This window comes from Phasianus colchicus, chromosome 1 (assembly GCF_987193195.1).
Source record: "Phasianus colchicus chromosome 1, bPhaCol1.hap1.1, whole genome shotgun sequence".
Lineage (NCBI taxonomy): Eukaryota > Metazoa > Chordata > Aves > Galliformes > Phasianidae > Phasianus > Phasianus colchicus.
Genome location: NC_143436.1, coordinates 45,095,934 through 45,240,112, shown reverse-complemented (window position 1 = coordinate 45,240,112; position 144,179 = coordinate 45,095,934). Strand labels below are relative to the sequence as shown.

The 144,179-nt window shown below is 39.6% G+C and overlaps 1 protein-coding gene and 2 long non-coding RNA genes across 5 annotated transcripts; 2 read left to right on the top strand and 1 right to left on the bottom strand.

Annotated features, from left to right (window-relative positions):
* Positions 1-8,076: 8,076 nt before the first annotated feature.
* LOC149919541 (uncharacterized) lies at positions 8,077-17,071 on the top strand. Its single transcript, XR_016463643.1, has 3 exons — positions 8,077-8,141; positions 12,365-12,591; positions 16,321-17,071. It is a non-coding gene; the product is annotated as an uncharacterized LOC149919541 (long non-coding RNA).
* A 52,051-nt stretch (positions 17,072-69,122) lies between these two features.
* On the bottom strand, positions 69,123-116,072 carry LOC149919540 (uncharacterized). Of its 3 annotated transcripts, XR_016466244.1 has the most exons (5): positions 112,521-116,072; positions 108,040-108,162; positions 84,544-84,638; positions 71,385-71,559; positions 69,123-69,613 (listed from the first exon to the last, which is right to left on the bottom strand). It is a non-coding gene; the product is annotated as an uncharacterized LOC149919540 (long non-coding RNA). The 3 variants fall into 3 exon arrangements; XR_016466243.1 differs by lacking the exons at positions 69,123-69,613; positions 71,385-71,559; positions 84,544-84,638 and adding an exon at positions 97,173-103,329 and having other exon boundaries at positions 112,521-112,555; positions 116,019-116,072; XR_016466242.1 differs by lacking the exons at positions 69,123-69,613; positions 71,385-71,559; positions 84,544-84,638 and adding an exon at positions 97,173-103,329.
* Positions 116,073-116,186: 114 nt separating this feature from the next.
* Positions 116,187-118,842, top strand: BTG1 (BTG anti-proliferation factor 1). Its single transcript, XM_031600481.2, has 2 exons — positions 116,187-116,554; positions 117,551-118,842. The coding sequence occupies exons 1-2, from the start codon at positions 116,407-116,409 to the stop codon at positions 117,913-117,915; spliced, it is 513 nt and encodes a 170-aa protein (XP_031456341.1). The 5' UTR covers positions 116,187-116,406; the 3' UTR covers positions 117,916-118,842.
* The last annotated feature ends 25,337 nt before the right edge of the window (positions 118,843-144,179 follow it).

Below are 144,179 nucleotides of genomic sequence, written 5' to 3'. Positions count from 1 at the left end.
ACTGAAAGATATTACTGTAACTTCAAGAACTATTCATTTGATATCAGTTCCTAGATTTTCCACCCAGCATTTGATCTGCAGTTTTACCCTCTATCCCTACTCATTGTGTGTGTACACTACATATTCTTTGTTCAACCAGGAGAACAAGTTAGACCTTCTAAGCTAGTTTCTGCTGACACTGAAAACTTACCCTTTCTGCACTGCTTTCCTGTAGTTCCTTATGAAGTTTCTCAATCACTTCTCAATGCTTCTCAGTAGCTTTTCAATACTATTCAATAGATTTTTGCTGAAGGGCTAACTTATTCCACTTGTATTGGATGAATATAGAAACCATAAGGATAGTTTTCTGGTGGAAGGCTCTCAGTTGTGTAAGACTAACTTATGTTTGTTGACAGCTGGTTATTTACTGTGTGATGTCTTAAATTAAGATACTGGTCTTGCACACAAAAGCCAGGTAACTTTTCGCTTGCTTTACAAATGATCTATGTTTTTGGATCACTGTGTACATGTAGAAGAAAGAGCTCACTACATTCTCTAGGTGTTCTTTTGATAACATTGAGTTGGCAGACATTCAAAGTCCCTCATCTTTCCCATTAATTTGAGTAAGCTACTATCTTTAGAAGATACATAGTTACCAGGTTAATCTATGAATCTATCTTACCAGGTTGATAAATGAATCTTTTGGTTATCCTGGAAAAGAGGATGTATCTTATGTTTTGTGTTTTTCTCAGTAATCTTTTATCCTGGATTGACAATACTACCTTGTTGCTGGCCCAAAAGGAACTTTAAAAAATAAGTTTTAATCACACTCTGTGAATTGAGTCTTTGTATGGAGGTTCTCACTAACATGTAGTATTCCCTGTTGACTACAGAGCTGTCAGCAGCCAGTCAGGAATTTTGTTTGAATTTTCTCCTCATTTTGCTTCAACTACCTTTTCATGATAACTGAGCCAAGCCAAATGCATTTGAAAAACACCAGGTCAAAGTAAGGATGAATGAGTCACATTCATAGTGTGTTGTTTGCAGGTTAAATCAAACTAATTTGTGTTATCTATAAATCTGATACTTGTATTTTTTAAAATCAAGCCAAAACAAAAGTTTCAGCTCTCTGTGTACAGAGTTAAGTTCAAAGTAGTTTTCTGCTTGATACAGCACAGGAGCTCGAGCATAGATCTTTCATTTGTGAATTGAGTGTTGCCACAAGCACTGTTAAATGTGATCCTTCTGTTACTCTTTGGATCATTAAACATTCAATGCATCCATACAAAGAGCAGTTGTTTTGGGAGGAGAGAGAAAGAGCAACACATGTGATGACTTGATTCTTAGAATGCTATCCCAATAGTAAAAAATGTACATCCCCATCCTCTCTAGCAAAGGAGAGAATGACATACAAATGTTTTGTCACTTCTGCTACTCATCTATGTAGATCTGTCCAGATTTAAATTACAGGCAAAACTATGAGGTGCGTTGGTTCCAGCTTCCCACCTCACAGTAAAATTTGCTTTCTCTTTGAAATGAAATCTATCTATCCCTTCTCTCAATTTTCTCAGTTGTTAACAACAGAGAGGTGCTGACAATGGGCGAGTTTGGTTGCTGAGTCTGTTCCTTGCCAGTTGTAAAGGATGGGATTCCACTCAGGTTTATAACTAAATATGATGTGTACAGGCAAGTGTCTGCATGCAGAACAGGCATACAGTCAACAGAAAACAGTTCTGTACAGTCAACAGAAATAAGCCCAGTGCTGCAGGAAGAACCTAGAAAGTAATTAATCCCAGGCTGAGATAGACTTAATGTTCAATTTGGATGCCTAATCATAGGCATTTAGAGCTTTTGTAAATGAAGTAGAGAATCCCACCCTGCCTTCAGCTGCTGGCTAAGGAAGTTGTGGCTTTCACATGGCTGAACTGAGCTCCCTCTGCACAGTGAGTTGAGTAGCTCTATTACTTTCCTGATTGCAGTGCCTACACATTTGATCCAGTTGCCTGCACAGACAAGTGTCTGGTGTAAGTAATGGTGACCTGGGATGATGTGCTGGTGTTCCAGAAAGAGATGGATTTCCTAAGGGCTCTGTGCCATATCTGCCTGCTTATGTGACTTGATCATGTCTTGGGTCTCCTAGGACACAATTGGGCAACAAAACTGAGTATTAAGCATTACTTGACTATAATGCTCCACTGCTTAGAGGAGTGGTGGGAGAGTGGTGAGATGCTGGAACAGGCTGCCCAGAGAGGTGGATGCCCCATCCCTGGAAGTGCTCAAGACAAGGTTGGATGGGGCTCTGGGCAGTCTGGTCTAGTACCAGATCTGGAGGATGGTGGCCCTGCTGTGGCAGGGGGTTTGGAACTTGATGATCCTTGGGGTCCCTTCCAACCCAAGCCATTCCATGATTCTATGATTCTATGATTCTATGATTCTATGATTCTATGATTAGCAGACATCTGCAGGCTCAAAAATTGGAGTCTAAATGTCAGACTGTACTTGAGAGACCCATCTCATTACACTTGAAATTATTTATTTTGATGGAATCATAGAATCATTACAGCTGGAAAAGACCTCAAAGATCATCTAGTCCAGCCGTCCACCTACCACCAATATTGCCCATTAAACCGTATCCCTAAAATAGAGACCAGACTCACTTGTTAAACCAAAAGTTCAGTTGTCTTGTGTCACAGACATACAGAATAAATGAAATTTAGTATTGAATATGGCTGAAATTGTGAATAGTGCTGATATATTACAGAATAGCAGGGGGTTGAACACAGATTGCCTGATTTATGTCTGGGGTGCTTTCTTTATTTATCATGTTCCTTCCTGTTTCTTTGCTGAGGAAGAACTTTGCTGAATTGGCTTTTTTTTTTCTTCTTTATTTCTCTTTCTTTTCTTTTTTTTTTTTTTTGGACACATCAGCCTAGTATTTTTCATTAAAAACATGGGTTTGCCATCCTTGAACCTTATTGAATTGAACTGTGTTGAAACTGCAATTTTATCTACCCACTTTACAAGAAGCTGAGGTACAGTGTAACAGAACAGTACTTTGGCTTTTGTTAAAGCTTGCAAAATGACTTTGGATGATCTTTCCTGGAAGTTTCTGAAAAATATTTTTGTGTCTGTATCTAGGTTGCTCCAAAAGTAATGCCTCTTATTTATTTCCATGGTAAGTACGACAGATAGAAACATTATTTGATAAAGCAATTACTGCCACATCACCAACATCTGCCTCTGACATCATGGGTCAACAGAATAAAAGAGGAAGCATTACTTCCAGAGCAGCCCTCATATTTCTGCAACAGAAATTTATTGGAAAAGACATAGAATCACTTAAATTGTATTTTAAAATATGCCCTATGTGTTAAAGCTCACAGATTTATGCTTTACAGTAGCCTCTAAAAGGAAATATTTCTTAGCCTTATCTGCCCACTGGACTCTGCAGCTGTATATAGTAAAATGGTGAAGTGATAAATATATCTACATCCAAATTATATCTGCTTAGTCCTTTTCATCGTGTTTCTTTCTCTTTACCAAGAAAAGATTTTAAATTTATTTTAAAATTCTTCTGGCTACTGAAATTACTTGTATATCTATATATAAAATAAATACCTATAAAGGCATACTTCACTATATGGTATCTTCTCTTATGAAACGATGCATACTTCTGAAGTAATGATAATAAGTTAAAACCAGAATGAAAGAAGTTAAATATGGATGTCAGACAGTTACAGAGAACCGAATCAGTGTGTGTGTTGCTTTAGAAAGAGAAAATAAAAAGGGGAAGCAAAATGTTAATGATTTTGAATCATATTCTGAAGTCATTTATATGTTAAATCAGAAGGACAATATCTGAGTTCATAAACAAAACCCCTTAAAAATTGTGAGATGGACTGTTTAAATAATATAGCAATTTATGTTAAAAGAAAAAAAAAAAAGAAGTAAATCTACTGTTAATAAATCATTAGCAAGAAATTAGATGAACTAGCTTTTCAGTATTAAAAGCCATCATGCTAGCATATGTATAGGAGCTTTTGTTCAAGTGCTCTAGAATATGTTTTCACAAATAGTTTAAAAAATATGTCAAAATATTCGGCACACTACTTCTTCCTAATTTCTGAAATTGCTGTAGCTCTTTTTACAAGTAGCATTCCATTGCTGAGAGGTTTTTCTTCTTTCATTTTTCTCACCTACTGAGTGATGAACTCTTGCCCAGAAGTCAGGAAATTACTCTCCTGGAGCTGGATCTATTTGCCTTAGTGTTCATTTCTAGAATTTATTTGTGAAGAAGCAGAGCAAGGAAACAGAGAGGTGTGCTCTGTTCAATGCTGTACATGGTATGATGCTGTCCTTTGACATTTACTCTATCCATGTCTCCTTTTATGGCTTAACAATCCACTACTTTTTCAGGTCATATTCATCACTCCAAAGTCTTATCTTTGTTTTATGATCCATTTCAAGCTCTGATTGCTAGCTTCTGAACAGACATTGAATCATCATATCACTACATGCCATTTTGCTTTCCCTCTCAGCTGTATCCTCCTTGGCTTTCCTTGCTGCTTCATCACAGTGATGCAAATAACCAGTTACACCTAGGCTTAAAGGAGGTAAAGCTTGTGCCTGAAACTTCAGTGCTTGTCTAAAGGCAAATTCGCCCTTGTCTGAATGGAAAATGCAGACATTCCTACACCTGCTGCATTCACTATGGACTCTACTTATTTAGCTTGGTCTATAATTTTTAAACTAAGGCTGTAAATGTTCAAGCCCAGTGGCCGCCAACATAGAGATCATCAGTAGTTTCCCTGAGGTTTTGATGCAGAATTGGGAAATGTTGCTACTTCTGCAGTGGAGTGACCATTACCATGGCTGTCTAGATGGAGTAATTCCCATTTTTGTTACTTCAGAGTAGGATCCACATAACCTTTGTTACTGTATGTACAAGAGTTGCTCCAAAAGTAAAATCATGATTGCTGATTAATATTATAAAGAATGCATCTGCTCTGGGGTAGTACTAGGCATCTGCTGGACATCTGCAATGCTGGAATACTAATGTAAAGTGATTCCTGGTGCTTCACGGATGCTAAAATCCTAAATGTTGGAGTTTTTTACAGTGTCTAATTCATGTTATTTCTTAGTTCTTCTGTTAGGATTTGCCACCAAATAGAAGGGTGGGGTTGAAGGAAACAGAGATCAATTTTCTAACTTTAACAGAAATCCCATTAAAAAGACAGTTAACAAGCAGTCATTTTTGACTGCTATTTAATCAATAATGCATCTAATTATTCTCTATGTAAAGACAGTTGTTTCTTTTTTTTTTCTATATTTTTATACAGATGGACATACACACACTCTTTTTAACTTTTTTATCTTGATTATCCAAACAACAAAACATAGATTTGTATGTAAATTTGTATTTTCCCAGTCTGAAATTCAGAGTACTTGGATTGCTCTTGAATCCACAACAGTGGGTTGAGGTCGTAGGCAGGAAGCCAGCAGTTTGGATTCTTCTTTCTTGACACATTTCTAGAAGGGATTGGCACTAATTTTAGAGGAAATTCTCTGAATAATCTAACACAATAATATCAATAATGAAGGATTGAATAAAAACACTGGCCTTCACATTTCTTCTGGTTCTTGGTGGCTGCAGAACAAGCAGCTCCTTACTCATGCTGATATCTTCACAGGGTACTCAAGGAACCACTTTATGTGAAATGCACATGTATAGTAACATTCACTAAACTCCATGTTCAGATAATGGTGGGGGTTTTTTTGTTTTTTGGTTTTGGTTTTTTTTTTTTTTTTTCTTCCCAGAAACAGGAAATCAAGCTCAAGTGGGACTACTTCCAAACACTGACCAATTTTATCCTGACTGCAATTTTGCCTTGACCTTTCCTGACTAATGCAAAATGAGTCTGGCTACGTGCAGGGGTTTTTTGCAGTGTTTATACTGTAAGAGTCATGCTGACTCAAACAGAACCGTGCTTGTGCTCTTCCACTGAGCCACATAATAGATCCTTTGAGAGGAGCAGTGGATGTAGTGTGGAAGGTCATTGACTCTCCATCTCTGTATATGCCAAGAGGATGCAGACAAATGGTGGTGTGAATTCACACTGGTCAAAAACACCTGATTGCATGACACAAGAGGGCAGCTTGAAAACAGGAGGAAGTAACAGAAGGTTCTGGGACTTCCTAAAGAAAACCATAGGGACACATGCAACCACACACACACAGTTCACCTACCACAGTTTCCCTCTCCTCCCCTTCCCTCCCTTTCACAATTAAATTTGATCTATTTAGGGCTAGAATAGATTTGCAGTCTCTGTTTTATCACTGCCTTTTTCTGGACCTCTCTGGGCTTTTGAATTTTTTCTCCCAAATGCATAGAGTCTTAGTAACCAAAGTTCTAGTGAAAGCTTCTGGAGATGCTGTGCCACCCCATCTATGCTAATAACTTAGTTGTGATACCTATGACACTGTCTAAGATCAAGAGAACAAAAAGTGCTTTGATCCTTACCCTAGTGGAGACCATCAGGCCTCGTCTCTGCAATCAGTACAAGGAAGAAGACAGAATGTTAAAGTCATGCGACCACTTCAGGTAGTCTGCTTGCTTACAAGGTCACAACTACATTTGCCACAATGGTGAAGCTCTGGAAGCCCCAGCAATCAGGGTTTTTATTTGTCTCTCACTTTACTTCTGACACTATGGTAGGCAGGATAAATCAGTCAGCCACCAGAGAGAGATTTCTTTCACCTGATATTAGTCATCTGAAAATTGGAGACCAGTGTAAGCAAGTTATCCAGGCTCCCTCTCTCCTCCAACCATACTGATATATCACAAGCCTCTTAGGTCTTGGCACAGGATGAATCTGTCCAGCCCTTCTCCACTTAGAGAGCTAGAGGGAGCTGAGATGGCAAGCATTCAGGAGAGACTTAAAATGCTGAGCGCTTGTTAGGGAAAGCGAAGATGGCTCTACTACACTTTGCTCTTCTCTGAAGTCCCCCACTCCCTATGTGGGTACTGTTCCCTTTGCCTTCAGACTCCTTGCTTGTGGGGAAAGCTCACATTGTGAGAGGACAATACCTACAATTAGGCCGTGCTTCTGTAACAGCTGTAGGGTCAGTAGGACTATTCACATGCATTAGGTTACATGTATAGTACATTGAGTATGTGACTTGCTAGTGTTAATCTGCATCTGTTTCTTTTTATTGCTGCTTGGGGGCATATTTTTACAAAGAATGGCTATTTCAGCAAAGCCTGCATGCTCCCTAAACACAGATCTGAAGTCCTGCCAAGCATCTGTGGATGGCAAGAAGTCAGTATTGTGAATAGCATGTCCCTCCTTTGTATTAAATTAGCGATGTTACTGCAGTGCCTAGAGGCAGCAAATTAGATTTTGGGTCTCATTCTGCTGGGTCTTGTGTAGGCAAATCAGATGACACTGGCTCTTCCTTAGGGATCTTCCAGTTTCGCAAGTCTGCCGCTCAAGTGCAATTACAAACAGCTTTGATTTGGGGGGACAGTGTGGGATGAAGGAATGTCAAAGGAGATCTGGTTTACAAATTGCAGCAAGTGACAATACTGCCCTGGTCAAAGCTGAGGAGAGTGAGTAAAGATCTATGCAAACTATTGGCTGCTTACCTGTTCCACTGTATTGGCCTGGCAAAGGGTAAACCTTTCCCCGTCAGGCTGGGAGAACCTGCAAGCAAGCGCTGCACCCTATGTCTGGTGGAAGTCACCCCCATGAGCAGGTCTTCTGCTTGTATGCTTTCTGAGCAACCAAGGAGAGACATGCTGCTACTTACACTGATATGACTGAGATCCGCCACCTCATCTGCTAAAGCCGGAGTATGGAATTAAATGGCACAATAAATTTTAAAACTGTAAGTGAAAATAACATATTAACTTAGCAGTAATACTCTGTAACTGTTCCTTCCATCAGTTGCTACTGGAAATAAGTGTCTCACTAGGAATCAAAAGATTTTAACACATTTTGTATTTACAGTATTGGGAATGCTTTGTTCAGTGATAATTCTCTCATCTTCTGTTTATCACAAATATTTTCATTTCTAAGAATCTTTTTTTTCCACTTTAGTATGCACTGCAGTGCACGATCCTGATGCCTGCTGTATGATGTACTGTTTATTGCAAGCCACAGGTAAGTCAGTTAGCTAAAACAATATATCACCCCTCCATTTAAATGGAATTTGAAGCCAATATTTGAGAAGGTGCATGGCATATAATTTCCCTATCTTTCAAAAACCTATGTTTTCTCAGTCATTCCTGATATTACTCTGGAAGCCCTAACAAAGCTGTTCCTTCATTGAGATGCCTTCATCCTCTTCCCCTTTTTGTGTATGGGTACTTTGTTTTGTTTTTCCCCTGTGTAATCAATGCACTAGGACTGTTACTGATTCTGACATTGATACTGACCTAGAAAAGTATTCTCACAAAGCTCTGTCCGGAAATAAAACACTTCTATATTGAAAAGATAATGTGGATTTTGCAAACAAACATAGACAAGAGAGGACAGATAACATTTTAGGCTTGCCAGTTTGACAGCATCCCTTTGATATGCCAAGGTTTTCTAGCTGCAAATGGATTTCCATTTCAGTTCTGTGAGGAGCAGAGCTGGGAGGCTGAGCAGCACAGAGAGTGTGCCAGGCTGGCACAAATGTTAGGTGTTGCCTTTTACCCGCTCTGTGAACCTGCAACGATTCCTGTGAAATGGAAACTGAAGATTTCAGCCCTCCCAGTGTATGCAGTGAGCATGAACTCTCTCTGAACTTGGTGTGTGTTGAAGTCTAGAATAGTTTGAAAGGGAAGAATGGATGAATTCATAAAGAAGAAAACTGCACAGATTCATGTTCTCGGTAACAGTTCCTGTATTGCTGTGCTGCTGTAGCCAGATCAGAATGTTGCTTCAGCCTGGAAGAGAAACCTTACGTAAGTGATATGGGTTTTTCCTGAGGCTCTTCTGATTAAAGCTGCTGCTATTTTGCTGGTGCTACAGGCTAAATAGCCAGACAGATCATAAAATCAAACAAAACGCCATCCACAAAGGTAATAAAAACCCTGATACGAGAAGTTCTGCTATTATTATTTTTTTTTTCCTGTTAATTTCTGGCAAGAGCTGTGGAAAGAAGGAGCCTGATAGATGCCTGTGTTTACTTCCATCAGAGACAAATGGCTCTTCTGATAATGTTATCTCTGGGACTGACCTTAAACTGCCAAGTTCACTCCATTTAACATATCTGCTGGGTTAACAGCACGTTTGAGCACGATCCCAGGATATGCCAGGTGCCTGGAACAGTCTCTTGACGTCAGTGCTGGGGAGAGCTTCATGTCCCGAACAAGTGTGGGAAGAACAGCTCCAGTATTAATCTAGAACTTTCCCACTGGCAGCCAGTGGGAAACTGCTGCTGAGTCTATGTGAGGGTACTTTGAACTCCATCAAGGAGATTACCTTCCCCAACACACTTCTCTCAAAGTAGTCTTTAGCTATTCTCTCTCCTTGTCCTGGCCTCTTTAGAGGATGTTCTGAGGGGATGATTAGTGGGAAAGAGCTGGAAACTGTCAGTGACTCCTGCTCCCTTTCCTCTGTGATGCTCTTTAATACATTACAGTAATGTTGCTTGGGAAAAAAATAGCAAACAAAGAAATGAAGGAAGTATAAACACTTTCTATCTGCTATTTTTTGCTACGTGCATAAAACATGTCTATGAGCAGTTGCATGGTCAAATAATTAACTATAAATGCAATATAACTGTATGTGTAGAAACTTCTGTGAAGAATTGCATGTCTTCCATTCTAATTTTCTAATTTCTTCATAGCTTGCATAAAATGTTACTCACTTTTGCAAAAGAAACTGTCAGTATCTTGTATCAGGTGTATTCAATTCATTTTAAGGACTCAGTTAACTTTCTGTAGCTGATGTAGAAGGTGCAGTCCCAGAGGGCAATTCATCCAGCCTCTTTCCCCTCTGAATGGGGGCAATGTTCCTCTGGAGGTACACATATCTCATGTCCTGGCTGATGAAAAAACTTAATGTGTGCCAGCAGTCTGTTCTTGCAGCCTGGAAGGCCAATGGTACCCTGGATTCCATCAGAAGAGGGGTGCCAGTACAGTGAGGAAGATGATTGTCACCCTCTACTCTGCCCTCTTGAGGCCCCATCTGGAATACTGTGTCCAAATCTGGGGCCCCCAGAACAACACGTGGAAGTTTTGGAGAGGGTCCAGAGGAGGGTCACAAAGATGATCAGAGGGCTGGAGGACCTCTTCTGTGAAGACAGGCTGAAGGAACTGGGCTTGTTCAGCCTGGAAAAGACAAGGCTGCAGGGAGATCTCATTGTGTCCTTCCAGTATTTAAAGAGAGTTTATAAATATGAGGGTAGTCAACTTTTTACGTGAGTAGATAGGCTAAGAGAGAACAGTTTTAAACTAAAATAAGGTAGATTTAGATTAGATGTCAGGGGGAAATTTTTTAATGAGAAAGTGGCAAGGTGCTGGAACAGGCTGCCCAGAGAGGTTGTGGATGTCCTGTCCTTGAACGTTTTTTGGGGCCCTGAGTAATCTAATCTAGTACTTAATCTAGCAGTTGGCAACCCTGCCTTGTGGCATTGGTGTAGGGGCTTGATGATCCTCGAGGTCCCTTCCAACCCAAACCATTCTATGATTCTCCTTCATGGTTGTTAGGAAGCCTAGATGACTAGCTTCAGTTGATGACTGCCTTTTGATGACTTCCCAGGAGACAAATCTGATGCAGGTGGAGTGCAGGGGGAGTCTGAGGTCTATGGCCATGCTCTGCACTGCCCATCAGCCTGCAAGTGCCAGGAGGAGGGGGGTCTGAGGCTGGCTTGACTGCAACAGGGCAGCCTGTATGCAACAGAGCCAATGACTTTCTTCTTGGTACAATTTTATGGTGCCTCTGTTTCCAAACCAAACAAAGGCCATGGTTTGTACATGAAAAATGTAACAGTATAAATGCAAAAAGATAAGGAATAAGCTCCTGATCAGAACTAAAGATAAGAATGAAAATATTAAGGTCATAGGTTTATTATGTGTATTTTTGTCATGTGTCTTTGACGTTTAATCAAATGCTGATATGTCATACTGTTAGAGCTGTTCTCAGATGTGATATAGGTCAAATGAAATTGCACACTCAGTAAAAAACTTCACTGGTGTGACACACTTCCCAGTAAAAGAACAGACTTTTCTGACTTCTCTGGAAGCAGGATTTGGTCCTCTCCAGCCTTTAAAAAAGTGAAGTGTAAACATATGGGTTTTTCCAATTACTCCAGTTATTGCAACATAGACATTTAGAACCCCATTGCCATCAGGACTTTCACTGTTGACTGTAGAGACAGTAGCTGGGTTTCTTGTTTGAGCCTTTCCCAGTGCATGGTAACCACTGCTACTGGAAATCACTTTGTTTTATTGAATTTCAAACCTCTGCTGCTAAAAAGTAGTTTGAAATACCACCAGGAACGGCAATACTTGACAACAGCAGAGTTTCAGTGAGATGAACCTAAATTTGATTGACTGAAAAGAAAACATGGTAGAATCTTTCCAGTGCAATTTTCTTCACAGCAATGTATTAAGCTGGATGGCCTAGACAAATGACCAGATTATAAGGCATCTCCCCATCCCCTTCTGCCATATTCTGTGATGAACAACATGACCCAAACATGGTGGGGAGAGAAAGGAGAAGGAGAAGTGAGAATGAGGGTAACAGTCTCTAAATCAGTGACCGTTTCTAAGGGACATTTCTGAGATCTATTGGTTTGGGAGTTATTAACTTCTCTCACCAATTATTTGTTTCCCTCCACTTAACAAAATAATAAAAAATAAGCATGTATTGTAAGCATCTGTGAGAGGGTGAATAGCAGGACAGCTCTTACTGGATCTATAGCATTTGCCCCTGACTCCCCTAGTTGGAGAACCCAACAGCTGTCTTCATAAATACTGTCACTCAGGATTTGAATAGTTTTACATAATCTGAACTGGAGTGGGGAATCCAAGCTTTTTACTGGTCAAGTGGCAGGTGGGGAACTTAAGCTTCTATAACAGGGCTACAATGGCTGCTCCCACAGGGATTTTCTTTTACTGTCTATTGATTTATTATAAGCTCTGAAGTAAAGACCCCAGGATTAAAGTGGGGGCAGGGGGTGATACATTCTGAAGGTCGGAGAGTGAAGACGGAGAGGAAATCTGGGTCTATCCCACTGCTGCTGCACCAACCCAGACGGGTGGCCGGTGTGCCCTGCTTTTGACCCCTGCACTGAAGAGGAGAAGGATTTAAACTGCTGGGTCACCAGCTGACATGAGAAAATGAGAAGCTGCTATTTTAGTTATGGGATTTTGTTTTTAATTCTCTTTCAGTATAGAAATACACGCCTGGCTCCTCGTCTGTTCTCAGCTCTGACCATAGCTCGTGCCTTTGCTGTGCCAACCTGAGGCCTGGCTGCCCCAAGGAGCCCATATGTCCTACTGGTGCTGTCCCCCAATGTCCCACAGCTCACCCACCCACTGAGGGTTTCACACACATCTGGTGGCCATGTCTGATGGAAACCAAAACTGAGAAGATGGAGATCTAAAAGGACATCAAAGTTAGTGCCGAGTTCATTGTTTTATAATTACACCAGTGTGGTACGGTGCAGTTTTTCTGAATAGTAGCTCACTGGTATCTATGAAAAGTATGCCAGCCTAGAGCAAATACAGTAAACTAAATAGCACATTCTCTTCCTTACGCTTAGCTGACCATCCCTGCTGTTTGCATTTGCTGTGATATCAGCCTTCAGGTGGGGGCATATTTGCACATTAAAGCTAATGAAGCCTGATTGCAAGGGCTTGAAACAGCCTCCCTCATCCTCCCCAGCCCAGTTCCAGCCAGAGTGTGCCTGGCCGGCTTGCCCCACTGCCCCACGCCAAGGCCCCATGCCAAGGCCGCTGGGTGATGAACTGCTTCCACACAAAGCAGACCTTCATTCACTGGGAACAGGTGCAAAGTGTCCCTTTGTGTGAACAGCTGGGAAAGCTGTAACCCTTCCCTGCCCACATTTGTGTCGCTTCAGGCTCACGCTGCAGGAGCAAAAGGGTCAGAAGATTCCAAGCGATGTTTTCTGAGTCTGCCCTCCTGCCTTGAAAAAACTTTGCTTTTCACTCATTCCACAAAACAGCTTTTTAAAAATCTTTCTTTGTCTTTAGTGTGTGCAGAGCTGCTTCACAATAAAAGCAGATTTTAAATGCCTCACTACACATAACATTACCCTTGCCGTGCAAAGGAACTGTGTCCACGTCCTGGCATGTGCTGCTGGGCGCCAGTCCATGGCTCCGAGGATGGGTGGTCTTTCCACAGTGAATTGCAGATACATTCAGCCATCTCCTCTACTGGACTCTGGACTCTTCTCTTCCCTAATGGTGAGAGATAGCAGTCATAAAATCCTCGCTCCTGCTGAGAATGTCACTATGTACTTACAAGTATGGGTAGTGATGGTTCCAGTGAATTTAAATAAACTTGAAGGCTTGCATTCATCAGAGGAACCAAAGGAAATAAGCACCTGAGATCACATTCATCTCCCTGGGGGCATGATTTGGTAATACTAATACAGTTAAACCCAAAGCAGATCCTTACATTTCTTTGATAAAAACCCTTATTTTGTATTAGATTCAGTGCAAGAGCATTTTATTATATCAAACTCTTTGCACTTAAGAAAATTGCAGACAATGTATTTTTATTTCCATAAATACAAAATAAGGAAGAAAAATGCCAAGGTAATGCTAAGCACATCAAAATGAGAGCAAAATGACCCACTCTAGTGGGACAAGTTAAGGAATTCAGTAGCAAAGCAGTTAGTAAATTATGGGTTTTGGAAAAGCATATTATTTTGTGAATAACCATCTATAACAATTTGATAGTTATAAAATGCTATGTGTATTCAGCAGGAAATTCAAAGCATCTTTAAAATCTAAAAGATCCTCTAAGTTAGCTGAAATGACTTATTGAAAGCCAACACAAGTGCCAAGAAATTGGTTGTATGACAGAAATTTAAAATTAATAGACGCTGTTAGGCCAAAAGAATTATTGACTGCTCTCACTTCTGCAGTGCACTTTCTTACAAAATGCTCTGCCTTGTACACAACAGGAAGACAGATATGTGTGTCAGCATAATATCTCATATCAGGCTGGGAAATCAGTGACATCAAAAAGATGGTTATTAAAACTTGCTGCATTTCTGAGGGTATAGCAAGTCAGATGTAAACAGTGAGAGCAATTAGGAGACAGTATTTACAATATTGATCTGTTTCGATCATGCTTGGACAACACAGAGAACTTGGACATTTTTTACTGTGTAAGGAGCGTGTGTCACAAAAGCCTATTTTTTTGTTTGGATGGGGCTGTCTCAACCAACACACTTCTGAGAATATGGGGAATTTTGATGAATTCAGATGAACTAATTACTTCATGTTCTATCTTGGGTTCTTTCTGTACGTCATAAATCAAAAATGGATTTAATTCTGCCTTTGCGTTAGATCTCTGTTTTCTTCATCTTTTCCTTTCACTCTCAATTGGTATAACTACCCTTCAGTATTTCTAACACAATGGCAGTAGGAAGAATTTGGTAGGCTGTGTTGAGTGTCACATGCACAGGAGGAGGCATGCAGCTGTGTTTGCTCTGTGCACAAATTGTTCCTTGCTCCCTGGCACAAAGAAGTAGGCTGGATGGAAGAGGCCCATGGTCCAAGTTGTTAACTGCAAGCCAGACAATACCCATTTCTAGGCAGGCATGTGGGAAGACAGACTGAAGCTTTCTGTGTCACAGCTCTGCACCATAAAACCACAGAGAGACTTTCAGTGAGATTAAAAAACAACAAATCAAAATGCTTTATTCTAAAATATGTAAGTAAATATTGCTGGCAGAGGACATCACAGAGAAGTTTAGCAAGAATTAGGGAACAAATATGAGCAGGAAGAATTTCCAGAATCATTCTTCTTATCAGAAAAAAAATAAATAAGTAAAAAAGAGAAGCTATTAAATCTCACATTGTAAGTCTTACTCAGCCTCTGGCTAGTGGAGGTGCAGGTGATGTTGGTGATCCTTTGCTTAATGCAATTGTTCCATCCAAAGTCTGGGCAAAGCTCTGATTGAATTAATTGAGGCCAAGTGTTCAGCCCAGATTTGGAAAGTTGCAGTCTTAGAAGGAAATTAACTAGTAATGGCATGTTGTATTAACGTGTATATGAGCTTTCTTTGCAGTGGTAACACCACATTGTGAGAACTATTAGAAGTCAGAGAATGGTACCTTGAGAATATCCCACTGTCTGATGAAAATGTTGTATGCATTCAAATAAATAGAATATGTCTCCTAAGACATAGTAGGCACACAGTTATCAAAACTGCCTTGCTTTTTTCCTGCAGGGGTGCTTTGGTCACAGGGCAGCAAAAGAGGAAAGGGACATGACAGAGGAAGGATCCCTTGTGTTGTTATAAACCAGCCTTCCACTGTGTCTTTGCTACATCTGTGCCTTGGTGCTTTTCAGGGAAAGGTTCTGCTTGCCACTGGATTGCAAATAGGATACATTTCCTTGTCTCAGTTTGCCCCTAAATTTCACCTGTGCTTGGAGCAGCTGTGGGATGTCAGCTTCATCCCACATGCAATAGGTCCAAAAGAAGAACTCTGGTGACTAAAAGCAAGGAAATAAAGTTTTGACTTCTTGCAGCTCCCTGCTATGTGCCTTGGATATATAAAGGGCACCAATTCCCTGTGATTAGGACTCCAGCAGTAAGGTGTAAAAACAAAGAGGCAGTATATATTGAGCATGAAGAAAACATTGTACCAAGAGGAATACCTTAAAGGAGACCCTGAATTCTACCTCTTTTCACAGGAGATCATTAGTTCTGCAAAAACTTTAGTGTGCCTTAGTGAAACAACTCGCCAGCCTAGAGAACCGTAACCCCATTGACCCCCAAGACTATAAATACCAAGCTCTCGAAGAAGAGAAAGGTGGAACCAAGTGCAGCTTAGTGGAGTGAAGCTCCCCTGGGAGCTGTGTGTACGCACGCCCATCCAGAGAACTGCTGACTGACACTGAAAGATTTTCACATGGAAACAATATCTGTATTATGTTTTCAGTCCTGCTTTCAAACAGTCAGGTTGTGTGTGACTCTTCAGCCATTTCAGTGGGTAAGAGGAAAGTAGGAAAACCTCAGAGACCTACAAAGAATTCTACAAAATGCGCTAAAATGAATTTAAAGGTTGTTGATCTATTATTATCTAGGAATAGGAGCCTGTATTACCCGTGAAATATTTATCAGTACTCTTTTTGTTTTTTGCAGCTGTTAAAAAAATGGTACTATATCCTCCCCGGATGACAGTGTATCATAAAATGAACCCTAAAGAAACTGTATGAAAGAGAAAATGAAGAACCTAAGTAGTGGGAGACAAATCACATGGACTAACACAGCTACTGTGGACTTCTTGTATCTTCTCCCTTTAACCTCCAAACATAACATTGAAATTGCTGTATGAGAAACCCCAATCAGTGGGAGTATTGTATGAAACAATGTGGAAGACAAGCACAGATTTCAAAATCATATTTCAACTTATGAACTATATGCATAGTATTGGGAAAAATGGATCAGTTATTATAATAATTATTTGCATAACATATCTTACCACATGCTTTATTAAACTGGTAGCTACTGTTACTAGGTACTGTGGTCTGAGTGCCTATGAGCACCTCTGTTGAACAACGCAAAACAAAGTCCGTTTATTCCTGCAATGATTTCTACTTTTTTTTTTGCATTGGTCTTTAATGAAGTCAAGGGAAAGACAGAAAGAAAAAATAGAAGAAAATAATATATTTTGTAAATGAATAGGTACGATAACTAGAGGAGGCACCTGCAGCAAATCTTAACTATTTTTTATTTGACTTATCTTCAAGTTATTTAGGATTCTGTTACTGCTTTATGGATGTCTAAGCAGGCCACTCTAAGCATTTAAGAAGATGCATTCAAATAGGAAGTATGAGGCAAAATGATTTTGTTTAATGATCTACAGTGGAGTGGTAAAAAGAAAAAAAGAAAAAAAAATCCCCATCTTTAAAATATCAGTACAAAGAGAAAATCATAAAGTTGCGATGTTTTCTGTCAGAATAATCTTTTTACTAGTAGAACCCGTAAAACTCAAGGAAGTGGCTTGATTAGATGAGCCAAGAAGATGGTTTTGCCCTTAGAAGCTGTATGTTATTACTTGTGGTTTTCTGGAGATACATCTAAAGATAAAGAGCAAACTGTGTAGATCCGTAGAAGGTGCTGACCACAAATGCTCAACTTTGAAATGAAAAATGGAATACAAGATGCCTGGATATAGAGAATTAAAAATGTATCAAATTAGCTGGCTTAGCAAGATCATAGTGAAAATGCGAGTGGAAAGCTAAGCACTGCAGCTCTTGTCTTGGCTATGAAAGCAAAGCAAAGTCAATAAGACAGCAGGGAGGTTAGGAGCCCTGGCATCATATAGGAGCCAAGACCAATGTGCATGAAAGGCAGATCTTGGAGACCTGCCATGAATCAGGGTATTGAAGGATGCCAAGCTTCTCAACCACCAGGCCTTTCAGAGGGATTGAGATCCCAGGGCTTTGTCACCATTGGAAAAGGTACAGAAGTCTGGAAAGCGGCACAAGAAAACCATCAAAAGCACTGGGGGCCCTCAGGCAGTCCTATCATGAGGCTCACAGATGCTCTATGGTCTGTCATGTGTCATTGTTTGCCAGAAGGCTGTGAAGCCATAGCCTTATGCAGTGTTTTTAATTTTGGTGGACACATGAAAATCTGTTTTACCATAAAATATTCAGCGAGCTCTGTGATCTTCATGATTTGCCCTGAATTTCACTGAATATCTGTTTTATTTTGCACAAGTAAATGTGAGTAGAAATTCACCTCCAAGGTGATGAAGCCAGTTCCACGGGTAAGAAAGTTACTGTGGGAAACTATAAGAGGTCAGAAACCTGGCTATAGTTTCTGATACATTAGGGATTTATGGTGAGCATATTGCAGCTGTCCTAAACTCATTGGCTGCATATCTGTGCTATCCATTTTCTGATGTACTTACACCTTCCTCATTTATTTATGCTGTCTGTACATTGCCTAGCTTTGTGCTTGTCAACAGAAACTCTTGTTCCTTAGGGTGTTTCTGTGGTACCTATGCTCTCTGATTTAATACAAGTGAAGTGACAGAAATAATAATTCATCTCTGCCAATAATTGCTTGCATTGCAGCAGTGGTATGGGAAGTTCCATACTTCCTTCTTTCCTGCAAGTTAGTAATCACAGCCATACTGTGGGTTAATTGGGTATGGTGTGTTCCATGTATGAATCACCGATGGGAATTTTTTGTCAGATGTGCAGTAATGCTGAGAGCTTTTCCTCTCCTCTTGTACACTACAGTACAAAATGTTAGAAATCTATTTCTTTTACAGAAATTAACACAGTAAACTTGAACAGAAGCATACTGAGGAGTCCATGAGGAATATTAAGCATGCAATAGCTGCAAAGATGGAAAGTAGCCTTGCTAAAAGTTGAATTCAGACACACTGACCTTTCCAGACAGGAATGAACTCTTATTTTCTAAATCCAATAATGACAGGAATTATAGTAGCTTAATGTTGAAAGAAAGACCTGGAAAGTTCTTTCTAATTGTTTTTGTACTTACAGTTTATCAAGATAAATTACTATAAAGCAAGCAAGCAACAAGATCAAACTTCACCAGTTGTACCAAAATAGAGAGCCCTCAGACAGAAACTCTGAGGCGTTCAAGATAAGATTGAGAGAACACAGCAGAGTTATTTTACATCATTACTGCTCCACTCATAAAACATTTAAACTGTTTACTTCCCATTTACATATCTAGAGTAACGCTAACACCTTGCTCTGTGAAATCCTCCAGGATCCAACACTTCAGGGACTAGATTATTATTATCATTATAGCAAAGATGAGGGAATATTGTGCAAATAGTTCTAGATTTAACTATGCTGATTTTTAAATATTTTAAAATTCTCTCTTGTTATATGAGAAAGAATATAGTTAGGAAGCATTTATTTTGTAATGCACATTTCTGTTCCTTAGGAATTTTTTAACTATCTGAAAAATTACAAGTGTGAAATTTTAGGGCTGAATTGTACTGGGTTTTTGGATTAGCTATCTTATGTAAAAATTACTCATAGTGTTCAAAGAACGAATTGCCTTCTCGCAGAAATCTGTGCGCAACTGAAGGCTGCTAAATTCCAAGGAACAAAAATAGTTTGGGTGTTACTTTGTTGTGGAAGGCATTTAAAAGGATTATTTTGGCTAAGCTTGAAGCAAACCTTTGCAATAGTGAGATACCAGTCTTTGTGGGAAGAATGTTTGTCTAATTGGAACTTTGTTGACTTTGCAAAACACTAGCTGATGACATGCAGGGAAGTTTCTTGTATTAGAAGAGAATGACAGGAAGATAAACTAGAAGGTCTTTTAGACATTGCATTCTGGACTCTCCCCTTCCTCCCATACAAATAGAAAGGAAATTAAAAAGAGAAAGGTGATACTGAAAATACGAAAACGTGTTCCTCTGTGACACTCTCTTTGCTTCCTAATATGATCTCAGCAGGAAGTTCTGCAGCAGTAGTGTTTCTTGTGAGATTATTGATAAAAAATAACAAATTATGAAGTTTGAAGAAATAAATGTTTCAGTGGAAATACTCAGTAGGTTGAAATACTGAATAGTGTTCTGGTTAATTTTTTTTCTAAATCAAATTTCTTCAGCTCATGCTGACATTATTTATGTTTCTCATACAGCTACAGGGTATTGAATAAATATGATAAGTTAAATATAATCAGTAGAAGTCTTATTTAGGCTAAGTAGGGTACACAACTGAACTGAATTTCATTAGCAATCTTTCACAAATTTCTAGTGTGTTATCTGGTGAGGAGTTCCTTGTGGGATCCTTGATCAGATACAGCAGCCTATTTCTCAGGTGTGGTTTTGAGGACAAAGATATTGAAATGATTTCTCCTAATAGAAGTCATTTCTGAATATAATTACTATGAATAGATTTTTAGCATTGAGATACTTTCTATTTCATCACTTTTTATTATTTTCCTGTCTCTCTTACTTTCCTGCTGTAACCTGATTCTCATTTTGCCTCCAAAAGTGAGGTGATCACCAGGGCACTCAGTTGTGGACCTGACAGCTCTCATTATGAGGTTAGTAAGTAGATGTATTTCACTTGTGTCTACTCAGGGAAATAGTTGCATGGCTATATCCCCTGTTATGGTGATGAGACTACCACTGTGCACAGTGAAATGATGCATTTTTTTTTCATTTTTGAATAGCCTTGCAAATTTTCTCATGGTGAAATTCAATCAGATGGCAATTTCATACCCTATCTCCTTCTCAGGCCACAAATAAGCTTAGAAGCAAAAAAATTTAAAATGTGTCTAACTTTCAATGATGCACTCCATGAGCCTCAAGAACATGATTTGTTCTTAGACAGTAATTAAAGAGAGCTCTGAGCTGGTGTATATAACTTGATGAGATTTCAATAAAACAAATATTGGAGGGAAGAGGCTTGGAGGAAGGGAGATAGAAGTCTGTGCTTTTCTGTCAGGCAGCTATTAACTGACAACTATGTTCAAAGCAGAATCTTTCTGTCTTCTGAAAGCACCACTTAGTACAATTTCAGTGGCCATATTTTCATATTACCTTATTTCTACTGCATGGCAATTTTGTTTTCACGTTGATGGAGACTGACAGAAAATGGCAGAACAGCTAAATAATGATTTCCTTTATGCTCTTGCTACTTTTCCAGGAATAGGCATAGGTGAGACACTGCCTTTTAGCCAATCTAGTTCTGATAGAGTGCAAGCATGAGTCATACCATTTAGTTTAAAATAAATCATTGAATATCCTATTCTGTTTTGCAGCTTGAACAAAACCTCTGAAGAGATCTCTTTTTTGTTGCAGTCATAGCACTTTTAAATGGATATAACCTCTCAACTGCCCACAGGCACTTCAGTGTATTAACATCTCTTTCCCTACACAAAGTCTTGCATGTGTTCAAATGAGCACATGATTGGCTACGTCAGCAACCTTGGGCAGCAATATGTTTTCAAGAGGAGGCAAATCCTCAGGAATGAACAAATGCCAGCTAGTTCCATGTGGCTGGGCTTGATATGATCATGAAAAAAAAAAAAAAACAACACAACATTTAAAGAAAGTAGTCAAACAATTCTCATTTATGCAAGAGTTACAGTTCTAAGTACCAAATCTCTACTAGTATCAGGGAGAAAGAAGTATTTCCCAGAATATTCAGAAAGATCAGCTGTCTTTAAAGATTAACAGCACTAATTTGTGCTTGGTCTTTGGGGCTTTTTGTTTCTTTCTGTGAGATGCTAAGCAGTCTAAAATAATAGCTTTATTGAATAGCTGCACTGTGGTTGGTCTCAGCACAACTTAGCAACAAACGAAGGCCCCTAAAGTTCAGTACAGCCCTCAGCCCGTGACTACAGGAAGAAATTTAAGACACCAGAAAGAGTATTTGCCTAGAAGCAGGACACTATTGTGTGAGCTGGATTCCTTCAGTCTTTCTGTGTTTACCTGTCTCCTTAGCCCAATATACTGGCCTGAGGGTAGCTGTCTGTCTAATAACTTATTCAACAATCTTCTAAAAAAGGAGCTACCCATGAGTCATTTCACACTCCCTAGGCCCTCTATATGGATAGGATTGAGCAGAAAAGCTCAATCATGCACACAAACTGTTTTCTTTCCATTAAAGTAATTGGTGTATCCTTTCTGAGTATATGTCACATGACTTGACTGCATATTGCCAGGCAGTCAGCCTCACTTCACTTCACTTACTGTGAAGTGTGATGTGCCCATGCAGTCAGCCTCTGCAGCAGATGCCGTGCAGAGCTGCTATGATAACGCTATCACCCAAACGTTCTTGGGAGTGCATAGCTTCATGATAGGCAAAATACATTTGCCTTGCTGCTGCCCACTGCTTCTAGATAATCTCAGGCCTGTCAGCGAGCCTTTCAAAACACAGCCTTACAAGAATCTGTTTTTTTTTTTTTTCCTTCAGCCTTTTATGGTTATCAACACACTAAATATCATTTCCCCCCCAGTTTCAAATCTTCTAATTCATTGCCAGTAAAGCTTCTCAGTGATTATAGAAAAATGAAGCAAAGCTGCTGTGTATGGATAAAAAAGAAGACTCTTTCAGTCCTTGCTTACTGATTTAATGAAGAAGTTTCAAGTTAGAGCAAACATAATAATTCAAGTATTGCTGCAAGGTGTATTTTCAGTAACTTAAGTAGCATTTGTCTTCTTGGTCTTAGTTTTTCTCTAATTTCCACAAATACATCCTGGAACACAAGCTCCTGCTGTTGCAGGCAACTGTGTGATGTAATCCCTTACATGCAGTGATCTAACTCTTCTTAAAGCCAGGTGAGTTACTTTTCCTCACTGCTCCCATTAGAAGGCTGTTCAGGAATTGCATTCCTCTAATAGTTAGAAAGATGCTAAGTCAAAACTTACTGCGTCCATCCTTTGCAGTTAGCTCTTGTACCTCATTGTCCTCTAATTAAACAGATCTCTCACTGAGCAATAGATTCTGAGGCATTGTTAGAAAATGCCTGCAGCATTGTTTTCACCAACAAAACAAGACTCTTCCTATATGTTAAACTTTCCAATCTACTGTTTTTCTGGTACTCCTTCTCTCTGTCTTTTCCAATCTGAATTCACCTTTATCCAGCCCATGTTCCAGAACAACATTCAACACCCCACTGATGGGTTCACTAGTGCTCTGCTCCTGCTAAAATCACTTCGCCTGCAGCTTCCTAAAGCTTGAATTTCCTTGTTACAGCTGAATGGCAGTGATGGCAACAGCTGCTGATGGCTCTGTACAAAAAAGTTACAGCTTCTACTGCTAAATATTTTCCCATTTGTACTCAAAGTCACTCAGAATTTCTTACATAATATCAGAGTTCTTCGTATGTTTCCAGCACTGCTCAGCTTCATGTTATCAGGGAAATTTTCTAGCCCATCACTAGTTTCTCTGACAACACAGTTTACATGAAGCATAATCACTGGGGGGGAAAAAAAAAAAGGAAAAAAAAAAAGATATATAGCTTTTCTCTGTGGGATTTTTTTAGATTTTTAACCTTTTATTTAGCACACACCTGAGTAGATTTCTGTTCACGTATCTTTAATAGGAACATACTAAAGAGACAGTCAGAGACCAGACCTTTTCTTCACATTTAGATATGGCTAACATTAAAGAGTATATTAGTTCAAAGCGTTATTTTTCTCCCTTAGGCTCATCTGCTTTTGTTGATCAGCTTTCTACTCTAATAATATTTTCTTTTTTTCCACTTTTCCTGACATTTACTTACTGCAGTAGCAAGTCCTTGATAATTGCATTCTCCCACTGGGCTCGTTTAATAGTGCAGTCAGAAAAGGTGGTTTTCATAGTGTGGAATTGTTGTCTCCAGATTTTATCTCATATGATAATCACTAAAGAGGATTTATAAATCTAGCAGTGGAGGTAAAAAAAAAAAAAAAAAAGAGAGAGAGAAAAAAAGGCAGATGAAGGGTTTTATTTGCAAATTTTTGAAGTGTGGCCTTTAGTTGGGAACTTGCAGACAGATAAAGGCCATGCAACTGCCCTCTCTAATCTTCTGCAACTGGTGTTGAACTCTACGTCTCCCCGGCTTGAATAGCATTTTCCTAAGAATTAGCTCAGTTGTACAGTCCTAAGTAAATGTCAGGTTCTCCTTTTCTGTCTTCTGAGGGAATTCCCCTCCTGTTTCAAGTTTGAACTGAGAGAGGTACTTTTAATGTGTCCAAGAAATATGTTTGAGTAATGATGATTTTTGAAGCTGGGATTTTCCATTTCCCACCCTTAATAAAATCATAGCATTTTCAGTCCTAAATGGTATATAAGGTATGCCCCATTTGGAGAACTGATAGATCCCAACGCTACCAAAATCCAAAGTACACATCTCTGAAATTAAGACTAGTCTCCTTTTAAAGGCACCCATTCATCTTCAGTAAAGTGTGAACCCTGATGGGGGGAGTTCAATTATAACACGAAACTCTCACAGACTTAAGTCATATGTCACTGGTGGAGCTAGATTCACTGGAAGAAAGGACCTGAAACTTTTGTTCTTTCTCTGATTTTATTAGAAGTCATTAACCTGTAGGAAGAAAAAGGAAACTCTGTGTTGCAGCAGGATCAAAGTTTATGATTGCATATCTATTCTGAAGGAAGCTCTCCAAAGAAGAAAAAAAGGATCTTAAAATTCTGTCAGAAAGAAAAGTTCAAAGGAAATCAGAATAGCTACAAAATAGGATATTCTACAAAATGGAGATTGATATAATGCCTACTGTGGTGAAAACTGCAGATCTAAATATATACGGTACTGGTCAGTGTACCTGTATCTCACAGCTTCCATTCAAAATCCTATCATGCTTAACAGAGAGTTTCATTGCCGGAGGGGATGCTGCATTCTTTAATAAAATATGTGAGACAATTGTAGATGCTTCTTGAAACTTATCCTGTAGAGACAACTGGGATTTTTATTTCACCAGGTTCCCAGTGCACTGGCTGAGGTGAAAAGAGAAAAAGGGTGAAAAGTACTGAGACCAGCCTTGTACAGAAGGTAGCTGACAGATTTTACCAATAACCTTGGAAGAATCCCCCATTTGACCTGAATGGAAAGTGATACTGTATTTGCATGCACCAACAATTTTGCTGTGAAGGCAACGATCAAAGGCTCTCAATGTTGCCATTATCAACCCACTGAAAGAAGCAATGTTTGCAGCAGTGCTGGCACATGGTCCCTCTATCTTAACTAAGATCAACTTTAAATCACTCAGTGAAACAGAACATACTGACTGTCACAGGCACCGCTGTACAAAGTGCCTTCCCATGGCTTGCTATGGGGTTCTGGCTGTATTTTAAGAGGTTTTTAACAGGATGCAGGATGTGGCCTCTTTTCTTGACAAGCTATCTAGAAAAAAAATAACCTTTGATTACCCATAGTCTGTGCATATGTGCGTATTTATACACAAACAAGCACCAGTGGAGGAAACCACAGTGTTCTCAGTTTTGCAGATCAGCTGTTTGACTTCATTGTGTACCTATCTACCCTGTAATCTGAGATCACATAGCAACATGAGTGTTATTGGGCCAATAATAGCCCTGCCTTCAGCAAACTTTCCTTTCTTAACCCTGAGCAAAAGCAAGTGTAGGAAATGGTGTCTGTCAGATAACAGCTGCTAATTATGAGAAAATGAGTGAATGCAATGATTAGTCTTTGTTACCAAGTTGGTCTTACGTTTTTCCATATCCCGGAATGTATCTCAAAGAGGAGTTATCTCAAAGCAAGAATCAGAGAGTCTTAGCTTGATGTATTCATTATTAATAATGATAAACCACGTAATTGTGGTCAAGCCTTTTGCTGAGTTACTCTTTGAAAGTAAAGAATATGTGAAGGCAGAGTCCTCTGTAATTTTACCAATGTATTTCACCCAACAAATCAGAAGGCACCATACTCTTTTGAAGGCTAGGAATGTTGGGTGGTCCAATGTAAAGTCAGGAGTTGGACTCGATCCTTATAGATCCCTTCTCACTCAGGTTATTCTATGATTATTCTACATGCAGTTAAGAAGTCAATTGCTTATGTGTGTACAGCCTTTTTACAGCATATGGTCTCCATTATATGTTATTTATATATTTCAGCAGTGCTCAAGGTGGTTAATAGAGTTATTTATGAAAGGAACTAACTTACAGTGGAACACAATATAACTTTTGTTTTTCCACTTTCACATTCTTTGCTGGTTTTTGGGCCAACAGAATTTCAAGAAAATATAACAAGAACAATATTTTTTTTTTGTGAAATTATGCTGAGAGCATCAAGTCTCTAGCCTGTAAGCTTTATAAATTTGTTTATAATAGAAAGCATAAGCCACTTTGCAGTGTTTGTGTGTATATGTTTTATATACATATATCCACACATATATACACTTGGTGCTACTTGGGGAAAAGACTAATGGGATAAATAGCAGAACTTCCACTGAATTCAATGCAGTCTGGAGTCTTGAGCTCCAGGACTACTGCAGCTTCAGTTAATACTATCTCCAAGTCTAAAACATACAGAAAATACCTATGGTGTATATATAATTGTGTAATTATAAAGTTTGTCTTAAAGATAATGAAAATCAGTATATACAAAAAAGTTGAAGCAACTGATTATCAGATCTTAATCTTGTAACTTTTTATAATTTTACACTTTTCAGTATGAGATGTACAAGATATCAGCTGAAACACTCTCTTGTTAGTCACAAAGCTTTTGAAAGGGATAAGATGTGACTACAGAGTTCTTCAAAATGTGGACATTTGAATGGAAATTGGGAAAAGACTTGAGAGCTCGGTATACAAGGTGTGTAAAAATCCCATCAGCAGTATTCTCTGGGACTATGGAAATCAAGTCAGAAGTACCTATATTTATTCTTATTAAAGTTTCTTCTCATTCTGCCTATAATACGTGGGAAGAAAACAGTACATGATACAAAGCTATATGGAAGTGAGCAATCTGAATATCAGTTCAAGCAAGTTTTTCCATTTTAAGAAGGAGACACAACTGGGACACAGCCTGAGCTTAGAAAATAGAGGTGAAACAGTTCATCCACTTTTGAGAAACAAACTGTGCTTGCAAAAAGCTATTTTATTTAATCCATTTGGTGCTTGAATAGATTTATGGTGAAAGAAGAAACAAATTTTCCAAGCAAACAGAGCCGTTTAATGGGGCCCATGTGTGATGTCAGAGTAGTAGAGAAGATGCAGAAGGTAGACAGACTGAAAAAAAGTTCATAAGGTGAAAAAAAAGATATATCTTTCAGGAAATAAAGTGCAGTATGAATCAGAAGCAGTGGTAGTCAATAATAGAGAGAATGCTACAATAATAGATGGCAATGTGAAGCCATTATGTACAATAGAAAATATAAAATGGCAGATTTGTAAAAGAGTGCTGCATGCTCCCAGCTTCTATAACTCCATAGAATTTTGACCTTCTCTGTTATGCCCCTTTATAGTTACTTCAATAAACATGCATCATGGCATCCTAAACAATCTGGGAACAGCAATATAAACTTGCAGTTTATGGTACTTTGCAGGAACATAGCAAAACCTGTCTCACTTACCTGGTGCCTAAATACATAGTCTTTTCCACATTTCTGTCTGTATATCAGACACTGGTAAATAGCTAAAGAGTTTTTGAATTTAACACTGTTGCTTAAATACTGTCCACTGGTCTCTATTTTATTCTTTCTACACACCCTACCTTCAAGCAGGTTTCTTTTCCAACTTCAGATACCTTTTGTAGTTAGGAAGCAATCTATGGGTCTCAGAGCACCAAAAATTGTTTCCCTTATTTGGGTTAGAATAGCAATCTCTTGTGTAATCTACATTATAACTGAAGAATGAAAATTTCAAATTCTAGTACAATGCTATGGTTACTAAGTTATTTCAATTCATAGATCTTCCAAACATATATTTGCCTGATCTGTGAACTTAATGGTCATGGTTTCATCCTGACACTTCCTAACTTCTTGTTTTCTATTCTATAACAACTATGTTACTGTTTTGAATTGTACACTAAGTGGTATTCTGGGTTATGTATTTTGTGTTCGTATTGCAACTTTTAAAAAACCCATTTACTTCTTAAAGATTAAATGAATATATCTGTTATACTCCTATGTTCACAAATATTTAAGATTAAATGAATATATCTGTTATACTCCTATGTTCACAAATATTTGAAAGCAAAATAACGTTTCTATTCTAATTAGCTCTTTGAATTTGTTGCTGTTAGCAGTTCTGAAAAACAAGAGATTATAGATTCACTCTCAATGATTTATTGTATAGAAAAATAATGCTTTTTGGTCTATTTTGTAGTTCTGTATCTTACCTTACTGATTTGTCTATTCCTGGTATGCTAAAGTAAATCTTCTGAAATGATAATTTAATAAGCAAGCAGGAGGACATTCTGGCTGAGGAACTGAATTTATGAGGTTGAGTAGACACGTGGAGAACCTTTGCCACTGAGAGACTGATTCAGAACATTGGCAAATGGAGATGAAGATGCTCATTTGTAGATCATGAGGAATACCACAGCTAAAAATCTGTATCAGATGAAGCCTGCAATACTACACTGCATAAAGGGCAATGTCTGTCAGTGAAGAAATGTTTTTTACCTGGATATGTTTTAAATATGTTTCAAATTCAAAGTCATCACTGCATCCCAGAAAGTGTTTCCATACAGGTGTGAAGACTCGTGTTGTAAATAAGTGTTGTTGTAATGGAGTGAAAACTACGAAGTAGAAACACATTTTCTGTGAATCGTGTGTTACAAAACAGAAGAAAGGAGACCACAAATTGCCAGACAAAGAAGGCTTATTGAGTGCTAATTTAAGAAGAGAAAATAGAATGCAAAACATTTGAGAACAAAGAAACCTCTCCCTCTGTTTTTGTAAAATGCAGAAGGAGAAGTCAACAGCTTAAAATTTTGATGTCTTTGACCATTAAATTGAATATATGGATGTCAAAGTTGGCAAAAAATATCTTAAGTGTATTATGGCTCTTCATGAATAAGCTTGCTTTCTCCCATTCTCTTCTCAAAATGTTTTCTCATTGATTTTTCTTTTGGAATTTGAAGTGCAGTGATTTTCTGAGGCGTATCTCCTGAATATTGGCCAGCCATTTAGTGAACAGAAGTCAATACCATGTGGATAAGGAACAATAATATGACTCCATTCAAACAGTAAGTGGTGACTCTTTTTGGACATTGAAATTGATTTACTATTAAAAATAGGGAACATCATGATAAGCCCAATGAGACTTACTAGCTAAGTGTATAGTCATTCACCCAGCTTTATTATTTGCAGCTGCATGTACTATACTTGATGCGTTCCTCTTTTCTCATAATGGTGGTCTCTTGACACTCAGAATCACAAATTCTGGGGGAAAAATTGCTTTCTTAGAGAATACAAACTTTAAAAGTTAATTCATCTCCCAAAGCGTTCTCAGTGACACGATCCAAACTTTCTTAATGATTATGTTATATTCAGTAACACTGTTCATACTTTGGCATCCTATCAATCAGATACATTTTGGGTCTATTATAGCAGTTTGAGAATGTTTCCAGAATACTTTTCCAGTTTCCAAAGAAAATATAAATTTCTCTTAGTCTTCAAATTCATTCTCTGAAACTTAGCCAATAAAACAAATATTTAACATAAACTTGTAGAACTAAACATTTAGCCACTGTGCTGAGAATATTAATATAGTCTTTAAATATATAGATATTAGAAATTGCAGATATTAATGCTAAAAAAGACTCTCACCCACCTTTAGCTTTATGAGTATGGTATGGATATGGGTAGTCCCACAGAAGGAAGGAAACTAGTCACAAACATACAAACACTTCTTACAAGAGGAGGTCTTTTCTTCAAGGGAATAATGTGGAAGTTATTTTATTTACAGTCTGAGCAGAGGAGATTATTTTGTTAAGACTTTCAGAAGCCTACGAAGGTGTTTTTAATGCCCTCATGTGACATATCAAAAGGAATTATTTGTAACTACTTTGGGACCTATAATGCTTTGGGGCTTCTCTGTTCTAAATGCTATACAAAGTAAGTTGTTCATGTCCTGAATATCATATCAGCTGAAAGCTTGTTGAAACTGGTAAAATTCTCAGCACAACTACAAAAGCTTGATTGTTCTGCTGCAAGTGTAGTGAAATGAAATAACCACGTGTATGACAGTTCTCTCTCAGAGGAACATCCCTCTGCAGCTCTACTGTTTGTTCACACAAAATTGGCAAATGCATTGAGAAGGGACGTAACACCAGAATGCCATGAACAGTGGATAAGATCCCTGTGCTGCAGTGGGATTTAAGAGGATTTTGGCTTTGGTTTTCTTCTGTTTCAGATACTCTAAAGTTCAGTTAGGAAGGTTGGGAAGGGAATCGTGAGGGCCACAAGGACAAGAGGATGCACAGAGAATCACAGAATCAGTTGAGTTGGATGAGGTCCTTATGATTAAACACTACGAAGTCCACCACTAAACTGTGTCCTTAAGCCCCACATCCACTTGTCTCTTACATACCTACATGGATGGTGACTCCACCACATCCCTGGGCAGCCCATTTCAATGCCTAAACATCCTTTCTGTGAATAAATTCTTACTGACACCAATTTAAACCTCTTCTGATGAAACTTGAGGCCATTTCCTTTTTTGCTCTATTACTTGTCACCTGAGAAAAGAGACCAGTGCCCTTCTTGCTGCAACCTTCTTTCAGGTGGTTGTAGAGAATGATGAGGTCTTAATCTCTCCTCCAGACTATGTAACCTCAGTTCCACTATCCACTCTTCTTATGTCCAGTTTTCTGAGGAAGAAGGAAAGAAAGAAGCAAGAAGGGCAGGAGAGGATGAAACTCAGGTGAAAGGACTGGAGTCAGGACTGAAATGTCTTTAGGAAAAACAATGATTAGTGTATATATACTAGTCTGCTGCAGTTTTAAGGCAGAAGAAGCCCTCTCAACAATTTTGAAAAGTTTGTTTTCCTAATTTTTTGCAATGAATTTTTTAACTTTTTTTTTTTTTTTTTTCCCAACTATCTTCTTCCAGATGAGCTTTGATTTGTCAGACCAGGCTAAAACAGACACATTCCCACTATTGGGCAGTATAAACAGGGGGCAGAAGTTCTCTGAAAAAATTCTGTTCTAGGAGGGAATAGGAAGCTCTTGAGAGGCTCTGGATTCTTTGCGGGGCAAAGAGAAAGGGAAGATTCAATGGAGGATAAGATGGAAAAGGATTTTTGCAAAGCTCAGGAGGGTGATCTATGTATCTGCGAACATGGCAAGTAGAAACAGGACTTTGCCAAACTTGCAGGTAGTGGCACACTAAGTAGAAAATCAGTGCCAAGATTTTCTAGTTAGGAATTCTGATGGGGTAGACTCACAAATGGGAACCAGTATAGCTTCAATGTGCTCTTGCTTGGGCTATTTGGTTTCTAGCCATCTTTAGAAGACACTTCTTCGCTTGGCAACTTGGCACACCACACTATCCTACAACTGATCATTCAATTTATTTATAGTAGGTGTACAGAAAAAAATGAGAAAAAAAAGATTACCTAACTCCTTAATTAGAATTCTACATTTCTTTGTCTAGTCTCAGGCCACCCACTCTTTCATCTTGGACTGCTGATGACTGAAGGTCATCTAGCAGTATATGGTGAGCAAAGATATGATTTACAACTGGTCTGGAGGCAATAGACACCTGATTCCATCTCTGTTTTCTGGGAATGGCTATGTTAGAAGTACATGAGAGAGAGAACAGGAGTTTTGATCTAATACCTGTCGGTCTGTTGAACCCCACCCATTGCTTCATGATCTCCTCATTCTCTGAGACTAAACAAGGAGAAAAGGAGGGTATATTTCAGCTTGGAGGAACCTGGTACATTATCAAGCATCATAAACCAACACGGACAGTGATATATTCTGCACTTATAACTCCCTTCTGCTTGGTTAAATATGGAAAGAAAAACTGGTCCTCGTATCAAAATCCTCTTTTCATTTTTACAAACATATGTGAAATGCTTTCTTATGAAGTTCAGGCATATAAATACAAGATCAAATAATCTGCGCTTGACTGTTCTTGTAGAGTTGCAGCGTTAGTAGGTGTGCTGTACTATCTGACACAGGGTAAGGCATCTACATATGCACTGATTTCCACAGCCTTATCATTAAACACCTTGTGTTCAGCATATGTGAAATGATTCAGTCTGTGGTGCCCTCCTGTCTGCCACATTTTGTCACACTCAAATGGAAATAAAACAAAATAAAAAAGCTCAGGGCATATTAGAAGAGCCATGTGAGTGATAGCCTGGACCTTTTATATAGCTAATGAAAGACCTTAATTACAAACAATGGTAGCCTGTCAGATAATACTGGAGCCAAAAATTAATCTCCACTTGTTAGCTATAAACCATTAACTGCAAGGATTCCTAAACTCTGGAAAAAAATGGTTGAAAAAAATTCAACAGAAAAACAGGCCGTTAATTTTGTCACCTTGTTAAAATACGACTATGGTAGTGCTTTTCTAAAGTGTTTACAATGTCAGAGCGAAAATACAAGCAGTGCAAAATCACAGTACTGCAAAGAGGCAGTACTTTTAGTAGCATCCATTGGGAATATTTTTTTGAAGAGTTGTACACTTTCAAATTAACGTTCAAGGCTTTAGACTGGAAGCAAATAAATGGACTGTAAGATGGAGGACTATTTTGTAGGTGAGATATGATCCTGAGTTAAAACCTGTGGTAACTTTTATACAGATACCTCATTGTTAGATTGTTTTAGACTATTTCTATAGGTAACAGAATGAGGAATATTTGAAAAAATGGAAAGCAAAAACAAACACCATCATGTTATTACTCTAATATTGGCTTCTGCTGCTTGTTTTCTTCCTGAGTTTTGCCCTTCTCATCTGTTTCTAGTGGTCTTCTCTTCAAACCTGAAATCATAATAGAGTGATTTGTTTCCCTCGTAACTTTAGTCATGTTCTCCACACAATCTCCCATAGGAAAAATAAAACAGAAACAAAACCCCAGCCTTTTCAGCTGCGGAGAAAGAAATGCCAACAATAAGAAGGTGTATATAAGACCTTGCCTTTTCATCTCAGGTTTTAATTTTCTTTGTATTGCTAGTATAATGGGAGTTGGAATAGTTGTCACTTCTACATTATAGATGTAGAATCTATAATCAAACAGAGAGAACAGGAATGCTCTGGAAGGCATAAGGTAAAGAGGAAAATGGATGCAGTTTATTTTAAACTGGATTTATTTAGGATTTAAGCATAGTTTTTTTCCTTAGGGAATTAAGATGCTATTTTAATGTCTATTTCTGGATATTTCACACATTGCTGCAATCACTTTCAGATGACTTAAACATATGAACAGTTATTATTGTTTATTCCTTCTGTCGTCTCATACATTTTCATTTAGCTGCTCTTTATTTTGAACCCTCTTTGATGTATCTTGATTTAGGTCTTGCCAAGCTGAGAACTCTTAATCAAGAGAACAAATACTTCAAAAAGACTTTCTGACCTTAACTCTCTTCCCTTCCCCCTTCCCTTCCCCCTTCCCTTCCCCCTTCCCTTCCCTTCCCTTCCCTTCCCTTCCCTTCCCTTCCCTTCCCTTCCCTTCCCTTCCCTTCCCTTCCCTTCCCTTCCCTTCCCTTCCCTTCCCTTCCCTTCCCTTCCCTTCCCTTCCCTTCCCTTCCCTTCCCTTCCCTTCCCTTCCCTTCCCTTCCCTTCCCTTCCCTTCCCTTCCCTTCCCCTTCCCTTCCCCTTCCTTCCCCTTCCCTTCCCCTTCCCTTCCCCTTCCTTCCCCTTCCCCTCCCTTCCCCTCCCTTCCCCTCCCTTCCCCTCCCTTCCCCTCCCTTCCCCTCCCTTCCCCTCCCTTCCCCTCCCTTCCCCTCCCTTCCCCTCCTTTCCCCTTCCCCTTCCCCTTCCCCTTCCCCTTCCCCTTCCCCTTCCCCTTCCCCTTCCCCTTCCCCTTCCCCTTCCCCTTCCCCTTCCCCTTCCCCTTCCCCTTCCCCTTCCCTTTCCCCTTCCCCTCCCCTCCCCTCCCCTCCCCTCCCCTCCCCTCCCCTCCCCTCCCCTCCCCTCCCCTCCCCTCCCCTCCCCTCCCCTCCCCTCCCCTCCCCTCCCCTCCCCTCCCCTCCCCTCCCCTCCCCTCCCCTCCCCTCCCCTCCCCTCCCCTCCCCTCCCCTCCCCTCCCCTCCCCTCCCCTCCCCTCCCCTCCCCTCCCCTCCCCTCCCCTCCCCTCCCCTCCCCTCCCCTCCCCTCCCCTCCCCTCCCCTCCCCTCCCCTCCCCTCCCCTCCCCTCCCCTCCCCTCCCCTCCCCTCCCCTCCCCTCCCCTCCCCTTCCCTTCCCTTCCCTTCCCTTCCCTTCCCTTCCCTTCCCTTCCCTTCCCTTCCCTTCCCTTCCCTTCCCTTCCCTTCCCTTCCCTTCCCTTCCCTTCCCTTCCCTTCCCTTCATCCCTACTCTCTCTTTTTCCTCTTTTTTCTCCCCCTTTTTCTTTTGTCTTTTAATAGGAGAGCAGAAAAAGGATAAACCTCTTTGGGAATCACACTGTGATGAGAGTTTGCAATTCTACAAAATACTGCACTGCTTCCCAATTTTCTTTTAAACACACTTCTAAATCTTTCTGGTCTCAGTGCAGCACATATCAGAATTCATGGCATTTGGGTTAGAAATTGTCCTGTTGTTCAGTAGTACTGCCTACTGCAGGACTCTTACTTTTTGATATACCATTTGTTAGACACACAGAGTACTCATCTTGTAGTTTTCATAAATACAGTAGTAACTGTAAGAAGCACTAACCAGAGGAGCCCTCTGATAGTTACCCTACTTTATACAAGATAAGTTCACTCCTATAAAGCTCCCAGTCTGTATCCTGAGGATAGACAAGTGGAGTGAAGGCATTCATGAGGTGAAATAACTACTTCAGGATGACACATGTCAATGCAAACTGAAAGTTGCATTGGAAATGTTATGATACTTTGGATGGGCCCTGGGGTGATTCTAAGGGAAGATCCTCATCTGCTGTCCAGTTCAGGCTGCATACCCCCACATGTCAGTTCCTCTCTGCTTTGGCTAGTATATCTGTACTACCAGTTTTACCTCTTTTTTTCTATTCAAATTTTTCGTATTTCTGTTTCTTTTTGAAAACAAAAACAAAAATAAAAACAACAAACAAACAAACAAACAAAACCAGCAAAAAACAGTGGTCACACTTGATATCAAGTCATAAACAGTCATTTATAGGTAGACTTACAAACAACCTGACCAGCTCAGTTAATCAAAGAGTTCACTTAAGTTGTACTCACTCTCTCAAGTGTTTCGTGCTCGGGATGAAATCTGATTGACCCAAAGTTTATTCTCAGGCAGTTTACATTTAATTTTCTTGAGATAGTGTTTGTTAGAAAACTTGTTTAAATCAAGTAGCAGTGGCAGAATTCTGAGATCTAAGCTACTTCCATCTGAAGTGTGAGACACCTGCAGCATACTGAGATCTATCTGGAGGTCATCACCTACAGGCCTATTTGTAGTTAGAGTATCATTCACACACCTGGTATGTGTTTTTGTCTCTTCCTGAGAAGTCTGAAATAGATGAAATGAATGATTCTCTAGAACTACTTAATTTTCTCCCTGGCTAAAAGGCAGGTTACGTTACCAGCTTAGAGAATGGTATCTGCACATTAGGCACCTTCTCTGATCTGCATGTTAGGCACTCACTGACGAGTGAATTCTGTACATTAAGAACACATCCAAAATTCATACTAGAATGAAATTGTTGTAAACAAGATTCAATTTTTCTTGATGTGATCACAGAATAAATGGTGGATGGTTTAAAATTAGCATAGTATACCCAACGAAGAGCTCCTCTGGTACAGTCATCACTTCTGATTTCATTCTGGATGTTCACATACTAAGGGAAAGACTGAAACTAAAACACTTGTGACTTTTTCTGGATAAACAGGTAAGAAGAAATTAAGCATCAAAGACAAACGTACTCTGAAAGAAGTCTTCATTACCTTTGTGAGTGGTATATGTCAGCAGTGCATTTTCAGCACTATATGTGTATGCACATACACAAGTGAACATCAGCAGTACATCCTGGTTCTCTTGCTCTTCTCTAGAGAGGGTTTGGACATAGGACAGTACATTAGAGACTTGGTAATTTTGGGATAATATGTGACTTTGGCTTTTCTATTACCATTCTTCTCTTGGGTCATTTTTGTTGCACAGTACCCTTTTCTATCTTTATTATCTTTTCCATGTCTCTTTGTGAGCTTCTGATCTTTCTTATTGAATTTTTGGCATTGTTGACAATTCCGTTTTCCAGTCATTTATACTTCTCTTTTTCCCATGAACTTTCCAAATAGCTGTCTGGCTCATTCAATTATTACTTAGCTTAACATTTTCTCCAGGAACTGCAGCTTACTGTTTCCAACACGTGCTGAAAGAAAGGTAACATACACAGTCATTTCCTCTATCCCTCTTGCTTGTAGTTTTGCTTTTCTCTGGATTTCCACGTCTCTGTTTTCCTTTGCTTCCATTATTGTTACCGGTTTGTGCTTTCTACATCCTTTGCAATTTCAAAGACTATCCATTTTCAATTGGCTGTAAGCATCCTGATAGCTCTCTCTAACACTGCAGTGCCTTTCTATATGGTGCCCAGTATTGCTGTGCACCATACAACCACATTTTTGCTTTGTATGTTAGCAGAGCATCAGAACCCACTTAAAAATGTTGATGTCTCAGGGATGTGCGCCACTTACATGACACGAAAGCTTCCTGTTTTTGCAGTGCTACTACTCAGAGTCAGTGATTAAGGACTGGTCAATTCTTTAGGCCTGAAGACTTGAAGAAGAGAAAATCGGGTGTTTGGGATTAAACATATGAGCATTCTGCTGAAACAGGGATAAGAATTTACTCTTCATTTCCATTCACATTAATTTAATACAGCTGAAAGTTTAAGAAGCATGTGCTCTCCAGACAAAGAGATCTAATAAAGGGCTCATAGCTGTTATGTCTTTGAGTAAAAGAATTAATAATGTGTTTTGAAACAGGACTATTTTTGATACCGTTGATCTCCATAACGTTTTTCTACCTGACATACTTGTACCATTTTAATGTTTCATCTTAAAAATCTGCCCTTAGGAAAGTCTGGGAAACTCAGCATTCTTGGAGTGACTTTTCTTAGAATTTCATTTCAAATGAAAGGTAATTCAGAAAGTGATCACATCCTAGTGATGGAAGCCCAAACCTACATAATGAGCTCTTTGAATGTCTCTAGTCAGACTTGTACTCTATGTGCAGAGGTAGGGCAAGCCCTCTGTACAAATGCAGTGATCAAAGTCAGACTGATCTGACTAGATTTTTTCCCATGACTGGCAGTTTTTCACTTAAGTATTATTCCTCTGTTGTGTCAATCCTTTCACTTTTTTTCAGTCTTAATGGCTTCACTTCAAAATTTGCAATCTCTTCCATTTATCTAAAGGGATGCAGATTGAATAAGCAGTTACTCTTTGATGTAATTCCACAAGCCTCTTCTAAATTACCGTATACATCTGAAGAACAAAAGAAATGAAATCTGACTGTCAGTACAAGTTTTATTTAAAAAATTCTCAAATCTTGACCTGTAAAATTTTAATGAAAAATGCAGTAAAGGTTCTCATTCTGAAGATTTCCAACCACAGTAACTGGTCACTACATTTCTGTGGTTTGCTTCTGGATCCTGTCATTATATTTTGAATTAATAGCAACAGCAGATAAAGAAACACCTTTAGGCATCATGCTCCGATTTATGTGGTAAGTTCTAAATCAAGTAAAATGATACAAACTTTTAAAATTAAATTACACAATGTAAAGCATGGTAAAAGAAAGCCACCTGGAAGATATTACTCAAGAACTTTTTTTCTTCATTCCATATGTGTTTGAAAAGAATGCACAGTACACACCCATCAGGAATAATGACCCTAGCTCTTACAGGCAGTGAATGGATTTCTTTAATAGTTCACACCCAAGTTATTGGCAAACTGTTCAAATTATGCAAACGAATCACCTTGGTTATTTGTAGTCTTAGGCACTGAATCACTCACTTGAGCAATGGACAATGTAAGTAAAATTTCTGTTTCACTATTGAGGCCAATGTCAAGGCTACGTCCTCAAAGAAAAGACTGGTATTACTTGCTTTTGACCTAAGAAATGGAACCTTCATTTTATTATTGAGAAAGAATATTAGGCCTTCTTGAGGGATGATAAGCTGGCTCCAGTTGTCTTTTCCTATCAAATAAGGCGAGCGCTTCCAGGAAAGCTCATTCCAATAGCTTTTTGAAGCTCAAATTTACCAAAGGTTTAAAAACAAGATACACTACTTCTACATTTTGAAGTATTAAACAATCGCTGGGGCTGTGTGTACTGAAAAGCAAAGGAAAGATTTAATGTGAAATGAATTCTCACGAGATTACCACTTCTGAAAAAAAAAAAAACAAAAAATGCCTTTTTACCATTTTGGAGCAAGAACATTTGTTACATAGCTACGTGGAGGCATTTCATACCTGCTGGAATAGTGTAAGAATAGTAACAACAATATTCATTTCTGTTCTTCCTAAAAGTAGTAGATAAGGATACTATGAACACAACTGATAGAAATTAGTGCAGGAAACATGCAAGCTAGTGTTGGAAAATTTCCTGACAAATGAGAAATTGCAAGTTATGGAGTATTTTTCTAAGGAAAGCAGTACCAACTTCATTGCTTAAGATGTGCAGTGAAATAAATTACTAAATAATATACTGCAGGAAAAAAAATAGATAAGGGACAGAATAATCTTCACATCTTTTCCATCTCTATTCATGAAAATATATAAAAAAAAAAGGATGAAACAGGCTTCTTGGAATTTTCATGAACTCAGGTTGTTATTTTCAATGTATTCTTTTAAGCAAATCGTATCTCCCTCTATGCCTCACTGAAGTCACCTGCTCTGGCTGGAACATCTCATACTGCATATGATCATAGCCTACTAGCTTCTTTTTCCATGCTGCTGTCATTCACAGTACATCGACTTGGTAAATGCACATTGAGGCAATTCTGTAATTAATAACATCATAACTAAATTTATTTTGTCCAAAAGCAAACAAAAAAGGTGCAAATTAAAAAAAAAAAAAAAAAGAGAGAAAAAAGAAGTTTAAGTTTAAATAGTTGCATTTAAAAGCATCTGTACATTCCTGTTCTCTGAATTCATGTAGCTCTTGGGATAAAATGTGTCCAGATTGAATTTAGGAACCATGTCTGGGTCAGACTGGCCAAAGCTATCTTTATGCTTATCAGCAGCTTACACTGAATGAATTCTCCTCTTTCCTTTTGTCCTCAAACAACTTTGAACAACTCAGGCCTAGAGGTGAATAAATGGAACAAGATCAGGGAAAATCATCTTAATCTGTTGTGTTGAGGGATATGGTTTAGCGAGAACCATTGGTGATAGGTGGATGGTTGGACTGGATGATCTTATAGGTCTTTTCCAACCTTAGTGATTCTGTGATTCTGTAATTCAAGATAACTGATCTAGGGAAGTGAGGAGTCAGAGAAGTTACAGCAAAGCAAGAGACGTGAAAATGGCTAGAACTGGCCTGCAAGTTTTGCAGGAGTCTAGGGTTGTAATGCATGCAGGGAGGAAAAAGCCTCTGGAGGTGTAGGGAAATGGTTGCTACCTCTGCCTGTCACCCAGGAGAAGCAAGTTGAGCGATGCAAGTGGGAGTCAGAAACCAGCTGTTCTAGCTTGTATTGCCACAACAATTTTGGCTGGAACAACATAAGTAGGAAGGATGCTACCTCAGGCAACATCCTGTTTTCTTTGGCCTAGAGCTGTGGTTTATTCTGGTTAAGCGAAACTATAAATTCAGCCTAAAACTAGCATAGCCAGCTAATCTGAGGCCATTTCATGCCTAGTTTGTGTATGGCATGTGTATCCCACAGTTTTGATAGTGAATGCAATATGAGGATGAGAGCAGACTACCTGGACTAAAATCCATAGCGAATAGTGTAGAATAGTGGTCCTCAGAATTAAATTATGTGACATAATGTAGTTATAATGCAAATATTTAGCTCTTAGGGAAGATTCTGATAAAAAATACACATTTGAATTTTATTATATTCAAACAGCTTTCTCTGTTGATTTACAGAAAATTAATTGTACTCCACCCTGCCGGTACCATATACCAGAGGAAATAGTAGCATTAATGAATACAAAGAGAAATGTCCTTTCTGACCTTGTTTTGTAGAGTCTGTTTAAAAATATAGAAGGCTGTTGTATTATAGCAGATTAATCTCCACAGATCTCTCAGCCTTATACTTCCACATTCTGCTAGCCTTGATTTCAGTTTACTCATGCAAGAAAGCCATCATCTAGGGTTCTCCTATAGCAATTCAGTATTTATTATCAGTCTTTTATTGCATTTGACCTCAGTCAAACACAGCTGGGTGAGGTTTAGTCCTGAGTTATTAGACAGAACATACAGAATGAATAAGTAAGGTCCATTGTTCTCATTTTTTCAGGGTAACCATTTTTCATAACTTAATACATTTTAGGACTGAACTTCAAAGGTCATTTGTGCTGTAAATATTCAACTCCTAAGTAATTTTAATACAAAGATAGGCAGGAATATAAAGCAAATTGGAAAAATACTTACTAGGTGGTGCTCAGGCTCCAAAGGTTAATAGTCTCAACTTTCTAAAATAAAGGTTTTGTGTCCAAGACAAAAACATATTATTACTGGTAGTTTACTACTGCATAGAACTGTCACCTGGAGGAAAAAAAAGTTGTCTTGGTCAAGAAATTGCTGTGGTCAAAAGAACTAATCTTGAGTTGGCCAGTGTGCCCCTTTTTCCCATCTGACCATTTCAACATTTGAAGGTTGCAGACCCAAGACAGTGGCAGTCCATTTTATCCTGTATCCATGGGCAGGAAACTGTGCTTTGCTTATCTGCCTGTGTTTGCCAATCTGGTTTTCACCTTCATTTCTGAAAGCGTTGCATATGAAAATTGCTTCTTTGTACACTCACTACTTAGGCACATAGAATATATGGCCAGAGAATAAGAAGTCTTGGAAATCTCTTTAAAATTCATGATTATCTACAATACCATTTATCTCTCCCGGCCTCATATATTCTTCTTGTAGAGGCTTTTAAGGAGGCAGTGCCCCTTCTCATGTACTGTCATCTGACCTATTTGACACACTTCACTAAGGGATTTGATCTTTGTGAAGTACTGAGATACTGCTGCTCAAGGCGACAGATATTTTATGAGTTCTAAATTGGGGAATATTATCACTAGGCATTGTACTAAACCAGAAAGCAGCAATTAAACATTCTATCTCTTAATGCAGTGTTTGAAGTCATATGCTGATATCCCTGGAATGGTGTCAGATTGAATCTCTTGGCCCCTAAGCCACTGGTCTATTTTATTGGACAGCTTCTCTGCATCTGTTAGTGTGTTCCGTGAGCTGTGGTTAGTGTTCTGCATCTTGGTGCCTTCCTCAGTCTATGGAATCTTAGATTCTTTGTGTTTGTGATATTTTGTTTTATTTTAGTTCTACTTGCACCACTGTAGTAATCCCTGGCTTTTCTATTTTCTATTTAGCTCCTAAAAAATAATTGGCCAACTAATAATTCATTGCTTCCTGTTAAATTTTAGCTGAATTGACTTACTTGATAACGTTTAGAAATCTAAAACTCTGCCAGAGATACCAATAACCTATGTGTGTATGTGGTAATAAATATATATTATTATACTCTCAATTATAAAGCACTCATACATCTTTTCATTAAAAAGTCTTAATGCTTTTATTGTTTATGACAGGCTTTGAAGTTCAGAAGGGAGAGGGCCTTGGGCTAGAGATGTGCCTTTTCTTGCTCCCATGTAATTCCAAAGAAGTTTAGCAGAGATGTAAGCTGCTAGAAATCACCATTTCCTGCCTTGTACTTGTGTTCTTTAGAGAAATGTTAACAGTCTGCACATAATAAGTGCACATAAACATTCTAAGCAGCTGGGTTCAAAAATACCACCAAAGAAAAATCAACTGCAGCAGCCTAGAAACCACAGGCTAACAGCCTTAGGAAGATAACTAGAAACAGACCAGCTTACCAAAGTCTTTTGTCTATCCATCAGAAGCCCAGCTGACAAGATTCAGCATTGGTCTTAGCAGTCTGTTCCTATACTGTGAGACAGTGAGTGACTTTCAGATGTTGCCAAATGAATAGGACAAAAGAGATATCTGAATTATTTTATGGGTTACATAGCTGTCGCTCTGAATGTTGCTTTCATAGAAATGTACAGCCCAGCCAAACTGAAGAGAGCAATTCAGTCCTCTGGCTTCAAGGGACTGCTTAACCTTGTAGGCAGCTAAGTTGTCAGATACCTCCTTCTTTCTCCTGGCACTTAGTTGTGTCTGTCCCTGTGCGCTATGAATTGCACACTGCAGAGATGAAAGTCAGTCTTCCTTCCTGTGCTCTGCTGTAACCCAGGTTTAAGTGTAGGTAGATAAACAAAATTTTCCTAAGATGTTTGGGAAAGCATGAAGGGGATGGCTTCAGGTCAGTAGTACAACAGATCATACCTTAGGGAGTGGTACCTGTCCAGAAGATGTTCTCCAAGCTGAGCAAAAGCTAGAGCTACAGCCTCCTTCTTCCTGAGTGACTGCCCTCAAAGTACCCTGTCTGTAAGTGGTGCCTCCTTCATTCCTTTCAGTGATCTGCTTCAGAAGTGAATTAGGCAGCTGGGTAGAGGCACTTGCCACTTTCTTGCTAGTCCATGTATGATCTGATGAATGACACCATCCTTAGGGTGTGTCTGAATACGATGAAATGAGCACTCTGCAGTAGGACTGCAAAAGTATCCTGTTCTCACTGTTTAATGAGTATGGAACTCAAACTATTTGGTTAGGTGAATTACATTGCTCCCTCTGCATGCCTCATTTCTCTTCTGGGGTGCTATTCTGCCTGCCAAGATGGACTTGAATCAGAAGGAACTGTAAGTAGTCAAGGAGGAAGTGAAACAATGGCAAGAAGATAAGGCATCTTTAGGTATAACGTCAAGAGGGTAAAGAAAACAAAGAGCAAGCAATTGACTGGGGAAATATTACTTCTAGCTGACAAAAAAGTTGCACAGTCTGCTTGCTAAGGCTAACGATCAAAACCGAAATTTATCAGTTAAAACTTTCACTTGAGGAAGGCTGATGAAGAGTAAGGGAGAGGCAGCAGCTAGGGAAGGAGAAGCTTTGTACAGAAGAGATGATCGAAATACAGGTCTTATGGGAGGACAGCCAGGCTGCTACAAGAGGCGTGAAAAATAGCAAACTGAATACGAGTACCAAGATTGTATACTGTTGGTTTTTTTTTCCTTTTTATCGCGTGCCTTTAGTAGAATTCCTAATGAGTTTCTCTGTAAGAAGTTGAGATATTAAATCAGCAGCTTGTTATAACATCTGTAGACAGTGTTTTCTGAAATAAGCAAGGAGTCTATGGTGCCAGAAGATGCAGTAGCACCCTGGGTCACTGGTGGAAGAGAAGTTTGCTTTGGTGGGATCCCAGCTTACTTCTAGAGAGAGTGGGACAGTCTCAACAGGCTTGGGAGCAGTTTGGAGGGCTGTGTAGGTCCCAGCATCACAATGGTGTAGGTAAAGGCCTTAGAGTAGTGCATGCAAGTCCGGTGCTGCAGAGCAGGGGCTCTAATTATCAGGTTTTCTCTATGAGCTAGTCTGCTGCTGAGCTGGGACAGAAAAAGGTGAATTTCTTTTGTGTGGCAAATACAACCATGTGTGTCACATCAGTCAGCAGGAAAAAAAAAAAAGTTTTCAACAAAGATTGTAATATATTCATCCAGAGATCCACTCTTACGTGCTGGATGTCGAAACTTAAGAATTAAAGGAAAGTTAGCTTGTCACCTCTCAAGAATGTGAACGAAAGGAAGGGAAAGGCACAAAATACCAAGTGACATACTTAGTCCTGTGGATGAAGTGCTGGAGGTTTGTGCTGCAGGTCTAAAAGACAGGATTGCACCTCTAGTGGTAATGTGTGTTGGAAAGAAGAGTATGATCTTCTGCATATAAGCAGTATAATTTGGTTCTACCTTCTAACTGAACAAAGAAAGAAAATTTAGGAAATTATACTAAAAAACCCTCTGCTAACAGAGATGTTATTCAGATTACAAACAGAGGAAGTGAGAAATTAGGAAATGTCAAAACAATCGCTTCCCCTGAAGTGGTAATCAGACCCTTGCATGTATGTGTTATGTTTTTTGTTAGAGAGTAATATGTTTCTTGTTCAGAGGACTCAGTGCACGGGATAATCATTGCAATGCGTAAGCAGCTATTCACAGACAGAAATAACATCCATAAAGAGAGAGAAATTTCAAAATGCATTCTGGCAGAATTGGCTGGTCGCTGCCTAGAAAAAGCCCTCTTAGTTTCCAAATCAAAATCATTCATCAAGAAACCCTTGGAATTACAAACCTCTAGTTAACAGAAAAATAAAATGTAAATTTGCCCACACAGCCTTGATGCTGAACTATGTATTGCTTTGTTAAATAAAACTGACACTGTGATACTGCAGAAGTGATTAAAGACCTGCAGAGTATTCTTCCAGTGGAAAAAAGTTATATATATAAAGGAAAAGGAAAACAGAAGTTCATTTGGCCCTATTCATAGTTTGTATGATGAATGACTACAAGAGCAGATGTTCCAAAGAACTTTGAGCTATTTGATTCACCTCTAATGTCTGACTTATTAGTTAAGGTTTCTTCCAAAACACCACAAACCAGAGGTTTTAACAGCTGTCCAAGAGATTATTATTGTGGGTTCATTAGTCAACATGTGGCCCCTGATTGCCAGCTGCTTCAAGAAGCTAGGATGGATAAGTACTGTTTGAACACCATCTCTTCTTGTAAACAACTTAAAGTGAAAGAGGTCAAGGCTGTTGTCATTAGGCAGTGAGAACTATGAAGAGAGGCGGGCTGTGGTTCAGGAGGAAGCCAAGCTCTTGATGTGGGAGTCTTACCATCGAAGTGGCTGATACATTCTGACTAGATCTGTGTAACTGGATCCAAGAACAGTTTCTATCTCCTGGTCCCAGTACACCACTGTATCAGGTCAAAATTCAGGCAGGTATTCTTTCTTATTCTTCCTTCTCCTCATCTCCCTTTTCTCACCTTTCTCCCCTACACAAGAAACTTGAGCTGTGCTGGGGATAAGGAGCAGCAGCAGCATGGCCAGGCAGTTCTCCAAGGACAGCACGTGGCTTCTGTGTGTCAGGGTTGCTCCTCTTAAAGGGAGAGAAGCACAGACCCCATGGGAGTGTCTTCCAGCAAAGACTGTACTCCACACAGGTGGAAATTGGAAATTTTCCCAAGGGAAAATCCAAACCTAATTTTCCATTGGGAAAATGGAAATGACAGATAGAACCTTGTAGCTGATCTGAGAAAGTGTTGTCAAGAAGGAGAAAGTGAATGTGCAAATGCCCTTCTCGGGAAGGTGAAGAACTCCAATCCACAAATAGTTTTATTTCATAATTCTTTCCCCATGACATTTTTTTTTTTTTTAATTTGTGTGCCTTTCTCAGATGATCCTTTTTCCTCAAACGTGACATTTTCAGGAGATACAAATAATATTTTCCAGTCAGTTTCTTTCCAGTCTTAGCTATAACTGCCTCTGGCTGAGGCTCTGGTGTCTTTTATCAGGTAATATCCTGGATGCTTACGATGTTGCTGTGCAGCCCAAGAAGAGCTCAGCTGTTCTAGAGGATTGGAAAAAGACCCAGCAATTATAGCCTCTCCAGCTGACAGCTTGGAGAGTGAAAAGTGGAGTAAGCAGCAGACAGACTGCTGTGAGAGTACCTGGGTTAGATCTCTTGCCTGAGACACTGCTGTGGCCTTGGCTGAGCTGATGAAAAGTTGCCATTGTCCTATGTGCTGAGTATTGCTGTGCTGTTCTCTCCCATGAGACATGATATATTTTCTCTGGTCTCTAAGCTTCTCTCATTCCTCCCTGCTGCCAGACTTCCAGCAGATCACTCTCCTGCTCCTCACCTTTGTCTCCTGTTTAATTGTAATCTGGAAGAAAAATAGGCACCTTCTTGCTAGGTGCCATTTCTGCTGGGTCAGTGAATTGTTTGGTTCAGGGGCCTCCCCCACTCTGCCCAGAGCCCAGGATTACCTTTCAGCCAAGCACAAAGCTGTCAGTTCCTGCCTTAGGTCACATGCTACTACCTGGCTTCATCCCCCTTCTTGAGATATTGGTGGGTTTCATGGACCAACCTCAGACCTGGTTGGGTATCCTGATGATCTCTGGGTCTGACCTGATGATCTCTGACAATCATTAAGACCTATGGCAGTAACTAACCTGCACTGCCTATCTGTCAGTGGCGTGGAAAGGTCACTGCTCTGCTCACCCCGGACTAGCCTTGTCTCCCCACTCACCTGCCCTACTGCTCCCTAATGTGAAGCCCCTTGGCTGCCCAGCTCCAACTGGACTTTTTCTTTCGTATGGCCCTAAACTTCACCTTAGCTCAAGAACCCAAGTAGTGATACAGATACAAAATCTGTAGGAGGAATTTTTTGTGTTACCCAAGCTTTCACTTCACTTTGATTGCTCTCTTGCAATCGAATCACAAATGGATTGCAAAGCTTTTTAGTTCTGACAATCCTCACCCAAAAAAGAAGCCTCAACCTTAACCCCAGACAAATTCCTTGGCCATCAGTAAAACTAAAAAGCACTTAAGGAGTTTCTTACTTTACTCAAACCTTCCATGGGTAGCTCTGCTCCAACTGGACTCTTAGGCTTTGTTGCTGGAGCAGTAGAATATAGGGATCCAGGTAGAGAGGGGCTGTTAAGGCACTGCTCATGGAAGGCAGGGGCAATAGAACTTTGTGTCTCCAAAGAATTTTTCATTTTGGCCAGGCCAAGAGTTTCCTGGGCTTAAGGCTTCAGCCACTTTTAGGGTTAGGGAAAGGACAAAGCCTTTAAATCTAGTTAAGAAGTGGTGAGAAGGGGCTTCTAAGAGATGGTTTGGGTGGCCAAAGATATTCTCCCTCAAGAAGTCTCTGATCATTCTTAGGTTTGCAGTTGGGGTTAGCAGAGGCACAAAGCCAAGGAATCCAAGCTGTAGCAGAGTTATGAAGTAGCTGTATAGAGAATATTTGGTGAATTCATCTTGTCCAAAGCTGGAGGTCCTTTGGTAAGACTGAGTCCTTGCCAAGTGTTAGGGTTGAGATGGCAGAGAGATGAAGTGTAGGAGTCCAGTTGAGGGGAGGTTGCCCAGAGGCTGTTCAGGGAAAAGACAGGCTGCGAAGAACGCTCTCCTGAGAAATTTTTCACCCAGGGCACAGATGGCCTTTGTTATCTCATTTCCCCAGGACTTTCACTTGTAGGGCATCATGTTTATTGCCATTAAAATATTTGCTGTGAAGTATGAAGTGCAGATATGTTATGATGTCCTGATATGTATACACTGAAAACAAAAGTACAAGCAATCCTATAGAAAATGTTCTCCGGCTGGAAAAAAAAGAGCTGAAAAGAAATGTCATGATATGGAATATAAATTGTGTATTAAGCAGTACTTGTGAAACTTCAAATGAAATATGTAAAGGGTAAGAAAGTATAAGACTCATAATACAGAAGCTAATGTATGGAGATGACTGAAAGAACTTCCTCATTACCTGTAAGAGAGGAGTGGTAGGAGAGTGAGGTTCTGATTACAGTTTTGAGCATAGTAAGTTATTTAAACATAAGCAGTGACTCTCTGGGAGTCACCTATAAACGCAGATAACATTCTAGTGATAGTTCAGGGAAAATCCCCTGGTTTAAATCTGAAACCCAGAAGACAGAAGCAAGCTCAACCCAAAAGCACCCATCCTAGATTAAAGAGAAGCATGCCCATGGCCAATAGAACTGACTATTTCTTGCTGCTGCTGTGAAATCCCCATCCCTGAAAACTGAAAAAGGGACTTGCCCAGAATTGAGAATTTATTGGAGTTTTAGAACTTCAGGTTTCAAATTCCCTGAAATACAGATTTTATGTTCTGGACCCAGATGGCCGGTTGGTTTTATCTTTGCATTTGTATTTTCTCATGAGGAAGCTGGAAAATAACTTGCCACCTCTAATATAATTTTGCAGGGAGGATAACCTTAGCACATATGGCTGAAGATCTGTTAGTTCTTCCTTTGCACTGAAAAAGCTAGCTAGTACCTCACAGGGACTTCATACGTGTGAGAGTAGGAAGAACCCTGTGTACCATGCTGCTGTAATTGTTAATATACTTGAAACTGAATCTCTCCCTATCATCATGCTATAGCAATGATGAAATGGTTATTTCTATGATTTCTATTTGATGTTAGCATCTCATTTGTGTGTAGCTGCTGTAAGCATAGCCTCCATTTCAGCTGTAAGAATCATTTGCCTCCCCTGCATTTCATGCAAGGAGTGAAGAGAAATTCAAAAAGGAGATGATCATCAACTCAAGTGGAAGTACTGGTATACAAAGTAGTGATGATGTGGATGACAAACCAGCACCTAAACCAACATCCCTGCCATCAAAGGGCCACGGACAAAAGGCTCTGATTATGTGACAATGCTGGTTAGAGTGTCACATGGCAAAAAAACAAATGGGAAAGTTGTGAGGAGGAATAAAGAGTATTTAGTAGTCCGTTAGGAAGGCCAGAAAGAAAGAAATTGCATTGGATACTATGTAGGCAGAGGCTCATGTCTGTCTATGTGTATTTACTTCTGTATCACAAAGCAGAAATTAGGACAAAAAGGACAAACTCAGAGAAAGACTCCAGGACTCCTTAAAGAGTTCTGGCCAGCCTCAAAAGCAGTGGTGAAAATGAAGCATGGGAACTGGTATAGGAGTACCCAAAAGCTGGATTTTCATCAGTGTTTTCACTAAGCAGTAGCCCTGATACTCAAAGCTTGAATTGAGCTAGACATATTGCTCTCAAATGTGTTTTGTTTCTTTCCTAAGCTGCCTAAAGAACAGTACAAATGTCTGCTTTATAACTGGACTACAACCAAGATTGTAAAACTAAGCTTTTTCTTGCATAGTTCTTAAGCAATGCAGCACTGTGCTTCTTTTAGAATAGAGGCATCTGACCACCTCTCCCATTCCTTGTGAGTGCTGTGCAATGTGTGGGTATCCAGCCTTGGTTTATGGCATACCAAAGACTGTGTTGGGTTTTTTTCTTTCAGTTTAGACTGCCAGCAGCAATGCACAAAGTACTGCTCTTCGGGTCTAGCCTGTATCTCACTGAAAGGAGGCTTGCATCTCCAGTACTTACTTAGTACTTTGCTTACAGCAATCCCAAATAAATCTCTAATGCAATAAATAATTTCAGAATCTCTTTTTTGCTTTGCCTCAGAGGAAAGAACAATACTTAGATACACTCCTAACACATTCTCAGTACTTTTTCCTGCCCAATAAGCTACTACTTTTCAAGACCAAATGGATTAAGTACTTCTCTCCTGTGTGTCTATCTGACATAGTTTCTTTCCTTTACATATAACAAATGATTGATGTATATCTAGGTTTAGCAGGAATGGGTTTTAATACTAAAAAAAACAAAAACAAAAACAAAACAACAAAAGAAACAGTAAACTTGCTTATCAGTGCTAAGGACTGAAAGCAATTCACCGTTCTTCATGGTATTTAGCCTTCACCATATAAAGCACCACTGATTTTCAATAGGGCAAACAATTCGCATTTGCACAGTAGGCACTCTAAGCTCCTCTCTGGATATAATACTACTGCAATTAACATTGAAATAATGATGTGCAACATGTTCATCACAGAGGAAAGACTGCACTAGATTTTCAAATCGACATATTTGGCATGGAGATTAGTATTTATGCAGCTTACATGTGTAGATATGGGCAATTCAGCCATCAAATGCTATCTCACCAACTCCTTGTGTCGCTTACCAAGATGATAAAAAATATAATTGACTGTTTTTAAATTCTAGAGTATTATTTTGTTTAGACATACAAATGCTTGTTCATTTCAGAAAACTCACTTTATCTACATCCCTTGAATTCACCCCACATTCTATCTGGCTAATGACTAGTACTGAGCTCTAATATTAAGAGCTATACATAAATTCTATCCTCAAAAGTTTTGATGCATTTTGAGCACACATACACACTATGTTAATGAATCATGGTACCTGCCCTTTGTGCTCCTGTCATATTATTTCAATATGTTTAGATGATGAGTAGCTAAGAAAATGTGTTCAAAAATGGTTAGAAGAAACAAAGAAAATTCAACTCAATTTTGAATACGGTGATTATTTCTCAGTCAGTTTTAATGGTCATGGCAGTACATCAGAAGCTATGAAATTGTTGCAAGTAATCCCAAAAAAGAATATCCATTTTCTGTATTGAAATTCCAATTCTTAAATTCCTTATAAACTTGTGAAAAGCTTATCTTTTCTTACTATTGCTTGTCAATTAGTATCCATGCTTACAGACTCTAGATATACCTCTTATACCTCCATGGGGAAATATTTTCCGTTGTAATTGCAATACAAAAGCAGAAACTTTTCAATTAGAAATTCTGCTAAGTGGATGGGCAGCTAGGTGTTGTACAGACTGCCTTACTGATGCCAACAGTGGCATACGTTATTAAATTCATATCACTATAAATTGATATTGACACTGAGTATGAGATCGACAACATATCACATTTTTGACATATCTAGAAATGTGTGTAACCACACACACAAAAGAGTAATGAGGCTATGGAACTGGAGTATTGAATGACAAAGTATGAAATCCTAAGTGTAATTTCTTTGCGTTTTTGTTTCATTCTATCTCAATCTATACTCGTGCATCTTATTCACACTCATATTTTTGTTCCTATATCTGGTGTGCACAGCTGTTTATGTGCTTTCTCATGTATGCACTTTCATTATTTTGACCTATTTAATACATGCAATGGGGGAAAAGTCAGAAGAATGATTTTATGTGTGCATCTGAATTGCATGAATCTGTGTGTTCCTATTTAAGTGCGCACACACTTCTTGATGGCTGGAAATCGCTTGCATGTGCTGAGAGCAGAGACCACATGTGCACACGTGATTCAGTGTTATGAATATATGCTTTCAGCTATATTGCTTTTCAGGCAAAAGGTTTGAGCATGTTGTGTTTAGAATGATCTTGCTTGGCATTCATTTTCTGCAGCCAATTCCCTTCAGTGTCTTAGGTAAATTCCTGCCAATTGCCATGTATTTGAAGCTAAAGGCTTCTCCTACATAATGATTCACAGTACAGCTCAACAACACCTCTACAGTGCTGGTTGTCCACAGGTGCAGCTGGAATATACAGAACACTGAACGTGCCCAGAGTCAGACTCTGTTCTGATGTAAGTAAAGTCATGTTCCTGGTAAATGAAAAGATAAATCTAGGAGTAATAGATACAATCATATTAAAATCTTTAAATTGTCCAATTACTGGTTAATCCAATATTTAAACAGTTCTGTTTGTTTCCAAACCTGATCTCTAAGCAAGGTGTTTTGTTGGTTTTTTTTTTTTCCTCATGGGACATCAAGAAAAGCCAAATCCATTTCTTTATTTAACTTTTAGGTCTGTATAACTGTGAGAGAAAAGTCTTTATTTCTATTTTCAAAGTGATGGATCTAGCAAAATGGGTAGTTTTTCTTCTAGTATTATTTGAACTTTACACAATTACCTGTCTTAAATTTTAGCAGATGCTTCCCTGCCTGAAATTATATGATGACATGTTAGTTGTTCATTCCTTGTTTTATAGTAATTGGATATATGTTCAATATTGGAGATAGGTTTTAAATGCAACCTGCCAGATAACAGTTGTTTTCTATTAATCATCTTAGCTGAAATAATAGAAATACTTCAAATTGTGAATGCCAACTGTTCCTTTAAAAGCCAAAAGCTAAAAATCTGTTCCTCTCTTTTCATTTTAATGCAATAAAATGAAAGTATTGTGATGATTAGATATTTTGGGTCACCTTCCAGAAATGCTGCTGTTACTATTGAACATAAAGAGACATTTTATTTGCAAGAAATTGCACAATTTAAAAGGAAACATAAGTCACTCAGGTGTGCCACATGATTCTGTCAATGTAACATGCTGCTTGATGGTAGCTGAAGCAGACCTGCTCATTTACAGTAAAACTTTTTTAAAATTACCTTTATTTTTAGCTCTACTCCACCTATTTATTTATTTTTTTAAGAGAGGAGAAAAAAAGTGGAATTTTGGTTTTCCAGAATGTTAGGTCCTCACTATGACTCATCATGTTAATGACAGCTGTGGGATTATATGCCCTCTGGAGCAAAGCCACTTGAATTTGAAAGTTTAAAGGACTGTGGATGGCAATTCCATTGTGGGATCTTTCAGAAGGATGAAAATCCAGGAGTGAGATTTTATTGACTCAAATAATAGAAGTCTTTTTTTCCTTGCCTTTGATTTGGAAATCAGAGGCTGTGAATTTTGAGGAAAGTAATATTAATTTCACATTAATATTTTATTCAGGATATGTCTTTCTGCAAGAATGTCCAGAGCCTTTTAGAAACTCAACATATCTAACAGTAGCATTTTGCATGCTCCAACACCTGGCTGCTTCTTTCAGAGTTGTCACAGGTTTGTCTTAATCCCAGTTCGAAGTTTTCTGCCAAATCAAAGGCTGAATAGGTATTGTGCTTCCTACCTTACTAAATGCTTGCTGAGATTATCCTTTGTCACCTCCTATGCTTATTATCACTGTATCCCCAAAGAACCAGCTTTTATGATGTGGTGCTTTCAGGAGTGTTATTTAATCATTGAAAAGATGGATTCCAAATGAAAAGGCACTTGCTACAGAAATGACATTTCATCTCAAGAAGATAAAAGAAGCTGCCTGTGGCTAGGTCCAGATTGTGCTACTTTTCTTGCACTTCCCTATTGATTTTTGAGCTTCAGGCCTTCTCTTGGCCTAAAATGGAGAATAATGTGAATTCAGAGAGATTGCAGCCATTGAAAAACAAAGATTGAGCGCGAGATGGAGATGAATATCACTCCTTGATACAAAAGATGATGTCTCAAGAGAGTCAGGCACCAGGGAGAAAGGAGAAAGCATGATGAAGTGTTAAATAAAAGAAAGGAAAGTGAAGGCAAGCCTTGAAAAACCTGCTCATGTTGTGGTCATTCATAATAAATCTGCATCCTGTCCCACTGTAGCAGCCACAGATAGTCTGTCTTCTTGGCAGTTTATGCTAGCAAGAAAGTTTGGACTAAGTGGGTCTAGGTTCCAACAAAACTTTTTGCCTCTGTGCAGGTGAAATAAAAAATGTCCTGCAGCCACTCATATCAGGCATACAGCAGCCATAAGCCTGAAGCATATTTTGCCCTTGCAACAGCTCTGGTCAACATGCAAATCAAGGGAATTTTTATGAAAAAAGAAAGACATAGAAAGTGGTGAGCTTGCCAATAGGATATGTGCCAAATCAAGCTAAAATTACTCAGCTGTTGTGCATCTGTTCATTTAAATCTACCTTGGGTTGCGAATGCAGTTGAGGACCCTTCATAGATCAGTGCAGTATGATCTCCTGGAGGGGACTGCTGAGGTCTGGGAATTTGAACAGATAGAATAGGTCATCTTCTGTTTTATAATGGACCTTTCAGACCTTGCTAAAAATTACCTGCAACTGAGAAGCACTTTCTATGCCATAAGTAACAAAGACCATTTCAGACTTAAAAATGGTACCTTGTTTTCCTAGAGATAAGCGAGTTTCTCCAGCCTTCTATTTTCCCTTTACAAAGTTGAGCTCCTTTCTCCCACTCATGTTCGTACTTGGCAGAGTTAAGGTGAAGTGGTAGCATCACTGCTAAGCTTTCTGAGAATGAGAGTATTGAAAACCTGCTGAAAGATATTTTCCACTAAAAATATAAATGATAAAAAAAAACCTAATGGTTTCTTCAAGATGGGCCTTCCTAGCTTTTCCTTTTCAAGGTATGCCCAGTGTCTGAGGCTGATACATTCCTAATCTCTCTGAATTGATGGCTCCTCAACTACATGGCTCCCAACCCATCTGGCTCCCCAGTAGCTGTCAGTCCAGCTTAAGATTTTGTAGAGACATACTTTGATTTTCCCAAAAACGTTTTTTAAAAATTCTGTTTTTTTTTTCAAAAACAGTTGCATTTTTTCACACCCAAAGGATTTTTCTTCCTTCTGCCTACATGAAACACTATTCTTTCAGAATGTGTTTCTGACTGGGTGAAGCCTTTACAGTTCCTCCTCCATTGTGGTACACCAGGCCCTGAGAAAGAGCTTAGCTGGTCTCTTTATGTTTCCTGGATGGTGTGTGAAATCATGGAGCAAGGATCATCACTGCCTGAGTTTACAGGACTACAGTTGAGCCATAACATGACTTTTACAGACAAATGACACCTCGTTATTCAACATGTTATTCAACATCAGCTTACTCATATCATGTTAGCTTAAAGGAGATGTAAGATAGTCATTAGTTTCTCCATGGCAGTGGGGCCTATGCCAGCTTCAAGGAGAATACATTCTGCAAAAATCTAGATGTAGTGTATAGATTTCAGTTCTGTCAGCCTGACACTAAGAAGGTGGTGTCTCACGATGTTGCCTTTTTGTCTCATGTAGTTGTTAATGAAATGTTAGAAATTTGAGAGATTTAAGAGATACCTCAATGCTACTCAGACTAGATCCCCTGAACAAGGGAACTTCAAGGTATTTCCTATTTGCTTAATCAGCATCAAAAATATTCAAGGCAAACTTCCTGAACTTAAAGACAAAACCAAGTGTAAATTTGAGGACTGCATAATTTAAAGCAAACTGACTTAAAAGCAAACACAATTGATCAAAAATATTGTTATTGTTTTAGAAAAGATTTATTATTTATTACAAAGCAGTTCTAGCTTGAGTGCTGGATTCTGGCTAGATTTTATGCTACAAAAATGTGGTATGAAGTGAGTTTGTAATATAACTTTAAAATGTCACAACATAGAAAGAAGACAAGCAGGAGGATTAATGGAAATATCAGGAACCTGACTGATTTTGAACAGCAGCGCACCGAGATCTTATCTCAAATACCTCCTCTACAGTTCAGAAAAGAAAGGTAGAAGAGAATACTTGAAGGGCTAATTTGGAAAAGTTAAAGAGGAGAGCTATGTTTACTAATTGAGGAGGACAGAATTTGCGTCATGGCCATGTATTCAATATCTTAATTTTTCTCATTGTTTCACATGTAGTTATATGCCTTATGCACTGGTGATCACTCAGCTCCTGCTTTGAACTGTTAAAACAGTTCCTAACATGGGTTTGGATCATGCGAGTTCCTCTCTGACAATATCTGCTTAGGAGTCAAGCCAGGCCAGGAGACATTCCCAGTAGACTCCATGGAGAAGTCTGTATCATTCTGCAAGCTGGGCTGAATAGTATGGAGAGAGGCCCTCTATTCACTGATCCCAGAAGCAGTGAGTGGCCCTGGAACATTAAATAACTTGCCTGTATATTCAAAACACAACTGACATTAGCTCTAGCTACACATGGAAGTGCACCAGTGTTTTCTGTATTACACCTCACAGTGTCAAGCAAAGGACTCCTGTTATGGCTCATTACCTGTGAAGTGTTGGTTTGAGTGACTGGTCTTGTATCACATTGACATTAAAAGGCTCAAAAACAGAGAGAATTATTTCTCCAGTCCCTTCAATGTAAGTTTCCAGTTTCTCTCCCTTTGTATTTCTTTTCCTTTGTTATTCACTGTGGAGAAAATGCAAAAAGTGATCTCAACCAGAAGAGAAGACCAATGTGTTTTTCTGTTCTCCTTGGATCATTTAGTTGATGATTCTCACATATAAAATGTGTGAATATGCTGGGGAGCAGACACCTTCTGATCCTCCCCTTTTATAATTGTCACCATTTCTTTTTCACTTACTTCAATGCCTTAATCAATGGACTCCTGAGTCAATCCCTACCTGCTTGTTCTCTTGACCATATGATTCTATTTTATTTTTTTCCCTATATGTTGGATTGCTTCAACAGAAACTTCAGAAAAGAATGCACAGAGGAATCCTCTTTTGAACTGGGGTGAGTTGTTCTGGGTTTTGGAATATTTTCTGCAAGGCAAGACTTGGGAATTCAAAATGCCTTTGAAGTGCTACAGCTATGTAGGTGTTGTTTTTTCCAAAAGCATGGACAGTGCCATTACCAGCAGATACTAGCTGTGCTAGGGTTTACCTGGATCTGATACTAGTTAGGGCAGAGAGACAGCATTCATGTATGATGTGAGCTTTAGGTTCTTCAGACTCACAGTGCTTTGAGTAATAGAACCTTAGAAAAACTTAGGTCAGAAGACATTCTGAATGACCTCGTCCATCTCCCACCAAGCAGGAGGGAAAATAATTCATAGGTTAATAATAATTCATAAGTTAAGTAAGTCAGGTTGCTCAGGGCCTTGGATCAGCAGCATTCTTTGAATCTCAAAGGAAGGAGATCTCACTGCTTCCCTAAGCCCTCTTTCCAGTGCTTCACTACTCCCATTGAAAGATCCTTTTCTGAAGTATCTGATCATTCATTGCCTTACGCCCTTTAACTGAATGACTTTGAGAACTGTCTGCTTTCACCTTTTCTACAATGCCCTTTAGCCATGAAAGGGCCACTTGTTTTTCAACATTAGCCTTTAGCCTATTTTGGTGTATACTTTAGATCTATTATCCTCTCATTGGCTCTCCAGAAGGCTATCTCCAGTTTGGCTTGTATGGAAGAGTCTAAAACTGGAAAGGGAAATAAGCACTACTTTTGAGTTGTTTGTTATCTGCTTGCTCCACATGATTAGCTGCTTTTTTTTTTTCTTTCTTTCTTTCTTTTTTCGTTTCCTGCACAAACAAGCTTCTTGTTCATATTTGATTTGTCCTCCATAATTCTGCAAAACCTCTTCTGCAAAGTCGCTATCCCATCAACCAGTTCCCAACCTCTGTATGACTCTATTCCATCCCAGGTGCAGGGCTCTGTGTTTCCCTTTTCTGCTCCATGAGATTCTGGTTAGTCCATTTCTCCTGAATGTTTGGGTCCCTTTGAATGATAACAACAGTAAATTCCATCCACCTTTTAAGAGAATGATTTTAATATGGAAAAATGTTTACTTTATTAAATATCCATATGTGCAGTGAAAGGAAAAAAATGTTAGGTGCTTCTTTGCAACCTTGATAATGTTCTGGCAGTGTGAGTATAATGTAAGGTATCATATACTGTAAAGGGTTAAAAAGCAGGCTTTGTGCTAGTTGTTATTAAGGTGACCCCAGTATTAGGCTTTCGGATCTGAAAGATATATCTTAAATATACTGCCACATATGTAATTTGTTGGGTAGGGTCAGTTGCTTTGTGGAGATGGCATAGAAATTCCTAACAATCTTTCCTGCCCACAAGTTTTCCAGAAGACAGAACATACTGCTGCCCATGCACGTTAAGTCTTTGGATGAGCTAATATGAAATACTTCTGCTGCTCTAATTTCCTCTTGAATGTATTTTTTTCCTGGCTTAGAGTCAGTGACCTAATTCTTTTCTTCATTCTGTCCGAGCTTTTTTATTTTTTCCAAGCTAGTAACATCAGACTCTTTCCCACTGTGGAATCTGTGCTTTTTATTTCTGCTTTGTATTACCAGTGTGGGATATTTGCATTGACCTCTCTATTGCTCCTCTATCTGCAGTCCTAAGTATGGATACCAAGTACGCAGAAAGTTCAGAACATGACTTTCATATCATGTTGTCTCCTGTAAACAGTGACCAAGACCTTATACTAGACACACTTAATGGAGTCCTTGCAAGCTCACATGGAGCTCTTATCCTTATCCAGAGTTCACACTGGAATGAACCCAATTAAAAGCAGTACCTAGAAGAAAATAAGTTTGCTCTCCATGTGTGTTGACTGGAGAGCTAAAGCATTCAGTGTCTCGCCATCTGTTTACTTGCCTTTTAAAAGTACAAAAAGACTTGATCAAAACCCTTTTTTTTTTTGACAAGGTGTGTGTGGTGCTACATTTAGCTAAACAAAATATACAAACTAAAGGCTCTTTATTTTTTATACTTGTGAAATCCTCAAACTAGTATACGCACGCTTCCCAGCCTCTACTGAGGCATGCTTAGGCCAGTTCAAAGGCGTGCAGAGAGCAGACCCAGCAGTTTCTCTGTCTTTGATTTTGATTCAAATTAACTTTTTTTCCATTATTTATTCTAACAGTATAAGAGGTTGACAAAGGCTAGGCTTGCTCTTTTGTTGTTGTTTTTTGATTCAACTGCAATTCTAGGTCTCTGTTTCTTTCTTTATTTTTCTTTGTTTGTGCTTCCCAGCAATTTCTATGTTATAGATGTTTTGTTGCAGATGTTTTCTTGTACGTTAAGGAGATTTTGTGCATTTGCAAAATAATCTCCATGGCACCATTCAGGGGCTTAGTGTATTAACCATCACACAGACTATTTTAAACAGTCTTCCTGTCTTGACAAGAATTGGTATGAGCACTGTAATCACTGTTTTTCTGGGGGAGAGGATCACTGTTCATGAACTGAAAAAGTAACTAGACCAAACAAACTGTGAAAATGTGTTTGAAGTTTTAGCCTAGGAATAAACGCATGTTTTTCAAAGCAAAACTGACTGTAAGCTTTTTAGAAATTAAGTTCTGTAACTTCAGATGCAAGTTATACATATGGAAAAGTGTTTGCTTGGACTTTGGCTTGTTTCTGTGTAGTTTGCAATTTCTTGCGCTGCAGAAGACTGTATACTTGTATCCTGTGACAGGCTGACTTCTCTAGCAGAAGGCCAGCTTTTCCAAGTTCCTACAGATGTGAAGAGCAAATAAACTGACTGCCACCAGTTCTCTACTACCTTTAATTCTCAAGTTCTGCTGTCAGCACAGCTGATATTGCTTGACTCACAATCTTAATCTTCAGTTTTCCTAATGCTACAGTGTTGGTCTTAGGGTTTACATTATATCCTGATGTGTATTTGCACATATTCTAAACTAAAAGAAGTAGAAACCATCTGATTTATCTCTAGGACAGCACTAAGAAAGTCCTCCATTGCTTTATTTTGGGAACTTTTCAAGAACGGTGACATAGAAGTTCCTGTCTCCTAGCTATTTGCTTCACAGTACTGTATTATCCCTTCTGCTGCTGGCATTACAAAACAAACAAACAAATAAAAGAACAAAAGAAAAAAGATAACAACCCCCAAACCTGAAGAAAAGATACTTTTCATTAAAAATAAAATTCAGGAACACATGGAACTTTCTGGTTTTGATTTGCTTCTGAATGATGAAATAACTCAGACGTTGTATAAAAAGGCGTCTCACATTACGTACAGAACAAAAAGTTGCTGGCTTGTAAAAATGAAAATGAGAGCCTTGAGATGAAAGGGTGTTATATTTTGCCTCAGTCATTAAAAAAAAAAGTTTTTTTTTTCTTTTTCTTTCAACTGAATCTTGAAAAAGTGCAATTTTACTTCGAGACATTTTGGTTCATATCACAGTGTTAATTGTATTAAGCAATAAGACCAGACAGGGCTTGAATTATTGTGCAATAATTTATGCTTAGGTGCATTCTCAGGCATGAGCCTGAAGGCTGAGTGTTATCAAGTTCCACAGCGTTTCGCATAAATTATAGTAAATTAAGGGAGAAGAAAAAAGTGTATACAGGCTACAGAGGTCTGAGCTCTACAGAGATCCCCAACAGCCAACCTCCTCTGGGTTAATGGTGGCTGCTGAAGTCACCAGTGGAGGCTCTGCATCTGGTCCTGTGTGGTGTTTTGGGGAAATCTCCCCCTGTCCCTGCTCTAGGAGACTTCATACAAAGTTAACGTAAATAACCTTTAGCTTTTAGCAACGACTAAAATCTACTAAAATTCCTTGCTACTACCAGCTTAAACCAAAGAAGGTCCATAAATTAACCTTTACAGGCTATTTTTCCCTCTAATTACTGCTGTTTTTCAAGGAAAACAACAACATGCCAAAGAAGGAGGAAGAAGGTGAGAGTGAGATATATAGACAAATGCAATATAAATCTGACATTAAAATAGGAGCTGTTAGCTTCATTACCAAAGTGGGGACTTGTGCAGGAGCCAGTACTGGCATATAAGCAGTTGTCTAGTTGGTAGATGGCGAAAGACAAATCTCCAGGAATATGTCTTTTCTAGAATAATGAAATAAGAAACGGTTAAGAAATCCCTGAAAAAAAGGAAGGAGAACAGTGACAGTAGCAGAAAGCAAAGCAGCAGGGACAGGGGGGACTTTGGCAACCTATGCTGCCTTCACTAGTGGGGCCGAGACACAACATGCACTGAGACTCCATCACCTCCCAGTGACACTACACCTGGTCCTGCTCAGCTTGAAGGGCACCATTCCCACTCCCTGCTCTCACCACTCAGGGCTGGGAGCCCAGAGTCCTCTGCCCAGTGGGCAGCAGGATTTGAGGGGCCCTAGAGAAAAGCACGGGATGTTTCTCTGCATATGTAACCTGTGAGGAAATCTCTGGTGCAGACATGGAGCTGACAGACAGTAAATATATTTCCCAGAACGGTAAGCCCTGTGCTGTGAATGCTAGCTAAAGCCTCTAGTTTTCTAAACCAACATCTGCCAGGAGCTTGCACTACAGCTCTGGAAAGCTGCTTTTCTCACTTGTTTCTATTTTGTCTTTCAAAAAATGGGAACTGTCATTCTATAACATTTACTTTTTTTGTGTGTAGTTGTTTTCCCTTCCATCACTTGGTGAGACAAAATCAAATTTTTGTCCTTTTCTATTTTATTTTATTTTACTTTACTTTATTTTATTTTATTTTATTTTTTGAGAAGGATAAAGGGAGGAGAACACATCATCAAGGATTAGCCTGTACTTTGTAATTTAAGTTCAAGACTCTATTTTTGGAGCAGGGCTAATACCCTTGAGCTAACACCTCCAAGATGTCAGTTGAGTGCCTTATGCACAATTCCATGGCTCTCTGACTTGAAACAAATCTACAGATCTTTTCCTGATTACATTTTCATCCAAACAAACAGGTTTTCATGAACAGATTAGCTTTTAGGAACTAGATTTCTAACAAAATTTGTTTTAAAAATAATTCTTAACTATCCTTGACCTAGCTTAGAAGGAAAATGGCTAAAGCAAGCAGTTTTGGCATTTGGATAAAGAAATTATGCCTGTTTCAGTACCAGATTAGCAAAGACATAATGACATGGGGAGAACTGAGTATAACTAACTCCTCCTCCTCTCACTCTGCCCATCAGGATAAAGGTTGGAGAAGCACTTTTGCTCCCTGCATCCAGTTCTCATGCAATGTTGCTGTCTGCTGATATGATTTGCTCCACTTTCTTCAGCCCCACAAGACGTTGAGTCTAATCTTCTATTTATTTATTCTGTGCATTAGATTACAGAGACATGGCAAATTAATCATTTGCGTTTTTGAAAACATCTTCCCTGAATTTCTTGATTGGCTGTTTCGTATCTTCTTTACTTTGCTTCCCTCCTTGGTATGAATGTGATTCATTTTGTTTGCTGGGCTGCTTGAGCAGTGGACTGACAGCTATTTCATTACCTACATGGCAGCTTCAAGGGTTACTCCTCTGTATCTTCAGTTACATGAGTAAGAATTTGGTCACCACAGGACATAATTCAGAGCTGATGTCAGTCAGTAGCAGCCATAAACTGCCTTGATGTGAGCCATGATGTGTTTGTCATTGCTGTGAATAGCAGTATACAAATCACTCTTCCTTTTGTGGGAAAATATGGCAACTGCAAATAAAGAAGACGCAAATGCTGTTCTATAGTGTCTCCAGTTTTTTTCACTGTTACCCTCTGATAAATAGGTCTATACATTTTCACTGATTCCCAGAAGGAGAACCCACGGTGACCAGGGACTGGATTCCATTCCTGGCTCCACAGTAAACTCAGTGTCAAACACAGGGCATGCCTAAAAATACTTCCTTCCATTACTGGGAAGCGCTTTGAGGTCTGCAGCTGAAAAGTGCCACTGGAAAAGTGTGAGGTGATTATTGTTTTTTACAGGTGGAGATTTTTTTGTTATTTAAATTTCACCTGCCATTTCCCGAGAATATATGCAGAGGGGACAGAAATAGAGTGTGAAAAAGAGAGAGGGAACAAATTCTGCTGTAACATGACGGTTGATTTGGGAATGGGCAAAAATCTCTGTCTCTCAATGAGTATCTTCAGACAGTCATGGCAAATCCGCTGCTTCTGCAAACCCATCACCTAAGGATGATGTTAGGTGATGTGGCCTCGATGTATTTGCCAGTGCTGAAGAATTTATTATTTTCTCTATTCACTGCAAGTTGCTGAAGAATAAAATGAGTAATAATAATAAATAATGATAATAATAAAATCATGATAAAATCATTTCCAGCGAGCTATTTGTAACAATTCTATTCTAAGGAAAATGTGGGACATGAAAACCTTAATGGTGCCTCCTTTAAATGCGTATTTGTTTCTCAGTGGACTATAATCTCTATTTCCTTGATTGATAGAGCTATAATGCCCAGGAAAGAGTGGAATGGATGGGCCAATCAGAAAGGAAGAAGGAAGAAAAGGTCAAAATGGTGGAGCACTTCACTATATTTCTTGAAAGATGTTGGGTATTAAATGTCAGATGCAATCTTTGTCATGAAAATGAAGTAACAAGCCACTAGTGCGACCCACTCCTTTGAATAATAGTCTTGTCACTTTTTCGAATGCTCTTTCATCAGGGTTTAAATTAAGGGAGAATGCTGCCCATCTTGTAAAATATTTAAATAATAGAACACATTCAGGATATTGAGGGAAGGTGGGGAAAAGAGGAAAACAAATCTTTTGTTAAATGCTTGATGTCCCTCCTAAAATGTTAATCTGTGGTATGGCAAAGCAGATTCTAAGAGGTTGATACGTACTGATTGTATTATTATTTTATTAAGAAGCTTTTTGATTTCAGTTTGGAGTCGCCCCAGTTCATCTAGCAATAGAACAGACTCAGTGGTACTTCTCTCAGTATGAGAGACTTCTTAGTAAGTCAGACAAAGGAAACATCTATGGAAATGAAAGAAATTTCATTTGGGTTATATTCTGAAGCATTATGCTCTTACCCCATCCTCCATGCAAACAAATCACTTCTGTTTGCAAACAAAATTATTTTTGCAGGTGGGCTGCATGGTGCTATTGCTGGTTTTGCACCCTTATAGTGGAATGAAGGCTGGGCATAGTTTAACTTTCTTAAACAAGGGAAAACTTTTCAGCTGAGGCAGAATCCCAGCAATCTGCTATCAGTGCAGAAGGCAATGCACCCTTGACCACGCTGGTAGATAACCCATCTTGGTGCCATCACAGACACAAAGTTGCAGGGACTACTTCCACTCTGTGGAGCAGGTACACACGAAGGCACTCCCTGCAGTTCTTTTGGTGATGGTTTAGAAGACACTGTACACTTTGTACTTCCCCCTTACGCTTTTCTTTCTTTCCCCTGACAGCACAGGCATGGAAGAAAGTGATTTCATGTGCTTGTACTCATCTTGTTATGGAGGGTACACATTAGAGCTGAGATAACACCTGGAAAGTACTCCTCTTCCTGTAAGGGTACAGACATCACTGTCATTCCTTAACTGAGCTCAGTCTGGCAAAAAGCTTTGTGCTGAGATTAAAGATTGTCCATTCCCTTTTTCCATCGACCCTAGGTTTCTTCTCTGTGTTTGGCAAAATAGCAGAGCTCTAACATGGCCTCTTACATGCAAAATCTAAAAGTCAGCCATGGACAGTGAAAGAAATACAAGGGTAGCTTTGTCAAGAGTCACATATACATGTGGCCAGGTAGGAAAAAGAATGAGAAATTAAAGGCCTAAACTATGAATAGAGTAATGGAAGGGTACCTTGTTCTCCACGCTATGTTTGAATAGACTTTTCAGAAGACAGAAAATGACTGAATGACAAAGAATGAGCTTCACGTTGCGGGTTTTAGGCACTAACCACTTTTAATGCTGTGAACCATTTGACTCCTTTCCTGAGAGATGAAGTCAGGATTCTTCCCCTCCTCCCTTGGCTTTGCCTAAATTCTTAAATAACACATGGCCTTATTCTCCCCAGCTCTCCCTGCACTACATTTTACTTTACTTCTTTTCCCATTGTGTTGTGTTTAATGGGAAGACTGATTAGCAGTCTGGGAGCGTATCTTTGTCAGTTGCTGCTTAGATAACATTATCTTGAATAGCTCAGCCCTGGTATAAGTTTGCTGGATGTGCAGATGTCAGAAAAGACAATGTGCCGGGCTCATTTTTCCACGGCTGTCAGCATGAAGCAGCAACTCAACAGGATAGAAATAAAACACTTCTTCTCTGTTTACTGGTCTTTTCTCACCTTGACTGTATGTCTTATGCACATTCTAAAGAGTTGCAATAACAACATCTCAGCTGATTCTTCTCTTCCAACAAGGACAACCAATAACATATTTCATACGACCTGAGAGATTGCCAAACAGGGATTTTTCACACATAAAAATTCTCTGCAAGTAATGGGAAAGGGAATAAGGGATGTCAGCCAAATGAAATATACCACATTTGAAATACTTACATTGTTCTTTCTTCTGCACCTTTATTTTAAAAGAAATTACATTATTTTTTCCAGGTTTGTTGCTGTGAATCTCAGATCCCTATTCACACATCTAGAGCTTATTTAACAGTTTAGTCTTGTATGAGGCTGTGCCAACTCCTTTGGCTGGGAGATCTTGTTTGTTGCCTTTGTTATTTCAAAATCATGTTGCCAGAGCAGGCTAGAAAAAAAATAATTATCAAACAGGATATTTTTCCTTGTACAGCCCAGATTAAACTAGATCTGCTTCCTGCATACATTCTCCATTCCTTTCTTCATCTCTGCCAGCAGCCACAGAGACCTGTCCCCCACAGACCAGTGGGGTCCTATACCAGCACTCAGTGGTTCCTCAGAGATGATCGTGACCATCATCCAGCTGAACATTCCTCTGTAGCACATGGCAGAACAGTTGCCAATGCCTCAGTTTTCAGGAGTTAGGAGTGCAAAGAAAGCACTTTCCCAGAAGCCTCCTGACTTGGCTCAGATTTATGCTGTCCTTTCATTTCCCCCTCCAAAGGGGGAAAGCACTGAACTGTAAGCAGCAATCGTTTCAGTGGAGTGCAGCAGCCCCACATTCCAGCCATGACGTTCTTATTGCTAAGCATTCTTTACCACAGCAAAAGCATTTGTTTAATTGGAACCAGATTTGGGTCATAAACCTTAAGCCTATCAAGCTTTATGTTAGCTAATATTTACCTTATTGTACCTTTTTTTTTTTTTTTTTTTTTTTTTCCTATTCTCTCTCTCCCTAGTAAAAAAAAAAAAAAAAAAAAAAAAAAGAAAGAAAGAAAAAAGAAAAAAAGCATTGCTGTAAGGGGAATGCAAGCAGGCAAATAAAGCAAAGGAAATCAGGAAATACTGTGAACTGCATGTGACTTGCAGCTGCAGGGTCCCTCACAATAAAGAACCCTGCCTCAACAAAGTGGCTTATGTGCTTTAACAAGTATCAACTGTTTGTTTGGGGTGTAATGAACAAACTAGAGCCAGAGTGACAACTGCTTCAAGTAATTATGAAGACAGCTTGCAAACTATGGCCCTACTTGTTTCAGATTCTGAATGACGACAATCAGGCTGCTGTTGCTGCCAGCTTTATTTCTGAGCACTTTTATTTCCATATTTCAAAGGTCAGTGTGTAGTGGCAATGGCAGCCACAGAAAGTCTGTGTGAGTGGTATGTGTGTGCCCATGTCTTCGTGAGAGAGAGAGGACAAAAAAGAAAGAAAAGCATTTTTCAGCATTGCCAATAACTGCTGCATTAATAAAAACCCTTAATGAAGTGTTTATAATATGTTAAGACCTGCAAGTCCAGATAAGATGGGGGTTTCCTGGCTGCAGATGTTATTTGTATGTGTAGCAGGGGAGACTCTGCCCTGAGGAGGTTACAGAGCTAATGGGAGAGATGGCAAAGCAGTGATCCCAGGGAAACTCAGTGCTGTTCTTTGACAGAGAGCTGTGAAACATGAAGTAACTTATCCAGGCACACAGAGGGTTTTACATCCAGGTAAAATTTGAATTGACTGGAAACCCCCTGAATCTCCTGCCATTATTTAGGCAGCATCTTTTCTTTCCTTCAATAATTTATGTTTTAAAATGCTGAAGAGGTTATTGTGTACATGGATCAATGCTTGGTAGAATTTCTACAGGAAATTCATAGCAATTTTACCCAAGTACTAGCTTAATTTGTCCACAGAGTGATCTAATTTTTATTTTGCATTTTTTTTTTAAATAAATGCATCCATTAAATATCTCATGAAATAAAGTGAAATAGTATAGAAAGGGAGGTGTAAGGAGGGAGCTGAAAGAGCTAAATTTGTTGGTGAGAGAGATAAAACAGAAGTCACCTTGGTCCCAGAACTAGAGTCTCACTTCAGGCACACCTTCTGCAAAAGCAGGATTTGTGGGAGAAAGATCTAAAGGGAGTATGAAAGGAATGAGCAAATTAAGGGTCTGGACACAGGAAGGGCTAGAGGAGACATATTTTCTGTGGAAATTTGGAAGCAAGATAGAACAAGATACTGATTTAAAAATGACAGTAGTTACCCTGGCTGTTGGGAGAGAGCATGGGGCAGCAGAGGGGCACTGACAAAATGGTGCCTGACATGGAAGTATGTATGAAGCAAAGCTGAGGGACTGAATTCCTCCGTGCAGAAAAAATGGCACCCATTCACATTCATCAGCTCTGGCTGTACATTTATGGAGACCAAAGGTTGGATGTAAGCACGGTGAGGCAGTGGGTGGTGCATTTCAGCAGTGGTGAAAGTGAGTGACCTCCACTGATCTAGATTTTCATGAGTGTGGCATCTTGTTCATCGCTGGTGAAAATTCACACCATTGGTGGTGACTGTGTTGACAAATAGTGCTTTGTAGCTGAGAAACTGCTCTATCAAATAGTGTTATTCTGCTCTTTGTATCTGTTGTAGTTTCCATGAAAATAAATAGGAAGCATTAATTTTGGAGCAACCTACATGCATGGTCAGAAACATATGTACACATACTATATAAAACTTTTAGTCTGAAAAGCTGACCAAAAATCCCACTGACTTTGGTCATTTCCTCTGTAGGATAATTTGTAATACCTACTTGCAGCACAAGAATTGTGAACAAATTGTAAGTAAAATTTGAATCCTTATATGGTAGTCCCATTCTTACTGTATTTCATAATAATAATGTAATCTTCTTTAAGCCTCACTTGGCAGATTTCCTCATGTGTCATTTTGTAGGCTTGCCCCAGGACATTCAGCAGAGAGCAGCATGTGCCACTCTGAAGTAGCCATTTCATAGTGGCTTCTGGATGTCTTTTACTGCTGAGTGCACTCAGATTCTGTTCTTCTCCTGATAATCTTATTCCTACAGAACCTGCTTACACAGGTTTTCTCCAGAGCTGCTAAAATGAGGGAGGCAGGGAGCCATTGTTCTGGTTGTCTCTTGCGGATGTCATTTCTAGTTCTTTTCCCATTTGAAGTCCCTGGGAATTTTTGCTCAGTAGGAAACAACCTGATGCAGTGTCCCAGCTTCCCTCCTCTGGAGCACAGTTGTTCTTGTGTAGAAATTAGAGTGTTAAGTTTAAAGACAAATTTGAGTCTCAGTAAACACCAGCTGGGGAACATTGTACACATAAAACTTTGAACATGAATCTGTCTTTTTTCTGTTACTACCAATGAGTGATTAGGTTTGTTCTTAGGAACTTTTCTACAGATCACAGTTGAAAATTTTAATAAAGATATAATATTGCTAAGCAGGTTGCAGTAGATATTGAAGATAAATGTCGTCAAGGGCGCATCGAGGAAACTCAGGAGCATCACTGTAGAGCATGCTAGTATTTAATATTTGTTTTTTTTTTCTTCTTGTTTTATAGTGTTTAGCTGATTACTTTGAAGTTTAGCCATTTGCTATTTCCTCTAAGGGTGGAAAATGTAAGAAAAGTACAGAGGTGATCATCAGTTGCCCCCATGGCCACTCAGATGGAAAGCAATTGAGGTGAGACTACAGTATGGGGTTAGATTTGCACAGTCATTGGGGTAAGCAGGATTAAGGCAGGTTCTTATGACTCAATAGCAGCTATGACTCTGTAGCAGACTCTTTCAAAAAGATATTATCATTTAAAAATAAAATTCATCAGCCATGCTGATTAATATGCTATATTCAGTGGCAAATAATAACAAAGAAATTAAAATACAGATAGGCGATGTGACTCAGGTAGAAGTAAACAGTTGAATGTGATGAATTTCAGGGATGTCTGACAAATAATAAAACAATGTTATTGGTCTTTTTTTTTTTTTCTCTCTAAAGTGGAGAAAAATACCTTTTCCCAAAGATTTACCTCATTTACTCAGTGCCAGGTTAAGGTAAACTGTATGCTTTCTCTCAACCATATTATGCTTCTGCATGATTGATATCTCCTAGCCTATTTATGGGAGTGCAGAGTGGCTTGTAGGGAGGGTCTTATTTTAGAAGCAGATTGAGTATGCTGGGAGAATGCCATTTTTCTCCTTAGGTAGTCTCTATCTTTATTCTTCTCTGACAAGAAATTTAGGCTTTGATGCCAAGAAGCACAATGAAAAAGAATTGTTTTCCCTTGCCCATTATCTTCCTCTTTATTGAACCTGGGAATCGGTTTATTTCTGTGAGACATTCACTCAAGAATGGAATGCTACTTTTTAATTTATTTTGTCATATGTAATTTCTTGTTTTATGACGGAACCAATGGGATTTTTTTGTATTATTTTAAAACTAGGTTTATAAAAAGGCAAATAGGCAATTATAGTATGGCATTTACATCCTAAAAAAGCTTCTATGGCTGCCATTCTTGCAGTGTTTCTAACTTTGTCTTTATTATGGATCCATTTTGCTTACTGTCATCTACAATACTTTTCATTAGTAGAGATAGAGAAAGTTAGAAAAAACAAACAAAAAAATGTACAAAGATCTGTAGACCGAGCTGAAAATGCTGACATACTAAGTCAATGAGGGATTCACCCTAATGTCTCTTAGGATCTTTAAATGTTATAAAAAGCAGATATTTCTGCATTTCAAGATCCTTCATGTGTTCTGTACCCTGCAGGCCGTATGTCTACAAAAAGATGAGGGAGAATTATCTTCACACAATTCTTCATTAAGCAAACTCTTTCTCATTTTCACAACTGCTCTACAGGGTGATGCTACTCTGCAGATGTTCAGAATGTAGACTTATGAGGGAAATACTTGTGCTTTGCTCTTGAAAATTAAACATGCTCTATTGTGGAACAGTGCAGTGTCTAGTTTTACTAATTCAGATGGTCTGTGAAGAACAAGAGAGGCTAGGAGATCCTTCCTTAGACATTCTTTTTTTGAAATTTTTGACAGGTGGTGCAATCTGGCACATTTTGAAAGCAAAATATTTAAACAGAAGCACATTCAAATCTTTCTCTTGAGTTTCATGTCATTTATTTCGTTTATTTGCAGGCTAATGTTGTTTCTCAGGGTGGCCCAAGGACAAGCAATTCTTTTCCCCACTCTACTTGCAGTATTCATAAGGAAGCAATGCCATGAAAAGAGAAGTTGAACATTGCGGTATTCAAACATTCCATGGGATCTATAATAATATGGCTCAAAATATGGAGCAAAGAGTTTAGATGAAAAAAAACCCAGGAGGTCATATGATAAAACAGGGTCTTTGTTTAGGGTCAAGGAGTAGAGGAGATGATGACGTGCTATAGGCTTAGCTGCCAAGAGAATGGAGAAGGCATTCTCCTAGAACTAATGTCTTCAAAGGAGGATGACAGCAGCGTGATTATGATTATGCAGTTTCTGGATGAAAATTAGCTGGCAAAACTTGAAGTGATGCTGGTCAGTGAACTGAAATTAAAAAAAAAATTGGTTGAATATCTTCTCAGGCTCCCACTGAAGGCATGTACCCATTATCTGTTGATGTGTGACAAAGCCTTGTGAACATGGAGTTTATCTGCTAGTGAAATTCGGATAAATAAATAACGCTGTTTTCCTAATACTGGGATCATGAATGGACAGAAATCTAGTAAAGTTCAATTTAAGGAATCGTTGTATCCATCCAGGAATATAATTGCTTCCAAAGGAATCGATAAAGTTGAGGGTAACCATGTTAAGCAGAAGACTGACGCCATGTATCCAATGTCTTGGCCCAGTGTGAACACAACAGGTATTTACCAAAGTGTTTCAGCTACTCCAACCAGCTGTCAATTCCAGTTCATAACTTGTGTCCTAACTTACAGAGTGAGTAATGAATTGAGTTTCAGCTACATAAAGATCAAATTTCTCTGACAGCTGAGGAGATACAAATCCCAAATATAAAAACTTATCTGTTTGAGAAAGGAAAATGGTGGAGAAAGAAGCATCTGTTATGGAAGAACATGGCCCCAGAGACCACGCAGATCCAAATGCTGAGCACATTTAGCATGGATTGTAAATCATTTGCATCCAATGTGACAATTATAATCTCAGATTTATTCCTGAATTTATATTTCCCCAAAACTCTTAACCCAAGCAGAGTTTTAGTATCAAAGACAGTAAAGTGGCAGTGACCCTGAAACTCCCTGGGGATTTTACTGTTGAATTTGATTTGTATATGGAAAGTTCTCATATGTTTACACTGACTTATCACCATGTTTAAAGAAAGTAGGACTTAATAAGGTGAACTTCCACCTGAGTGTAGGGGTTAAATTTGTGGGTAGAATGGAGAAATATAAGTAGCAGAATAATAAGCAGAATACGTGCATTGATTTCAAGTGCTGATTCACATTTTTTGAAACTATGAGAGGAGGGTTGCTGATGGATTTTATCTCATACAAGGATTTTATCTGTTATGACTACTTAAACAAGGTATAAATTAAAATTTTAACTACTAAAACAATGTGGCTCAGCACTAGCATCTGCCTTAGAGAGATATTCCTATATGGCACACCAGGTGTACTATGCAAACAAAGCATGGCACGTGGGATCCATACTATATTCTAACTGTGGGAACTCTGAAGACTAAACTATATTCAATTCTGAAATGCATCTGAAATTAAGTCTAATTGAGTAGGTAGCTCAGAAGAAGCCCTGCTACTTTTTTTAGGCTAACACAAAGGCTAACAAGAATGACGTTGGTAGAAAAAGTTTCTTAAGCCCATGGGTATAAACTTACCCATGCTATTTGTTAACTTGCACATTTTATTTGTTTCTTTATTGAAAATAATACTATTTATTTGTTCTGTTCTCTAAGAAAGATTGTGTCTGCATACTTGCTCCAGTTTTCAGTGGACTTAGATACCTTTCCTTCCTACCTTCTGTCTTAACTGTCCTTATAACTTTTCAAGAGATCATACCACCAAAGCCAAGTCCCAGAAAGACCCTTGCAAGAGAGGCAGCAGAATTGGTTTGAAATCTAGAGCCTATAGGAATAATAACAGCTTTAAATGTCTGTGTCCCCTTGTTTATGGTGCTGGATTTCTTGTAGCAGTATCTCAAAACAGGCAGAATGCAGGTCCTCATGGTGCAGAGATGCCAATTGCTCCTACTGCTGAGCTGCGAACACTGCAAAATCTGTGACAACTCACTCCACGCTGTTGTAATTCTTAAGTTAGAAAAGGTCTTTTGCTCAGTGCTATACCTGATTTGGTATGTCCAGAAGTGTCCTGGGGCTTGACGAAGACACTGGTGTCACTGAGCCATAGGGCATGAGCGTAGCATTGCAGATTAATGCTGCCTGGGGAATTCTGCACCACACTGTCTTCCTCGGTCTTGAGAGCCATGGTTGTTCAGCCTTTGCTTTCCCTGAGTGGTAACTGTAAAAAGAGTATTTATGAGCCCTATGCCCATCAAATTCTTTCCTGAGTTCAGAATTCTACTGAGTTCAGAAAAATCTAGCGGGATCTGTTCATTCTTCACTCTAGATTTGCCGATATTATTTACATTAATACATCTTTCCAAATTCTGTGTTGCTGGTACTCCACAAACATGTCATTGAGTTAATTATCTCTTTAATCTCTTATATTAAAATCCAGAAATGACTGAAGGAGAAATGAAATTGTTCTGTAAGAACTTGCTGGGGACAAAGCAAGGAGTATAGAAAATCAGAAATATTATGCATAATTAAGAAGACTGCTAATGATCACTTTAATCAATGAAATTAGAGATGGAAAGGCTGCAAGGTCACATATCTCATCCAAGGCCTCTGACAGCTTATTTCCTTATCACAGTTTTCAATTTCATGCCTGATTTTGGCTTATCCTGCACTTCCAGCTAACAAGAAAAATCTATTTTAATTTCACAGATCTGATTCTACTCTTTTCAGAAAGCTCAAGGCAAAATGAAGAAGGCATTTGCAAGAATAGAGGGTTAAAGCATATGGGATTTTTACTTAAAAACACTCTAGTGTAGTTGAAACTATACCCTAGTCTGTTATGGTTTGGCCTGGAACAGGTTTGCATTTATTTTCTGCTCTGGACCTTAGGAGCAGCTTGCACCTTCAAAAAACTACAGCAATTCTAGGGGAAGGATTGGGAACAACCAGCATTGTCAGTGAGAGGGTTGTGCTGTGCCATGACTTTGGCAATATCCACCAGGCAGCAACAAGCTTCCCAAAAGCCCCCGTGAGTCTTCAGAATGACAAATAACATCACTGTGGTTTAGGTGCAGGTCTTGGAAAACCTGACATGGAGCACCTTTCCTGAGTGACATTTTGCAGGGCACCAATGTGTCCTTCTGAACCCACATCTCCATATTCTGCAACAAACCAGAAGGAGCAGAAGAAGCACTGGGAGGGCAGGCAAAGGAGGATTCTCATCTTATTCTACTTCTGCTGCTAAACGAGCTTAAAAGTTATGGGTTTTGGGCACTTGAAGCCACCCACTTTATGTTTCTGCATCTACCTTAATTCATTGTACCAAATGTAAGTAGGTCCACTGCCTTATTACAGCAGTATAGGTCCATATTCATCCTTAGTGCAGTTGCTAGGGTTTTCATCACGAAAGACTGGATGTGGTGGGACAGGACTGTGTGAAGAGGTAGAGAGGATGTTGCCTATTCATGCATCAGAAAAGATACATGTAAGGTATGATAGATGTAACTTGAAAAATGTGACAAACACCAGAGTCATCTTCTGTTTCCATCTTGGTCTTCAACAGTAAGACTGATGAAGTGTGGGGTAGGCATAGGAAAACTGAACAATGGGAAAAATAGATAACCACTTCATGCTGCGGATATAAATAAATCAAATACAACTCTATTTACATGCTCAAAATACTGCATTTACCTGGCAAGGTGCTTTAAATTCTGAAAGATAGAAAGGTTTATCTGCAAAGATCAGATTTTGTGCCTTCAGAAACCTGATTTACACCAACCCCAGGTGAGGCTGTGGATTAGAAAGCTGAAGTATGTGAAAAGGAGTAGGGAAAGAGGGAAGGTTTCAGGGCTAAAGAGGGGAATAAGCATTTTACTCAGGAAAAAAAAAAAAAGAGGAAAAAAAGTAGTTTTACACATAAACAGATAATGAATACTAGTATTATTTGTGTGCTTTTCCTGTTAAAAATGAGTAATCTGCCTAGAGCCATAGCTCCAAATGTAGGCAGGATTGCCTTTGCCCTGCATCCTCAATTTTCATCTCCATGGGAATAGATTAGTGCTTAGCAGCACACACTACAGCAGGAAATGGTCTCAGTGTGTGTCGTTCCTCTGATCCAGAGCAATTCCTTGCTCAGTGCACTTCTATGATCGACTTAGGGTTTCTTTTTACATGTTCAGCAAAGCCTTCTGCATTATTTCAAACACACGATAAAGCTCCAAATTGTATTGTTTTTGTAATCTAATTTGTGCTCTTTGCATCTCTCAGTAGGCTTTTTCAGCTTTCCATGCTCTGACTGTCCATATGCTCTTTTGTTTCTATCCTGGATGAATTCTGTAAGTAAAACAATAAGAACCAACAAATTAGATGCTCAAATTGAGGCAGTGTGTTTCTGTTTTTTGCAGAATACTGATCAGACCTGCTTCATCTGACACAGCTACTAAGGTCATCTTTCACTTGAATTAACATAAAATTAAGATGAGTAAATCAGTGGTGCATATGTTGTTTAGAGGAGTTACCACCTAAGTCTCTGCTAGACAGACATATGGATAAGATAGGCACAGATTAAACAGGTCTGCACTGATATTAAAATGCTATTCTTGTGATAAATATTGCAGTACAAACAAGTATATGACAAATATAACCCTGACTACATTCATTTTCAGGGTAAATTGATGAAATCCTGGGGCTGTTCTGTATGCTTCATGCATTAGTTCAAGATTTGTCAGCAGATGCCAATAAAAAGCCCCAAAGTAAACAAGTTAGATTTCTTTTAATTGTCTCCCTTGGTAGATGTGGAAGAATTTTATCACTCTTCATATTTGAATTGGTAATTACTTGAATAACAACTAATGATTTGTAGCTTTCGATGTGTCCTGGGTAGAAATCTGAAGAAAGTGAATTGTTGAAAAAGTCATAGAGTCCAGCTTCAGATGTCAGAACTTCTTTATATTGTGTTGAAGTCAGCACCAAACATTGCAGTAGGTCTTTTTTTTCTTCTGAACTGTAGGTTGCTTTAGCAGCCTGATAGAGTTAGGTGCCCTAAGAGCTCTGAAATTAAGAAACAGCTATGAAAGTCACGAGGTGCCTTTTAAAATACATCTTTAGGGCCTTATTGTTCACTGGGCACAATGTGCACCTGTACAGGATATTAACCCCCTGCTCTCCCGTGGCTCAGAGCAATCTGCTGGCAGGGATGCATGCTGGCCCAGGGGAACTGCTCCATGCTCTGTACACTTCATTCTTTGAAACTTCATGGTCATGGGGGCTTTCACAGGTAAGGCTCCTCCAACTATCATCTGCAAGCTGTGGCTTTGGTATTTCTGCATGGGGAAAATCAGTTTAGATCTCCTGACGTCTCCTTGTGTCACCTGGTCTGGTACTGGACATGTTTATTCTGTGTCTTCAAAGTGCAGTTTGCACTTATAATTCAGTCCTAAGGCTCTGTTGCAGTGTTAAGGCAACAATTAAAAAAAAAAAAGTAGTTGTTATACTTATTTAATTACCTCATAGTGGTGGGAAACATAGGTTCAGTAGTTGTATTTTTTGAGCTCTGGATCATGCTTTTCACTTTCTGTAGCTAAGAAATACTTGGCTGTTATTCACTCAGGCTTCCTCTTTAGATACCTGTGCCCAAATCCTAGTTGAGACAGCAAGAGACAAGAAATCAGATCTCATCTTTGGTGCTTTGTTGAGCATCAGAAACTCTTGTCACAGTAACAAGGAGTGACACCTCTGGCAATCTCTGCCCAGACCTTCAGTAGTAGGGCTGAAACTGACCCTGACTGAGAAGAGGAAAGCTTTTACAGCTTGCACATGCTTTGCCTGGCTTTTACTAATGCTGTAGGCTTCACACGTGCATGAACTCTCAACTGCAAATATACAGATCTGTTATTCCTTGTAGCCCTGTGTTATTTGAAGGTGATGTTGAGCTACTGACCTGTGTTTTTAAACTGAAGTGCGGTCAACGACCATACTTTATCATGTAGCTCTTGCACAACTCTGAAACTGCAGCACCAACAGAAAAATGTATCAGCAAAAATTTTGATCACGTTCATAGGCTAACTCCAAGTTAACTCCGTATCAATCAAAGTGTTTGTTTGCAGTGACGTAAATTTGCATTTGTTTTAAAGAATTTGCATTTGTGGTGAAAAAATATCAAATCTTTGTTTCTAAAGCATACTGCTTTTTTTTGTTCTGCTTTATACATACATATATTTATGCACAACATCGGGAGAAAATACTTTCCTGCAGTAAGCTAGGAAAAGGGTCTATCGAGACTGTGTAGCCAGCATTTCACTTCTTTCCCCCGAGACTGAAGTATCACAGCAACTGAAGTTGTCAATTACTTTTAAAGCAAGCTGTTTGTAGGCTATTATTCCCACGGCTTTATTTGCTTGCTTCCTTTGCAAGTCAGATGATGGAGACAGCTCCCCTATTAAACAATCTGTCACCATCCTTCCTGCTAAGTCCTTACCCCAAACATTCTATCTTCAGCTTCTGCCTCAGTCCACTTATTTCTCAGACCGAGGCAATCTGCTGCAGACTGGCGGCTTGTGAACAGCTATCTCATCTATCACTTATAGACATGAGAATTATATAGTGAACTCAGCATCCAAAAGTTAGACATTTTGCTTTCAGTTGTTTCTTAGATTTGTTGCTTCATGTTTTGAAGAGCTCCACAATCTGACCATCATTTTGAAATTAAAAAATGCCTTCTCATCTTTCTTTTTAGACTAACTAAGGATTTCTGAGGACTGAAAAACACTGTTTCATAAAAGTCACAGGACTTGCTAGAAATATTTTGATGACATATATTGCCCTTACGAGGAAAGAGAAGAAAGCTGAAAAACACAGAATTCTCTTTTAGTCCTAATTTCCATGAAAAGATGAAATCCTGTGATGTTCCTTTTCAGCATACTTTAGCACTTTCACGTGCATTGGTGCATAGCCTAGGAGAAGGAAAGCATGATGATATTTTGTGGGATGTATCAGGGGAGTGATTCCCAATGATAGCAAAGATGCAATAATCCCATCATACAAGGGCCAGGTAAAGCAACATCTGGAGTTTGCTGCTGGTCAGTGAAAATGAAATTACAGGGGAGCAATTGAAGACTACAGGAATTGACAAATGTAAGAAGAGTTTGTCCTGGAAATAAAGATGAGCAAGCCAAGTTATTTATTCGTGAAACAAAGAATGGGTATGGAAAATATTATTCTGTAAGAATATGTCAGCATAAGAGGCAGAGGAACTGTTTAAGCTGAAGGACAGTGCTTGAGCTGGGAAAAAGAAAAGACCTGGTGACACATAAACTTGATTGAAATGAGAAGGTGCTTTGGAGTCTTCTCAGGCATAAACCTCTGGGATAAGTTTTGATGGGAGGAATAATTGCAAAAATCATAGCTGTTTAAAGGAGTTTGGTATTTTCATGGCCTTGTTTAAGCAGTGCAGTTGCCTCTAATAACTGGAGATGAGTCTTGTTAACCTAGGAGGTCTCTTCTGCAGTTGAGTACAAGAATGACATTTGAGTCAGTAATTAATGACATTAATGGTAACTTAAAATAGTTTCTGTGGAAGACGTATATGATACAAAGATGTGTATGGTAATTAATGCCATACACAATGCAATGCATTGTCTCCGTAGAGACAAATACTCTAGTCTAAGTGAAATCATATAGTATTAATATATTCTTTGAGTTAAACCCATTTAAATAGGCTGCCAAATCGCTCTATTTGTGGACGAAGCACCAATGTGTTTGTCTCTGTTAGAAAAACTGTGCCTTGAGTCATCAGCCTGCCTGAAGTGTTTTTCCTTTTTTTTTTCCTTGTATTTTTATTACCATAGTAACATTCAATATGCATTTTTTTATTTTTCAGTTGTTCAGTTTCAGAGGAATTTTAGAAAACTCCCAGGAATGAAAACAAAACTCAACCCAGGGAAAGCACAGCTGAAGCATTATGGGGAAAACTCCAGACAACAGATGTCAGCGTGTGAGATGGCAGAGCACATGTTTGGTTATCAACAAGAAGTGATGAGGTTCTGTAGCTGCTGCTTGGTTTCTGTTCCACTAAATCTGTACCATTTTAACAACAGGTAGTAAGCAGTCTTGAGTTATACATTTACTATTACCTTGACAGAGGCTGGGAACTAGAAATGAATGTCTGCTGTCAGAGCAGGAATGGTCCAAAGGCCTGTGAGGTCAGCAGATCATTTTCCTCTGCTTGAGGTGAGCTGGATCAGTCTGCTTATCTCTGATCACTCAGTGTGGTTTCAAGTGAGGGAAAGTGGCTGCAGAACCCAATCCTTCTATGGATGTATGGTCCATAATTCTATGGACTATGGATAGACAGTTGGCAGTGTTTAATATATTATGTGCAAGAAATAACTAGTTCCTCTTCTTACCAAAACGTATAACTGAAAGTTGGCAGTAGGCATTAGAGAAAGGATTATCATCAAAGAAGAGGGAGTTAATGCAGGAATAAAGTTAAGCAAATAAGCTGTATAATCAAATCAGGAGTATACGTTGTTAAGCAAAATGGGATCTGGCTTATTATATTCTTGTAGTAAATTCTGCCTTTGATTTATAACCTTACCTGCTACAATTGTACAATGCTGAGTTATGTCACTATATCTGTTAGGGAGAATTACTTCATATAATATGATTCTCTATCTACTGCAACTAGAAACCTGATTAAAAAACATCTGTGAGGGGAAAATAAAATCTTTTGTACTTATTCTTCAACTTTGCAGTATTTGATAATGCTTGTAACTATACCATAAACAATACTACTTAAGAAAAAAGCCTGCTGATGTTGTTTATGAGCTAAATTCCCCTTTATCACTTATCCCTGTAAAGGTATGGTTTTTTGTTTTTTTGTTTTTTTAACTTTATTCATATTTTCTGTGCTCAAAATCACTTTTTTTTCTAATCAAAATGATTTCTACTTCTCTTAAAAACAAATCTGTTAACCAACTCAGCCTGGAGAAAAATGGCTTTAATCTCAGAGGCTGCATTAAACTTAGGAAGTAGCCCAATTGATGAAAGGTGAAGGTCATGGAAACAGACGATTAGAGCAAAAAACGGACTGCCTACTGTACACCAGAGCTAAAAAATAACCCGAAACAAAAGCCTATCAGAATGCATCAAGGAAAAACTTTGTGAATAGAATCCTCTTCAGAAAGTTGAATAGTCAGTTATGTCCTGCAGCTCTTTCCTCCTTTTTCTGCCCCCTTTCCTCACAGCTTCTCTTTCCCTGCCCTTTTCCTCTTGATTCCTGCCATGCAATAAGCAAAACTACCCTGTGGAAAGATTGGTGGGCCTTGATTGACTAACATGTCAGGTTTTTCAATGCCTACGAATACCTTGTGCTGACATGTATATGATGCAAAATGAATATTCCTCTCAAACTGGTGAGAAACGTACCCTTCCACAATCTATGTAGCCACCTTCTATCTCTACATGCATGTAAAAACAATTCCAATATACAATTTCTAGCTGATTTTTTTGGTGTAAAGAGTAGAGGAGAAATTGGGAGATGGTTTTGAAAATTGGAGGGGTGAATAGCAGCCACAGTGATTGAGGACTTGGTTTAGATCCTAGAGCTTAATAATAGTTAGGGTTAATGGCTTGAGGTGATTAACTGGTTCCAACCAGTCATTAATCTGCAGGAGGTGTCTTTACTCTTGTTCATTATTGCTAAGAAATGACACCCTAGCATTTTGCTTGAACTTTGTTCTTTTCTTGTTGACAAATGAATCTGAAAACAAATGTGGTGGAATGAGGACTTGTGGTGTGATGGTGCTCGTTTGGGGTTCGCGTCACAGGCTGCCCCGCAACTGGGGGAGCAGGCTGGGGCCTGACAACACTGGCAGAAATTGTGTTCTTAATTCTGTTCCTATGTCTGTTTTTCTGTTCCTTTTTTTTCCCTGGGTGTATTGTACATCTACAAATTCTCAGAGCTATTGAAAATTAGGCCACTCACTAAACTGTGAATCTCATCCTCATGTTTTAAAGTCAAGGATGCTGTTTTTTATAGTGATGTTCCCTTTGTCCAGCTCCTTTCACTGGGCTGGCAACAGTGGAGGGAATTTGCAGGAGCTGATAGTTGGTTTTTGATCACGGTCCCTGTGCTGGCCTCGGCCACGTGCAGACCTTGACAACCCACTTCAGCAGAGATGACAAGAGCAGCACGGGAATTATCACCACAGCGGACCCAAAGCACACAAATGCACACAGTTATTAAGCTAAATCTGGAGAAGTCATCAATCATTTTGAAAGGAGGCTGGTTGGTTCCTTCCTCACAGTCCAATTGGGCCTGACACTGGCCCCTGATACCACCTTTTTTTTTCTGTACAGGCCCATCATAGTCTCGCTCTGATACTTTGTCAAAAAGACCAATGTAATATTTAAAAAAAAAAAAAAAAGACTCCAGTAATATTAGTGTGTATGAAGGGAATGATAGAGGGGAAAAGCAGGGAAAAAAAAGGTTTAAAGGTTTAAAGGCATAGGTCTTTTAAATGCTAATTTAAACTCATTCTACTGTTGCCGGGCCCTTTGTCCCTTCCACAGAGGCAAGTGCACAGTGACTGACACATGCAATTACACTGCACGATAAAATACATTAGAAAAGCCTAGCAGTATCTTTTATTTGAAATACTAAATCTGCCCTTCCTTTCCCTTTTATGTCACAACCGCTTAAAAAAAGGAAAAAAAAAAAAGAAGGAAGAAAGAAAAGAAGAAAAAGCAAAGAACTACTATTCATTACAAAAAGAGGAGGAATTCGAAGGAAACCCTTGCTGCAGAAAAAGCACTGGAGGTAACAATGGATGTTGTTGATAAGGAAAAATAGCCGGTGAGAGATTACCCTGGCTCCAGAATTAAGCTAGACTTGGTGCAACGTACCTAGTCTTACTGTCATAAAGAAGCCTAGCATGCTATCAGAATGGATAGATAGATATATATAGGACAGGGGCTGTGCTGTGCACAGTGCTGCCGATGGCCACTCCAGTGCCCTGTTTTTAAATGACTGAATTTCACTACACACAGCAGATTAACCAATCTGTGTGTCAGAATCTTGTGAATCAAGAGGTTTTTAAAATTACGCTATAAAACCAACACTGCCTGTGACACACACTGAATTTTTCCCAGTACAGTGAGTCAAACAGGGTAGAGTGGTGTGCTTTATCAGGTGCACAACTCAGACAGACTGAGAACATGTGTGAGCTTTTACAGCCTGCTTCAAAACTTTAAGCTGCAGAGCCTGCTCAAATGACTGCTTTAGACCTGATCTGCCTGCTGCTGTGATTAAAGATTACAATGTAAATAACAGTCTAGTCCTAATGCCGAAGATGTCAGAGAGGGTGGTGGATAAAGGCCTGCTTGCACTAGCACACGTCCAGGCATATGGGACTGGGGTTCCCAGCTTCAAGCTGACCCAAGTGGCTCAAAGGCCCCATCAGCCCTTGCTCTAAGGACCTGTTGTGCCCAGGATGTACTTCCCCACGGCTTCTATAGCCAAATTCTCAGCAGCATTTCTGTACTGACTGTTCCTTGTGGTCATGTAAGGGCTACCACCTGTGACATTTTGGCCATTGATCAGATAAGGTAGCCTGATGCTCTTCAGAGTGGTGAACACAGTGGTGGTTATGTCTGTGGTTCTCAACCCAGGATGGAAGAAGTTAGAGTGAGACATGAAGATAAAGGTATTTTTTGATCTCATGCCCCATCCGCTGTCTCTATCAACTGCCCTCTTTTCCATTAACTGCATGAGCATAACCTTTTATCAGCTTAAAGACCTTATATTACAGAATTCCATATGCGGATTAAGGACAATATACAGCTCTAAGTAACTCATCCCAGCGAATTCCTTTTTGGAGTGAAGTCATAGAGGAGAGCTGCTTGGCTTTTCTGTGTCACTTACAGAAATATCAGATAAATAGATGCAATTTGTCAAAAACCCAGTCACAGTAATACATTTGTGCCTCAATACAGTATTTCCCCTGGAGTTTAAATAAGTTTACTTGTATTCAATACAAGAAATCCGAATATGTTTACTTTCAGCTACACAACTAAATCCATGTCAGACTATTTTTTATGAGAGGTTAAATGATTAAATAATAGCTTTCTCAGAATATTTTCTTATTTTCTGGATGTTGGAAAAGACATGGAATGCATCACTTTATTCTTGCTTTAGCTATGCAAATTACCTCCCTGATAAATTAAAATTGATATTTCAGAGCTGTAGTGTATTATAGCCTGATGGCACAAAGCCTTTATCATTCAAGGCAGTATTTAACTCTGAATAATATATTATGCTAGCTCTCTGAAATTGTTATGATGAGATTTTAATGCACCATAAAACACGTCTTGTGATCTTCAGCTTGTTAATATGTCAGTCTAACTTACTAATCTAACATATATTCTGAAAAGCAGTAATTTGACAAAATCTGTCTTCATATACAGTATTTCTTTTACTACGTTTCATATGTAGATTTGTATGTAAGTATGGAATTTGCAATATCTGAATAAAAGAATTATTGTTTTTTATCCTGCATGTATAAAAACTTACCACTACAAGATAACTGTGCAACCGTAACTGAGAACCCTAGATTCTCAGAATTTAATCAGATTTGTTTATTAAATAAAGTGTTGTTGGCAAAGTAGCTATGATACTGAAGCAACGTGTGTGAATCTGATCTTGGTTTTAAATTTGGACTGCCAGGTTGTTTTGATGTTTGCTATTAGTTTAGAGGTAACTATTTTATTTTGGCAGTTTTGAGACAATTCCAGCTAATCTTGAACTGGAGGAGGATAGGAAAGAACATGGACTGAGCACAGACTCTTGCAGCATGGAATTTATGCAGTGGGTACAAAAGGAGAATTGTGAATCACTGTTTCCAGTGATGTGGGCTGGGTAAGTGCATCTTTATATCTGCTCAGTCTCAGAGGTGCTCTGGGCTTTATGAGGACCACAATGATATACTGTCATTCAGCTTATCTCAAAACTAAGGCTGAAAGATGAGCAGTTTATCTGCTGACATAAGATAGTCTGCTGGGGCGAGGCAACACCATCATACCACTTCTTTTTTATTATGGTCAGAGTGGGAAAAAGAAGCTCTCTGAGAGATGTTGCATCCTCCAAGATCCACAAGATCCAGGTCTCATCTGTAAGCAGAGGAGTGTTCTGCAAGGTTTACGGCTGTACTACCATGGAGCAGTCGCTGCATACGCTTGACCAGAGCTGGAGTAAACACTCCAGGGCACTGTTCTGTTCAGACTGCAGTTTAGCAAATAGAAGTTCCAAACCAAATAATTTTTTTTTTCCCATTTGCGTCTATGAGTCAAAATATTGTAATCCTAGTCTTTTGGTTTGATAAAATTTGATAGATTCCATATGAAACTATTTTAGAGGCAATCCCTGTATTTTCTTTCTCTTTTTTTTTTTTTTTTTTTTTTTTTTTTTGTGTGTGTGTGTGTGTGTGTGAGAATGGATAGCTCACATCAAGATTAGAACTTTTTTCAAACTAAATAGTCAGTGCATGTGTTATTACTTGTGTTCTGAATATTCTGTAGTACCTGGAAAGCTAGTGACTGTAACATGTGTTCTTTTACAATTAAGGAGATTACTAAGCTAAGAAAACTGGGAAAGGCAGAAATGTTCTTACTTAATTCTACCAGTTAACCAGTTAAAGCGATTTGGACCAGAAAACTCTGTAGAGAAAAGCATTCTTCATTCGAAGCCAAGAGTTGTTCAGCTGCCAGATGACATTCTTTCTCTACCTGTGTACTAGATGTAGTATCTTAACACAGTAGGCTCTTGTGAAATAAAAATGTAGCAATGGGTGTCCTTGCACGTGCACTACATTTTCTGTTTTTCATTCAAACAGATTTGGCAACTACCATGCTTACAAGAATAAGGATATGTCCTATTTTATGTCATACCAAGTTTTCAACTGGTGTTAAAAACATGATGATTGAAGGCACTGCTGAGATCTGTATTTACATCACTTGAAGACACATGCTTGCATACACCTATCTAAACAGCTATCTAATGCAAGACTTTCACATTTAGGTGGTCTGTTTTATAGAACTTATAATTGCAGCCTGCAGGAACTGACTTTGATTATCCTGATTACATGTTGGCAATGATCAGAGACATCATTTGCTGATTTTAAAGATGTAACAAAGAGAAAAAAAAAAGATGAAAATAATGGCCAGATGTAATGCTGAAGGCACAGTAATTGAAAGGAAGAACAGTATTTCTTAGTATATTGCAAAAAAAAAAAATGGAGGCTGTGCGGTTTAAAGGAGAGTTATAGGCACAAGAAAAATTTCAATTCAAGGCCAGCAGTGGTCACCTGTGGTAGAGAAGATCCTGGTGAAGAAGAGCAAACAAGAACTATAATGCATGGATAATAGGCCTCGTAAAGAGAAGATTCAATAAAGCAGCAGCTGGAGAGATATCCCAGTGCTACAGCAGCCTTTGTTAGGTGAGTGCTGCTGTTTGTTGCTGCTCTCCTTATTCTTATTGAAAAAAAAGTCAACGAGGAACAAGGTAGTACTTAGAAAAATTAGATTGCTTTTGCCCTTCCTACGGGAAATGTGCTTTTTTGTTCAGTAGATAATAACAAAAAATCTATATGTTATCAAAGGGGGTTGTGTATTTTTTCTTTCATAAAACAAATCTCCAATGAGTCTTTCTCATACAAATTTCAGAGAAGTAGTTTGTTTTTTTTTCTAAGGAAAATTTCTGGATTTATATTCACAAAGACTTTTCCTATCCAAAGCAGGGGGTTGTCATATGCTCATAATGACTGATCTAAAGAACTGGATATAGACAAGCATAAAAATATTTATAGGCAAATGATTTATCCTTTGTTATTGGCACTAGACAACTGCAGACAAATGTTGGTATGTGAAAGTCTGAATGTCTAGTCATCACCAAAGAGTTCTGTGCAGATAGAAGTGGATTATTACTGAAATGAAGCATATAAAGAATTTCAAAATTCAGATCTTCAAAACTTCAGTAAACATGAGTAATGCTCTATACATGTTTGCAAAAAAAGAGGGATTGCTGAGCTTTAATGTCTAGTGTATCTACTGAAAGTGCAGGGATGCTCTGCATCAAGGCCCAAGTCAGGGCCTGGAAAGATGTGGGAACAAATGGGAGCAGACATTGGACAGCAATGCCTACTTTCATCCTTACCTCACTTTCTGCCAGCCATCCTTTTCCATCTGGGCTGCTTCAGCATCCAAGCACACATGGAAATCATCCATGAGACTCCAGAAGTCCTGGTTGACCTCAGGGTGAAATAGTTCAAATCAATCAACTTGAGCTTCGTAAAATTGATCTCCTTGTATACTTTCAAGCATATTTCATTGATATGGTATCAAACCCCAAACAAACTAACCAGCCTCTCTAAACAGTCAAAGGAGTACCTTAAGGTAAAAGTGATCAGGGAAATTATTGTTTAAGATGACAAGAAGGAAGATGTGAATCACAGAATACTTCCATCAAAAATTTGTTGACAGTTTGAAGATGGCAAGTAGTTCAGTGACTAAGTGAGAAGTCTGTTATTCTTCTTTGTTGTATATTAGTTGGGAAGTGTGATTTTTCTTTATATAATTTCTGAGTAATAGCAGGGAATAAAGGATAACTACTATATTAGAAGGATCTTTCAGACTTTGTGAAGTGTAAGATGCAATCTCAGATAGATGTTCCTAATGAAGGAAATGAGAACACTTACAGGTCAAGAAGATTAAAAAAAAAAGAATTTAGATTTGCGTTACTGTATGAACAGATGCTTCTGAGTCTTTTGTTTCTCAGGTGTGGGTAATCTAACAAAGCAGGACTGTCACCCATGCAAGTCTGAGTGAAAGATGAGGAAGCTCTTACATGTTGGAGAAGGGCTGGAGACAGGGAAAAAGTCCTCCAACTGTAGCTTCAAAGGAAAAATGTTTCTAAATTGAATCCAAATGAGAGATTGTGAACTTTTTTTTTTTTTTTTTCCCTGTGGCAAGATACCATCAACTATAGATTCAACCTGCAAGAAAAGAGCCAATAGTATGGGCTTCACTTTATCCACATCTGATAATAGAACAAGGTTTCAGCTGAGACATTTACAAAACATTTTGCTCAGCTGTCACTGATACTTGGTCAGGGAAATTCTACAGGGAAGTTTCTACATGAAACTGACGCATCATGTAGATGACTCAGTTATTAAAATGTCACTATTCCTTTTCAGTGAAAAGCGTGGTACTATGGACACAGTAATCTGGGTTATTAAAAAACAGGAAGTGTTAGAGTCAGGCATCTACATTTAGAGCAGAGATGCTAGCTATCATGTTGTAGGTAAAGTGAAGTTTGAGACACCAATTTCTTTTGAAGTTTAGAATGTATGTCCAATTGGGCAACTAATTTTCCCCTCTGTATAGCAAGCAGTTATTGTCCTAAACTGTTACTGCAGTAACTACATGGTGGTGTATTTGTATGTACAAATGTTTCAGGGGTATCTCAGGATGCTTAAACCACCAATACTTAAATATGAGCATGAATCCATTAACTTGTCAATATGGTGAGATTTATGAGTGCTGCTCCAAAAGTAATGCCTCCTATTTTATGATGTTGGCCCATGATATCAGAGGTGGAGGTTGGTTGTATGGCAGTAAGGATTGAATCTTTCCACCAATATTCCACTACATTTTGTTGCTGTGTGACAAAATGGCATCTAATATGGAATTGAATATGAAGCAAAGATATGTCATTGAATTCTTCCATTCAGAAAAAAAATGGCACCCAGTGACATTCACTGATGCTTGCTGAATGTTTATGGAGACCAAACAGTGATAGTGAGGTGTGGGTGGTGCATTTCAGCAGTGGTGACAGCGGCATGAAAGCCAAGCCACATTCAGGACAGCCAAGTACTGCTGTCACACTGTGAAATGATGAGCATCTCCATCAGTTCATCTGAAGTAATAAGAGTCTGTGTCCAGAGCTGAATATCAGTTTCAGTGCACTGGAAACAATGATGGCAATGTTGGAATATGGCAAAGTTTGTGCCAGGTGAGTTCCATGAACACTCGGACAGGAACAGATAAAACACTGTATGCAAGTTCATCAGAACCTGTTGAACTCATACAAGGCTGAGAAGAAGCAATTTCCTGGATCATATGGACTGTGTGGGCAACATTTTCCTACCAGTGATACCATCATAACAGCTGTGAATCAGTGGGTCACCTCTGCTGGTGCAGATTTTTACGAGCATGGCATGAAGGCTCTTGTTCATCATTGGTGAAGGTCCAGAGGTAATGGTGGTGACTACACTGAAAAATAGTGCTTTGTAGCTGAGCATTTGGTCTATTGAATAGTGCTATTGTGCTCTTTGTATCTGTTATATTTTCCATGGAAATAAATAGGATCCATTACACTCAGAGCAACCTGTGTATTTTTGGTGGATGCTACTTTTTTGGATTTCCCCTTCTCTGTCTGTCCAGTTTTCAGGAGGTCACAGTAGGACTTTTTCTATGCAGAAAGCTAAAAGGTCCCTGATTTGTTTTCCTGCATAGTATGTGTTAACACAATATGAAACACAGTAAACAAGAGAGAGAAAATCTTTAACATATTTAATTCCTGCAACTTCTTTAACAAAGATTCAGTGCTCATAAACATTCAGGTAAATCTTTTTTTTCTTGTTCCCATCAGTTAAAATAATGATCAATAAGCCCTGAAACTGGCCTCTTCCTGCCCTAAGGGAATTGCAGGCATCATTCAGGGTGAATGAAAAATCCCAGGGACTACATGGGATGGAAGATGTTTCTTTCACTTTCCTTCCTTTCTTCCTTCCTTTCTTTCTTTCTTTCTTTCTTCCTTCCTTCCTTCCTTCCTTCCTTCCTTCCTTCCTTTCTTTCTTTCTTTCTTTCTTTCTTTCTTTCTTTCTTTCTTTCTTTCTTTCTTTCTTTCTTTCTTTCTTTCTTTCTTTCTTTCTTTCTTTCTTTCTTTCTTTCTTCCTTCCTTCCTTCCTTCCTTCCTTCCTTCCTTCCTTCCTTCCTTCCTTCCTTCCTTCCTTCCTTCCTTCCTTCCTTCCTTCCTTCCTTCCTTCCTTTCTTTCTTTCTTTCTTTCTTTCTTTCTTCCTTTCTTTCTTCCTTTCTTTTTCTTTTTTCATAGGAATCATAGAATCATAGAATTACTCAGGTTGGAAGGAACCTCAAGGATCATCAAGTCCAACCGCAGCCTAACCATAGTACCCTAACTCTAACAACCCTCTGCTAAATTATATCTCCGAGCAATCATCTTCTCCCTTCCCAGGTAGCCAAAAGTATATCCTACTTCTGCAGGATCCCAAGCAATGATAACTAGAGCAGGGAAAAGACATATATAAGCATACTGCTGGATATTTTTACTAAGTATGTTGCATAGGAGAGAAAAAAAAAAAAAAGGAAGGGAAAGCAATCTCTGGTACTTTCTTTTTTAGTCATGTATTTGCACAAAGGAGGTTAACATCATGTTCCCCTGTGTAAGAAAAATTCTGGAATAAAGTCTGAGAGGTCCTTTCTGGTCAACCACAGCTGCTTGAACTGTAAAAGCATGGTGCAGGCTATTACACAAAATGTACAAATAATCACACTTTTATTTAAAAAAAAAAAATTGTCTGTCCTCTACAACAAAGGTCAAGAAGAACAGCTCTTCCATCTCCTAAGGACATGCATGGTAATCTTCCTCAACACACAGCAGTGTTCCTAAAAACACATTATTCATCCTTACGCAGAGAGGCCTTGTAGAGCAGCTGCTCTCTAAATTCACCCGAGAAAGATGATTAAGCCCTTGTATGGCCATGGTATGATGCACAGACCTCTCGGTGCTCTCTCACCATGCTGTTTGCAATTTGAGGTGTCAGTGATTAAAAGTCGATGTGAGATGGCTATTCACAGTTCAGCACTGATCTGCTGGAGTAGTAAGTCCTATTGTCATCAAAAAGGTGACAAAAAGAACTGGGAGCCTTTGGGAATGCCACGAGCCCTTTGCTCTGGTGTAAAATTGAGTTTGTTTCCTTATGCTTATTTTTGCACCCCCTTCTTCTCATCTTATTTTCTCTCTTATCTTGATTTCCCTGCCCCTTAGCCCTCTTTGTTTTCCTGTTTTGCTGCCTCAGTTCTGCACTGGGATCCTTATTCCCATTGTCTGTTTTATCTCCACTCCCCCTTACCACTGAGGGATGCCTCACAGTTGATATCATTACAAGATTAGTAATGCTCCCAAGACTGCACAGTGTTCCACATATGGCTAATTGAGGCCTTCCCTCTATATAACTGCAGAACAAACAGAGCAGGAGCAGAGAGGGACTCCAATGACAGTAGCATAATAACCAACTGCTATATGGAGTGTGAAGGCTCTTTTCAAAGAGGGACATTTTTCCTTGTATTATTGTTTTCAGTGCTCCTTTCCCCATCGTACCCTGCCACAAAGCACAGACACAGATGTGCCCCATGTTCTGGAGAGGGCACCTGGTTATAGCCTAGATGGACTTGAAAATTATCCCCATGTGTCATTCCATCATCCCCACCATGCAGTGATGCTAATGATAGATATGCTGTATACCCAGAGGTGGCAGTAGTATTTTCACGGCATGATATCCTTGGTGTCCTGTAGCAGCTGTGTCAGGCAGCCACTCTCTTTGCAAGAAAGTCTCTCAAAAATGAGCTCTTTAGGTTTCCACCATAATCAAAATCCCAGAGGAGTAAACACAGTCAAGCTAATTTCTTTGGCCAAAGACATGAAAGCTGAAAGGGTTGACTTGGTACAACTTTCCTATTGAACCCATGTTAAGTGGAAGTGAGCATAAGCCTAACAATTAAAAAAAAATGTATGGAAAAGGAAGAAAATGAGAAAAGCTGAAAGCAAAGTAGTGACAGAACTGATAACCACTTTGGAAGAGAATAACAACTTTTCCATTTCACCTGTGCATGGTTTCACTCCTACATCTAAGGAGCCCATGACATCCTTTAGTAAAACTGGCACCCTAGTACAGAGGGATGTACAGCTGAACCTGAGATAGATTCCTTTCTATCTTCTTCCCTGGTCGGTGCTTCCTGAAACATCATGCTGTTCTGCAGCTGCTGTGCAGCATCTTAATTTTTCAGGTTCCCCTTAGAAGTAATTGCAGAAAAACACTTTCTCAGCTTTCAGATTTGAATACAGTACAAATTCTTAAAGGTAACATAGTTCTATTTGACTTGATGCACAAAAATTAGGTACGTAAATAAGCCCTAATCTAGAATACCAACCAAAACTGACCTGTGCTGTATTTTTTTCATACTTCACCATTGTATTTCTGGGGTAACTTCAACTGCTTTTTATCAGTAGCATTTGTAAATTTGACATGTCCATTTATTACAGTTTTGCAGGAAACACTTTTCTTTCCCAATGCACATCTCACATTGTAAGATTTTTTGAATGACAACACATTCAGAGCAATGTATTTGGCCCTTGAAGGAAAAAGAAAAAGCACAGATGATATATGAAATTACCCGTGACCTGTGTTTCAATAGTATCTGCACCTTTAACTGCTTCAGTTTCTGAGGTCTGAATTGAGGAACTTCCCAAGAGAGCTCAGTATGTCTGAAAATGCAGACAGCTTACTTTGGGAAACAATGGCTCAAATGGTACCAACCTGCTTAGCTTTTATTGTGGAGGGCTTGTGGTGTATGCAACATATATATATGTTCTTGGCATGTACCTTTACCTGTGCATACACCACTCTTGTCTGAGATTAGCTCAAAGTGTTTACAGATTGATCCCCACCCTTACAGGGTAAGCTCTACAAATAAACAGATGTGTTTTTCCTGTATAATATTTCATGTGGGATAAAGACTAAATTACCACTACACACCACAAGCCTGAATGCTTCTCTTGACAGTCTTCTGTGTTGTTTTAGAATTCTCAAACAAAACAGGTTTGGGTGTAGGACTGTTATGTAAATGGAACAAGTTTACCTCACTCTGCAGGAGAATTTCACAGTCCTCGGTCTATCCATCTTAATTACTGAGCTTTATCATTTCTGTGGGTCTTCTGGCACTTTGCTACTTTTCTGCATGTATCATTTTTTGCAATAGGGCATCTTGTCTATTTCCCAGAAAACATTTTTACATCATCCGTTTCATTAAAGAGGTTTATTTTCTCATTAACTTCTAAAGAAGACAGAACTAATCAGCTGTGGAGTTTTAGCTCACTGATCGATGTCATCTGTAAATTGTATTGGAAGGCTAATTCCTTTATTTTGGCACCAAAGAACTATAGAAATAACACAGGTCAAGGACAACGACATATCGTGTGTGAGCAGATAGACTCCAGCCAGAATAATCTGTGAGTGGAACACTGACACTTGGATCTTTGTAACCAGTTCTGACCTGACAAATAGCAATAAGCCTCTATGAACTGTGTCAGAGAGTGAAGGGTCAAAAAATTAATTAATGTTCTGCTGGAGCAAAGCAATTCAGTACTATTGAACCTGCAGTTATCATTTCCTGCTCCTTCTCTGAACTAATATGCCCAGAAAGTTACATAAAATATGTATCTGATCAGATCCTGAATAAAACACAAGAATGTTTTTAAAAAAATATAGGATCAGTCCTGACACAACTGTGAGCAAATCTTTAGTTTTGTTTCTGCAGATAAAAAATTATGTCAGAAAAGATGAAATGTGCAGTATCACAGAATCATAGAATGGCCTGGGTTGAAAAGGACCTCAAAGATCATCTAGTTTCAAATCCCCTGCTTTGTGCAGGGTCACCAACCACCAGACCAGGCTGCCCAGAGCCACATCCAGCCTGGCCTTGAATGCCTTCAGGGATGGGGCATCCACAACCTCCTTGGGCAACCTGTTCCAGTGTGACACCACCCTCTGTGTGAAAAACTTCCTCCTAATATCTAACCTAAACCTGCTCTGTCTCAGTTTAAGACCATTCCTCCTTGTCTTATCAATATCCACACTCGTTAACAGCCATTCCCCCTCCTGTTTACAGGCTCCTTTCAAGTACTGGAAGGCCACAATGAGGTCTCCTCGGAGCCCTCTCTTCTCCAAGCTAAACAAGCCCAGTTCCCTCAACCTTTCTTCATAGGAGAGGTGAGTCTCTCTTGGAAACCAGATGTGTCTAAAACATTAGCTCTTTGGCCACAGATCTCGCAAGTGTGATGCTGGCCCTAATGATTAAATGACTGTGGCTGACTACAACCTGCTGATCGGTGCTCTCTAAGTCTAAGTGGAGTGATCTCACAGTGAGCTGTGAAGTGCTGAAACAAAAGGCTTACCCTAATGCAAACACCAGACCCCCATCACCTCTCCTGTCTTCCTCCTCCTCTACCAGCCAACACACACGGCAGCTATAGAACACATTCTTCCTGTTCTTTTTATCCATCCACTCATAGTGTCAGCCTCTTTACTATCCAGTCCTCAAGTGTGAAGGAACTTGTGTTGCTCCATGACTGGGTGTTGGTGCCTCGTGGATGAGAGGAGCCGTTGGACTGGCTGCACTGGGCTGGAAGGGTGTGGGATGGCGGCAGTGCAGGTAAACATGGCTCTCCTGCAGGATGACCCACTTCACCATATTGTGTGGAAGTGAGTTATAGAGTTAATTGAAAGGGTTCCTATGTCTTGCTGCTTTCATAAAGCACCTCCCAGAAGCTCGTTTATATTCTTGGCTTGCGCCTCTTTCACATTTCTTAGTAGAAATCTAAGCCAGAAAATACCCTGCATCAATAAAAGGTCACCGTGTAACTCTCAGGTATGTGCTTTTGCTTCAGGTCCTCAGGGTTGGATGATTTACAGTAGAGGAAAGAGTAAAGCTGGGCAAATTCAGCAACCCTGTGAGAAATCCAAGTTTCTTTGTGCTGTGGAATTGTCCATGAAACACTATTTAAGAGGCTGGTGCTGGGAAGGAGATAGAGCAGTGCTGACAGGACTGAGAGGAAATCAGGACAGAAGGACAGGGATGTAAGCTCAGGGTACAGGTGATGGCTGTGTGGAATAGGACTACGATGCAGCCTCAACACAATGAGCAGCATGGGAAGAACTTGAGGGGAAGTGTACTTGACTTCTGTTTTCTGGCCCTGTGGTAACTTCCTGATGACTCAGGGCTGGTTTGGAGCTGTGGGGTATGGGTGGTTCAGGGATCTGAAGGCCTGCTGAGCAGGGAGGATCTGCAATGGCAGCTAGCACAGCCTCCGAGTGGACAGATGGAGCCTGGCAGCTGCTCTGCAGCCGTTCCTCTCATGATAAATGCATTTTCCTGTTTGCACATACTCACTTGAGACCAGCTGAGAGGGTTTTATGCATTTGTTGACTTTTATGCTATTTGCATGAACACATGCTAGCCTGCAACGTGCTGTGACTAGTAGCCAAAGTATGTGATGTTCATAACCGGGTGTTTGAACAGTGACTGTGGCACAGAGCACACAGAAAGGAGGCCTTGTTTGAGTGCCGGAGGTACCGGATCCACACCTCAGGCCCTGCACCATCATGAGCCACTTTATGATGCTACACCAAACCAGTGCCACAGTCTGGTGTGTGCACAGGCAGGCACGCACCTCAATGGGGTACGCATGAGTGTGACTTATGTTTACACAGAAATACATGCTCGCAGCAGTGTCTGGGTGCTTTCAGCCCTCTCCCCCAGCAGGCGTGGGAACAAGGCTCTGCAAACACCTGTGGGAGGAGAAAGTAAATAAAAAGTGCTCAGGTGTGCTGCTGGCTGGTGTGCATCCTCAGGTGCTCCATACAGCAAATCAGTGTTGTAGCTGGGATGCTTTAACACAGCTTGTCATCTCTGTCATCAGCTACTTTTAAATGATAAATAATTAATGTCCACATAATGGTTTAGTTCACAATTTCTAATTATTTGTCTGGCAAATACCTTCATTTCCAGGGCCCTGTTAGCTGATGAGCAATCAATCTAACAACTGTTTTCTGCCCTGTCATTTTAAGAAATGCTTTTAGATATGCTACTCACTTGCAGTCGTAAGCCACAAATATTTCCTTTAAGGGCTTGAATTGGAGATGTGCTTTAAGTTTCCTATCCAAACTGGAGCAAATGTTTAAAATGAACTTACATTCCTTCATTTTCTAACAAGTCGCTCCCTGTTGCTGTATAAAGCTGGCTGTTTCAGCACACTTCAGTCTTATTGTAGCTGAGAACTGAAGCTTTCTACCTAAATCAGGAAGATTTATTTTCCTTTCTTTTTCTTCCCTCCCTTCCTCCCTTCCTTCCGTCCTTCTGTCCTTCCGTCCTTCCTTTCTTCTTACCACTTGTCTCTTTTGCTCTTTCTTTTCTCACAGGGTTCACAGCTAAAAAGATGGAGTTATCTGAATCTCTGGCAATAGCTTTGTTTCCCTGCTTGATTAGTGGATTGGCTCCATTCCAGTCAAATAAGGCCCAGATTTTGTGCCCTGCTAAAACTGGACTAGCTCCTGAACTGCCCCTACCTCCCATCACATCACTCAATAGGAGACTATAAGCTTAATTCTAAAGAAAGGAATTTATTTTGTGCATGGTCAGCTAACACATTATTTGCTTAGATGACAGCTCCCCCAATCATGGTTTTGCAAGTAGGCATATTGCAGTTGGCTGTACTTTACCTGGAATAAAACCATTATTTGGATTCATAGCTGTGACAGTACCTTGGGATTAAAATGATGTCCTGCAGTTTAAGCATCTGTGTTCTGGGGAGGGGTATGGGAGCATATATTCTAAATGGGAAAAGATTAACAAGCAATATCTCCTCTGTAATCAGCTTTGGAAACAACAATAATAAATCTCACTTGCTTGATTATTTGAAAGGCTCTGGTAAATATTTGAATAAAATAAGATGATGCATCTATAAACAAATGAAAAGGCAAGAGTTCTTTTGACCTTGTCTTCAAGAAGTGATAGAAGCTAAACTCTTCCTCCTGTGCCTCTTTGCCTTTGATTGACCCAGTTTCCATCTGCTTACCATATTTTTGCTGTATGCACCCTGACACAAATAATGTCTTGCTGACAGGGCCAAATTGGGATTTTGTGGTGCTTTGTCCACCTGACCGTACTGGGGCCTTGTCAGTGATATTGGCTTTGTCACATGTTGGGCTACTTAACACTGTTTCCCTGGTCTTAGATGCCTACTGTCTGAAGACTGAGTCTCCTTCAAAATCCAAACACCCGGGGAAAACCAATTTTCATCTTATCTGTTGTCTTTATGCCCATAAACAAGCTCTGAGAGTCTCCCAAGCAGAAGAGCTCTGATACTGCAATTGCCACTTTGTTGCTTTTGCAAGTAGAGAAACAGCTCAAATTGCCTAAGCTGTACTTAGTCCCATCTGATTACATCAAAGGTGGGTCTGAAAGAAGAAAAATTATATTTTTCTTTGACTTACTGGAGTAGTCCATTCTACACATTGACTACTTTTCTAACAATGTGCAGAAGTCATGTTGAAGGAAGACATAGAATTCTTGTTAAGTAAGAACAAAACTTACTAAATATCTTGTGTACACAAGACATGGGACAATTTCATACATATATAAAGACAATATTTTTCTATCCTTCTATTATTGAGGATCAATGTGTTAATAAAGAAAAATATTTTTGTTTTCAAAAATACCGATAGGCAAAAAAAGACTGTGGTATGCAAATACAAACTCATATTTGTGTTGATCAGAGTTACTTCCTCGCACTCTCACCGATTGTGAAACAAAAATGCAGGGTTAACGTGGGAATTGGAGCAACATCAGCACCAGAACAAAATGGTTGATAAAAAGATTACCATGACGAACACAATATTCAATAGCTCTAATTCAGCTGCTGAATCACTTTCTATCTACCCTGGACCGAGAAAAGGAACTAAGGAAAATGTGGCTCAAGGAAGTAGCTGTATGCTGGGTGTAAACACTCTGTTCTTGGAGATGGATTTGGGGTCAATTATTGGATTCACGGTCACAGTATTTTTCAAAATCACCAGATTTTGCTTACACTGTGAAAATACAATTTTCCCATCATTTGGTGATGAAGTAGCTCACAGCTAAAACAGAATGAGGGATCTCTGAAAGAGGTGTATCAACCTTACAGCATACCTTGTCCAACCATCAATCATGGAAGAAATTTAAAATTGGGCATGGTTTCATTATGAAACCCTTTGAACGGTTGGGCAATTTTGTTCATGTTGAATAATTTCAGCCTATTTTCTTGCTGAAGATAATTATTTTCTCTTTCTGCATTAAAAAAAAAAAAAAAAAAAAAAAAGACTGGCAGAGTAATGTACACTCTAACAGCATCTTTCATTACCAGTACACAGACCAAACTGCTGTTCAAAGCTAAGTAGTTTCCACTGAACACTTGAGTCTCATGTCCAGTAGTGCATAGTCATTGACACAAAAACAGCAAATGCTCTGGACATAAACTAAAGAAGCTGAAATGAACTTCTCCTGAAACAGCAGTTACTAGATCTGGCCATACTATACATATTTCCCTGTGTGGGCAGGAGGGAGGATCAGCCATTTGGTCGGTCTGCCTTCTGCATGGCTGCATATTTTGACTAAGCTTGATACAAAAATCATCCTTAATACAGTAACTTAGATTCTGATTCAAAAGCAAAAAATAAACTTCATGACTTCACAAATGTGCTTAAGGTTGGTAAACCTGTACCCTTTCCAGAAACAAAAGCCTGTAAAACAGCCTTCAAATTATTATTAAAAACAATAAACCAGTCCATTGAAAATTCATTTTTTGTTTGTAACTGAGGTTGCTTTTGAAATCATTTACAAAGCTGTGGTTAACGTCCTACTAGACAAGTTACAGAGCTCTGCACTATTAAATACACTTATTTTAAACTGGGTTAGTATGTCCTTCGGGGCAATGCCACAATAGTTACGGTAGCGCCAAAAAATCACACGCTTGCAGAATATTTGCTTGGAAGTAAGGAGTGCATTGAAAGCCATTGTCAGCGGTTTCAAGATCCTTTCTCCACCAACCCCGTGATTCCAGGCAGTGGGAAGCACACCTGGACAAGTTTCCAGAGGCATAATGCAGGCAGCATTATGAAGGGGGTGGGAAGGGCTTAACTTGTCACGGCTGCACAGTTCAAAAAATGCTTAATGATTGCTTTTTTTTTTTTGCTTTTCTTTTTTAAAGGGTTTAATTTTGTTGTGTGAACAGGCAATTGGATGCATCATAGGAAGGAATTTTTTTTCCTTTTAGTGCAATGACATGGCACAGCAGTTCCCAGGCTGTAACATGTTGATTAGGGCTGCACGGTAAACTGCAATGAGGTGATAGCTGAACTGGTTTGAAAGTGAAAAAATCAGAGGAGGAATCCTTTTAAAATGCATGGCTATGGAAGCTGGTATAACCAGGTGCCTGAACTTCAAGTGCAGCGCGTACTGGGAATGATCTGACAGCTGCGGATAAATTTAAGGCAGCAGCGAAGGAGATGTGTTGGTGTTTCCCTCCCTGTCTGTACAGTGCTGAGCGCTGCACGTTCCAAATAACAGAACTTTCTACAGAGAGTTAACTTATTCCTTAATCACCATGAAGGCTGTGGTTGTGTGCCTGGATCCCAGCTCAAGCGTCTGCAGCTGCTTCGACATGTACTCGCTTTGTGCCCTTGGAAGCCAGCCACCCCCTCCCCAAAGAGCAGCCCTTGTTTTTTTTTTCCCTTTCCCTGCTTTCCTTGTGCTTGGACTCTGAGGGGAAATTTTCACTGCAGTTTAAGAAAAATCACTGCATTTGACTTTAGATCTTCCAGCTTAGAAAACACACTTTGCAACAAAAGCACTTTAACACCAGCAAAATCTGCTGGTATTCCCCACACGAGTGTATACATTTCTGCATGTGCATGTGTTACTTCAAGAAAGTATACTGTGCTCTAGAAAACTGAAAGGTCATTTGAAGCATGTCTTCATGTTAGCAGCACTTATTTATTTATTTATTTAACCAAGGAACACAAACGTTTAAGAATATATACTGGAAAGCAAACATGACTCAAGTCAGCCTTCTTTCTGTAACAAAGTGAGAGCTATTTCCATCTCCGCCACGAAACATGTCTGTGCTTGTGTGCAGCTGGCTGACATTTGTGCTTATCTATGCTGTTGTCATTTTTGATTGTTGGATTAAACTTTGGAAAAGTCAGGGGAGTGTGTTTTTGTGTGCCATTTATATAGGTCACAAGTGATTTCCTTTACGCAGTGAATGAAAGAGAGGGAAAATAACATTTTTATTTTGTTTTGTTTTATTTTTTAGTATATGCTGAATGAATGTCTAAATTGTTGTATAAACATCCAGTATCTTAAACACTCTGTAAAATAACATGTTATGGAAACAGTCATAGAATCACAGAATCATTAAGGTTGGAAAAGACCACTAAGATAAGCCAGCCTAACCATCAGCCCATCCTTACCATGCCCACTAACCATGTCCCTCAGTGCCACATCCACACAGTCCTGAAACACCTCCAGGGATGGTGACTTCACCACCTCTGTGGGCAGCCTGTGCCAGTGCAGCACCACTCCTGAGTAGAAACTTTTCCTAATATCCAAACTGAACCTTCTCTGGCATAACTTAAGGACATTAATTCTCATTCTATCATAGTTACCTGCAAGAACTGGCTGACCTCACCTTGCCACAACCTCCTTTCAGGTCATTGTAGAGAGCAATGATGCCTCCCTTGAGACTCCTCCAACTCTGTTTTTTAACAAAGTAGGTCATTCTTTCACTCTGGTATCGTTTAACTTCAGGTGAAAAAGAAGGAAAAAAAATCTATGTGAATAAGGAGATAACTTGCTCTATATTCTTACATTTTGAGTATGTGGGTGTCTGAAAGCATCTCAATGATTTGGGCATCCCCGTGTTGCATGCAGTGTCATACAGTCCAGGTAGCGCTGTGAAGCACCTCCACAAAGTTCAGACAGGAAGTAAATAACTCATGTTCTTAAACAAATTTCCAAACAAGCACACTGACATTCATGCAGCCTGCATTGTTTTGCATGAGAATGTATGCATACACATTTTATCTGTGTGCATACACATTTTATGTAAGACCATCAAGCCGGAGTGCTGACAACACCAAGGGCAAAGAAAGCACAGGTGTATTTTTGTTTCTGAGGACTAGGCTGAGGAAAGACTTTGATTAAATCTGGCTTGGCTGGGAAAACACCTACAGCCACACTTCTGAAGATCTCGTTAACGTGACCTAGTTGAGTTGCAGTGCATGTAAGGAGTTTGAAATTTAGATGTGCGTGCAAGCATGCACAACCTCAATATGACACAAAACTGACAGCCAAATCCACAATGGTTAGAATAGCTAACACCTACCATTTCCTTTAGGTCTCTGGTAGCAACTGGGTTTTTTTTTGTAAGCAGAGTGAAAATAGCATCCTCTTAAAGCTTCAGTGAATATGGTATTGTTCTCTACTTCCTTCTGTGAGCAACTGCATTATGTGAATGAGTTATAAATTGTTAATTTACTTTGTGCAACGCATGCAGTTATACAGGTTTTCCTCTGTTTCATCACAGAGGTGGTTTCTTTACAGAATATGTCTTATCTGCAGCTGAAGCTGTTGTCTGCAGCTCTGACAATGTGCTTTCAGTTGTTCTGAGGCAGGAGGTCTTGCTGAAAGATGTAATTCTATTCATGGTGTATTCCTAGAGTGTCCCCTCAGCAGAAGCATACTGCAGCTATTCAGATTTGGGACAGTGGTTTTTTTTTGCCTGGATTAGCCATGCTCATGACACTTGTGCACATTAACTTCTGAATAAATACAATTGCATGTTCCGTGAATGGGAGGGACCTAATGCTAATGCAGCCCCATCTGTTGAACAAGTGGCTGTATTGGGGTTCTCTGATGACACAAGATCTGTCCCAAGGTAGAGCTGCAGATGAGACTGTTGATCAGCTCATCAGTTATGTTAAGGGAGCTATCACATATGGCAGCTTTTAAACTTCCTTTCTCTGCACAGTATAACGGTGGGAGCTTAGTTTTTGTATTACTTCTGGAATCTGGAACTTTGCCCCAGGAAGGTAGTTTCTTTTCTGCATGGAGTCAGTGGGAAGAATCAGTCCTGCAGCAAACTGTCTCCCTCTGACCCTAACATGTACGGGCCACGAAACACAGTGGTGTGCAAGTATCAACTTGAGAACTCTTCTCCCAGAGTTTACATCTGTGAGATGAACTCGGATCCCTCATTACACACACAGTGTAAACACTACTTTCTGACTTTCAACACTTTCTCGGTGTTTTCTCAACTCCAGAAGCTCCACTGAGATCTGAAGTTGGAAGCACAAGGGATGATGAAGTTCTGTGTTACACAAGAGATAAACATGGGGCTAAGGGGAAGGCTAAGTATTTCTACCTCCCTTCCCTAGCACTTTCATGACGTTCCTCAAAGACTGCCAGCCCCCCAGGATGAGGCTGACAATGCTGGTAAATAAATAGGTACTGAATAGGTAAGTGCTCTCCTTCCTCCAGCAAACATCTGCTCTTTTTCCTGCCTGAGGTGCTGCGTGGGCAACGTGCTGGTAAGAAACTCCTTCCTCCTCCATCTGGCTCCTTCCTCCTCCAGCTCTTTCCTCCCTGCTCAGATACCCCTGTGGCTCAGAAACAATAGCTAGTCTAACAATAAACTTTCACTGTTTGCAATTCAAATGGTTTCAAAGGCTACTTCACAACAGTAAAACAATTTGAAGAAGCTTTTGAGGCTTTAAAGATATTCTTACCTTTCCAGCAGCGCTCAGCTCTGTTCTCCTAATTGCCTTGCTCCTCACCGTTACTGAGGGACAAATGGTCATGGCAAACAATGAACTGGTACCTGCTGCCTCACCTAAAAGCACATCTTCTCTGGCATTACTGCAATTGTACATGTAATGACAACGACATGAGCACTGATGGGTGCTTGGATCAGGCTTGGGCTGGTTTCTCATTATTTTGAGTAGTACCATCCCTTCTTGCTTTGGAGAGGTCTGGATATTTTAAAGCTTAAGCAAAAGGCTGACTGCCTGCTCTTAAATGTGCATGAATTTGGAGTGAATTAGTTTCTCATACGTGCTGTTGCTATCATTCTAGCTCTTTAGTGTGTGAACCATCTACTCAGAAACCCTGGCTGCATTTGTTAAAGGTTACATGTTCTCAGATTCAGCACCCAAACTCACTAGCCATGTATGATAAATGTCATGAAATTCTGCAATATTTTTTCTTATCACAAGGAAATTCACTCAGAATATACTACAAATATCTGATGACCATCCTTTAAAACTGGGAAACGGTTCAAATGCTCACAGTACCATTGATATTAATGCATCATACTTTCCCTCCACTTCTGTTCAACTAAATATAGCTAATAATAAAAATAAGATACTAATAAAGATTGGCTGTGAAAAAAATTTAATGTTTTTTTTTCAATACCAGATTATGAAAAACAAATTATTTCCTATTTGATTAATATCTTGCACCAACATGTTTTAAACCGGAGAGTAATAAATTAAAAACAAAATCCCCTGCCTTTTAGGCTCTGTCATTTGACACCTTGTGCTTTTTTGTGTTCCTAAAGAAAAAAGGCTATGTATACATTTAGTGAGTGAAAGGATAAAATAATTATGACCTTTATTTCCAAGCAAGGAAATGTATGCATATATATGTAAAATGCAGAAGAGATGACCTCATGGAAAGAAGCTCTATTTTTATTAATGCTTTGTCACATCTTTTTTTTGGTCACACTCTGTTTGCTGCATCTAGCCAGTTCTATTGTCGACTCTAAAAATGACAGAAAAAAAGAATGTCTGAATTAAGGGTTGATCCTTGCAGTGCCAGATAATGTGATATGCTTCTGAGCTCTATAACATCTACTTTTTATGTTGGATCCCCAAATTGCAGGGAGTTTAAACATGTATTACAGGCCATAAACACATTCTCCATTCTTTTAGTGCACAGTATGCATAGGCATTGATGTATACGAAGTTCTCCTTATATGGATTTTTTTTTTTTTTAAATAATTGGTGTGTTAAGTTGCTATGTCAAAGCAGCCATGCCCTTTTACAAGGCTTCCCAGGAGTGCCGTCAATAGCTCACAGTTCCATGCCATATGCTCTTCTCATTTGCCTGCAGAGAGAGACACCCTACAGTGGTCAGTGCACTACAAATGCCTAAATAAATTAGGCAAATATAGAATAGAGCATACATTAAAGCAGCCGCAGGCAATACAATATGTTAATGGAATAACTGCACAGTACAGTGACCATGAAAAACAAGATTAATGAAGTCAGGCAGGGTGGACATCCCACGGAGTAGCAGCAAAATCCAAGATGCAGCTTCTTCGCTAGAGGTGAATTATTCCCCCAGTAAAATGCTCTGGTAGGAGAAACTCACATAAACTACAAAACCCAAAGGGCGCAGGACATTGGTTTCCTAAGGAAATTCTTCCAAAATAGGATGTTGGGCATTTGTGTGTATAGTGCAGGGAGAAAGTTCCTCCTCACGTTGCCCTTATTTTGAGATACAATGTGACTTACGAATTCCTGGGAGAAGAGGACAAGCAGATTGGCTTGCCACTGTCTCTTTGCATTCAAATCTATTCACAGTTCCTCGCTGGGAACTTCCTTTACCCCTTGCCTAAAGCAGCACTCAATAGCTGCAAGCAAGAGCAGGCAGAACTACACTGTTTTAAAAATGCCTGTTGTGAGAGAGGATCTGCAAGTATCTACTTGAGCTACAGCTGCTACCTGACTTTTCCTATTAGGAGGTGAGAACCTAGGGCCTTGTTCCAGTCCAGTCATCCTGACTGCATGCAGCCCATGCTTCTCTTTTTTGTTGCTTTTGTCACATTGGTGCTTCTGCCTTGACAACACATCTGGAAAAATCACAGATCCTCAAATACACACTGGAATGTATTTAAGTATCTTTGCTTGATCACTTCTTGAGGAATTTTCCTCAGATTTAGGTATTTTCATGGCTTTCAGGGGAAGTATTTTTTAAGATGTATTTTTCAAGGTATTTTTTTTCATTTTATATACATATCTATCTATCTACCTATCTATCCTTTTTTTCCCTCAAGGTCAGAATATGTTTCTGAGTTCTTTATTTGATAACATAGGAAAGTGTGTCAGTGTAAATGTATTCACCAGGACTACACTTTTTTTTTCCTTTAGATTCACTGAAACATCTTTCTCCTTCCTCATTTCCTTTTCTTTTTGCTTACTTATTTATTTAAGGCTCAACATCTGGCCCATGATATATTTCCCTTTGACTGCATTAATAATTGTAAGGTTAAATTCCATTTTCTTTAAAGTAACACATTTGTCAGTCAATACTTTGATAAAAGGAAAAAGCAGAAGTGGCTGGCTCTTTACATGACCTCTCGCAAGTCCTAAAAATGTGTCTGAAATCCTTAAAGTGTAATCTCAAATTCCATCTAAATCAATCCATTTTTTGTGCTTTTGTTTCCCCCCTAGGCTCCAAATGGAGCCAAAACAGATACCATTGATCTCTTCAGATCACAGAAGACCATTTAGAAAATATGAATGCTTCTTTGCATCTCAAGTGCTTAAATCCAGTGGCCTATTTTAAATCAAAGATTGAAGAAAGTGAGTAAGAAATTCATCCATAGTTTTGTCATCTAACAGGCAAACTAACCTACTTCAGAAGGGGAAATGTTGTAACAAAACAGCCACCGAATTGTTTATATGCCATTAATTTTTTTGGCAGTTACATTATCAGGAGCAATAGTATCTGACTCTTGCTAGCTCTTTGCTTTAGCTTAGGGCCTTAATTGAATTAAAGGGTATGAACATGAAAGAAGTTTCAAGGCTCCCCTGTGTGTAACTTCTTCATGCTAAACTGGTGAACAATTAAAGGAATAAGGTCTTCTCTTTTCCTTTTCACAATTCCCAATTGCATTTATTTGAAAAAGATAAGGCAACTCTGCTATCCTCTGGATAATAAAATTGGGGTTGATTTTGCCATACAAGCCAAGCAGGTCATTGCCTAGGGAAAAACATAGGAAGAATTGAATCTTTTATAATTATATTGAGGATTTCTGAGGCAGAGCAAAGGGAATCATATTTGTCAAGGCAGCCGAGCCTTAAATTCAGCTCTGGACAGGCATACAATTAGAATGGCTTGTTCAGGATCACTTTCTGTCCCCAGAAACGAGTTAAAACAGATAACTGAGCACCTGTATAAAAAGAAATGGCATTATATTAAAATAAGATATTCTATTCATTGTGTAGTGATAAATTGAAATGCTTTTATTTGATCTTTTGCTTTTGCTTAAGGCTTATGTTGGTGCTTCACACACAAATTTTAGTCCAGTTTTCTAATGAGGTGGCATACTTAAGAGGCATTGAAAGCCCTTAAAGTGATGATCTCCTAACCATGCGGCCTGCTCCACCCTGGTGCAATTTTTGGAGCTTAAGGAAGCCATGCTCTGGTAAGGAATTGCAGTTGTTGCAATCTGCTCTCACAGAGAGCGACCCAGTGTATTTAAAGCAGGCTTTAAAAACAGTTTGGAAAAACAGGTCAAAGAGTTCATGTTTGTCCTGTCATCAGGCCAACTGTTGGGCCTCAGATGAGAGATACAGAGCTGTGACTTTAATCTATACAGGGTAGCCCTAATCACCGATATATTTAGACAGACATTATCAGCTGCAGGGTGGACCTGATTGCCGTTAAAAGCCCAGGCCCTCTGTTGTGGCAGCACTCTGCCTGGTACAGCTACCATAAGCAAAAACACTCTGAGGTGACCGATGCCCAACTGACCTGCTCCTGGGGCTTTCCATGGCGGCCCCAAACTGCAAGCTTCCTTGCAGTGACACCTCTCCTTGTGCTTGTGGTGCATGGACAGTCACCCGTCGCCATTCCTTCCAAGGAAGCCCTGATTCCCAATGGCCTCTGGAACTAAATTCTCCCCAGTCCCAAATGAATCAAGTTTTTGCAAGCTGGTGGGAGTACCTTGGCTAGACTGACTGCAGTTTGCTTCTGACTGGAGAGCACCATGGGGAGCATGTTAACAAGGACAGAGTTTCACACGAGGGTTATTTGGAAATGAAGCTCCCCGTTGTGACCACCTGGCAATGCATTAGATCCCATCACAGTGTGGTCCTGAGGGCTTGAACGAGATTCCCTCTGGCTGCAGCAAAACCAAGGGACATGGTCTGTGAGCACATCTAATGTTCTCCGTTCTCCATAACACACATATAACCCATTGGACCAGACTAGAGGTGGCCCAAAGGAAACATTCAGAAGCTGTGAAGTGTAGTTATTGTGTACTCAGCACGAAATATTTACTTCAGAAATTTTCTTCTCTTGGCCAGAGCATAGGCATGGCCACAGCATGGGAAATGGCTCTTACCTCCATTCTGAGGTTATGCTTAAAATAGCTTTGATTTTGTACACAGTGTAAGTAGGAGATTTGTTTAGGCCAGAGCCAGTGATTCAATCACTCCAAAAATTCAGCTATTATTTACTCCTCTATTGACTGGTCCAATGTATCTTATCTTCTAATAATATTTTATTTCTACTTATTTCCATAGAAATACCAGTCACTCCACACACTGCAGAAGAATAGGGCAGAAATATTCATCCAACCTTCTTTTTCAAAAAAGGCTATGCTAAGTGAAGGTAAAAACAATCGCCCATCTTTCATGAGCTCTGGGATGTATAAATGATACACCTAAATATGTCTGAAAAGCTCCACTTCTTTCAGTTGTACATTATCTTTGCTACCTGTTCTTGTAAGTTGGAGCATTACCAATTTATTTTCTTTTTTTCTAATGGATGTCCCCAAATCTCTTCAAAGTACTGCTTGTGCATATGAAACTGAAAGCAGAAATGGATTTATTCCACTTGCAGAGCAGGACTCTACTTGTCTTCCCAATTTAATACAAAAACTTTAAAATTCTTGTACTGTGTTTTATCAGTGCTGTAACCCACATGGTAATCTATTTGTTTTTAATTTTTGACATTTGTTGCAGTTTATAACCAAATATACTGTTTAAATTTTCTGCTATTTTTGGCATCATTAAAAAAAAAGGTTTTAATTATTTTTGTATTGATAGAGGGATTTGACTAATTTGAATTATCACTGCTGTTTGTGTTGCTTGATTTGCATGGAAAAAAGTCCATTCAACCAATCTAGAAATAAAAATAGTTGCTTTGTGATTTTGAGATCTTTGTGCCTGAATTTCTTCAAAGTAAATGTTCAGTATTTTAATAATTTTAATAGCTCTTGAATCCATTTCTCATTCATTGGGTTGGCCAAAGTTTTCCAGTCCCAAGATTTCTTTGCACTACATGCTAAAGGGCTAATGATAAGGTACAGTTCTTGAAGAGTAAACTTTAGTCTCTGTCTCTCCACAATGCCTGATCTCATACTCTTCTACTGGCAAGAAGGAATTCACCTACTTCCCAACATTTTAATGGTTTGTCAGTTAAAACTGAGATAAACAAGTGTGAATGTTAGTGTACAGGTCATGAGCAATGTGAAAGAAAAGAAAATTACCTTTACATTTATCAAGTAAAAATTTCTAAACCATTCAGCACAGTAAACAATGTGGTAAAACCTTATCCTTTTTCCACAGAACTCCAGAGCAAAGTTCAGAAGAAAGTCTACTGAATCTGGGCAGCGCATCAAGTGGCAAACAACTCATATTAGTGCATAACAACGCACTGTGCTACAAGCACGGGAAGGCCTGGTCACCTTTTCAAGGAGTTGGTGCAAATGTTATATAATCAGTGAGGTAGTTAAAAATGATATAGCCATAAAAATACTTTGAGAAGACTCACAGCAGTTATAAAACAGAAGTATTCCACTGCCTTTGTTTCATTTGCTTCAGAAATGAGTTCATGCAAAATTTGCCTCCACCCTCCATTAAATATCTGCTTGGTTTCCAATCTTTGGAGTTAATGAACAACAACATTGCATTTTTTATGTGCCCATCCATAACCATATTTACTATTTACATCTTTTATGTCTTCATCTTCATAGAAGAGGGTGTTTACTTTTATCAGGAATAGTAAAACTGGTTTGGCTTTGCTCTGAAACCTCCACTGATGACATAAGCATTTCTGTGGCCAGTGTTACTACTTTATAGCTGAAGCGGGGAAGGAACAGAAAGTTTCTGGCATTTACAAACATGTGGTCAAAGTAATCTGAGGCAAGCAAATTCAGAATAGACTTAAACTCACGGTTATAAAATTTGTGTTGTATCAAACACATCATGAGCAGGCAACAAGCAAAATCCTGCACCCCAAGAATGTGAGGTTCTTCATACAGTCAAAGCTCTCTGAGACAGCTGCTCTGAGCCCTCCTAGCTGCTGTGTTAGCGTGAGGGTTGTAACCACTCTTATCTTCAAATCTCAACTGACTGAAATTCATCCTTGTAATAGTTTTGGTCATTGGCTGGAATACCAAGGACACGTCAACAAAGCACAGAAGTAAGACTGGATTTGTAATTTTAAGGCTGTCTGTTTTGAGTTGAAATTTCTGCAGTAGTCTATCAATTTAAAACATGTATATAAAAAATGCAGTTTTCATGTGGATTCCACTACCTCAAAAAGAAGACCAGTCTTCAGGTAATATCAGCTATTACTAAGTCATCTTTATATAAACTAATGACTTTGCCTCTGATACAAAGTAGGAAATTGTGCCATTTATGGCCAGATCAATTCCCCCAGGTCTGCAGCAACAGAGGCAGCTTTCTCCTGATCACTTCTGACCATCCCGAGCCATTCCTTGGACATCCCTGACCATCCCTAGTCATTTCTTGTACACCCCTGACCATTTCTTTATGCTGTGATATGAATACAGAAAATCCAGGGGGCATGCACCCACACTTGGCAGCAGCTTTGAACAGTTGTCCTGGAATATGCTGTATTACTGTTGTTTCCCTTTTACTTTGAAACTGAAGAGTCTGGGTGCTGGCAGCACCAGTTTTGGCATGGCCCTTGAAGCCATGCTGTCTGGTAGATGAGACAGAACCTCCGATCTGGTGGGAGGAGATGACTCTGCAGGAAATACCCTACAGCTCCAGGGTAACAAAACTGAGTGGAAACAATGAAGGCATGTCTATGCAGAGGAAAGGAATGCGATGAAGACATTCCCTGTCTTCACCTCAAACATGTTGGTTTCTTTGTATGAAGCAGAGCAGTTCTGGGGCCTGAGCTGGCTGCAGTGGCGTGGCATCAGAGTAGTGACGAGACAGCTGGTGGGGTTCCACCTGCTTATGATGTTGCGTACCAAGGGACATATAGTGCTTTTGTTCCATAGTGTGGATGGGCATGGCTTTACCACTCCCTTCCCCTGTTATCTTGCTCCCCCTCCACTTACTCCTAGCTGAATTGTTGGGCAGAAAACACTGCTGCAAAAATATTATAAAGAACTTCAGAGGATGCTCTATGTGACCGTTGTCTCTCTCATGTAATTTTTTGTAAGTCAGGCTTTTATGAAGAGTTGAATTTAAAAATAAATCATGTTTAAAAAAAAAATAAATTCAAACAATCTCATAAAACAACTGAAATTGAATTATGACATAGAAAATAAAAGGCAAGAAGAAGTACTGGAGCAGTAGATTTGTCCTCTGCAAGCTCAGGCTCTTGTATTAATGCACTGCATAGTTGTGAAGAAAATGGCTTTCTGTCTGCCTGTGTGTTAGATCCTGCTGGAACACTCTGTTCCCTGCTCCGAGGAACACTTACCGCTGCTCGAAGCGTGTGTACCCGGCGCTACATGGAAGAATCGAGCGGCTCCTCCCACACAGCCCGGCGCATCTCCTTCCTATTGTAAGAGGGGTATCAAGCAGCTTTTTTGTTCCTCTGGCTCTGGGAATAAAGCAGAGACAAACACAGGGAAATGAAAGGGAGAACGGTCACTGCTTCAAGGTGGTGTTGGAAGCAGGATCCTTAGATTCATCAATGTTATGCTTTTTTAAAATTTAATTGGAAAACTTTTTTTTTTTTAATTACGTCTGTTTGAGACATCTGGTTACTCTAAATCAGAACTAATGGCCTAATTTTACTGAGGTGTATGCTTCTGCTCTTTCTGCTGTCAAGATCTTTATTTTCATTTCGGTTAGGTTTTTCTGACTATTTCTAAAAACAATGGAGGCAACAATCCATGCTTTTTGGTGAGATAAAAGCACATCACTGCTTGTGCTTATATTTGGGACTGTCCCCCACCATTTCCAGTGCTATTAAGCACATTTACAACATATGTAATCTTATATTTTATTCTTAAAAGTCAGTTCTTGTGTTCACCAAAACATAAATCTGTTATAACCCAGTGTTCTGCTTTTTTTTTCTTTTTTTTTTTTTGGTAGGAATTGGCCATTTATAGGCAAGATAGGACAAAGCAGGTTCCTCAGTTTATGGCACATCTCTCAGAAAGGAAAAAAAGCAACAAGCAGGCAGTGTGAGCTCTGAGATGAAAGGTCCTGGATCATGTGCCTAAGCATCACCATCCTGTTCATTTGCAATAACATGGATGCTCTCATCAAAGTCAGGGAGATTACTCTCAAGAGTGAATTTAGGAAAACAAGTTACTGAGTGTTAGGTTTGCTCATTGCTCTTGGGGAGAGAGTTGCATGGGGGAAGACAAACATTAATTTTGGGCACATAACACATAATGCAATCCTTTTATAGGAAAAAATGACCATGTATTCACACAGGTATGTTTGAACTCTTCACACATAAGTACAGTTGATATTGTACATAGGCAAATATATACTACAAATCAAATAAAAACAGAGTGACTGCCATTTTTTTTGAAGGATTTCTTCCATCTGATCATAACCAGATCATCTATCAGTGCTCAAAGCAAGGTAACACACAGACTCTCAACGTGATATTCCCTCAGACTGCCAAATCTGCCCAAGAAAACTAATTATATTAATTTTGCCCTGAGAATTCACAGGTGAAATTTATGTCTGAGACTGATTAAAAGGCCCAGGTTAATACCATTGAAAGAAAAGAAAAAGCTGTAACTGGAGCAGTGCTGTGACTACAAATGATAATGAAAAAAAGACTAAGTTATACGAAGAGTTGGCTAGAAAATGACTGATAAGTGTCTGCTTTTACAGCAGTGTATTCATTGCATTATATTCAAGATTCAGATATAACAGACCACAATGAAATTATAGAGAAGTAGCTAATCTGAAATCATTTGTCCTTTGTAGACAGATCCTGCTCTGAATGAAATATGCAGGAACACTTGCTTACAACCAAAAAAAATCACATCCAGCTTTGGCAGAAGGAAAATACTGCTACAATCATTTCTCCTCACATCATACTCTTTATTTATAACTTGTGCCAGAAAAAGCTGAGTTTGTGAATCAGAGGTGTATGTCTATCTACATATTGCAATAACCATTTTACTCTTTCTTCTGTCTCAATAAGAGAATAGTGGGCAATCTCCTTTGTGGTCTGATCTCCAGTGCTGCTGTCGCAAAGTTTCCACATTTTGCTATTTTGAAGTACCTTTGAGACAGGCAGATTTACTGAAGGTTCATTGTTATTACTTCAAGTCCCTTCCAAATAAGCCATCCGTACGAAAATCTATCACATTTCCAAATCACAAACATAAATAAAGCTGGTCAAGCAATTTTTATGACATAACTGGAAAAGTGATTATTTTTCTGGATATTTTAAAGAATTTTTAAAAATCTGTCTGGGTTTTTTAATCACATCATTAAGTGAAGTATATAAACTGCAAATCCTAAGGAAAAATGAATGCAGTAGCAGGATCAATATATAGTTTCCTTAAAATCTTCAACTATCTTAATGAAAGTTTATACTTAATATCTGCAGTTTTATTCTAAAGGAAAGGAAATATTGCTATAAAACTAGCATTAAAATTCACATAATCTGACTAATATAGGCTAGTGGATTCTTTACAGCATGGAGCTATGTTCTGGAACTGATACATTTCTAAAAACCATGCTCAGATGTGTTTGGATGGATCAGATGTTTGGATGCCTATTCTGTGAGCAAGCATTAGGCAAAGCACCATGTTACAATCCATAAAGATTCTGCTGCCCTTAATGCAGTAGCTGATAAGCTTCATCTAACTGTAATATTGTGTCCCTGCTGTTGATTTCATGCCTGGGTTGTCCTTCTCCCAGCAGGTTGCCCCTGCCTGCTCTCCTTTCACCTGATCATGGTGGGACCAGCAGCCCCATGCTGACCCACAGAGCCTGTTTGGGCAAGCAACAGTGCTAAAGTCCACAAACAGCCACTACAGAGAAGGCAGTTCTCATATGATTTCAGGATTTCTCAAAGCAATATTGTAAGCCAGAAAAGAAAACTCTGGGAACCAGAGAGTTATACGTAAATCTATTTATCTTCACTTTCATCCCAGCTGCACCATGAAAAATGATAAAAGAGGCAAAAACTTGGAATTTGAGCTGGTACCATGTTATCGTTTGAATACAGATTATGATAACAAATGGTTAAAACAGTCTCTTAATATAAAAGCTCCTTTCACTTTAATATTATTGTTAATAGCTTTCCCATGCAGAGCTGCAATCTCTGACTGTTTATCTCATCTGTATTAGCCTCTCCTGTTTTATTCATAAGTACATACAAATGAAAAAATGGATGCGTAATATTGGTTACATGCAACTCTGGGTTGCGAGGAGCTCTTTACTGACAAGCTTTCAAATAAGCTGCTTTTATTGTCATCTTAAATTTTTGTTGTTATTGGATCCAAATGATGATTGCTTTGCTAAAAACAAGCACCACATTTGCTGCCACACCTGCTATTATCCCACCTGAAAAAAATCACCTTTGCGACAAGACCAGAATACTACTATTTTCTGAATTTTCTTTTTACTTATTGCATGTTCACGGTATCATGAGTTGTTTGCTGAACCCAAAGGAATACAATTGGAAAACACTTCTCATGAACCTGTCCTTGCTGGATTCTGGTTTCTTCTACTTGAGGCTCACACCACAAGGAGAATTTTCTCTGTGAAGTGCCCTTTAAAATCAGACTTCCAGCAAGTACTTTTCTGTACAAAATATGTCCAGCAATATTTACTGTTTGAGGTAGGTTTTCCTGACATCAGTTTTGCACAACCTGCTATAGATAGAACTAACACTGACTGCATCCCCTGCACCTCCAATCCTTCCCAATCCTCTCACGCTCCTCACAGTGCTGGAGGTGCTTGATAAGTGATTGCTGAGTGCAGAATGGGACTCTGGATGAGCTGCCTTGTCCCAGTGGCTTTCTTGTGGGAAGTGGTTTGAGGTATTCAGTGCCTGATAAAACAGGCCAGAAATGCAGTTTGTGTATGTACATCCATGGGCATGCTGGAGGGAAAGGGAGGTTCCCAGTGTGGTCACATTCAGACTTTGCTCTTTCCCTGACTCACATTTGTCTATCTTAAGTTTTCAAAGCCAAGACTCTCCATTCTGGAAGAACGTAACTGGCTTCTTCACTCTTAGACATTCTGAGGATAAAACATTAATACAGCACTGTGGTTATTTTCAACGTTTTAATGCTAAGCTGAGAGAAGGCTCTGCAACCAGAGCCCCACTGCACAATGCCTCTTTGCAAGTGTGCTCCATCGATGATACACTTCTGAGCCCGGGCATGAATCTAATCATGTCCTGTGATAGCAAAATACAAAAGGCATCCTGCTCTCAGGGTCCAGTCTTAGGCAAAAAAAAAAAAAAAAAAAAAACCTGCAAAACCACGTTAAATCCCCACAGGCCCAACATGCCTCTTCACAGGAACCTCAGCACATTCACCAGTGAACTCAGTAGTGGGGTGGCCCAAATGTTTCTGTCCCCATTTTAACAAGATTCACGGGGCCAAAGTCTTTCCAAGAAGGACTCCAGAACCTCTGTGGCTAGATGGAGGCCTCACTGGAAACTTTGCAGGACAGAGTGGGAGCCCGTGGCATGGCACTCGGGCTCTGGGGAAGCTGCACACAAACGTGCAGTGCTGGACACAAAACCTACAAACTTCTGTCTCTGGAACAGAAGCTCAATGTTCCTTTAGACTTTCCTACGTTTCTTTATTCTGTCAAGAATACTTTCCCAAACAGGAAAATTATCTATACTGCACATACAGCACATTTATTTTTATAAACAAGTATGCATTAGTTCAGGTTCTAGGACCAGAACAAATGAAAAAATCAAGTAACTTCTTCTTTGAATCCTTGGATCTTCTCACTTACCATGAAGTGCATTCCATAGCTTCCTTCAGGAAAAGCTGAGAAAAGAGCATGTTGCAATAGTTACAGGATGTGTACATGTATGGGGGGCACAGACAAAAGTTGTATTCATATTACTTGTTTCCAAGATGACAGAACTCATAAAATGCCAGGCTTCCACCAAACCAGTAGTGAGAAACAGTGCTTGCAAAGACAACATGAAAGAAATGTTGTAAAGGTTGCAGTGTATTGCTTAAAAGATAGGAAATATTAGAAGCTGAGTTGCCAGTACAACCTTAACTCAACTCTTCTGTGCATATTCATTATGATGCAGTCTTTAATTATATGATCACAAACTCTTTTCTTTATTTTCTCTCCCTAGGGCCACTGCTTCATTTAAAGTATCAGATCAGATGAATAAGGCAGCTGTTAAATGTTTACATTCATCCCCTTCAGTGCCTTGCTGTCAAGGTATCCGTGAGCGTCTTGCACTACTGACCAAGCTTCCTCCTCTATATCTGGAGCTGCCAGAGCAGAGAGGGACACCTGTATATGCTCCCCAAGATGTACAGGTGCTAAAAAAGTTTAAAAGTGAAATAACAGGTCAGTAAAACACGTTGGTATTCTGGCAGGAAGCTAAGGAATAAACCAGCAGCCATCCTAAGGTATAACCGGCTTCTCTGGTGTTCTCCACTGAAGTCTTATCAAGGAAAGTCAGCTTTCCCTGATGCTGTGAGCTGTATGCCAAAGACTTCATCATCACTAACAGCATGCATACTTTAAAGATGAGCATCTCTGGGAGCATTTCTCAGACAGGAAGCGGCAGCAGCTGCTTTCCTATCCTCCCATAGCACTGAGCCAGACTGGGAAAACAAGACAGTTCTCTGCAAAAGCACTTCCCAGCACCTTGCTCCCGCCCATGGCCCAGGACGGGGTCCTGCTGGTGGGCATCTCATGGAACCTTACCCTTAAAGTTACATTTGAGTTCCTTACTGGCTTTGCAGGAAGAACACCAGAGTAGTTCATTCCTCACTAGCAGACTGGATCTGCACAGCCATTTATTCATTCCATAGACAAGGCCTTCTTTATACAGGCTGTAACTGTCTGGAAGTAACAGAAACTAACAGAACTTTTTGATTGGCAAAATGATCTGAATTTCTTGACTTTGCAGGACATTTGAAGGAAATCTTTACATTTCTTCCCCTATTACAGAGTGTGAGATAAGGAGTATGCTACCATTTTCTTCATGCAAAATTCAAAGGGGGTGATTCAAACCTGATCTGCACAGCCTTGCTGTCCATAACAGCTGTGGTGTGATGAGGAGAGCTTGTTAAACCTGTTTGGGGATGCTCCTGCATAAGACAACTTATCTACACCAGATTCTCTGAAACTCCTCCTGAGCTTGATTCTGTTTGGAACTAAGCAAGAGAGATGAGAAATTGGCCCAGATGAAGCTCGGATCCAAAAAAAGGTGGCAAGTGCTATGCTCATGTTATGCTCTTTTCTGTTGAAGTACTTTCAGTAGTTATTTTTTCTTAATCGCGATGCTGATTTTGCACAAGAACAAAGGGCCGATGGACCTCACTGAGGAGAATCATTTGCTGCTTTGAGGCTTGAAAAAGAACAGCAAATTCCAAGCTACGAACAGATCAAAAATGGCTGTTCTGAATGCACTTTACATACTCTGAGGAAGCAATGGGGAAGGGATAGTTAGCATCTGTGGAGAACCAAGACGAGGGTCAGTCTGTCAGCTCCTCCCTCCTCATAGGACAGGGCATCTCATGGATCATTAATGCAATATACAGAGGATAGTGGGGGAACAACAGATGAGACTGTGCTCTAAAACCTACACCAAGATTTTTAGCATGCAGTAAAGCTGTGGATTTAAGCTCCCAGGATTATCTTTTGAAGGTGTTTTGCACATCTCCCTTGTGTATAGACAGTCAGAGTGACAGTCCCTTGAGACAGAGACTCTGAGATAGAATAGCTCACGAGTGCAGAAAAAAATACAGTGCTATTCAGATTCATCTCTAACACCGCACAAGCAAAAGTGGTGCATTTTTATCCTCTATTTAAATTATTTCACACATTTATTTGTATATATTTCATTACTGATTTACTGAAGAAGAAATATTAGGACTTTTCATGCGTCTTTCATGGTTGGATATCTGATCTCTGACTGCAAGCGCTGTACGTGTAAATACATCACATATACAAAACCAAGTATTTTATTTGCACCTTTGCATAAGGGCAGTGTATATGCCCAAGGGGATAAATGAATTTTCCATCAATGAAGTTAATGCTTTGTGCTTCTAACAAAAAAAACAACAAAACAAAAACAACAAAAAAAAACTTCTGCTGCTGCTTTTCTCTCTCCTTTGTGCAAAAAAGGAGATGCACAGCACTGGGGACCCTTTTCTTGGCCACTGCAAGGTCAGTAACGTGCTCCAGCCTTTCCAACCAGCCCGTTTCCCCCATGCAAAGCAAGCAATCCAAAGGCTGGGATAACTGCAAGTAAGAATCACAGAACCACCGAATCGTTTTGGTTGGAAGGGACCTTAAAGCTCATCCAGTTCCATCCCTCTGCTGTGGGAGGGACTGAAACAGACCAGATCATGCCCAAGGCTCCATCCAATTTGGCCTTCAACACCTTCACGGATGGGGCACCCACAGCTTCCCTGGGCAACCTGTGCCACCGCCTCACAGCTCTCCAAGTAAAGAACCGCCTCCTACCCCCTAATCTAAATCCCATTCATTTTAAAATCACTCGCCCTGGCCCTGTCACTATCAGACCACGTACCAAGTCTCTTCCCCTCCTGTTTATAAGCTCCCTTCAAGTACTGGAAGGCCACAGCGGGGCCTCCCGGGAGCCTCCTCGTCTCCGGGTTGCACAAAGGAAAGACGTGCTGTTGAGCAGCGCGCAGGAAACGCCCGCAAGACCAAAACGGCCACTTCTGTGCGCCCAGGGCTGCGGTCCGGCCCCGTGGGAAGGCTCTTCCCACGACGAGCAGCGTGCCTTTCCGCTCGGTCCCCCGCACTGCCCAACAGCGCGCCTTCGCTCCTCGCCCCCTGCGTGGAGCCCCGCGGGGCACTAAGGGCGCGGTCAGCAGAGGGCAGAGCAGCGATGGGACCGCAGGCTGGGATGGCGGTACCCACCGCGGCTCCGAGGGAAGAAGGCGAAGAGCCGAGAACGGCATGCCCCGCGCGGGGACAAGCCCGCAGTCAGACCGGGATACATGCCGGGAGACATGCCTGGAGACATGTCCGAGCACGCGCAGCGACCGCCTCGCCGGCACTGCCGCCGCCCGCGCGCTCACACCTCCCCGCTCCCTGGGCTGGGCTGGGCCGGGCCGCCCCGCGCTGACGTGTCGCTGCTCTCCCCAGATACAGCGCAAGGCCGAGCCCAGCGCCGCGCGTTTGCGCTGCCGCCGTCTGCGCGGCGGCCGGAGGCGGAAAGAGGCCCCCTGCGCTGCGCGCACCCCGCGTCCTGTCGCGCGCGCCCCCGCTCTATTTGTTTACAACCGATTACGTCACCCCCTCGTCTCCAGGCGCCGCCTTCCGTCCGCCGTCACGATGGTGCGATCGTCCGATTGGCCGCGCCGCGCCCCCGGCGCTGCGACGTCGCTTCCGGCCGGCCGTAGCTATAAGAGGCGGCGGGAGGCGCTCGGCTCCCTTCGCCCTTCTCAGCAGGAGATGCGTGGAGGGCTGCTGCGGCCGCCGCTGTTGCTGCCGCCGCCCCCCTGCCGCAGGAGGAGGAGGCGGAGGCTGCCGCCCCCGGGATGTGATCTGGGTACCGCCACCCACTCCTCACCCAGTTAAAGCCGCGCACGCTCCGCTCCCTTCGCCCGCCGCCCCGTCCGGGTGCCCGCCGGCCGCCCCGGAGAGCTGGCTGCCGGCCGCCGCCGCCTCCATGCATCCCGCCCTGTACACCCGGGCCAGCATGATACGCGAGATCGCCGCGGCCGTGGCCTTCATCTCCAAGTTCCTGCGCACCAAGGGGCTGATGAACGAACGGCAGCTGCAGACCTTCAGCCAGAGCCTGCAGGAGCTGCTGGCAGGTGAGGGCGGCGGGAGCCGAGCCTCCCGCGGGGCCGGAAAGCCGAGCCCGGCCCCGCCGCGCCCCGCCGGTGGCGGTCGAGGGGGGTGGGTGGGGGCGGCGGGGTCTGCTGGCGCCGCTCGGCACCGCCGCGCCGCTCCCCGGCGGAGGGGGCTGTAAACAAAGCGCTCCCGGCGCCGTGCGCGCACCCCCCGCGCACATCCCGCAGACAAAGCGCTCGGAGCAACCCGCGCTTCCAGCTCCAGCCGTCCCGTGTCCGGCACGAAAAACGCTCCTAAACGGCTCTTTAGTCGAGTGAAATAGTGTGGCTCAGTTCTTTTTCTGGAAACGTCTTATAGCCGCCCTAAAACTCCGGTTGGGAGTAAATACGATAGTTTTCTCGCTGCCCCGTAGGGTTTGTAATACCCAACTCGTGTCCCAGGCTGCCTGGCGGCGGCTGGTACCTCGTGCCACAAGTGGTTGCGGGGTGCTGGGTGGGATAGAGCTCCAAAGGTAAGTTAAGCCGTAGGTCTCACCTGGGAAAGTAGTCTGGAAGGATAGTTGGGATGAAGAACTCGAGTCCATAAATGTCGCCCAGTTGTTTCCCTGATCATTTTTAGGTGCTCTTAGAATTTGAAGAATTAAGCATGGACATACTTGCAAAATTAGGCTGAGAAGGTGTTTCTCGGTTCGTGGTGCTTTTCAGAGTGCTTTGTAAGCACTTTGTTATAGTAGTTTTTATGAATACCAGGAAGTTGTTTCACTCCTTTCAGATAGCAGACATTGTTCTCTGTATGGTAGCACGAAACAATAAGCGTACGTGAGAACTCCCGATGGGATGCTGCACTTCTGTAAACCATTGCAGAGAGAGACCACAATGATATATCAAATCAGCTGATCCTAAAATAAGCATCTCAACACCTACAGTTGTGAAACTTTGTAAGAGAACAGTAATCAGTGTACACTTTTTTGAATGCAGAATTAAGGAGGATAATCTTTTTTTTGTTTTGTTTTATAGAACATTATAAACACCACTGGTTCCCAGAAAAGCCATGCAAGGGATCAGGTTACCGATGTATCCGGATCAACCATAAAATGGATCCTCTCATTGGACAGGCAGCACAGCGGATTGGATTGAGCAGTCAGGAACTGTTCCAGCTTCTTCCGAGCGAACTCACTCTATGGGTTGACCCGTATGAAGTGTCCTATCGTATTGGAGAGGATGGCTCGATCTGTGTGCTGTATGAAGCTGCACCAGCAGGAGGTAGCCAAAATAACACCAACATGCAAGTGGTAGACAGCAGAATAAGCTGTAAGGAGGAACTTCTCTTGGGCAGAACTAGCCCTTCCAAAAGCTACAATATGATGACTGTATCGGGTTAAGATATAGTCAGTGGATGGATCACCTTAAAATGGATGGATAAGTTTGGTTTTTACTTTGGGTGGGCACCTCTAGGGGATGGAATATGGAATTTAAACCATGTCACAGCTGTGAAGATCTGGCACACGTTAGAGTGGTATTCTTTAAAGTGACAGTGCCATAGTTTGGACAGTACCTTTCAGTGATTTAATAGCCTGTGAGTCAAAATGATTACAACTTGCTAGGGAGTGAAGAAGATCTAGGAAGGGTCAGTTTCTCCAAGACATCTTACTTAATTTCTACACCAATTCTTTCGACTCCAATCTGTATTTATAAAGTGATTCTCTGCAGTACGTCTTGCAGAGTAAATTTGCACTATTACATTTATTAATTGTTAGCATTTTTGGCAGCTCAGTAACAAGACTTACTGTTATGAACACAATAGTACTGGAAATTTTATCTTTCAGACTTTTACCTAGCACTTACAACTGTGTATAAATGTACATAAGATAAACTAGTAAGTATGACCTGGGGAAATGGTCAGATCTTTACATTGGCCTCAGAAGTAGCAAGTGATCAGAGTTTGCCATGGCAACAGGCTTTAAAAAAGACCATATAAAGACACTGTCTGAACTGTGGTGTTAGCACCAGCCAGCTATCTGTACATTTGCTAGCTTGTAGTTTTCTAAGACTGAGTAAACTTCTTATTTTTAGAAAGTGGAGGTCTGGTTTGTAATTTCCTTGTTCTTAATTGGGTAAAAGTCTTTTCCACAAACCACCATCTATTTTGTGAACTTTGTTAGTCATCTTTTATTTGGTAAATTATGAACTGGTGTAAATTTGTACAGTTCATGTATATTGATTGTGGCAAAGTTGTACAGATTTCTATATTTTGGATGAGAAATTTTTCTTCTCTCTATAATAAATTGTTTCCTATCTTGGCATTTTAATTAATCTCTTGTCGTGATTACACAGGACCAGTTAAACTATTTTTGTCTCACAGTAGATGTGAAATAGGTACTACAAAGGATTAAGAGTATCACTGGCACCATGACACTAGGGAACACACGATGCAGGCATGGATTGATGAAGACCTCGCTGTATATAAATGCTTGGGAAGTTTAAGGGAACACAATGATTTACATGTCATTTTAAAACTTTTAAAATGAGTCCATGTGGAAGTAACTCCAGGGCCAATAATTCCAGGATATGAGGAAAAGGTACAGAAATAACATCCACCAAAGATGACTTGACTAAATCCAGAGGATTAAAGTTTACTTGGCTTCCTGATGAAGGATATAGCAAAACTAAATGTCCATTTTGACCTACTTGCTCACAAGTTTTCAGTTGCTCCTTGATGGATTCCCTGCTCATTAAGAGTTTTTGGGACAAACGTCCCTTAGCTTTACGAGCAGGTTAACCACTCTACAGAAAAGGTTGCTCGCCTTTTGCTTTCTTCAGATGCAAGACTTTCACTTTAGAAATCATTAAGATGGGATTCAACAAAAGGTATGTAGATCTTTTTTTCCCAAACTTAAAAGATTGGTTGAGGCGAAATGAGAAGCCCATATTTAAATGGGTTTTCAAAGTTAATGAATGATGTGGAGACGTGATTCACTTAAGCACTACACTAATGTCATTTGTATACTTAGTTACACTTGAGAGAAATTCCTTACCACTTTATTTACACTTGTTAAAGTGCTGGAGCAAAGCTTGAGAAGAACTTTCTGTTCCTTATCTCATGTGTACTTTGTTCTGTGCGCGTTTAATAAAAGGCCTACCCAAGTTGGTCAATTACATTATGGGAGCAAGTGCTTTTGCACTGAAGGAAAAGAAAACAATCATTACTTGCCACCTTGCTTTCTTATGGGCAGAACTGAACTTCTGAGTTGCAGTGTATTGCAGCAGGTCCTGCAGGAGTATGAGGCTTTACAATACAGTGATAGTAATGTTTTGCATCTAGTTCAAATGATTGTGTAAGCAAAACCTAAGGCTAAACTGTCTAGTTTCTCCTAATTTCTTTCCCACAGTTTTTTGAAAGTTCAGCTTTACAAATACATATGTAGGTCATGGTAAAATAAGTGTGTCAACTGTCAGCACTTTAAAGGATTGCTATTATATTTCCAGTAGTACTGTGTAGCAGGATGGTTTATTAGTATAGATGAGTGCAAGCATAATGGCTACTGAAGCCATGAACTGTAAAAACCTTACTCATCTGGATCTGGTGGTAGTAGATCCATTGTCAAAGCTTGGGAATGAGCTTTGGAGTACAGACATTACTCTTAAGTATACTTGAAATATAATTTCACATCTTTACACCTTAAAAATTACACTTATAAGACGATGCTTCCAAATTGTGAAGCATTTAAGGGATTTATTCAAATAATAGAACTTCTCAAGCAATGCTTCTGTTGCATGACATGGCCATAGGCAGCATATACTGTGCCTGCATTGAAAGAAAAAAATAGAGCTTGGCTTCCTGTAAAGCAACATTCAATTTCTATGAAATGTGCCGCTGACTATGCTGGGCTTGGCATTTCATGATGCTCTGTAGTCTTCTTTGCTGTGAAGTAAGAGCAACAGAAAGATTGGCTATCTAATTGGTCTTTGACACGAGCTGTGTAAATTATGAAAGCATCAGCTGTTGGTACTATCATATTGATAAGTTAAGCATAGTCTTGCAAGCCAGCAAGTGTTCCATCTGTGAGGCTGGTGTGTGACGCTGATCTAAGAATGAGCGTGCTCCCTTAGATGGTTAACATTTTAGTCCTTTTATGGTGGGGTGCTTTCATTCATGGCATGATTTTTTAACTGCAGCTGTAACTAGTAATTGGCACAACCTGTGTCCTCGGTTATTGGGATTTCTTCCAGCTGGAATTTAAATACACCCCAATGTGCACACAATGTGCCCTTGTCTAATTTTAAAAATACTTAACATACTGAGGCAGCAGGGCATAGAAAGGACTCTGAGAGAAATGGAGTAACTGCCAATGCTGTTGCCAATCCTGTGTTTTGATTCAAGTAGAACAAACAGTGCAGTAAGCTGAATGTTTGTCACTTCTGAATTTTATTTAAGGTGCTGTTATGAAACCATCATGACTCTCATTCTAATGAAAATATTAGAGATGAGAGAAGCATGTTCGAGACTTGCTTGCCAAATGCACATTAAATAATCTGGACTTTCTTTGCGAGGTACTGAATAATCCTGTTGTTCTGTCAGTGTTCAGCTGTGTGCAATTTAATATTCGAGCTCATATCCTAGACTTATGCAGCATCTGCTGAAACTTGCCGACCTTTCAGTGAATGTCTTTCTTAAGTATACAATTGCTTCCATGTTTATGCCAGGTGAGCAAATCTTTCTTTTTCTCAGAGGATGCTCCCCCACTGTGTTATGTGGTGTCAGATCTTGAGTGTACTTTTGTATTTCATGCTCATTAATGATGCTTCTAGAGCAAGTTGTATTATATGTGTTCTTCAGGAATCTTTTGGGTTTTTTTTGTTTCTTTTCTCCTTGCAATTTTGTTTTTTTTTTTTTCTTACTTATTCCACAGATGTTCATCTGGTTTAGGATATTCAGATAATCATTTTTTTCTCCTGTAGGCTTTAGGATCAGTCTTAGGTCTGAATAGAAGTGTAAAGGCTTTCATTAAATTTCTAATAATACTGATTTTAGTATTCTACTTTTCTACCAAGTCCACAAGGATTTTCTGGCAGATCTGGTATGATGGGCCTCATAGTGCCACAGGATTTTCTGATGGTTGGTTGGTTGTATCAGGCTACATGGGATCTTGGGAATAAACTACATGGGCACTGTTCTGTTGGGAAGGTTACTGTCTTTGGGATCTACTTCTGTTGATTTTGTATGAACTTGAATAGGTTCACAAGATATATATATAAAAAAAACTAGTCGTCACTAAAGACGACTTTTGGGATCAGAAGATGGTGCTGTCTCGTGTCATAGTTAATGATGACCATTCTGTATATTCTTGGCTGTGTCAGCCATAAGCAGGTTAAAAGAATGGCTTGAGAGATGATTTTGTACTAAGGGGAACTCCTGCATTAGGACCTTACAAAACAGTTTACTGATGTGCAAACCATAAAGAATCCAGTTAATGTTCCCAGGGTGGTTAGTTTGTCCAGATGCTTGTAAACATTTCTGTCACCAAATTAAGCAGATGTCACTGAATGTGAACACCAAATCCACATAAGATGTCCTTCTAATTAACCTTGCTTACTTACGCTCTGAGAATATGGTCTCTTATTATTGCACAGGTTAGCAGTGAATAAAACGAAGAACATAGCTTCTTTTCTTTACTGAGTATCTATGTAAAGCTTATTTCTGAATTTCCATAAATCAAGTAGCATTCTGCATTTTCCAAAGTTTCCTCTGTTTGACGTCATCATTTTTAGCAAAAATAAGTTTATATTGGCAGAAGTTGCCACTTGACTGAAGAACATTAAAGCTGTTTTTAGTTTAAAGAGAGAAAGATGTATAGAGTGGAGATAAATAGCTCTCCTAAAAAGGAATGTATATTTACACATTCTTGGTGTAATAGCAGAGGTTATTTTTACACGTTTCAGATTTACATTCCAATGTGGCATGAAGTGAATACTGTGAAGCAGGATGTTAATTCAGTGGCTTTCAAAGGTTGGTAGAGCAAGCTGGGCTTTGACAGTAAATGCTGTATTAATGGTTAGAAGTGACAATTTCATCAACAAAGGAATTGCAGGGTATAATTAACATCAGTTGCTTTGACACTATGCTTTAATGTATGGTTTCAACCTTTCTTTCAGTAGCTGTTGGAGAATGCACTGTGACAAATTATTGCTGATACAAAGTAGGTCAACAGTAAAATGGCTGACTTACCATAAATGATCTGAGTTATTGCGACTTTGTGTCCAGTGGAGCTGCCGTAGTTTTCTGTGCCCTTGTATTTCTGAAACATGCAGCCTTTCCCGTCTCCTAACCATTCAGTATTTTTGTCTAAACAAGAAGAACGTTTTGTCCCAGCTGTTGGGGAGAGATCCACACGACTGGTAGGACTTCATGTGTGACAAGAAATACTTGTCATGTTGTAGTTCTGTAAATACAGAGCTAGCACTGAGAAATGACTCAACTAATGAAAGTAAGTGAAATATCACATCTTTGAGTTTTGAGGTGTTCCTCACTGAAAATCTCCCAGGGCAGCGCACAAGGAAGGGAAATAGGACTAAGGTGATATTCGATTCATTTATGCACAGGAGAGTGTTTTCACCCTGTGATTCTCATGATTCTCAGTATCTCATCACGGCTTGCAATGAGCTTTTAAAAGATTTTGTGAGAGGTGTAGCTTTATTTGATGCTTTTATCTCTTGGATGTCAGGAAATGGCCTCTAGCTTTGCCATTTCTCTGGGGCATTATAAAATCCGGTACAATTGTATTATGTGATGATTATATAACTGAATAAAATGATAAACAACTATTTAATCTGTCAGGATTTTGAGGACGCAGGGGAGGAGAACTTGAGCATTCTTGGAGGAGCCTTGAATATGTGCAAGGAGCTGCAGTATCTGAGGCTCCAAACAATAGGGACAGGGCTGGGGATGCTGCCTGCCTTTCACTGCTGCATTCCCAGGCTCAGCCCTCAGCCAACTGGCTCCAATGTAGAGCTAGGGCTTAGGTACAGCTTTGAACTCCAAGATCAGCATAAAGACAGATTTCTAGTCCTGATAGTATCATCTGCTGACATTGGTTGCAAATGAGATATTTCAACAGCGTGCCCTTGCTGTTCTGCTGTTCTACAAAATTCCATTATTATTGCTTTTTATAACCTAAAAGCAACTAATTATGGGTGTCTGCCTTGGTACTCTACTGGCTAACAAACAGATTCATTAACAGATATCTTGTACTTTGAAAGAATACTGAAAGACAACCTTCACCCATGCAGTCTTTCTTTCCAGTATGAACTTTAAACCCATTTTTGTATGCTTACATATACCCAGAGGCACAAATAAATTTCTTTTATAAAGACATATAAATGTAATTATTAAAATATTTTTCAGTGGGTCACCATAGCTCCTTGCTTCTAGTGACTTAATTCACAGATCACTGCAGATGTTCTGAAGATTGTAAATGCAAACACACGGGGAAAAATGATTCCTCTTACTTCTGGTGCCTTAATACGTTCATATTCTGCTTTGCTGTTTCAATTTTACAAATGTGAATTTGCAGCTCAGCTTTGTTTGTTTGTTAGCTGAGCAGATTTTCGGAATATTCTGTGCTGCATAAAAACAAATTGTAGTTGTCTGAAGGAATATTTGCCATATTTTAATCAATTTAACATGACTGAAAATAAATTCAAATGTAGCTAAGATACTTTTAGAATCTTAGATTTGTTCATACTAACGCTTTGTCGTATAGGAGACTTCCTGGTAAACTGTTATCTGAACCATCAGAAAAAGCTTCATTTCAGTGGAGCTGAGCACCTTTCCCTGCGTGAGTGCAGCACAGCAGTTGGTTCTATCTGATATTGTTTGTGTTCAGTGGTGCGTGAATTAGAAATTGTTTTCCAAGTGTGAAGGGCTCTATATCGTAAGTGCAAAATAAGATCAAGCTATCCCATGTTTGGTACACTTAATGATATAAATTTATACTAGTGGCATTATGTCAACCTTTGCAATTGCTTCAACTAAATTTAACTTGTAATCTCTTCTTTAACCCTTGCCTGCTTGCTTCCTTTGTCATTTACAGCCTATGTTCTAACTTCCTGGCTAGCAGTCAGTGTAATGTCATCTGCTTATAAGCATTCAGATCAGTAGGGAAAAAATAAAGCAGAGGAAATGGCAATATCAGTCTGAATCAGGATGACATTAAAGCAAATAATACGTTTAGTGCCATGTTTGTAAAGGATCTGATTCTGTGTGATTAAGGTACTAGACTATGCATTTTGATCTTATTTATCACACTTTGTGTGTTTAACCAAGATGAGGCTTTTGTGATACAACTGAGGAAAAGCATGTTGCAAAGATGTAAGTCCTTTTCAGAGGGGCACCTGAGCAAATATATCTGCTTGATTGCTCATGCAAATGTTCCTGTGAATATCTTCAGAACCTGATTGCAGAAATGACACGTCCTGCATCTCAAACAGCAGAACACTGGCTGAGTCCTGCAAGTGGTAGTTTCCACAGTTATTCAAAAGGAAAAATACGTGCACGTCATTCATGTTTGAAATCACTAGTAGAGTTTACTGAAGTTGAAGAAGTTAATTCCAAGCCAAGCTGACAAGTGTACAAAATGTCTCCTGAATTATCAGACTGATGTAACCCCATGACTAATTCTGCAATTCTTATATGTTGATTTCCTTTTCTTGCCCTTTCTTGGTGCATAATCCTATCTTCAGAAACATCCCTCTGTAATCAGTTTATGATCAGTAGAAGGAAGATTGGATTTTGAATTGGATTTGCACTTTTAGATTCTAAGGCTGCAGTCTTTGTACTTTTCTAATTTCACCATTATGAGTACCACGAAGCCTCTTAACTTATTCATGTGAATACGTCATCTGCCCTTCAGTGTTTTATAGGATCAAGTCTGTGTCAAAAGCCTTCTCAATGAGGCAGAAATGTGGTTTTTATTATTTCCATAGGCATTGGAAGGCACATTAAAATCTTTATTATTGACTGAAAAGAATCTTTCCTGTTATTGCAGTAGAATAGAGATAGTGAATAGACTGAAAAGTGAATGCTGCACACATACTGCATCATGATCTCATTCTCAACATGATTGCCTCGGTGTTTGCCTGTTCCAGTGTACGTGAGTCACACTCCAGTATGCAATTTGCTTAAAAGCAATAAATGTCACCACTTTTATTTACAATCTGAAGATTTAGAACTCAAAGCTACAACGCTTTTTATGCAGCTATGAAGACTAGAGGCTGTCTTCACCTTTTTCTTTTAAATGAGAAATGAAAGCCTTGATTGACTATGAGTAGGTCTAGCCTAGCTGCAGTGGGTTAAAATGTAACTATGCAAACCTAGACTTTCCCCTGCTTAGACAGAAATTGCCCTTCTGGTAGAAGGGGTGGCAGAAAGTGTGTCTGGTGTGTCTGGTACATTCCTTGGCTATTCTGATCCTTGCTCAAAATGAGCTGAAGTTGTTAGGGTTGCTAGATTTGTGCTGTAGCAGACCCCAGAGATGGTGGGATCCAAGTGCTGCTCTCGCACCTGCTGAGATAGCAGCCTCTGGCTGAGGGCTCCATTGATGGAGGCACTATGAGCTTAACACCTGTCTGTGTGAGCCCTGCAAGCTGCTGTTTTCACCTGACGTCACGAGCTGAGGTGTATGGCAAAGCACACTTGTGCTGAGTTGTCAGGATGAAGTTCTGTGTGAGCTTGGGGAGGGAAGGGAGCGGAGAGAGCAAAAGACCAGACAAATAATCCATATGGTGAGTCAGTGGAAGAGAACTGAATGTAATTTCAACCTAATCGTGACTCACAGCCCTATTGTTTATAGTTGTTGAGAGGGTGTCTGATCACATAGACTGCAATATACACATCTGTGTTCTGTCCTTTGGGACAAACAAGGGAATTTATAAGAAAGAAAAGAACAACAACAGAAACCAAGCTTTTAATTTTAGCTTACCTCTTTTTTTGTGTATATATGAACATTTCCATTTATTCTAAACCACATTGCCTCAGGCTTCTGTGCTAGCAAGGCTGGCAAATTTTGCTTTTGAACTGTGTGTGCTTGCTAGGAATCATGCAGGCATTACAGAACTGCTTTTTAGATACCTACAAGAATGTGGGGCACCATCCTGCAGTGTTTATTTTACATTCTTGTTAGGTAGCACAGCAGTGGTGCTTTGGGAACCTGACTTTGTACATACACAATTCAGTGGATAATCCTATCCTTCATTTTCACAGTCCTTGAGTTTGGTATGTGTTTGACTGCATCTACTGTTACTATATATTGCTCAACTCCAAGATAAAGCACCGTGCTGATTTGCTGGAATTAGGTTCCCCAGTGATTATTTTCTTTGCAGCCTGCTTTCCAGATGTAGCTATGGGCAGTGTGGATGCAGCCTGGGCTGCAGATAGTGTGCAGTCAGGGGATAGGGTAGCTGCCGTGATATGGAAGGCAGTTGTTCTATCAGGGGCAAGGGGAAGTAATATAAACTGCAAGAAGGGCTTTTTGGCTAATTATTTCTAAAAAACCCTTCTAGTGGAGATTTTTCTGGAAGATGTAATTGTGGTTGATTGGCTGTCCCAGTGGTGGGTCTGCACACTGTTTTACATTCTCAAGAACGTTCAGGCTGCTTAAAACATTTAACATATTGCTCAACTCCAAGATAAACCACAAAGGTTTGTCCATGCAAATGTACAAGAAGCTAACTCATTGCTATAAAAGAGGAGATTGGCTTAAAATGTTTAAAAAACATCTGCAAATACTCTGAATTGGTTTAAACAATGATTATTGCATAAAATTTATGAAAAAAAATGGTGGATACATCCAAAAGCAGGAAAGCACTCTCTGTCCACCTGGGGACAATTCTCATATTTCAACTTTTTATGTGAAGTTCTGCCTTTTGGAAAAAAATGACCATGAGAAGAGGGAATTGGAGGAGCTTGACTGATGGAAATCTGAAATCAAGGCATCTTGAATCTCACCTATGAGTTTTAACATCCTTAATCTAGAGCATATCTTCTTTTATGAACTAAATGTAGCATAGCTGTCATCAGTTTGAGTTGAAATTAATTTAGTTCATTTTTATCTAGAGTCAGAGACTGATCTGTAGGTGGGGAAAATAATTTCAGAGAGGCACGTCTCTTCTTCCCCAAGTCCAGAATGCCTCTTCATGGCCTGTTGTCCTCTCTTGCTGTACCAACTCCCAGTGTCCAGTTGTCTCCGTGCCTGTGTATGAGGCCTCCTTCCTAGGCTCAGCTTCTGTTCAATGAAGAGATACAGGCCTATTATGGGTAAGTCATGACTGATTGCAGCAGCACGTTCTAGAAGGGATGCACTCTAGGATCAGCACTGTTTTCTCTCCTTCATTTGAAAAGGATGAGAGAACTTGCTCAGATATCACTGATTCAGCATAGTCAGATGAGTCACATCTCCCCCACCAGAGTGAAGCCCTTCAGGTGATTGTTAAATGCAGTTCAACTTGAAGTGAACTGGCTAGACACCTGCAACTATTTTAACGCTAATGCCCCAGATGAAGAATAGCTTGCTGTCATGTTCATTTTGCAGACCAGTGGAATACCAGTACCTTAGAGGAAATCATCAGCAATATGTTTCCTGAATTTCAGGAACAAGTACGCAAACAGTGGGAATGGTGGAAATTTATTTCTGAGAAGTTGCAGGGTTTGGCTCGTCCCATGGCAGCTTTTCTCCAGGAAATACACTATGTGTTGATTGTTATGTATTATTTTCTTGATGGAAAAGAGAAATAAATATTTTTTTTTAGTTCTCATACTTCATTCAGTTTTCAGAAGTCAGTTCCTAAGCACAAGGTCCAAATAGTGCTGTTTGGCATCAAAGTGGCTCATTTGAAGTCATTGGATTCCCTTTGGATTGCTGGCAATGTAATTGCTAACTACATAAAACTGACTAAACATAAAACTGGACCTCTTAAGCTCATCTTCCTGGAGAAAAGCATGCTCTAAGAGGACGTGATCACGTCTTTTTTTTTTTTTTTTTTTGAGATGTGTTATGTAACTAATACAAAAAGCAGGAGGACTGGTCATGTTAAATTGTCATCTTGTGAAATAGGGCTGTCTCACGTCACAGAAGATGCTTACTCATGGCAGAGAAGAGCAGCCAGGGTCATTGACGGAGCACAGAGCAATAGATAGGCTCTAAGACATGTCCCCTTTTTTAGGTGGTGCCCCGAACTCCATCTTATCTTTCTTATAATGTGCTGTAAGTAAGGTTGCCTCCTACTGCCGGTTATCTGACCAGCTAAAACTTCTGTGATCAGTGATGATGGGAAGGATCGAGCAAGGGACTCATCTTCACAGTGGCATACCAGCCCAGTGGCTTTAATCATTTCTCAGCAGTTTTTCACTTGTGTTTCCTTTAAATGATAGGAGTCCTGCTTGTTTTTGTCTTGTGCTCTGTATTTTCTCACTCAGAGAAATGTAAACATCATCTTTCCTCTGAGTGTTTGGATATTTTGACTGCACAAAACCCTGCAAGACCATGCTTTTTTCATTATGATCCATTAACATGGTCATGGTGTGAATTTATCCCACTTGTAAATTAATACACTTAGAAATAAATAATTGTGGGTTGTTTTGTTTTGCTGTGCTTTATTTTTTTCAAAGTCAGCTGCCACTCAATCTTGACTTGCTGTCTATCCTTGTGAATGCTAATGGCACATTTGAGTCAAAGCCACTAAAAAGTTCCTGTTTGATTACTGCCTTTAAGATTACATGGAATAGATTATCATTACCTTAGACTAGAGGGAAAGATGCTGTTGATTGTTGCAAATGAGTTTCCTCTGTGCTTGTGGTGCTGTAGGAAGGAGTTGTGGTTTAAATGTTCAAATCAGGTCTTCTCCTGCTCTCAACAAAGAACATTCCCAAGTACAACTTGATTTCATACAGAACAGAATTTGTCTCTTGGTGTCTAACATACAAACTGCCATTTGTTTGGATATTTTTCCAGTCATAATAGCTTTGTTAAAAACTGTTTAATGTATCACAGAACACAATAAATGGAATAGAACTGGCTGTTCTTAAAAAGACTGTCAATGGAGACCCATCACTGAATGGAAATGTTTCTAGTGAAGTTCTGCAGGGACCAGTACTGTAAAAATGCTATTAAGAATTCTCATTAGTGTTTTGGAAACGCATGAAAAATTTCTGCTCTTAAAATGCCCATATACCACTATTTGGAGGAACATAAAACAAGGACTATAAAGTGCTGATCCTGAATGATCTGCATTGCTCAATAAACAGTCCATTTATGATATATTTGATTTTGTTGAAACATATTCAAGTCACTTATTTAGAAGTAAGAAATATCTGTCCTCTATTCTTCCAATGGGAAACTATGTGCCGGAAGTAGACGGAATGAGTTTGCAGCTCAGCAGATGAGCAAAAGTGTTAGCCAACAGAACGATGTTATAGCAGAAAGAGCCAGTGAGACCCTTGGATACATAAAATTTGGGCAAGGAGAGGTGTGATTTTACTTTGAAATATGGCATGACTGTTGCTAGGAAGCTGCTTGTCATAGCAGTAGCACTGTCACATTAAGGATTTCAGAAACTGGGGAGAGGACAGAGCAATGCCACCAGAAGGTTTTCAGGATTCAAATAGTTCCCAGTGCTTAGACTTCAGCTTTCAATTCCAGGTAGCATATCAAAAAGCCAGGACTGATGATCTCACTTTACAGTCTGCAAGAAGCTTCTTGGCATGAAGTACTGGGTGACCAAAAATGCTCCAGCTCTACAGAGAGAGAGATAATGAAAAGCAAAGTTTTGGAAATGCCTGGATCTAGGCATTTTTTGGATTGGAAATAGAACGTACTTATTTTACAAAGAGGGTTTAATCCTTCCAGCAGCCTACCAAAGTAACCAAGGGCCCCATTTTCTGATGTTTGCAAATCAAGACCATTTGACTTTCTGGAAGATATATTAAAGTTAAATGTAAGTTAGTAGGTTTCATATTAGGAAAACTGCATGAAATGTGCAAGATTGTGGTATGTGAGTGTTTGAAAAATAGAACAGCTAACAAAGTACTAGATTATTGGACCTTTTTTTTGTCTGAGTTTACAAATATATAGACTTCTACATTTGGAGTGTTTTCTCATTTTTGTCTGCATTCCCTGAGCAGTAATTGGTTCTATCAAGCTGGCTTGGCAGTCATTCTTTATATATGGGTCTGTTGTCCATTAACGATATATAGATTTAGTTTTGGCACCTAAGTCCAAAGCTTGTTGCAGCTGCCCTGATAAACAGTATCTTAAAAAAGTTATAAGAGTATTTAGGGATCATGCTTTTTTTTAGGCAGGAAGAATTCTCCTTTCATTAACATCAATGATGCATACACACTTAGAGGTGCTTTTTATCTTTTCAAGGACTGTTGTTTTCGACTTTGGATCTCTAACAAATTGCAGGATTTTCTACCTATAAACTGTGCTTTCTTAAAATACTTCGTGTTGCTTTACTATTCTGAGTTGAGTCAAGTCAAAATTAGTATGGGAGTGTCTTGGTAGACATAAAGTAACATACAGATACTGATTGCATAAAGTACTATGAAAATAAGTCTTTTATATATTCACATGAGCTGATATAGGAAGCCTGGAGGAAAAGGAAGAGGCATCCAAGGATTCTGAGAGGCAAAGGTGATTTTCTACTTATTTGATGCTTTGAAAATTGTTACCTGCAACATTTTCACACTTTGATGCCTATTTTTTATTACATTCTGTTTTCGTTTTGAGCTCACTGTTTAGTGACCAAAGGTAAATACAAGTGGGAAACAAAAACAGGCACAGAGTTTTTATAAGAAACACGGCAAAATGTCTACAAGGGATAGTTGTTTCAATTAATGTTTTAGTAATTACTAGGGTCCCAAATACATCTTACAAGTGTAAAGCATCAATTGCCATTTCATGCTTGCAAATTAGTTGCCTTCATGAGATTCTTTGTGTATTCGGCCATCTCTATGTTTAATATAATGTTTCAAAATGGACCATAGTATTGAAAAAACAGATGCTTGATTGATTTTACCTCTTATTTCAGTAAATACGTTAGTGACTGGAAATGAAAGCTGAGATTAAACCCTAGCTTCCTTTCCTGTCTATGCACTTGATATCAGACGGTCATCTTTCTTTACCAGTATTGGTGCACATTAGTGTCTTGCAGCTGCATCAAGCCATTTAAAAATGAGTTTAAATTGCAGTGCTGACAGAGTCTGACATCCTTGTTTAGAGGCACTTCAGGGACCTGAAAACTTGTGTGTGCCACCTTGGTGGTGGTGTTGTCCTTTTGGAAGACAAGGTCCCATGCCTTTTTGTGGCTCTTCCCTCAGAAGCAGCCCTGGGGAGCAGTGCTGTGAATGTTACAGCTGATTTGCATCATCAGAGTCCAGGCTTATTAGAAACCCTTTCTACTGACTTTAAACTAGAAGATGGTATATTTAGATTAGGTATTAGGAAGAACTTCTTCACTGTGAGGGTGTTGAGGCATTCATGGACAGGTTGGATGGGCTCCTGGACAAAATGATGTAGTGGGAGGTGTTACTGCCTGTGGTAGGAGTGTTGGAACTAGATGATCTTTAAGGTCCCTAACTCAAACCCAGTAAGGAACCTCTAAGAGAAGTGTGAATGTCCAAGAGCAACTTGCTTTGTATTTCTTTATCCTGCACTAGATAGGCAGTAGATGAGAATTTGCTGTTTTTTTTTTCTCTCAGGCTTACATAAATGTTATGTCATTACAAATACTCTAAAGAATTATTTTTACAGAAATGATATATTTAGAGGTCAAACCACACAATAGAAATAAATGTTCAAATTGCCCCAAAGCAAAATCCACTAAAATTCTCAAAAGTTTCATTTTCAAATGAAAACATTCTATAATCAGAAACCTTCATGGTTTGCTTAGCAAATGTTGAAAGCAAAGTTTTCTATGTTTCTGATGCTTTTCATTTCAACCTGTCATATTTAATTCACTCAGTTTAATCCAAATCTGCAAAGTATTTGGTATCTCTGAAAGAGGTACTTAACATTTGTGTTTCTTTCTCTTCTGCAAACAAATAAAAAATATCTCAAAACTTCTGTTGTAAATTCACCTGTTTTTTGTGATTTTTCCTAAGTCTCTAAAGAAAATGAAAAAACTACTTCTTCATGTATTTTGTAATTCTTATAACCTGAGGATCAATTCAATAAAGCTTATGATAGTATCTTTGCTGACTTTCAGACAGACTGTATTTTCATTCCACAGAGCATAGCGTTAAGAGATAATGGGAAATTTCACTCATTGGTGAATTTGCTTCTGTCTGCACTATGAAAGCAATCATTAGGTGAATACACCAAAACGCCCTGTAAAATAGTATATAAAGATGCTGGCAGTTGTATCTAGGTATATCTAGGTATGTGGTCACAAGTTAAGCCAAGGTCAAAATAAGCTTAGATGTTCTGCAAATGGTATCATGACTCTTGTTATATGCTATCAAGGGCCAGCTCTGGAAAGTGAGCTAGAACTTGTAACCACATGCGATATAACCATTGGTTAAACTGGCACTGGATGAAATGGCAGAAATCTGTGGTCCTGGCAGAATTTGCTTTGCTTTGCTTCATGTCTGCTTCTAGTATCAGTGGTCAGAGCACTGCTGATCAACTGTTCCCAATTGGAAATAGGAAAAAGGAAGATAAGGCAAGGGATAGAACAGGCTCTAGGGACTACAGGCTCTCTGGGCCGCAGTCTAAGCTCTGACATCAGCTCACACTCAACACAAACACAGCCTCTGCCTCAGCTCTGCCTCAGCTCAGGCTACAGAGGTATCTTGCGTGTAACATTGTTGAATCTTTCTGCTACTTTAAATTCCGGAGGTTAATCTATAGATATTGCTACTTCCTACTATACAGTTTTCTGTTGAAATTTTAACATGCTAGTGCACACAAATGAATGTTCTGAGAACTATATTGGCAATAAAACATACTACATGTGGTGGCAAATAGAGACAATCTCTTAACAAGGCTCTGGTTTTGTAGTGGTATGTGAAAGATACGAAAAGCAAAAATGCACTGGGTAAAGATAGTTATGTTCCTTTAGAAGAGGGTGTATATGTGCGTGCAGCAGTCAGATAGCTATCCTACAAAACACTCTGCTAAGGGCAGTGCTGATATCTAACTGACAGATCAGCAGCAGTACTTCCTGCTAAGGGTGCACCATCCTGTATTCTGCTACCGGACAAGGGCTTTTTTTTGTTTGTTTTGTTTGCCATTTGGGGTTTTTTGGGGGGGGGGAAATTGACCTCTTATTCCCATGCAAATAAAGATCATCTAGCATTAATGCTTAGAAGAATATTTGAAAAGCACAGTTTCAGAAATTCAGTCCTCCTGACACTGTAGGCCACACTCACACCAGATACAAATACACCAAAGCAGCTAGGAATGTTGTGATCAGAAGGCAGAATGCTCAAGCTGGATCACACCTTCCATTAACTCACACCCCCATTTAGTCCTCTATGTCTGCAAGAGTACTGATGGAATATGAAATATCCATTGGGAAGTACTCACATTTTGCATGAGGGTTCAAACTGTGAAGCTGTTTTGGGGATCTCTGTCTCTTCATTTATTTTGAATAAAAATTTTATTCTAGTCCCAGAAAATTTATTTAGACCAACAAAACTGATTCCCATGGCAGTTTCAACTTATAAGAATTAACATTTAATCCATTGTTGACTGAACTTTCACAGTTTTAGGTCTAGTTCTGGCTTCATTTTCAGACTACTGAAGGACTTAGGCTAGTTTATTTCCCTTGTCATGATTTCCTCTTGGAAAATGAGAATACCAGTACTGATCTCATGCACTGTGTGCTTCAAGGTCCACAAATGGCATATTTTAAGTGTATGTTTTATGTGTGTTCTTTTTCTTAACATTTAATTTTATAACTGAAGTATGTGGAAGAAGCACATTATATTTTCTTCTTGATGGAAAGAAGAACTTGATCCATAGTACTGCATCCCCTATGGCTCATTTGTTTTTAGCTTGGAAAACAGCATAGTTTTTCCCCAAAGCAGCCCTTTGTTACTGAGTAGGCATCTGTTTTGTGACAAGCCTGTTGACTGGGATCTGTCCTCTAAGATTCATAAAAGAGTTGCATGTCCAGCCCATGAAGATGATCAGATTACTTTGGCTTCACTCACAGTTTTGTAGTTGTCTTTGTTTGCTTCTGTGAAGTGCAGCTATAGCCATTGTGAACGAGGCGGCTCTGTCAGCTTGCATCAACTGATGAGTTTGCCTAATGATTTCCCTTTCCCTTCTCTTGTCTCTTGGGGTAAGGGTGGTGTTGACTCCAGAACAGTAGCCCCATGTTAATGTGCGAGGCTTTATGCAGGCTTTGAGTACTGAAGGATGTTAGCACTCAACACTGTTCTTTCAATTTATAGTGAAGTTTTACCTACTTATGTCTCTTCCAGAAATTGTGAGCATGATTAAGCTCTGTTGAAGTAATGTTATTTGGTTTATTATAACCATTTACTTTTGTTTTGTTTTGTTTTTTGTTTGTTTGTTTTTTTTTTTTACATTAACATCTCAAATTATGTTTTGTCTCTCATTCTTGTTTTTATGTGTTTATTCTCTCCAGACGCAGGTACTACAGCTATTAGATATCAATTAATCATTCTTTCTCTATAACAAAAAAATCATGCTCATATGATATCCTGCAGCTTTCTGTTGTTTACATAGTATTTGCACGGGGAAATACTACGTTCAGTGCATAATGCATAAAGTGATGCATAAAGCCCTCCTTGTATCTCGTGCCTTTGTCTGTAGGCTGTTAGGCATGTGACTAAAACCATGCATGACTTGAGCAAATGTTTGAATAGGGTTCTTGTGCAGGAGGACTGTATAAGCCATTAGGCGTACTCCCTTTAACTTGGTGATGAAAACATTGTGGTACATTTGATGGCACAGAGTGGAGTAAAATTGCCTTTATGGAAGCAGAATAAACAGCTCTCTGATTTGGTTTCATTATCGTGCACATGGCTGAACTTGCAGACTTCTGGCAAAATTATCGAGGAGGACCAAGAATGAAAAATATTAAAGTTATTGCAGGTGAATTCTGGACTGGAAAGAGATAAAAACATATATTGAACTTTTCATTCTGAAATTTGAAATCAATACTGGCCTGTCATTTTTATTCTCAGAGCCCTGAAATCTGTTAATTGACAGATGGAGCTGTTGCTAAGAATCTTTTCTATGTATAGAGTCTTTTGTAAGAGTGTTGTTTTTCTTTCTTGTCTGTATGTAATGAATCCTATGTTAGGGACTTGAATTTTGCTGTGGGAATTTGAAAAACATGGGAAGCTGCTCTCTGCCAAGCTGTTTCCTTAAGGATCCACTTTACATACTGCTGAATCAATGGCCTGTCAGGTGTAGTTACATGCCATAGTGATGATACGAGGTCAATCAAATGAAACCAAGGTATGTATTCCCAGCAGATCTCGGCTATCTGTTTAACATTGTCAAACTACATTTGTTTTGATACAGAGCATCCTCTTTCAGTTTAATTTATTTCTAGATTTGATTAAATCTTAATTTGCATCTATTTTTTTAAACTCAAACAATGGAAAAAAAAAATCATTAATTTTACTTTGTCTTGAAATGCTATGCTGTATGTTTATTGTATGATCTTTCAAGACAAAACTGCTTATTGTATCTCTCTGCAGATCTTCCTGTTCTAGAGAAAGTGTTTATTTCATTCAATAAATTATATTTTTTGCTCTAATGGTGATGTGGTATTTAATAAATCTATCCTACAGTAACATAAATTAAATATTTCCTAAACACATAGATGTTTTTTTAGAAAGTGCCACCTTAGGAAAAAAAAATTATATATTTTTTTCTTAAGAGATCATATTTATGAAGAAAATTATACATGAATCTTGTTTGTAAATCAGTATTTTTACACAGAATAACTCAGTGTTCCTTGGAAAACCTGTGTCTCACCAATGTCTCAAATATTTTGATACCAAACAAGTAATTGTTTTCTTAAAATGGATTCAAGATTTTCCTTATTTCCTAAATAAAATGAAAAAGGTCAGCCTAATGTCTGAAAACTGCAAGCATTCAAAGCAAGTACATTTTTTATATCCTGTCTACAGTATAACAATGCAAAACAGCATTTTCAACTATTGTAAAGATTACAGAGGACATACATGATACTTGAATGTAGAAACTAAAAGTGTAGATGAAAAAAATTCATTTCTTAAGTAAAGCTATAAGAAATGAAAGAGAAAATGTTGTGGTTATTTTATCACTTTGTTTATACAGAAGAAAAGGACAACGAAGTAAGAAGGAAACTAAAACTAGAACATTTATATATATATATGAAAATAAATGATTCAGGAGTTAAGACACTCCTACAGAACGCTGCTCTAAAATTTTGTATGAAAAAGTCTGTTTTGTTTTCAAGATGTCAATCATTAATAATTTGTTATCCTGATAAAAGTGGTGTTAAGCATTACCATTTGAGCAGAAATTTGTGTAAATTTGCATTGTGATTTCTTTCTCTCATATATTCTGAAATCATAGAAGCAGTAAAAATCTCATCCCACAATGGAGTGCTGGAAAAAGAATACAAAGGTGGGATGTAAGATGATACCCTAACCCTTTAGTGTGGGATAATTTGTAGCTAATTTATGAAGTTGATACACAATTTGAGGAAATGACCATCCCACCCATTTTTCTTTGCACGCTCTATAGAATTCACATCCTTCCATTTTTGTTTTTGTTTCCTTGAATTGTGCCTCATAACTTATTGTCATTACTCGTTAGTTGCTGATGTGTTAGGAAGGCTGTCCAGACAGTGACACTGCATGGAAATAGCTGAGAAGTTTAGATGAGATATTCATGCCTCATGGTGACCATGCAGCTAAAGAAAGCTGCTTCTAGTTTACCACATCTGAAACAAAGGGAGAACTCCTATTATCTTTAGTCTTTGCCTTCATGCTATTTAATGATATTCTAATGTAAAGGAAATATGTCTACACACAGGAGTCTAATTTTATCGTCGTTTTGGTGAACAGCCTGCCTTATTTCAGCTCTCTTTTCCCTTCGACCATCAGATTCAGGGCCCGCTGACCCAGCTCTCAGTCATGCTGCTGCATGGTGTGGTAGGCCATCCTGAGCACTGCTGCATTCCCACCTTTCTCTTTCTCTTGCATTGCTCTGAATGCAGTTCTGCTTGAGTTTTCTTTTTTTAGTTTTTCCCTACTTCCAGCAAAGAAACACTGGATTGGTTCTCCATGGCCATGCCCCAGCAGCAGTCTGGATTGCTCCATGCCCACTGGCAGAGCCAGGACTCCATACAATGGCCATGCAGGGCCCAGGGGAGTTGGGACTGGAGAGCACTGTACTCCCCAGGGTAACTGTGCTTAGGCAAGCTATAAGCTGCTCCTCGTCTGGCAGCACTGCTGCTGGTGGAGAGCCTGTGGTTGGACAGAGAACACAGGGCTCATGTCGTCAGCTGCCACTGTGCTCTGTGTGGCAGGGATCAGCCTATGCCAGGTGAGCCGCCCAGCTGGAAGAACAACTTATTGACTTTGCCCTAATCCACTTTATCAGGGGATGAAATTAGTCTCTCCCATAGACAAACTCTGTGCCAAGGCTGAGCACTCTCCTCTCCCTGCTCCATGAGGTTCTCGGTGCACTATGAGCCTGTGCCCCAACCTCGGGAGAGGAAATATGTCCAGGGAACTCTCAGAGCACTTCAGAAATCTATCTGGTGAAGACATACTGAGTATGTCTAGCTTATTCATATTTCTAAAAATGAGCAAATACCTTCTCTATTTGGGACTCTTTCCATTTGCATGACACTACGTTGATTACTCAAGACAGACTGCCTGCTGTGCTCTAAAATGGGGAAGGTTATCTGTGTGCAGCCTGAAAATGGAGCTGTGTACCAGCAGCTGTTCAATCCCATTACAAAGAAGGCCAAGAGAGTAGGAGTAGAAGCAGAACACAGCATATAAAGTGTGGCTTTATTTTAAGTGAAATGCATAACCTCCTAATAGATATAAATGATTTCTTCACAATGCAGTACCAAGGAAGTGAGAACAAATTTTTCAAGCAAATTGCAAAAGTTCAGGAAATTCTTAGCTTGCTATGTGTTCAAGAGACTTTATCCAGCATAAATCATATTTTTAAAAGCTTCCCAATATTGCTTGCTGCCTTTGTACTTGGGTAGCAGACTCTATATAAAATGAAACAAATTTGTTTTATCTTTTCAGAAGAAAGTGTCTGCTGTATTATTTGCTGGTTCTCATTCATTCTTTCATTCAAAAACAGCAGGAAAAGGGCTTTTGTATTGAGAAAAGTCAAGGTCAGGGATTTTTGTTTTTTTGATGTTGGCTGCCAGTAGCTTGACTTCTCTGACTACTATTGCCAAGCCAGCTTTGGATAGCAATCTCATTGTTAGCTTACAGGAAGAGACTTCACAGATACAGGTCACTGCAGAGAACACACAGCAGAAGACTTCAGGACTGAATTAAAGATCCTATGCTTTCTCTGTGTTGTATATGCCAATCTGAAATGAAGTTAATCAAGACCACTAAAGGGCTGCAAAATTTGACCTGGTATTGTAAACTTTTTCATGCATGCACATCCTTGGAGTTTGTATGAGCAGAAATTTTACTTACGAAACCTGGTTTACAGAATAAAGGCTCTATACATCGCTATTCACCATAACAAGTATTTCTTTTCATAGCAAGCAATTGAGATTGTAAAACACCCATATGGTTTTGTTAAAAAGAGAACCAGTAATCTGCATGTGATGAACTGCGTGTCTGGGACATTCTTTAAGTCCTGACGCGATCAATTGCATCGCCTTATTCACAGTTAAACTACAATGTTTTTATAGACTCAAGTTAATGGCTGCATGACAGTAAAATAATTCATTAGTTAAAACACCTATGTCAAAAAACGAGCCTTTCTCATTGAGTTTATTTTCCTGGTAACAGGGTATTTTAGTAGCAGGCAGGTGCAGCATGGGTAGAAAGGTAGAAATGTGCTCTAGAACACATTAGTGTGGTGTAGTGCTGTAGTATAGTGGTCTGTAAAACCGATTCATCACACCAGACTGTAGCATTAATCAGATATGCCCTTACAACTCTTACTGAAGCAGTGTGTGGCACAGAGAGATTTCACTTTTATCACACTTTTTAATGTAATTCTCAAGATTTTACGAATGTATCAATTAGAGATATCTGGTAATCGAAAGTAGATTTCAAACCCTTTGGAGAAGCACAATGAATTGCTAACCATATGGGCTTTTGTTATTCAAAGAAAGCTGTAATGAGACAAAAGATGAAGTGAGTTAGACCAGCTGAACACTGATCTGAGGCGGTTTGATGCAGGCCCCAATACCTTGGCTTGTTCACAGGCTGCTCTTTTAGAAGATTGAAAGAAAACCTTTTTCAGCTCTTTTTTTTCTTCTTGGCTATGTTGGAAAGAAAGCAAAGAAAAAGCCATCTCAGCGCTGCTTTTCATGGTCTGCTTACTTTGTTTTCACACGAGATCCTGTGCACTACCTTTGTTTTCCCCCCTTGCTTTTTGGAGGGCTCCCTGTGCCAAACAATGGCGAAGCCTGATAACAACAGGCAGTTGCTCTGTGGCCCGGCTGTGCCACAGGATTTGCTCCAAGAAATGGAGAGGGGTGTGTTGGATCTTTTTTCTATCACCGGCCTTTATAGTCGGCAGGCCAGATGGCATGATACAGGCGCAAAAAATAACAACAATAAATAATACCGCGACTCGCAACGTGGACCAAGCTCAGTTACTTCCACTTCATCACACTGTTTGGAAGTCTCTTTGATGTACAAAAGCCCCCCCTAAGATAATGAAATGCGGTGGCAGCTGGCTAATGGCTGGGAAAGTGCAAACCCTGCATTGAACTCTCCCCACCAGGCTATTCAGCACCCAGGCAGTGTCAGTCCCAAGGAGACAAGAAGCTGGGAAGAAACAGTCTTGTTGCCGTGCAGCACCATGCTGCTGGGCAGGCTGCTGTAGGTGGGGTATTATTTGCCTGGCTGAATAGCAGGGATGTGCCCAAGGCAAAGGGAAAGTTTTACTGTCTTAATACATTAACTTTGCAGTCTCTGTCCTAGAAATGTTAAACAAAGCCACAAGGTCATGCTGCTTGAAGAGACGCTGCTTTAAAATGAGCTGTATTTTTTTTACAGCAGTCCATCAGTCGTGCCTTCATGGGTCAGTCCATTTTAGGGTGAACTAGCTTGTGGCTTGGCTCCATGAGCAATAAAAAATAAGCACAGAGTTTTCTCCCAGCTGCTCCAGGCCTAAGTGTGGGGCAGGCTAAATTACAAAGACCCAAAATAGGAAGCAGACGCTGACAGACATGAAAACCCTACTTCAGGAGCCTTGAAACAGTCGGGGATTTATTTCTCAAACACAATGAAAAGTTTCTTATCCCACCATTAAATGATTCCATGTTTATATTATCACAGAGGGGTGCACAGATCTACACGCAGCGTTAATTCTGTCACCCCAGTGCCACCATCCCCACCATGGGGCTGGGAAGGCCTCACACTGGGCCCTGCACCTTTCCACTGCCAGGGGACAGCACAGCATGCCTCCATGGAGGTACTGTGCCAGGCTGGAAACAATGCCTTGTCACAGAACAAGTGTCTGAGAAAGCGAAATCTGTCAGAATAAGTATTTTGGGGAAAGAAAGATCAACTCTGGCTTTTATTATTCTGCAGGAAATGATAATTTTTGACAATAACATTCTGAAATGCTTATGCACCATTATAAAATACAACTTGCCAACTGTCCAGTCTCAAGAGCTGGCTTATTCCAAAACATTGCTGTCCTGGATGTTACAATCTGAAAGGCCAGTGGAGGGTCATTTTCTGACTGTTATGCAGCATTCATCTCAGAGCAGGAGATTGCCTGAGAGCTGTGGTATCCTCCAAATCTCATCAATTTGGGAGGAGATGGAAGACTAAAAGAAAGGATATTTTGCATACCTTGTCTCAAATAAGTACCTAGATGCATACCTAAGGCAAGATTTCTGAATATCAGTGCATACTTTCAGTGACTGTATGTCAAAGACATATTGATTATTGTCATTAGGCTAATGTATGTTATATGCTACAGTGCAGCTCCAATTGATTTCCTGAGAGCAAGCATGAGTTAACGTCACAAAAATCACCAGTGCCAAGTGGGAATAGCTCTATTTAATACAGAGATTATGGCGGTGAACTTCTGATCTGTTTCTTATGATCACTTATCCGAGCACTGTGTAAATGCTTTTTAGGAAAAGTCTTTTGGTTTCATGAGATTGACGTTCACAAAGAAATCCAGCCCAGGTGTATATATTGGATCTATCAGTCAGCCTTAGACTGTTCCTTCCACAAAGCTTGCTTTCTAAATCTGGTTTCAAGAGCTGTTTGCTTGACAGACTGCTTCACAGACTTGCAATTGTTTGTTTCTGGCTCTTTTTGATTGCTCCACTGATCTCTCGACTTTGGCCTTGAGGCTATTATTTATATTGTACTTTTATTGGTGTTTGCTATTTGAAACTTTGTTTTCAGTAGATTTGCTGCTCTGTCCTAAACTGCTTTTCTGATTAAATTCTGTTGAAGAGGCTTGGTGGATTGCTTCACCTTTTTTTTTTTTTTTTTTTTCTTCCTGTTTGTCCTCCTCCTAATTGTTCATCTGAGAACTCACCTGCCTTTTGTTTATACCTTCCTTTGTGATTTGTTCTCAGATTAATAGGAGCAGCTGCACAGCTTTTACTTTTAGTAGTTTTTTGCAGGGGGTCAGGCAAAATACTGACCTATATTGTCCTCCCCAAAAAGTCAAGTGAATTGCAATAGACTCTTTCTTCTCACAGTTCAGAAAAAAGTATTTTAATTTTTGATAGTCACTGCAGGCAAGTATTTTTGTGTGTCCAGATATGTCTGCTATAAGCACAGAATGAGCTTAAGAATCGGGACATATGAAACTAGCTTGCTCTTTCTGCCAATATGTATGAACTTATATTTGCAAGAACTTGAGTGTGAAATTCAAATCCAAATTCAGGTCTCAGCCCTGCAATGCCATGAGCTGAGTGGGACTGTATGCATGCATTCAGTATTTCCTGAGCATAAATCATTCCAAGGTGTTGTGGTTCTCAGCTCCATAATTCTTTGAATTTATCTACCAGATGTAGTTTGGTCCTTCTTAGATCTGCTAATCAAGTGGCTTCTGTCTTGATTTGAGTGATTTACAAACTTCTGTAATTTCTCAGTTATTGAGCTTTCTGCTTGTTTACTTTTTACTGCTGATTGCTTGGTTGATGCCATATCCTTAATGGGAGCCAGCTTTCCTATTATTTTCTTTATTATAGTCTCTAATGTGGGACTTCCTAATAATACTTTCCAAAAATGTGTTTTCTTTTTTTGAATTTCTTGGTAGATAAGAGAGAGAAAGGGATATGAAATGCCATAGAGTAATTAACGTCCCATAAGACCTGTTATTCATACCAAATTTCAGTTCTTTTCGTAGAATGGTTTGGGTTAGAAGGGACCTTTAAGATCATCTAGTTCTTTTACTGATTTTAGGTTGTTATGTTTCAGTTGCTCAAACCTGAAAATTTGAGACCTTCGCTGACAAGAAGGTGAATGGTCACAATGACAGCTAAATCCAAAGAGCTCTGCAAGTGCTCCAGGTGTTTTTTTGTTTGTTTGTTTTGGTTTGTTTTGGAATTGGACAGGATGTTCGGAACAGGAACATCAATGGGGAGTTATTTTCTGTGCAGTTCTGTGTTTGCCTCACATTTTTCAAAGGCACACTAGTATTCATCGTTCTCCTCTAACCTTCTGACTGAATGGTTTTCTGGTTTTGTTTACATTGTTCATCTTTGCTAGTCTCTGGCCATTTCAGTTTTTAACAGTCCTCTCAACCTTTCATCGTTTGCTCTATTGATGTGGTGACTATTTTCACATCTGGGGTTGCTAAAACAACACAAGGAATGGGTTGTACTTTCTTTCCAAGCCAGTGTGGCAATGTTCTCTGTGCATGGCCTTAGTAAAACCTTCTCCACTATGTGAGCTGCAGTCTGGGCTCATTCCAGCCTCAATTTCATTCCACTGCAGATTCTAATACTGCATCACTTCTTTGAACAACTGAAGCTGTTTATATTAATAAATGGATTATAAGCACAGTACATTGTTTGATCCTTCATGTGCTTTTGAAGCTAATTCTACTTTATTTATTTGTTAATATAAATACCTTAAATAAATTTAGTTTTTTATGATAGCATGTATTTGCTTCAGTGGATCATGCTCTATTCTCTAAGTCATTACGAGTTTTCTCTCCTGTCCAGAGTCTGTCAGGGGTGCAGGACATTTTATTTCTTTCTCTCAGGAGGAAGATTCAAAATCTACTGTAGGACTGACTTCAAAGTGTTTCTTCCAGTGCAACCTCTGTGGAAATTTAGCCTACTTATGCCAGCAAATTTACGACTGTGTTACAGTATCTTACCTGCTGGAGTCCACAAAGCATTTGATAATCTTCTTCAAAAACAATGCATTTAGGTGTTTCATTTCCAAAGAAGTGAGGAAAACATAATTACTGGAATC

Coding starts and splice junctions, on each gene's coding strand:
- BTG1 (XM_031600481.2), top strand. CDS start 116,407: ATGCATCCCGCCCTGTACACCCGGGCCAGCATGATACGCGAGATCGCC. Junction 116,555..117,550: donor CCTGCAGGAGCTGCTGGCAG/GTGAGGGCGGCG, acceptor TTTGTTTTATAG/AACATTATAAACACCACTGG.